General features: G+C 39.2%; 1 protein-coding gene across 5 annotated transcripts; it reads left to right on the forward strand.

The window, feature by feature from the left end:
* Positions 1-866: 866 nt before the first annotated feature.
* Positions 867-68,778, forward strand: esrrb (estrogen-related receptor beta). Of its 5 annotated transcripts, none has more exons than XM_088355213.1 (8): positions 867-1,279; positions 3,905-3,973; positions 13,058-13,467; positions 21,194-21,319; positions 32,031-32,213; positions 32,483-32,644; positions 49,341-49,610; positions 61,730-68,778. In XM_088355213.1, the coding sequence occupies exons 1-8, from the start codon at positions 1,230-1,232 to the stop codon at positions 61,972-61,974; spliced, it is 1,515 nt and encodes a 504-aa protein (XP_088211339.1). In that variant the 5' UTR covers positions 867-1,229; the 3' UTR covers positions 61,975-68,778. The 5 variants fall into 5 exon arrangements, with proteins under 5 accessions (XP_088211339.1, XP_088211341.1, XP_088211342.1 ...); XM_088355216.1 differs by having other exon boundaries at positions 868-1,279; positions 32,031-32,141; XM_088355214.1 differs by having other exon boundaries at positions 868-1,279; positions 21,194-21,310.
* Positions 68,779-144,179: the final 75,401 nt, after the last annotated feature.

Consider the following 144,179-nt stretch of genomic DNA (forward strand, 5'->3'; position numbering starts at 1 on the left):
TCTAGTTAACTTTAGTCACACAGGAAACAGATATACACCGGAAATGAAACTTCAAAATAAAACTGATAAACGTACAAGACACGCAATTAGACTGATTATTGAACCGTTACTTCATGTGTGTGTGTGAGAAAGATTGTTTTTATATTTAGGAATACAAAAACAACTTATATTCACACAGTGAATTCTGAGAAATGTTACAACCAAAACGACCACCCTATCATGAGTTGGAGTATTGAAAAGGGTAGTCAGTTTTGCTGTGAGTAAAAACGTCTCGGTTGTGTTTGTAGGCTTTATTATCCATTTGCAATCATTGATAAGGGGAGCAATTGCCGGAGGTTGCCAGGTATGAGATCGAAAAAGTGTTGATGATACGTAAGCACATATTGTACACGTCCAAATAAAGTTACTGTAAATGTAATTGAACGTTTACACATAAGAGTTATACATCACTTTTTTTTGTGCCTTTAGTAGTTTGCATGCGCAAACTGGACAAGCTGATGCTGTCGGTAAGCAGTCATAAGCAATGAGCGGTCTCTAGTGGTAGCCTCTGAATGAAATTTGCTTCATATAGCAAGATAGATTTTTATTTTTAGAAAGAACTTGTACACCAAAATTCTCATGTTTAGAGGTTTTCGCATAAAGAGGTATCACTGTATCACTTTTTGCATGTTCCTGTGCGTGGTGTTCACGCATAACGTGGAGAGCGTGTGAGCGTTTGGGATCCCTCCTCCACGGCGTTGCACCGGCCCCCTCTGTCACTTTAAGTCCTCCCCCTCTGAGCCAGCCAACAGCAGCTGTTCCATATTCATCAAGCCCTTGAGTCTTAAAGAGCCCTATCCCGCCTGTGGAAAGAGTCATTCCTCTCGCTGGCGCTCTCCTGCGCTCTCCATCTCGGTCCTCATCCCGCCACTGCCTGCACATCTCTCTTGTTCGCTCTACCCCATCTCTCTCTCTATGCCCTACACACACATGCACTCTCCGACAATCAGAGACGCAGTCTTTTCACCACGCGCTTAGGCATAAACACACACACATGTCCCCTCACACATGTGCGCAGCTACCCAGTCCATCCGAGTCCAACATACCTGTGCAGGCTGTCGGAAGCGCTGCTGGAGGGGTTTTAGAACCGCTTCCCTGAGGGTGCTGCGCTGTCATTTGGGGGAAGAAGCGGCTCACAATTGTTTCCTCTTTCCTCTTGCTCTCATTCCTGGAATGCTAAACCTGGACTGATGGACATTTCAGAACTTTGTCTCCCAGACCCTCTCAGCTATCATAACCAGTAGGTGCTTTCTTTTTCCTTCTTTCCTTTCATTCTCTTTCATTTTAACACCTGCCGGTGGTTTAAGTCACGCTTCAGTTCAAGTTGGGTCTTGTTTCACTTTCCCTGCACTTTTCTGTCAGTCCCAATGAACTTTTACTGCTTTGATATATTTTTGTAGTAGTCCAGTAGAACTGATTTTGGGTAACTTTGTACTAAGCAACAGAGCATTAGAAATTATATATGTGTGGGCACATCTTGACATGTTCTGACGATTTAGAAAAATGAAATAAATTCTCTTTAAAAAGCATAGGGCCTTTTAATTGTTTGAATATATTTCATTGTAAAAATACTAAATTACTAAAATACTTGAGGTCTTGGTGTAAGTCAATGCTAGAGAAAATAAAATGTATGACAAAATAAATAAAAAGACAGGAATAGGGTGGCTTGTTTCTCTGTCCCACCAGCGACACGCAAAACAAACAACTCAAAACTGACATCGCTGCACCCTATTCACAATTTGTAGAAGTAGATTAAGTATGTGCTGGGCTTCATTTTTATTTTGATATATCTTCAGCACTTTATCTCCAAATTAATGACACAATTTATAATTCTATAAATTAATAACTAATTAAAGAAATTAATGGCATTTCTTTAGAGGAAATTTTGGATTATGAATTACACAAAATTCACAATTCAGAAATATCTAGTTAGGCATTTCTAAACATTGAAACTAATACTCATAATTAATGTTTCTTTTAACATAACTGCTGCATATTCACCTGCTAAAAGATTTAATCAAGTATTGCTATCTAAGTTTTCAATGATTTTGTAAATTAATTGTTGTTACAAAAACACTAAATACCTGTTAAAATGTAAAAGTAAAGTTGAAGAGCTGTGGACTTCAATAAAGCTTCCTTTTCCGTGTATGGTTTACTTTGCTATAGTGATTGCAACTTCTTTAACTTCTATGACTATTAATATAATTGCCGTCAATTATCCTTACTCCTCTGATACTTTTAATTCTTCTCGTATTTATAAAACCTGTCTATTTTTTGTTTTTCTTTCAGTAGGTGTGTTTGAAACAACCTTATGTAAAATATTTTTTGTAAAAAAAAAAAAACATTCTGTAAAGCATGTTATATATATATATATATATATATATATATATATATATATATATATATATATATAATGTGATCTGTCATTAACATTTATGTATCTCAATTTAGCTTATCTAATTGTGTGTTATTCTGGATATGTCCAAATCAATTTCTAAGAAATCCTTCACATAATGTGCATTCACAAATTGAACATTTATCATCTATACTTTTGATACACTTTTAAACATTTATTTCGCCTCTGATGAAATAAACATTTTTAATTATTTCAAAGCGGACATTTTCGCTATTTTTAAGAATAGATCCATACATTTCTCTCTTACATACGCCGACATTTTCATTTTGTAGTCAGCAGGCAAGTAACTACAGGAAATTATCATTTTAGTGTGTGTGTGTGTGTGTGTGTGTGTGTGTGTTTTCTGCATAAAAGTTATATTTTTTTAGGTAGGTGGCAGCCTTCTTCTGGTAACTGTTTACTTGAGTTCTGATTACACACACACTTTAGAATGAAAGGCACAGTTGGATTAAAGGATTAGTCGGACGTATAGAATGGATTTTGTGTCGTGAAAATGCTATCATTATAAAATCTGTATCGCCTGTATTTATAGATTGACTTGTAACCCTTGACAGTGCCTTAGCTGTTATCAAGCAACAGACTTTTCTTACGAAACTCTGAAACGTATTCAGAACTCTAATTGCCATTGTGAACCTATTTTTTTTTAAGTAGTAGACTATTGTTCCCTGAAGCTGTTACTGTATTTACCCAATGGTAATCTTTGATGTTGCTGCTTTCAGCCAGTCAGCATGTGACTTCTCTGTGGTCTTAAATGTTCCATCAACACCCTGGCTTTCTTTTAGCCCAGCATCCCCACCGCTTCAAACAGCTAACTGCACTATCCAACTCAGCCCCAAGTGAAATTACGCCTTTTTCATGTATTTTTACCCCCAAAGAAACAGAATGTAGTTAGCACACGTTGATGGATTAGATTTGAATTTATTTGACATTATTCCCAGTTTGTGCTTTGTCAGAGCTTGCAAACACCCATGCAGGAGTCCATCCGATAGATTGTTATTAGGTTTTAGAAAACAAGGCGAGGGAATTGCATTAGTGTATCTTAAGTTAAAAGCTCTTTGCTCTTTGACCAAGTGTTTCATTGTTTTCGGGCTAATCAGATTTCTGCTGTCTTCATGGAGATGCTATCACAGGGTGGAGGTAATGGTGGGTAACCAAAGCAGCGGCGCACGGACACTATCCAGATGGGATCGGCTTACAATCGTTTGGTTTCAGAATACATTACAAGGAGCGAGCCTGGGCCGAGAATGGCCAACCTAGAACCCCCGCAACCCCCCCCAAAAAAACTAGGAGACTAAGATCCTCCGCTATATATCCCCCCTTCCCCCAAAAAAACTACCGCCCCAGTTGACCGGGCCCACCTTCTCCAACGCTGTGTGTGTTTCGGCGTCTGTGATGTATATAAATTCCGTTTGTCACCCCATTCTAAATACTTCTTCCTTGTACCAACAGGGCTTTGTTGTCCAATTCATTAGAGAGATTCCTGAGTCCGCTGGCCACGCTGGAGCCTTCTCATTTCTGGTATCTAGTATCATTACTTTCACTGTAAATGTGTCACACAGATTGAGTTGAAAGTGGGGGTGGTGGAGGAGTGAGACCCCAAGCCAAATGGGGATGCGGACTATATTGACTTTCTGCGGACGCTCATTTTTCTTTTTTGAAACAAAAATGCAATTATTTAAACAGGAATCTTACATTAATAAGTAACTTTTCCAAATTATTATGTGGACCTTTCGTCATACCACAATGACTTTGCATTATCACTCGTGGCCCCTACCAATTTCTCCGCAGTGGGAGAATCTGTTTAAAAATAACCAGGTGCATTAGTCAAGAAGGATAATGCTAGCCTACGTGGGCCTTTATGCCCTTGTGGCAGCCAAGTGCTATCACTGACACGGTTGTCAGCACTTCTTCCTGTTGCTCCAACAGTGAAAGGCTCCTCTTCATTTACAGATATGTTTTATTTTAATTTTTTGAAAGCACGCTTGCCCATGCAGGTTCCCTGGAATAACCCAAAGAAGACGCAGAATTGTTTTTTGAAAAAGTGACGTAAAGGGGATAAGTATATGGGTGTTTATCAGTGAAGGCTATTGGTATCGAGCGACCGGTTGTTTGAAGGTTATGTTTCTGAGCAGTAATTGAAATGCAAAATAACATTAGGATCGATGCTTAGCTTTGTTTATTTATGAAATCAATATTGAAACCGTCCGTCACGGCAGCAACTTCCATTCCTTGTGACGGATACGCTGAGTCTCCTTAGCATGAGACGGACCTGCCTCCACCCGCTAACATTTTTACACAAAGCGCTGTTTTATGATGTTCTCTTGAGTACTGTAAACAACTAGCACGGTAAAACACAATTCATTTACAGGAAACCTACTTAAATGGAAATGTAGGTGTTGAATATTAGATATGATGTGTAAATGTATGAAGATAATGGAACACTTTAAGAAAAACACTCTAAACGTATCAAAGGCAATATGCGGAAATTAGTGTGATCCCTTATCATTATATTCTCACGATCCACGGATTTTAGCCCTTTCCAATCCAAAAATAAATGCATGCATTTCAATACCTGAAATTAAAGCATTAAGTGAAATCAAATGGTAACATTGAGTGGTTGGTTGTTGAACCTGCCCCTCAGGGGCAGAGCTCCCAACTCCCTCCCTCAGACAGCAGACATGGTGCACATTGAAATGTATGTTTAGATTGTTTCCTGAATGGGACACATGAATTCATGAAATATCCCCAAAGTTTAATTATTTCTGAATGGTGCGACGGCAGACCCGATCATATAAATCAGTAATGCCTTTTTATTACTGGCACTATTTATGGGGAAATATGTGGCAGCTGGTGGAGATGAGCTTGTAACAAAAGCAAGAGGCTATTGCCATGACGATGATGTTCGGCATTGACGCAGATATCGTCGGAGCATCAATTTATTTACAGTTAGTTTAATTTGGAGGCCTGACGCTTTTGTCATTTCTAGTGAATATGTTGATACACTGGTGACCCTGCACTGTAATATTTATATATAACTGCATTAGGATTTTTTTCTATCTAATTATGATTGTGGTTTATGTTAGTGACAGAATAGGCTTTTTGTTTCAGGCAGGTACAGTTGACTCCTAAACAAGAACAGCCCCAGGAAGATTAATGAAGCAATTTCATGCATGGCGCTATGCCCCTGTCCCCCTGTATGCACAATTGCTAGGTCCTAAACCTGCAAGCTACACTGGACCTAAATAGCCCAAACCTCTTCATAATAATATTTCTGTTTGCGTCCACGTCAACATATTCCCTTCGGGGAAAACAATAGCAAACTATTTTTTAGAAGTGTCTCACGAGTAGAGTGGAAACAAAACATTATTTAACGTGTTACAACTGCCTCTCGGTTTGATATGGTCAGGCCTGAATAAAATATGGTAAAAAGAAATAGTTTTATTTATATATAATATAAATGTACTGACTGCAAATACAAATTGAGTGCAGTTATCAAGGCCTTACCCATCGAAGTTTTATGCATCCACTATTATATCGGATTATTCAAAATATCTTAAATATCTCTTACCCTGTGTTCAATACACATTACACAAACTATCTCACCGTAAAACGTTTTCCTGCAGCCACAGTATTCAGAACAATGATTATTACTTTTTTTATATTATTCGTGATCCATTGTAATTTCATGATAAATTTTACCACATATGAAAATGTCACAGAACAGATGTAATGGGAACTAATCGTTTCAAATTAAAAGACACAATTAGAAATGTAATCCCAAATGTACTGCATTTAGGCCTAGACATCCTGAGCTTCTTTTTTTTCATACAGCATGATGAGCTGTTCAATTCTGCTGGGAAGTACTTCACTGGGTTCTGAAGATGATTGTACTTTTTGCTCCAAAAATCAAAGGTTTTGTGAACCGCCACGTCCACCACTCATCCCCCTTCCCACTGACTATATCTCTATCACAATTAATTCACTTCCATCGACATTCTGAACTCAGCCGCTCATAAGAACCAGATCCGCCCAGTGCGGCCCAGACAGTTTACATCAGACGAAAAACCATAGCCTATATGCCAGTCACTTCTCCACAACAGGAAGGAGCAGGGGGGTGGGATCGATAGATGTGATCTTCAGTACTTCTGGGTCTAGGCTATCATATGGTGCTGCCCGAGCGCTGGGCTCATGTTGTCATCGTGGAGTGAGCTCATAGCTTTATAAAGACGATAGCGGCATTGCTGTGGAGCTGCTAAATATAATCCTGTGCTGGAGAGACTGAGAGACTTAATTGCAGAGGCCGCAGAGTGCAAGGTCCCCCTGCAACGGGAACCTAGCACGAGTCCTCAGCTAAGGGTCTATTGATTGGGGCCCCTCGATCTCCTTTGGCACCACAAACAGTCCGGCTGCGTATCGCTTACTTTCCGCTTTCCTTTCCTGTGCATTTTAATCCTCAAAATGTTTTGGGGTTATATTCCCTCGATGGCCATTAATGACCATCGTTTTTGCATACTATAATTGAGATTTTGAATCCCAAAGTCTGCTTCAAATCCTTCTTTTTAAGCACAAATCTAATTTGACATTTTTTCTGGCTGGAAGGTTCTCCTTCTCCAATCTTTTTCCACTGAGTCCCTGGCTGTGTGTTGAGGCAGTGAAAGGGGTAGCGATGCTTCAATGAGAAGTCAGGAGGGCATCCTAGTTTTGACTCTTGGAGAGGCTGAGCAAAGCTAAGAGGAGGTATATCATACGCTAATTAAGTTTGTAATACCTCTGCCTGACTCCTGGGCTGGTGGCTTATCAGACCACATCGCCTGGGGCTTTCTAACAGATCTGCTTCTGCTGGGGCATCTGATATCACCATCACCCTGCCTGCAGATGTCAACCTCTAACCCCTCTGCCCATCCCCACTCAGGTTGAGGTAGCAAGCATATGACACCTTGTGATGAGGTTAGTAAATGGTCTAAAACGTTTTCTAGGGCATCAGGTGCCCTGGTTGCTTCGGAAAAAAAACAAGAGAGTGTAAAACATCAATAATTTCACTCTCCAGATCAGTTGAGTCAGCAGCGTAACTTTGTGTGTTTTTAAACTATAAACAGGGGGTCAGCAATAACAATTGGGGTAGAGAGGGAACCACTTGTTCTATTAATTTGACCGCGACAAAGAAACGCACACAATGGGTTATTTTGTTTGGAACAACCCCACAACTACAGCTTGCTAGTGTATTAGTCTATTTCCGGAGTGGGAAAAAACGTGACCCAAGGGTTTTTTCGAGTGTGTATGAGTCTATCTCCCCTAAGTTAGCAAGGACGGTATTCACGGCAGTTGTTAGAGATGGTCTCATTTGGATCACAGTTTCTCACAGACAGTTCTGTCCAACCTCTGCTTCTGGGAAAAGTGTTAAGACGAGCACTCTAGTTTGTGTCTCAGATATCTTTAAACTGATAAGTGATTTTGTTATTTAGCTGTTTTAGGTCAGCTAATCTTGGTCACAACAGCACCTGAGAAATTATGTTAGAAATTCAGAATTCTGATTGAAGGACAAAGTGGAATAAGATTAAAATCAAATTAAGCATTGATCGAAGCACATCTATATCCTGCTAACCAACATGAATTTGGATTTGTACAAAAAAGGAGAAGGAAGGGAGAAAGGGAACAATATCATTTGGTCAGACAGGCAATTAGAGATATTCTGCACCACGTTTTATTTTATTGTGGAGCATGCAATGTAATTAGTACCTATCAAACAGTAATAAGTATTAATGATTATTAATCCAGGCTGTTGTGACTGTCAGAATATTTAGCGGTTATAATTCAGCTGCAGTGGTCATCATTCATAGATTTGAATAAATGCAGTTGAGAAAAGAATATTCATAGAATTCCCCCAACATTGTTTGATTAATACCACAGGTTAAAGTGGTTAGTATGTTTTCAGTATCATTAATCAATATATGCATACTTGTTAAAAACATACGCATGGAAGTGGTATAATGTGTCATTGTAGAATGAGTTAAGGGAATTCCAGTCAGCGCATTTATAATAAATGGCCACATTGAGCTGGAGGCGAAACTGTTAAGACACTTATGCAATTATGCTAAGTGTCGCCCTGAAGATGGCCTTTGAACCTGGGTTAGGCTCACTCTGAATTTGTGAAATAAAAGCTAAATGAAGCCATCTTGGTGCCTGTGTTTTAATATATATTGCCTTTAATAAGCCAAGTGCAGGTGCCTTATCGCGCAGGTGCTCATAATCCATCTGAAACAGAGAACATAAAGCACATGAACAGTGCTGTGCATTAATTTGCGCGGATGCAATCTACATTCGTTATCAAGAGCAGCGAGTTCTATTTTAGAAAGGCATGAAATTGATTCACCTCTCAATTTCTATCCACAAGGACATTTAAGCATATGAATGAAGACTTTTTAAGCAGCAGATCTGCATAGGACAATTATACAGATCAATGTACTTGAAATCAAAGCTAAATGACAAATTTTTTAGCTAGTTTTGCAACATTGACAGGCTTATTCCTCAAGGTCATTTTTTTTTAGATATATCTCCAGTTAACCTTTTTTTGAATTTCCAGAAGTGGTAGGCACCTAGAGCTTCAATGAATATACATGACAGCAGGGAGAGAAACTCGCCAATGAGATTTAATTTGACACACTGACCCCTATCTCTACGGGCCCGGGAAGCCGGGGTGAGAAAATAAGGTTGACCCGGTGACCCACCTGCGCCCGGCCCTCTCAGTCACCCACCCTCGCAATTAAATCATCCTTAGAGAGCAAAAGAAGGTTTGGCCAACTGAATGGAGACATATCTGAGGCCTCCGGTTTCCTGTCCACAGCTAGAAGCGCTCACAAAGGGACAGCTTAGTTCTGAGCAGGCACTTTGAGTCGAGCAGTGTCAATGCCATTCTGGCATGCCAAATATGTAAACATTAGTGCTCTTTGGCAATATTATGATATGGAAATGTGTTTGCATTTCTGATCTGGTGGGTTGACTATTTGTCAAATTTTCTTCCACTGTACAACATCCAATTTTTGTAATGTAAGTAACTGCAGATGACATTTGACCCTAAGAAAAGGAGTGTGTCCGTTTTTTTAAACTCATGACCTTACCATTACCTTAACCAGTGGTCCTGAAATAAGGCTCACCGGCCAGATCACCCCGCCTCAACATTTGGCCCCCTAAACAATACCAGAGAGCTTTTGATGCACATTTTTTAAACAAAAAAAACTCATTTTATCTTATCTTAGTCATGGTGCCAGAGAGGAATGTTAATTTCATTGTGCATTTTACATGTCAGAATGGCAATAAATCTGTCACTTACAATGCAAAGAATATAGAAATACAGTAGAATACAGTTTATTGTCAGGTAACATAACATTCATCATCAGTGCTTTGACAATTAAGATGAACCCTGGCCTGTTAAGACAGCTTGACAGAACATTTATTTTTCATGGACCTTTTATTTATTTCATAAATAGTGTTATTATTTTTTCTGATTTATGTTCTGTGAAGAATACAGAGAGGATTATTTGGTTATTATTTTTTTCATTAATAGTGTGATTACTTACTTTCTGACTTTTGTTCTTTGACGAATCTAGAACTGTTAATTGATTGTGGCTATCTGGAAAAACAATATTTGTTTACGTTATGGCACTCCTGCATTCGTCACACTTTTTCTGTTACAAACTGACCACAACCCCTCACCAGAGAAGGGAAAAGTTATGTGACTCTAACAGGAAAATGTTTGGGGACCCCCTGACCTCAACAATTCACTAAATCATTGCTTTTCAGACATTCCAGTGAGTTGTTTTATATTTTACAGCACTAATCAAGTTGCAGCTCTTGTTCTCTGTTCACTGCTAAAGGTCAAACCAAGAGGCCAATTGTTGCTGTAAGCAAGGAATATTTTATAGCGCTTTCTACAACTGTCCGAAAATAACATGCCTGAACACACTACAACAGGGAGTTTGTGTTTTCCAAAATAACGGTTAGGTGGACCGGAGCAGTCGATATGTTGCCATCGTCTTTCCTTTTGCTTCAGTGCTAACTCAAGGAGACAATCCAAGTCCAAGAGTGACGATTCTCAAAGTAGGCTGTTGTGACCCAATTGTACGCAAAATAATCAGTGACATTTTTTTTATACATTTGTTTAAGAGTCAAGGAAGAAAAAGCAGATTTAATGGCAACAACAGATTGAGTGGTTTTGTATAACAGTAATGCTCTTTAAGTTTAGTAATTTGACTGCAAGAATTGTTTGGAGATAATTAGTTATGTCATAGCTTATTGCTTGTTCTTTGTCTGAGCAGGGGTGGCGCTAAGAGGGCAAGAATAAGCCAAGTGCTGACAGTAGCGACTGTGTGGGAGCCCTGTGATCTCTAAGATAGAATTAAAAGATGTCCAAGCCGTTTCGTAGGGCTTGTGACCAGGGAAATTATTACATGAACTATCATAGCTTTCTCCTTTTTCAAGTGTGGATGTCAACGTGTATTTCCTGGATTCTTTTATTAAGTGTTATTTTACATATTCATATAGTTTTTTTTTTTTTATCAAACTTAAATAAAAGCCATTCATATTAGAAGAATATACCTTTATTGTCATTGTTACAAATGGGCTAACATATTGTGACAACGAAATTGGGCATGACACTCCAGTTTTACACATAGTGAGGGTATGAGCAAGAAGATAAAGGAACAGAGAAGATAATGTTATAAAACAAGGGGAATAAGGCTATAGTTATAATTTACATGGTATTTACACAGCAATGTCAGCATGTGGGATGTTACATACAGGGTTGTCGTGATAACGTTGTATCGTAACGGTTGTGCAATATTGCATTTGGTGCAAAGTCATCATGGTGCAAAAATAGTCCGCATATATATTGGTGCAAGCATAGACATCATAGTGCAAAAAAAGGAAATGGTCAGACATTGTGCAATTTGAGCATTAAACGTAGTGCAGTCGACATGTGCAAGAACAAGACTTGAGTAACATTCATTCAACATATTCATAGATGCTTGATGAAAATTAGCATTGATTAAAAACAACAAAGAAAAAAAAACAATTATTGTTATTTTAGGAAACATGTATCCAGATCTTTGCATAACACAAAAAAAAAAACAATTTACAAAACATAGTTCGGGTCTGTGTATTCTATGTATATAATACAGGCTACGAATGAAAACGGAGCCATAGTTTTGGCACCACTAACTTAAGCATAGCAGAGGCACCAACAAAGCTCACTTTAAAAATCAAATGTATTATCAATAATACCTTATAGACCAGGGGTCAGAAACTTTTTTGAATCAAAGAGCCATGAAAGCAATATATTTTGATATTGAATCACATCATATACCGTGGGACCTTGCTACTTCGCGGTTCCACGTTCGCGGGTTCAGAGCTTTGCGGGTCCAAAAAAATAATAATTAAAAATAAATATATATATATATTTATTTATTTATTTTTTAAAACCATTTTTGAAGGGGCGTCGCTACTTTGTCGTTCCACGTTCGCGGGTTCAGAGCTTCGCAGGTCTAAAAAATACTAATAATAAAATGAAATAATTAAAAAAAAAAAAAGTTTTCTTTTTAAGCATTTTTGAAGGGGCGTCGCTACTTCGCGGATTTTCACTTTTCGCGGGTGGTTTTGGTTCCCATTAACCGCGATAACCGAGGGATTACTGTATTTTTAGATAAAATTCAACAAAACTGCCAAACCCGCTCTCCAGACAAAAGCTAATTCTTGAGCACATTTGATATTCCACTGTGCGAAATTCAATAATTTGATCAAATCTATGAAACAATAATAATAATGTCCCATATCGACAAACGTAGCACTCAAAATGTATCTCATCCCTGCAGTTACTTAAGTTGGTAAAGGCTCATTTTGACTGTCATTTTTGACGTAAATAATGGTTTCAAACAAGGTGCAAGCAGAGTTCTTCAGTAAAAATGTCACAAAATACAATTTAGGGGATCTGCTCACCCCTATCACTCACCAGATCGAATTGCTCTGGGTGCCTTAATGCCGTTTTTGTTTTTTTTGTTCTGTAGGTTTTCATCATAAATTTTCTAAACAGTGTACATACATAGTTTAATGAGCTTCCACATACAGGATTCTTTAGAGATGTACAACCAAACAAGGTCTGTTGGTTTAACAGCATGACTGTGAGACTTCTTAACTGAATCAAGGGTCACCTGAGTTGCTTTGGCTTTGCATACTGTAAACTAATAATGGAAATATATAGAGAACACTACCATGGCCCTTATTTTATCCCCGAGCCAGATGTACTCATGACAAGAGCTATAGCTGGCTCGCCAGACATAATTTCCCAACAACCTTTATGGACTTATTCAATATACTACAAAAAAAAAGTGTTGCCTCATGATGATAATTGGAAAACTATTTGTCTAATCACACCCAATGTCCCGCTGCAGATTTTACAATTGCTTGGGGAGCCCGGTTTTCTACGATATTTTATTCTTATTATTGTGCTGTTTTGTGGGTCAGTGTGTTTAATTGTTTTCTTCAAAAGATCATAAAAACACACTCTAATTGTCAGCCTCTCCTCTTCCTTCCCCCCCTCTTCTTCACCTCCAGGCTTCTGAACAGAATGGCCGCCGATGATCGGCACTTGCCCTCCAGTTGCGGGTCATACATCAAAACGGAGCCGTCCAGTCCATCTTCAGTCATCGACACGGTCAGCCACCACAGTCCCAGCGGCAACTCTGATGCCAGCGGCGGCTATGTCAGCACCATGAACAGCCACTCCAACGGCTTGGACTCGCCACCCATGTTCACCCCCGGCGGGCTGGGAGCTAGCGCTTGTCGCAAGCGCTACGACGACTGCTCTAGCACCATCATGGAGGACTCGTCCATAAAGTGCGAATACATGTTGAACTCGCTCCCCAAGAGGCTGTGCCTGGTCTGTGGAGATATAGCGTCGGGGTACCACTACGGCGTGGCCTCTTGTGAGGCCTGCAAAGCCTTTTTTAAAAGGACAATACAAGGTATTTTCCCCCTTGATTTTTCTCCTACAATGACACGTTTATTTTCAATTGATATTTTTTCTCCACACAACACATTTCAAAGCACCTATTATACCGTATTTTCCAGACTCTATAGCACACCCAAAAAAGAACAAATTTTCCGGAAATGTAAAAGTTTGCCTTATAACACCTCATGTACTGCGTAAAACAGTGGATAAGATTTGAAATGCATACAGTATTTATAGGTATGCATTATTTATCGAAGTTTTACAGTAGTATACTGTAGTTGAGCAATGATTGATCAATCAATAATCATTACTGACTTAAATCGCAATACATTGTATGTAATGATGTAATGATTTGATCCTGGTCCGTGAGTGCGCCAATACTTTAGCATTAACCCACCAGTGGTATAGGTGACATAATACCTTATCTCCTTATCACACTATTTTTACTCATGGTGCCCGCAAAACTGATTTGCATAGTGCGTTTTGTTCTGTATTTTCATAGGTTAGGCAGCCCATCTACTTCTTCGCCTGTGCGTCAATAACGTGGCCAAAGACATATACAATGTCTTTCAACTGAAAATTATACAAGCTTTTTTTACGTATGTATACATATTAATCTGAGAGGTTTTGACACACAGGTGAAGAAGTGGAGAGACTGTTTAACCTATCAAAATGCAGAACAAAATGGACAATACAAATCTGTGTTTCTGGCACCGTAAAGATAGTATCATGCTGAGATAAGCTCTAATGCATTTTCGTATGTCATTCGTTCCACTGGTGGTAAACTGTTGGTTCCCTCGCGGCCGCGGTCCGGTTTCTATTTCTGTTGCACAAATTGTTTTACTTAAATCGATTTTTATAAGCAGCAATTATCGACTGATCAGTCATTACATTCTTTAAGTATATAAAGAGCCTAATGGTTGTACAAGTATGAACACAGTAGCTCTGAAGTCTCAATTTCGTGAGTTCATAGTCTATGAGAAATATGACAAAATACTACTTTTTAGGGGTACGCCTTATAATCCGGTGCACCTTATAGTGTGGAAAATACTGTAAATTATTTTTGGGCAGCAGTAACCTGACTCTCATCTATATTTCAAACAAGATTATGAGATTTACATATTTTAAAGGGATCACATGGTTCCTAGTCCAGAATAGTAGGTTACCGTAGGGTTAATTGTCATAACTATAAATGGTTATAAGTATTTGTTTTATTTATTCCTACTGTGTGTGTGTGTGTGTGTGTGTGTGTGTGTGTGTGTGTGTGTGTGTGTGTGTGTGTGTGTGTGCTCACAAGATGTTAACAGTATGTCAATAGGAAACTGAAGAATATTTTTATTTGAGGTAAATGTGACACATTCTGGCTATGCTCAGTCAAATAGAACATAAAACATTATGAGTATGAGGTCTGTCTTGATGGGAGGTGTTGATTTCAGACCTTCAACCCCTATCAGCTTTGGACAGTCTATGTACCTTTTTCAGGCAAACAAAAGCATTAGGCCAAATCCGCATGTTTGCCATTGCCGTCATTGGCAATCCTGTCTATTGACAAAAGATGAACATTTCGTCCCAAGTAACATGACTGAGCTTTTGTCTCCTCTCTTAAAGTCACACAAAGGAACAGAAAAGAGGCGTCAGTCAAAAAGGAGATGTTCTAAGTGAAGCACGAGCTTAAACAATTAAGAGGAAGGTACATGGAGAAAGAAATTGAAAGCTGGGATCCTCCCTCCACCCGCGCCCGTTCCCACTTTGCATTGTCGATTTGAAATCCCTCTCTTTCCCCTTCTTGGAGGGCTGCCTGTAATGGAGCTAATCTGCCGTCGTTTGTCCGAGCCACAGGAGTTTTGTCAATAACAATCAGCGTTTGGAAAGTGTAATTAAGGCCGAGGCTTTTCATTAGGAAGAAGTGGGAGGAGGGGGGCCGTCTCCAGGGACGGGCATGCCAATTAGAAACTCAGGCACGCGTCGCCGGGTAATTTCAGGGAAAGGAGGGGAAGAAAACCCTGGACTTCTTTAGATTGAAGAGGGACTCTGCTGCTCTTTCACATGAGAGGAGGAGGAGGCTTAATGGCATAATAATCAGACAGGGGGTCCCGGGCGGGGATACAGGGATTTTTTTGGAGGAAAGTAAAAGCGTACCAAACACATGCAGGTAGGTGGAGGGACATGAAAACAGTGAAACAGGGAGTGACGATGACAAGAACTGATTAATTAAAGGAATAGCGAGGCAGTCAAGGTTGAAGGGTGAGTCGGTTCTCGCTAATGAGAACAAAACAAAGACTACGTCCTATCTGGCTCTTTGTCACATTGTTCTACCGCACTTGGGGCGAATAGCAGGTTCAATTGATGGTAACCGTAGTGCAGAATACTTTTTTTTTCATCAACCTGTACTCGCTTTTTGTCTTCCTGCAGATTTCTGTTCATACAATTCTTAAAATGTGTTTGGTTGGCAAACTGCAAACAGTAAATTCGTATTTTATTGCAATGGTTGGTAACCACTTGGCCGCAGATTGGTACCTGGCCCTAAGTTGTTCGGAACCGGGCCGCACAGAAAGAAGAAAAATGCCTTTGTTTTCGCTTACACTGTATTTATGCTTCTGTACACGCATTTTTTTGCAGCCAAAATTAAAATCAAAGTCTGCGTGCATGTTACACAGAGGTTTTAAGGTAGTATATCATTGTAATTGAGCAATAATTGATCTGTCGTCAGATATCGCTGACCAATTTCACTCAGCATCGGGTTAAAAGGGAATCGAACCCGGCTCGTGTCCAATCCTTGTTGCAAGCTCACTGATGTTGTAAGAGTCAAAGCAAAAGGAATCATCACTCTATTTTTACTCACAGTACCACGTTGTACAACGTAATACGTTGTGATGGAACATTATAAAAGAGAGTTTAGCCAAAGCAATGTTTTACCACATGGTACTGTGAAATACTGTGATGATGAGATAAAATCTAATGCCTTGCCTATGTTACCTAGATTCCCAGTGGTCTAGTGTTTGAACAGTGGATTTTTCCTTATTATTAGTGTCGTTATTATCATTATTATTATTATTATTGTTGTTATTACCAATGATTGTATTAGGCCGGGTTGCATGAATATAGTCAAACATTAAACTGATCCGTGTTACAGAAACTACTATTTCACTGTGCATAAAAAGACCAGGGTTGGGTAGGGTTACTTTAACTGGATTACTTTCAATTACTTTTGGATTACTCCAATACCAAATATGCTAATAAAAGACAAAATAAACTAAATATGAATAAAATTATGACTCACAACACATGGTAAGCTTTCTCTCCTGGCTTTGATCTATTTGATCTCCGTCAAAACTAACATAAAATGCGACAGAAACAAAATGAAAATAAATCCAAACAGCTTGCCAACATCATTTTTGCCGTTCCATGTATTCCGTTACTCCCCAAGCCTGCACAAAATGTGGTAATTTTATTCATATTTAGTTTCTTTTGTCTTTTATTAGCTTATTTGGTATTGGAGTAATCCAAAAGTAATTGAAAGTAATCCAGTTAAAGTAACCCTACCCAACCCTGAAAAAGACAGACTTGCTAGTCAAAGCTTTAAATAAACTTGGAAAAAAATAAATATCTGGGATGTTTGATACAACTTCTTCTTCAGACAAACTATACAATTACTAACAGATACCAAGTTGTGCTAAAAAATTGGCATTTTTATACGTAATTTATGTTGTAATATAGATATGTACGGGGTATACATGAATATGAAAAGAAATCCTTAAAATTATCTCAAATTCATGTTTCTTCGTCTATTTTACCTCATGTGTTTGCCAAATGAGATTTATATCCAACACAAAATCTCAATTCTGCTCTCACTTTTTGTTCTGTTGCAGACTTTAGATATTTGGGATGTTTGATATGACTTTTTCTTTTCTTTTTTCAGACCAATACCTATACAATTACTGACAGATACAATCCAAAGCGCTGTTAAGTTTGTCATTTCTACATGTAATATTTGTTCTAAAACAAAAACATACATTGTGCACATGAATATTAGAAAAAATCCTTACATTTATTTAAAATTAATGGTTTATTTTGCTTGTGTATTTTGCCTCATTTGTTTACAGAAGGCATTTTGTATCTAACACAAAATCTTAGTTCAAGCACTTTTCTTCAACAGATGCCTTCAATTTCTGGTGGTGTATTATAACTTTCTGTTACCGCTATCTGTTTTTTTTTTGTGTTTTTTTTAACAATTTCTTCATCCATCTTCTGTCAGCCTGTCATCCACCTAAACGAGCCCCTTGAACTCATACATTGGGTATGTTACATTTGTCAAAGCTAAGTCTGCATTAACGTCAACCTGGATTTCCTGATGTTTCTTTCATTTTTCTGCTCGCTCCTATCCCTGCACATAATGTGCCCTACCATTCAAAAACATATATCCCTTTCTGAACTGTGTTTATTTCCCATTTTTATATCAAGTGTGAAACTGCTTGAAAACTAACTGGACGCAATGTCCCTCTTTCATATGAACTAATAGACCTTGACAGTAAGCCTGTAAAAGTCAGGTTAGATTTTGATGAGAAATACTTGCCATTTTTCTGTAATTTACTTACACGACCTGACTTTCTCCTGTTTTTCCTGGCATAGGGCCTGTAAAGCCATAAAATAGATTGAAAGATACTTATCAAGAAAAGGAAAAAGAACATACCGGTACTTTTCTTCTCTCTTTTCTTTGCAATGTTATTTGGAAACAAATTGTAACCATTTTCAAAAGCAGATAAACATGTGTCAGACACAACAAAATGAGAAAATTATAGGGGGAATTAAAATGTCCTACCTTGTAACACATGTAAAACCTATATAATTAACTAATAGGGATTTTACTCTGAATTTTATGATAACTCTATTTGCTTCCGGCTTCATGTTTTCTGGCACGGTTGAATTACAAAAAGCTTGTAGAGCTCCCAGATCATATTTGTGTAAACGCCATGACACATATGGCCACAATTAAAATTACATGACATCACCAAAGTTGTAATGTCATGTTATTGAAAGCTCAGCCAACTCACCTGATAAAACATTTTGGGACAATACTGAGTGATGTTTTTTAAGAGAGAGTCAGTACTCAAAAAGGGTTTCCGGGTCTACTCATATGCTTTCCATCAAAATATATTAAAATAGAATGACAATTATGTAAGAATGACAGGCTTGCGTTGATAGACAAAAGGAATATTGTTTGCCTAATGTAAACAGTAGCTATAGGGTCTTTTAAAAAAAAAAATCAAATCAAATGTATTCGTAAAGCTGTTTTCAGACAATCATTTACGTCTCAAAGTGTTGTATAAAATGTTCAGTGTAAAAAACCACAAAGTCATGTATGACACACACTCGAAGTTTGTGTTTTTCGGGGTAAAAAAAAATGTGTCTATGGATGAACGAATACCATATAAACAAAAAGTATTAATAGACTTAGCTGCTGTGTTGTACAATAATTTCTAATAGAGGTCAAAACATGTTAAACCAGAAAAAAATGTAATTGAAAAGATGTGGGTGTTTCCAATCAGATCGAAAGAAATCATTCCTATTTGAAATGTATTTAGATACAAATTAAGTCATCTTATATTTAGGATAAATGTTTTTTAATATTTACAGTATTGGCAAATTCATTAAAATAATGTAAAATAACAACAATTTACCGCATTGCACCTTCACTAAGTTCTATGAAATCGAATTTTGCACCAACTGAGTCAAACCAATTGAATCGTTCTTCTTTCAAATCCGTCCTTGAATCTTTTATTACCCCATCTACTTAAAATAGTATCGATTTTTGTTATGTGTAGTCTTTTTATAAGTTTCATGCTATATTTATCTTTTAGATGAATTGAGTTTTGTTGAAATTATTAGTTATTCTTTTTGTCATTTGTTCCCTTTTTCATCTTCATTTTTGTGGTTTATTTACAATAAAACTGTTCCATAGAGGGCTTCAGGAGCCTCAAAACCCAATAAATAGTCATACTGTACATTTCCCACAATTTTAGGCCAGTAATCAATTATTATGTCTGCCCCTAAGTGGTGTGAATAGCTTCTACATTTTTGTTTTGCTGTCCTACCTTTATGAAAACACCCTTTGTGAGAATATCAGGTGACCTCGGGGTTTTGCAAAACACGTGTATATTGTAGCACAAGTGTGAGTTACGTATGATTATTTTTGTTCTAGATAGTGATATTAAAGTCTGGTGTCTCTTAGTAAGCCACTAGGTGCAATGTGTGCATGTGTTGGTTCTCTCAGTCCCTGACTAAGAAAGAGGCACTCAGAGATTGGGTCGAATGGCTGCTTTGTTATGATGTTAATGGTGATGACATTGAATGAATATGAAAATAAACGCATTCACCAGCCAAGTAAATCCAAACAAAACAATTCTAGCTTTTAAGTGTACGATTATCTGATCAATTATGATTGAAACCCACAAAATAAAGGAATTGCTCCCTGCACTAGGCAGCCCTGATTGCCTCCTCCCAGCATGTGTGGAAATGAAAAAGATGATTATGGTCTCGTTCTGCAATGACAACAGAGAAAACAGAGCGAGAATAGACAATCAGAGCTCATCAGCCGGTTGCCTCACACCTTTATTTACCCCCAATCCCGAGGAGATGAGTGGAATTAGCATAATGATCTCTAAACCAGATATAAGGAGGAATTTCTAATTATTTAGAACATCTTGGGACTCCCTGACTTGATCTGTCCAATAATGTTAACATAATTGCATAAGTTGTCAAAGGGTGTTGGAGGGCCAGTGGAAGAACACCAGTGGAATAGTATTGAGCCTGCAGCTGCTTAGGATTGCTGTTGCTGTTGTGTGTGAATAGTTACTAATTGTGTAAACATTTTACTTTGCCAAATGCAAAATCAAATACATTTTATTATATATAAAATACTTATCGTTTAAAAACAACATTTAGTCAAGGTGGGGTGCATTGTTTGAGGAGTCCTTAAATGGTTGAAAGTTAAATAATGGGGTAGTGCTGAAGAGGGACTACATGCTTGTCCCCGCTATTTTTTGTTTTTGTTTATTTGGGACTGTAGCATGAAAATTGTGAAAGAAATAAGGCTTTCTTGAAGTTCAGTCCAAACACCAACCCAAAACCTCAAAAAGGATGAAAAGAGAAAAGCTTTTTTTAACAGGTCTAGGAATTGCACGTACTTGCATGCGCATCATGAATGATTGAAAAAGGCTGCAATTGTGACTTTTAAGCCAGCAGATTGCAGCAGAGAGTAACAAAGTTTTAAATTCGGTACACCATTTTTAACGTTTTAAAAATGTTTTGAGGGATATTCATCCAATTAATGATTTTTAAAAATCTTTAGGTTTTGTAAAATGTAGAGAACAAAATAAAGGCAAGAGATGTCCTGGAAGCATGTTGCAATTGAAAAATGTTGAAACAGCAATGGCAATTGTGGTAAGAATAGGTTTGGCTCGACTCGAGTTTTATGTAAATCAGTCAGTTTGGTGCTTCTAGCTTGCTATTGAAGCAGTGGCAGGCCACTTTATGAACAGAGGGGGGGACGATGTGCACCTGGGGCCTGTTGGGGCCATACCTAGAAGTAACTCGGGCAATTTAGGGTTACATCCTCCCTGGAGAATCACTGTGTTTATATTCCTATTTTCCCATTAATATGTGTTGCAAAATAAAAAGTATGCCCAAAATTGGTCAAAAGTATCACTTGATAAATCTATCCTGTTTATTTATTTTCTTAGGCAACATTGAATACAGCTGTCCCGCCACAAACGAGTGCGAGATCACAAAACGGAGACGCAAATCATGTCAGGCTTGTCGCTTCATGAAATGCCTCAAAGTGGGGATGCTGAAAGAAGGTAAGAAGAGTAAGAGAATTTTTGTATTTCCTCTTTGACTCATACATTTAAAATGTTTTGCTTTTTACATGCAACCACTGTTGAATTGAGTGATTTCTTCTTTAACACCTTATCCTCGGTGTAAGAATAAATTTTGCATCAGTTCTCCGGAATAAATTCCTCCCTATAAAAAAACGTTGGGGGGCCAGGACAGTGGTTCCCTTGCTCCGCCTACACAGCCGTAAATAATGGTCAGTCTAGCTGTGGACCAAAAATATGCTGAATTGGGTCATTTCTTTAACCAAGTAAAATAAATGTAACAGTATTCCGTTTGTAAAATGTGCTCACTTGGCAGTCAGCCCTGCTTTGTTTACCGATCCCTTAAATGTTTTCTGAACATTTAAGGTATTTTCCTGTGGATGCCACCTGAGAATTCCCTGATAATTTAACATGTTTTGGACAGAATGCTCCAACTGTGTTTTCTCCTTTGCTTTACCTCTTGGAGTCAAATTGAGGGATTGTACTGGAAAGGCACCTATCTCTGCTCCCTAAAAGCGGTGTTCAATGCCTTATCTATTGTGTGAAAAAGTGTTGAAGTAGCATGGTATGGACACAACAAAATATCCTTAAACTGTTGTGCAGTGAAGTTGTTATTATTTCAAAATGTTACATTTTCTTTGTAAGTTGTTCTCTAATTTTGATCATCAGTGTATATTATATGAGACATTACAAATAGGCATGAGAGGACATCCTGTGTTGCATGGTTTTACAATATCAAAATGCACTGAGATATTTTGTTACTGTATAACATTTGATCCACTAGAATATGTCTGGTAGAAGCTTATTCAGGTATATTTTCATACATCAACAATTTCTCAGACGTATAGTAATAAACCTCATTTTAACAATTCTATATGTAGGCCATTTGCGTTATGGCAATTTTGGTTTTAAATTGTACCTTGACCGGTCGCTCGTGGCAGCGTATTTAATTTATATATTTATTGTGACCACCAATAATGCAAATAGGGCTAGCTGGCAGACGCAGCCTCGAGCCTCAGCACTCTTGTCGCTAATGCTACCATCTCGTTTTACTAACACTCCTATTTGCTGTGCATAAGTATTAGATATTATTGGCACACTCTATAAAACTTTCTCCTAATGTGGCTGGTGCTAGTATTGCCGCTAGTGGCTGATCCTGTTAAACTCAACTCAACCTTTTTACACAGAAATTTAAGTCAACCATTGTTGCATACTGATCCATTAAAGAATATCAGGTCAAACAGAATAACAAACTAAAATTGAATAACGATAAATCAAAGAGGGTCAATTAATAGTAAATACCTAATTATTTAGTTAAATAAGTGAAAAAATAGTTCTTGAACAAGTGTTTGGCCTTCTGAATTCCGAGTTCATATTATAACTTTATATGATATCTAAATCCCTAACTTTTGTGTAAACAATACTGGCACGTATATGTATGAGTTTTTTTTTTTTTTTTTTTTTAACTAAAATGCGGTCTCTTATTCATCCCGTTAACAGCATCTTGTAATAAACTAGTTTTGTGTGATTTGTATATGCATCCTATGCATGAAAACTAACGTTTTTTTGACAAAAGTAGCAATCCACTAGTGAGACAGTCCCTCATGATTATTCATTACCCTAAATAGTCTGCCGGATAGAGGCTCTAACTGATACAATTCTGCATAAAATTGCCTTTTTTACGTTCTCTGGCAAACTGGCTCTGTATATATTCTGACATTATTCCTCCCATTATTCACCAAAGAGAGGGATTTATAGATGCATATATATCCAGCCGCCACCTGAAGCCAGAGTCGTAACCTATATGGATCTCTGCGCAGAAACCGAATCCCTCAGACTGCACGCAGCCAGATAAAGCCTTAGTGCCAGAAAGACAGAGTAATCGCATTACTATCTGATGAAAAATTGATGCCAATATATCATCTTGGAGAGTACAACAGGACAAAAATATGTAGTCATGGCTACCGATGAATGACCTGTGTCAACTTGTAAAACTCAAAAATGCAGACTATGGATGAGCGCGCGAGTTTCAACTGCAAACCAAGGAATGTAAATGACAAATTTATGACTGTCATCATACTGCACCGGTTATTGACTGAGATCTTGCTGCACAATGTACGTCATCAGATCAGGTCCATCATGAGCAAAGAAACATCACATCAAAATTTTGCATATGCCTGCTTAAGATTGTGACAGAAATGAAGTGGAAATGGAGCCTCGTGGTCAGAAGCCACCGTAAGCTCAATGAAGCCTTCAGCTCAACGCAGTGCTCAGGCCAAGTGTGGAACCGGCTACTGCTCATGTGATTCTGGTTGCCACTTACTTTCATTACGGCAGAAAGGTCACATTGTGTGCCATTGGAAAATCACCTAATTATAACTTTACCGCTCTAACTAAGGTGCATTACGGCCCTTTGACCGTCCATTGAAGAAACCTGTCATATCAGATATAAGATGTATGCACTCAACTGTTGAAAGGTTCTATTCATTTCACAAATGAGGTGATACAGAACACACCACAAGCCTATTGTACTGTTTCATGAGTGTATACAGAACTCTTTAGTGCACCGTGAAATAATTTCCCATAAATTATTTAAATATAAAACACTTTTATTATTTTATTTCAAGTGCTACTGTTAGTTTATATTTATACATTTTATAATTTTGTGAAATAGACATACAAAATTTAGCAGGGAAAACACATAAACGAACACATTCGTGGATTATTAATGTGTAACTTTCTAAATTGCTCTTTGAGGCGAAAGAAAAAAAATTCCAATATAAGTCACATCATTGAAATCCTGAGGATGTATATGATGTGAAATGAGTTGCTTACACGCAATATTTTGTACAGTAGATGTTTATCTATGTATTCCTGTTCCAGTATATGGTCAAATGAGTGAAAACAAATGTAAACATTTGTTTTTAGCATTCCAAAAAGTATAACTTTATATATCTTTGATTAAAACCCTTGTACTCTTTCTATACTAAAACCATTATCCTTATCCCCCAAAAAATAGCATTGTTTTCCTCTACGCTAAAAAATATTGTCTTTTTTAATGCTTAAAACTAGTGTTGTCTTCTCCTGCGCTGAAATCTAGTTTTAAAGTTTGCATTTCCTTATTTTATGCTGGCAATTAGAGTTGTCTTTGGATGTTCGCGTTAAAAGTTAGCATAGTTGTTCAAATATGTAGAGGCATTGTTAATATGTCAAGTTGTTTTCAACTTGTGAAAATAGTAGCACAGGCATGTCCAAAGTCCGATCTGGGGGCCAGTGACGACCGGTGATCAAATTATTACTGGCCCGCAGCCTGTTTCATAAAACTAATGGTATGTGGTCCACCAGTAATGTTGACCACAGTATGAAATACATTTGTACAAAAGAACAAAAATCACAATTTAAACAGATGTTGGCATTAGCCCTTTGGCCACCTTGCCCATGGCTTTCTGTAAGAATCTTATCCCACCCTATTACCGACATGGCAAATGTCAAGAAAAAGGAAAAGTTGACTTTGACAAGTGAAAATTAGATTATTTTTTCAATTAAATCTGAAACAACTGCGTCTGCCTAATTCACCCAAGAGACTGTGGCTCTTTTCAAACATTATAATCTAAAGAAGTACTGCCAGATGAAAAATGCTGACTATAAGAGAACTGGAGACGACACTGTGAAAAGGTGAATCAACTGGAAGCTGTTTTAACGGCACAGCTGCACTTTTTCACGAGACTTGGCGGGTCAAATGAAAATCCACAAAGGCGAGCTACAAGTTCGCGATGCTGACTGTCAAACACTGCAAAGCTTTCACAAAGGGTGAATTTATTGAAGACTGTTTAATGAATACCAGGCTGAATAGTTGTCCCTCACAAATTTTCAACTTACTAAATCTGGCCCGCTTTTTGAAAAGTTTGGACATCTTGTAGTAGCATTTCTGATCAAAAAAATAGAGTACTTACCAGCTACTCTGTAATTGTTAACTTTCATCATCAAATACAGTATTTTACAGTACTATTTAATCAGATGAATCGTCTTTAATTTTTACACCAGCACTCTTATTTTATTTCTGTTTTGCCTTCCGTACCAGATTGTGTCTGCACTTGGTGGTGAGGAAAATTATTTTCAGAAACCCGCTTTCAGGAGACCTGCTCAGGGCCTGTCGAGTCGCTGTGCATTTGCTCTCACTGTATCAAGGAGGAAGTGATCGATAGAAGAATCAAATGTCAGATGCAACAGGTTTTTCCTCTGATCAATGAAAACGGGCCAAAGCTTAGAGCAAGGGGGACGACAAGATACTATTGAGAGATTACATTGACATCGCTCAGCGACAGTTGCTCCTTTGCACTAACTTCCTCTCGCTTACTCAAGCACACAAATGCCAATACGTACTAGGTCCATGGTGGGGAAATTGTGCCTTTGATAGAAAGCCGATGTACAATCTGTTGGAGGAATAACACAGATAAACATTTAAATCAAGTAGAATTCAGTAGAATGACCAGTCTTCGCTACACAAAATTATTTTATTCAAATTTGAATAAAATCAACAAAAATCAACACTACTAATTTGGCCACAAAAAAACTTATAGGCTCAATCGTATCGACAGTTATTATGCTAACTGGGTTATCGTTTGTAATGTCATAATGTACCAATGGATCATGATTAGCTCTGCAGTTTTGTTCCCTCCACGACTGTTTTGTTCTGCCATCCTTTAATCGTAGGTTTCTTAGTATATACAATTAGATATGTATGTTACTTTAAAAACAATTTGTCTTCCTTTTGTCTCTTTATTGAATGTTTAGCAGATTTATCTTCACATTGTATTTCAATGGGTTTTTATCATTGTTCCATGTTTTTTGGGGGGCAATCACAGAATACTGAAGTTGAAATAATTTCATATTTTTCGGCACCACTGAACCTAGAGGGCTAATCTGACAATGAACACTTTTTTCAATTGAAAATTGTCTTCTACTGCGCAATATAACAGAGATAATCAGCAGTTACAGTACTTTTCATGACAATTAGCCACAGCAGAACCTGAAATCGTGTGCGTAGTTTAGTGTGATGAAAGTCAACAGAACCCCATTTAGCACATTAATCAACCTAAAGAGTAATGGGTGGCAAATCACAAATTTTAGTACTTAAACCTTACTAATAAATAAGCATGGTTTGCCAGGCATAAAAATGTTTGAAGTGCATAAATTAACGCTGTCCATAATTGATATAATGTTGACCTGCATTTATGCAGTATAATGTTTAATGCACTTGACATTACTGAGTGTTGTTGAGTACCTTTTCAGCAGCATAAATCAAAATTATGAGTAGCAGTAACAGTAATTTTGCAATTGTTCGTTATTAATGCACATCCTTATTAACACACATTAACTCATTTTTACTGCTGTTGCATTCATGTAATGTGTCATTTCAGTCAGCGTAGGGCCAGCGATGTCAGGTCACCCGGGAACATTTGGCTAACCCGTAAACCGACTACGTGACAAGGGTGTCAGAGTGGCAGCCCCCCGGGTCCGAATTCGCGGAAGGGTCAGTGCCCTCGTTCCTCTCGTGATTAAAAATGCTGTGACGCTCTGTGACCGCAGTTTAGCGTAGCGGTTTCCTTGAAAGGCCACACAATGCGATGTGGCCTTCTGATTTTTCCCAGCAAAAATAGCATGCACCACAAACCCCCGACCACCCCCATTGGCATTGCCAATCATCCCAGACATCCTCACACTTTCCCCAGGGAGAGAGACAGAACAGGTGAGAGACTCAAAATAAGGGTACCCTATCATGAGCAAAGTGAGTGAAGACAGGGTCTTTTGTAGGAGTGCGCTTGGAAAGGGGATTATTATTGTTTTTGGAGAGAAAGATGAGCCGCAGGTCAGCTGGCCTCAGCCCCCTACCCTGAGGCCCGCGCTAATCCGTGCACAAATGCCAACCGCCTTGGCCAAAAGCCCTTCCACCACCGCCTTGCCCCCCCCCAGCACCCTGCTTTGAAGAGCTGATACCCGCGCTCAACTCCTGCTCGCCTAACCGCGCTTCGTGGCGGCCCATAAAAGAGTGAGATGACTTCAGATGAAGTGGCAGTTAAATCTCTTCCTTCTTTTATAACACACCTAATGTTTACTACGGAGAGAACTCGGCAGAGTCGGACCACTCAGGCCGAGGGCCACAGTGGAGACGTCAGACGACAGCCTGTCCATGGTGCATCACAGTCTGAATGATAGAGTCTGATCTTGCTGCTTTTAAAGACTGGAACATTAAAATGAGGCAGAAATGTGGCTAGTGTCAATTCCAGTCAGCAGTGTTGGGCGCGTTACTGAAAAAATGTTTTACTATTACAATTTACTTGATTTAAAAAGTGATTCCATTCAACCCCATTCAACTATCAAGTTACGAGTTACTGTATACACCTGCATTAAAACCGACCACCTATAACTGCTTAAAAATAGCCACATAATAAAGGAAATATAAAACAATGTGTACAACAACCTGTGGAAGCAGTGAAGCCTTCATATTTCCTGTGTAATCTTAAGATCTTGCATACAATCACGTATCCGAGACACTCCATACCCAATTTGTCTAAGATTCAAACCCCTCAAAGATTTCCTTCTCCGTTGAGTACTGTCCAAGACGTGTTCTTTTTTTCCAGGCATGGTGTATTGCGAAATTGTTTTAAAAATTCAAAAGACCAAAATTCTAAACACATTTACCCTAAATTCTGTGCTTTTGTTTGCACCATTGATTTTCCATTTTTGTTGTTCTTGTATAAGTCATGCCCCCTTCCAATGTGTTGCCTACCATTTGCTACTGGTGGCATGTAACTAAACTTGGGCATTCAAGCTGACCACCTGATTACAGTTTTTAATTGTCTTGTTGTAAATAATGCTTGATGTAAGTATATATGGTAGGGAGAATATCAGTAAGGAGAAATTCTTCCACTTTGACAACGTGATTAGCGATGAAATGTCGGTGGACTAGGGGTAATTAATCGAGGATGGAACCAGTACCGATTAGATGGTATTGAAATTATTTGACTATCTTCAATAAACACCACGTAATAATGGCGTTTAAGTTACAATTTCTCTGTTACTGAGAAAAGAAGATGCATTCCTGTAACGCGTTACATTACTTCCAACAATGTTAAAGACCTGAGCAGGAACCACTCGCACAGTAAAACAAGTCAGAAATTTGCAGTTTCAATTCCAGCCGGCATCTGTTAATTATGATCAGGGCTGGACTAGTTACAAGGGGCACCCGCCAAACTCAAAATGCCGCCAACACATCGGCTGATGCGACCACATGACTGGACCGATCGGAGAGGATCAGAGAGGACGGGAGAGCTTTGGGTGCGACGCAAGAAACTGTAGAAAGTGGTGACATCACATTGGACCCAGAGAGGAATTTTCCATGGCTGTGGCGTGGGCTGTCGGAAACAACAGCAAGTGGAGTAGAGCTGCAACCAACAATTTTTTTTATTATGAGCAATTAATCTGTTGATTACCTTGCCGGCTTCTTCACAAACATTAACATTTTTTTGCAGTAGTTAACACCTTTGGCTCTCTGTAAAACTAGTTGGACATACAATAACTTTCAATTAATCAAGCTTAGCCTTACAAAATTAAGTGTTAATAAAACACACATTTTACTATCGCCTACAAGGAAACAAACAGCTTGTTAAATCCTTTCTATCTCCTTTTTTAACCCCGCAACAGGCTCCTTGGCGGCTGCAAACTCATTGCTGCCCACCAATAAACTTTTAGTGCATAGTTTCTTAACATTGAGCTTTTGATGGAATAATGAACACCATATTGTAAATAATGTAGTCTAAATAACTGCTAAAAAAATAACAAAATAAAAGTAAAATAGTATGTTTTCTCCATCTAAACTACAATTTAAAAAGTGTGTTCCCAATGAACTGATTAATATTTTCCAAAGTCAAAGAACACTGCTTTTGTTGACTGTAACCCTGTAACAGTACTTCCTGGCTCCCACCCCAAGAAAAAGAAAATCACTGCAAAATTGTTAATTTGTTTGTACATTTCAAATTGGTCGATAGGAATTAAGATAAAATAATCAAAACCAGCACATCTGGAATGAAAATATCATGTATATTTGAGAAATAGTGCAAATTACATATTGAGTCAAAGACAATAATAATGATAATCGCAGAAATACATCCCCATTTTTTGGTTGAAGATACAACTCTGGATTTAAACCTTTAAATCTAACACTATTAATGTTAAAAACCTGCTACAATTCTGAGTTAAATATTCAAAGCAACTTTAACTCAAGTTAAAGCTTTAACTTTTGACAGCACTCATATTTACTAAATTAAGACTTGTTTTGGGTTGTTGATTGTTGCTCTTCATGATTTGTACAATTGCAAATAGAGTTGAAGACTAAAAGTTTCTAAAAAATCTCAACATGAGTGATGTTAAATTAAAGCTGTCAGTGAGCATGCATGTAAAGTGCAGGTACACTCGCCATCAGATTACTCCGTCTGTCTTGCTGGGAAGGATGAGTCTCTGTTGGGAATTGGGGGTAATTAGGTTAGTGGGTTGTCAGTGTCAGGAAATTGAAAGACAATCCTAATCAGATTTGTGTTCCTTGGGAATCAAATAATTTGTATAAGTGAAGGAAATCTCTGTTTTACAGTTAGATGATAATACACTTTACAACCTCCCTCGCATGGACTGGCAAGCCGTCGGCTGTGGCCATATAACACAAGTGTGGAAAATGAAGAGTATGTTTTGCATAAATCCACCCTTGAATCCCTTTTTTGGTTAATGGTGATTCCGTTTGACATCATCCGATGTTACACTTCCTACATGCACGGCGCAACTGCAGATGGTGGGACGGATCCAAACTCATCTTCTCTGAGGGCATTTGCTGATGGGCAAATTGTATTAGGCTCATTTGCAGTGGCTACACAATGCCCAAGTTTGACACTGTCCTCCCTGTTATAAAGTGATGAAATCATTAAGGAAGTGCTCTGGCCGGCACTGGTGTTTCGCTCAGAGGACATAGCGGGCTGACAAATTAACCCTCCCCCAACTCTCCCACCCCTACAACTGACACACATTGAGCCTCTTCTCATCCACCCTTTAGTATAAATTTGTGTGGAGGTTGCTTTATGCATACAAGGTAAATTGAAGGGATTTCCCCTTTCGACAGGATTAAGATATCAGGGATGTTTAGCCTGGATGGAAGTGGCGACAGACTCGCTACAAATATGAGGATGAATGATAAAGGTTTGCATACATTTGCATCGTATAAGTGAATACCTGCCTGGTGGTATCAAATAAATAGAACGGTGTAGATTAAGCATTTTAACTATGAAGGAAATGAATAGAACAGAAAAGACATCCAAATAGAAACATTCTTATCAAATAATGAGATAATAAATAACTTATGTTATGATGAGGCCGGCTTGACATTTACAGTATCAGCGCCGAACCCGGACCCCTAGGTGTGGTTCTGGGTGATAAGACTCTGTTGCTGCTCCTTTGAAAGAAGGGTGAAATAAGGGTCTTTTATGAGGAAGCAATACCTAGTTATCTGTGCCGAGTATGACAGAGAATGTTTTGTTAGCCGGTGCTTCGACTCGTCGGCCGGTAACACTTCCCTTTGCCAGATCTCAAGGACCACACGCGCTGGAGCTCTCGCCCATGCGCAAACAAGTAAAGAGCCAATTAGTATGCAGTCCGCCTCAGCCAAAAGCTAAATAATTAGAGGACCAGTCTGTGAGATCATTGACCCCGCGTTAAATATTCATATGTTTAGACCTGCTTTGAGCTCAGCTGTGTCACAGTAGACCAGCCAGGCATGGACCGCATATGGGAAGACAGCCTTTTACTCTGACACATCCGCACACATGCTGACATGCATGCTTACACACCGGCTCAATTTTACGGCACCGTGCTGTCGTTTTATGTTTAGTTAGTAGCTCTGGGCCAATCATTCCATCACAGTAATGCCTTACATACTTTTAGTATTTTCCATGGTACTCTGTAACTACAATTCATAACAAGTCAGCAACAAACTATGATTTTCATCGGAGATGCAATGCTATTGTTTTTTGTCATACTGATACTAATAATGCCCTACTTCTTCAGACTGATACCAATGACCAGAATGCACAGTATTTGTATATATTTTTTACTTCACATTGTATTAACTTGCATAAACACCAATTCAATTAGTAATTATTATTATTATTATTATTCATATCTACATCAAAATTGTACATATCCGATAAACACATCTCCCAAATGTAGAACTGACCATTACTATAACTGGCTATTATTGGGTAACTCCATGTAAGCATCCAATGTAAAAAAAAGAAAAAGAAAATAAAATACCCACCCAACAACACAGAATGCAAAATACAGAGACATGTAGATAAATAATAACAAAATAAGTATCTTAATTCTGACATCATGTACCATTAAGAGAGAATGATTTTTTCATTTGAAGTTCAAAAGCGTAACAATGTCGATTTGGTCATCTTCTGCAAGATCCTGTTTTGTCACGAGCGAACTTTTAAAATATTTATTATATAGAATTTGATTGTCTGAGGACAAAATGGTATTACAAATGTTGATCAAGAAATAATCATAACAGTTGGCAATTTGGTTGATCTTTCCTGCAAATGTGCTTCTTACCACTGATTATCCATATTTTGTCGTTTTCTCCATTTGTCCTCCATAGGGGTTCGCCTTGACAGAGTCCGAGGGGGCAGACAGAAGTACAAGAGGAGGTTGGACACGGAAAACAACCCGTACCTGGGTTTGACGCTCCCCCCTCCTACCAAAAAGCCTCGTGAGTACTGCCCCGTCACTAGCCCATTGTCTCCCATCTCCGTCGCCACTCCACTACCAGGCAAGCAATCAGGTAATGATTGTAAGCTAAATTCGAAGCGAAATAACATCACACGCTCTTTTTTGTATTCAAGCACGTTTTTAGTTTTTTTAGTCAGTAAAGTGAGCCTGGGTACTCCAGTGCTCAAGGACAGCACAACTGTGACCCATATTTATTCACACACAGATATTTATAATGTTGCAAAAGCCTTCATATAAAATCTTAAAGGAGATATTTTTTCCTGATAAAACACTGAGCATCTGTTTTGCCTCGTCTGCCCTCCTTTTCTCCTCTACCCTCAGTTACAAAGATAGTATCTCACCTTTTGGTGGCAGAGCCAGAGAAAATCTACGCAATGCCTGACCCCACCATGCCAGAGAGCGACATAAAGGCTCTCACCACCCTGTGTGACTTGGCTGACCGCGAGCTGGTCGTCATCATCGGATGGGCCAAGCACATCCCAGGTAGGATCTTATTTTCTGCAAGGGAAGGTCGATACGTTTTTTTGTTTCGCATTGTTTTGTTTATTTTGGCTGATAAGTGTGTTCAATAGTTACCATTTCTAGAAAGTAATTTACTTAGAAACAATTGATACATTGGAAAAAAAATCTTGTTGCAATTGGTCATCATCAACTTTTTTATTTAACTAAATAAAGAGTAGTACAAAAAACAAAAATAATACTAAAAACGAGCATGATTATACAATAAGGATATGTCACTTTGTTTTGTTTATTCTACCTTTTTTTCCAGGTCAACTACTTTTTTAAAAAAAGTTAATAGTTGTAATGTTAAATCCTTGTGCTTTCAAAATAACAACAAATAAGAACTAAAATGAGCAATTTTATCTTTTACCTTCAAACAACAATTATAGTTGTGTTGACAACAATTAACACCAGCTCGGTAGCCTAGATGGTAGGGCGCCCACTCTGAGACTGCGAGGTCGCTGCTTCAAGCCTCGGCTGAGTCATACCGAAGACTTACAACATTGGTACTCATTGCCTCCCTGCTTGGCGCTCGGCATTAAGGTTTGGAATTGGTGGGGTTTGGTCACCTAATGACTAAAATGGCTGCGCCCTGTTTGGCTACGGCTGCATCGGCTCGCTACAGTTTAACTGTACGGGTCAGGTGTATCGACATTTTGTTCTGTGTGCATGGTTACAAAGAATGACAATAAAAGGAAATTCTATTCTATTGTAATTCTTCTATTCTATTGGTCTTCTGCAGTATCATTATTCTAAATATTATTTTTCACATTTTACGAGAAAAGCAATTTGACATGAAGAAAGAATAAATAATAACTAATATCTATTTATATATATATATATATATATATATATATATATATATATATATATATTAATGAAAATTAGCAAAATCACCTGACAGGAGAACAAGAATATTTCATTTAGGAAATATTATTACCTTATTCATGTGTGTATACAGGCACTCGGGTATAACGTGCACCCCTAATTTATTATCAAAAATAGGTATACAATTTCTCAGCTCAAGCGAAGCATTTTAAGCGACAATCGTTGATGATTACGCATGGCCATGATTAAAATCATCTATTAACAAAGTCAACTGTGAACATGATATCCTATAAAGTGCATTATCTTACCTTCGTCTCCTGTAACGTGTCTAAAACTAATGTTATAATGAAATAAAATCAAAACCCCCGTTTTGGGGGGATCTGCTCTATAACACTGGTGCTCTAGTGGTTAGGACTTGGTGCTCTCACTGTCGTGAACAAGGTTTGATTTCCGTTGCATCCAATGTTTTGCGATTGTGTTCAGCGATATTTTTCGACTGATCAATCATAGCACAAATAAGGTAAATGATACCGTAAAACCTCATGTACAACGTGCACCCAATTGAGTTTTTTTATAAATATGCACGTGCATCGGCTCGCTACAACGGGTCAGGTGCAATCGACATTTCGTTCTGTGTACATTGTTACACAGAATGACAATACAAGGAAATTATTATTATTATTATTATTATGTTATATACGTTGTATCACATTTTCTAATCTGACTTTTTTGTGTGCTTATGTTTTAAGTCTTATGTCGAAGCTGTTTTCCCTAAAATTGTATTGAAATTCTATATTTGTCTTAATTGAAATGTTGACATACTAATACAGCCACAAAAGTATGACCGATACTGGTATTGGCCTCAATCGCGAGTATTTGTCTCATGTGTCAGTACTTTAACAATCGGCCATTTTACTAATCCTCGCTACCTTATTTTTTATTTACTCCGCCCTTCCTTTTTTTATGTTTTATGGATCAAACATACTTACACACTCGTGCAGATAATTAATGACAGAAGCACACAATGCCACAGGGCACGTGTGGCAGGGAGGGCGTGTGAAATCGGCAAAGCCGCGCAGGAAACAAATCAATAGAGTGCATCTAAAATCCCGACACTGAACGGAGAGCGTGGGGGTGGGGACACACTGACCTGGTGCCAGCGTGTGCTGTAATCACAAGGGAGATGTCGAGTAAAGTTGGGGTCTTGCCCGCTCAAACAGCACATCATATCACGAGCAGGCCCACACATATACGCACATGAAGGCACACTCAGCACAAGCACACACACGCCAGCTGAATTATTGATGGGTATAATCGTGTTTCCTCCTTGGCCCATAGACGTTCTGATAGACGAGGTGTTAGGTTATGAGAGGCTGTTGAATTAAGGACACAGCGCGCCTCACGTCAGCAGAGATTTTGCTTCCTGAGAGTGTTTTTGCTCTGATTTGGACAAAGAACACATTGTTTAGCTCTTCTTTTTTGCCACCAAGGCAGATTCTCCTTGATCTCGAGCTTGACCCCCATAACTCTATAACATCACACAGTAGGTAACAGGCCAATTGGTTGTATGCCTTCTTTTATAACCACATCATAGAAGCACAGCTTGAACAATCGTAGCAATGGCGCCTACAGTGTGTTTCTTCGCCCAAATCCCACACTCTTACGCACTTTACGTAACTAATTCAAAGCCAAGTTGCCTACGGCAGGCACCTTTTTTGTTGTAAAGGTCTTAGAGATCTTCTCAGAAGGCTAGGTATTATTCAAGTACAGATCTGATAGTAAGGAGATTAGCAATGGATATGCACCCCGCCTAAGACCTGGCCCGTTATGCATCTAAACTGTTTGGATAACTCGCCTTGCGCCGTGCACGCTCAGCAAACGAAGAGTTTACCCAAGAAGCTTAGCGGTACTCAGGACTAGACCTCAGGTGACCTGGTAACACACGTGCTCTCTGTCCAATCCCCCTAATTACCCAAAGAGTTGCAGTTAAGCGCAAATATGATATGAATGATATGAATATGAATATATAACAATCCTAAAATTAGTGGCTTTTGGTGGTACTTGTATTTTCCGAAAGCTCAAAACACTGACCCGACTACCGTTTATAATTTTTTTGAGGGGTTGGATTCATGGTGTGTATTACTAAGATTTATTCTACCACATCCTATAGAACTTATTAAGAACATTTAGGGCAAATGTTTACTATTATATTGCACAATTGCCTCATAAGGTTGTTTCTTTGTGTGATCATATATCCATGCATGTTCTTCCGCTTATCCGAGGTCGGGTCGCAGCGGCAGCAGACTTAGCAGGGAAGCCCAGACATCCCTATCCCCAGCCACTTCATCCAGCTCCTCCAACAGGGATCCCGAGGCATTCCTAGGCCAGCCTAGAGAAGTAGTCTCTCCAGCGTGTCCCGGGCCTCCTGCATGATCATATATGCACAGCAAATAGATAAACAAGGAAAATTCTACATAGAAAACAAGCATTATCTTCTAGGTTAAAAGCAAGTGTTCTTCAAAAACCTTTGCGTCTTCTTTATATGCTAAAACAACCGTCTTATAGTTCTACTCTGAAAACCAGCACTATCTTCCTCTACTCTAAATCTTTTTTGTAGTTGTGTGACAAAAGGTTGTGTTTTCTTTTTGAATAACAACTGAAGTTGTTACATATGGCACAAAAATTGGACATTTTAGGCAATTCAGACTAAAAGGGCTAAATTGCGTGGAAATTTGGGTTACTAAGTTACCAACTGCGTGGAGAATTTGGCAGCAGAATGCCAATGCCGACATGCCCCTGTACACCTGACGTGGTCTTCAGCGGCCTAGTTTTCCTCTTTCTCCTGGATGTTTACGTATCATGTTACCATTCAACGTATAATTATTTAGCAATTACGTATGCAGTATTTAGTAATGTGCCGAAAAAAGGTCAATGAGGGGTCGATTGCAAAAAAATAGTTAGTCCTACATTTGTCAGTGCTGTTGTCAAGAGACTCGTGCATTCTTGAACGAAGCGGCTCTATGAACCGGCTTTTGTAAGTGGATGACGGGAGACAACTACCCACTAATCGAGAGCCGGTCCCCTTCGAGCCGCTGTTTTTCTCTTGTGATCGGTCACACCTGACCCCAGAAGAGAAACGGCGTTCGCCAGGCGTCACGGGCGTTTGGCGCTAGGTGTGCCGGGGGCTTTAATAATGGAACTAAGCCTATTTTATGAGTTTTCAAATAAAAACATCAAGAGTAGTTGTTTAAGGTCTATAAACAATTGAATAATTTCAGTTTGATTTGTTTCATGTAGCAAATGTAAAATTTGTAGAGATAGTTTAGCAAGGATCAATAAAGTTAATGCACATCCTATCCTTGGCCGGCCACACAAAAAAATGGGACGGCTCTGGCCCCGGAGTTTTGCGTTTGACACGAAGGTCATTATTAGAGTGACTATTTTCTGATCTTGATTTTTGTTGTGCACACGTGTATTAACTATACAGTACATAAAAACTCTAGCCCAGTCAAATCTGTTTTCTGAGCTAAAGTCTATTCTGTAGTCTCAAGTGTATTATGTCAAAAAAGAAAATTCATGTTTTCCTCCTTACCCAGGGAAGCATAATTTCTGTATTTCATGTTCATGTAAAATTTCACTGAATATTCTTTGTGCCCGTGTAAAAGAGTGTTGTGCTAATCAGATTATACAAACATATTGCCCGTTGCATTCTGCGCATGCAGTTAATGGGATTTGTGTTATTCCAAATACGGCGGTAATGATCATTTAACCCAAAACCTTAGTCAGTAAGCCAGAGCATCTAAACAATATGCAATAGCTGCAGAATTAAAGACTCTTAAGTCGATTAGGTTTGACTGATTTCATACTACTCGCTGGCCTTTCTGTTGTATTTGCTGTTTTGAAAGTGAATCTGCCATTCTTTACACACAAGTGGGCAAAATAAACATGACTGGTTGCTGAGTGCTTTGTCTGCCACATTGGTGGCGTCCATATTAGCACAGCGGGTGTCCTCTGGCCATGAAATAGCAGGATAATTGAGTTGTACATGGCTGAACCTGATCAGGGACGGTTCAGTGGTTTTGCCACTCTGTGCTCCAACTCTCCACGCACCAAAGCAACCCCGGGGTACCATACATGCGTTAGCGAAGAAGGAGGGGAGACCGGGTGATTGCATTCTGATAGATTTCTGAGGCCCAGGGCTATGGAATTAAAAAGATTAACAGTTCATTATGAACTCCACCACATTGATTAGACCACTGACAGATGAGGTAATAACTGTAGTCCAAGTATAACATTTTCAAACTCATGAAGACTGGTACTTGGCCTATCATATTTATCCAGGGTTGAGAGGGTTTCTTTAAAAATGTAATCCGATACATTTACTAGTTACCTGTTGAAAAACTTAACCAGTAAAGTAATCCAAATACTATAATATAGCATTAATGTAACTTCATTACTTTTGGATCACTCAAATACCAAACAGGGCAACAGGAGGGTTTCGATAAATGAACAATGTAACCTTTAAAAAGAATTGGAGGAAACCAAGGTCAGATAGTTGCTTGTAGTCCTACATGACAGTGCTCAAATTTTAACCATCTAGAATAGTTTATTAAGCAAAAATAGGACATTAAATTTCACATGACAGGCAAGATATTCTGTTTTACTTTACTTTATAAGGTTTCAAAAAACTCTTGTGTACAAGTTCAAGTTTTACTTGTTTGAAGTGAGGATGCCAAACCTCTTGACAATATTCAGATTTATTAGGCTGTTCATTCATCTCAGACTGATTGATGTCCTTTTTAGTCTATTGCAAGTGTCCTGGATGCCTTCTCTGCAACAACAGAAATAAAGAACTAAACAATTGTAATTTATCTTAACTATTTGTACAGTATATATGTGCGCCCACACACACACGCACACACTGTAATACCTATGATCACAAAGCTTCGTATTGTCTGTAACAATGGTAGTAGCTGTAAGGATTCCCATGGAAAAAAGGTACTAGTCACTTTTACCAAAGTGATCTACTGGCCATTCCCCTATTTATATAATATATATAGTATATTAATTAAGTCAGGATAAGACAATTATATTACTCATGTGCTAAATAATATTTCCATGTAATGTGTAATTATTTCAAGTAGCATTTTCTCATCTTTTGGACGCATAACAATTTTAAGGCATTATAAGTCTTTGAACTGAGGCACATATAATGACAATGTAGGTTTGTCACATTTATTTGTAATAAAAAAAAACATAAAAAGTTGTGCTTGCATGTTGTAAGTAAGCCTCATCTTTCTCTTTCTCTCCTCCGTGATTGACATTCGCGAAAGAGCTAGCGCATATTAAATGCTGGAAAGTATGACAGAACGGCTGTCCAATAAGCCGGATGGTGGTCTTATATGCTGCGGCATACGCGCACAATGATGTATCTGTAGCCACGACATACTGCATGCGCTTGCTCTTGTTGAATTATGATAGAATTCATCTTTCGGCACATTATGTGTATGCAAATATATTGTTTCAAATAAAATGGTAATCCGCCAAAGTAATCCTTATTTTTCATAAATATACCTCTAATTTTGGATTTGGTAATTTAAATCCAACTGCAATTTTTTTGTATGCTAATTACATAACGCTGTCATGTATTTCGTTATTCCCCAAGCTTATATTTATCAACAAAAAGCCAATTTTAAAGTAAGGTGGCGCATCACCAATGGTTGTGTATTTGATGAATTGATAATCACTGGATATCCTCATCACTGGTGTCACTGCTCCAAATAGCCGCATGCAAGGCGAGTCTAACGCGACTGTTGCCTAAGGGTGACAGAGTCTTTAGTACCAGTGTTTGGGGAGGATGCTGACACATGACCACTTGGTCCTATAGGTGCTAACAACCTTCAACATACATAGTAGTCTGCCGTCTACACATCTTGTCCCCCTGCGTCCCATAAAGCTGCCTTTCACTTTGTCCCGGAGGTTTATTGTTACTGGGTACTTGGTAGAGTGACAGCTACAGCGCGGTAGAAGTTGTTTACTACATTGACATTCTGCCTTCTTAAGGAGTGACGGTAGGCGAGTGTGACCCTTGACCTGCGAAAGCGCCACGTTCTGTCCTGAATTCCTTCCAACCCACAGTGGGAATGCTATGCGCTCATATGTAAAAGCTGCTATGCATGTGACACATACATGAGGGGCCTGTTGTTTGGTGTTTGCCGACTCCTGTCCCAGCTTCCTTGGCTGAAGTGGTCTCAGCTGGGACTTCTCTTAAGGCTCAAGGGCCAAGCAAACACTGAGACTCTTCTGCACTTGCTGCCTTGTCCCTACATAATAAAATATATTTTGCTATATAACCCAGACAAAATCTACTGTAATAACACATGAGACTAGATTTTATTTTGCTGCCTATTTTATTATACTTTTATCTTGTTTTAGTAGTAATAAAGTATAAAATACTTTAAATGAGCTGCATATAATTTGGAACTTTTTTAAAAAAGGCCGCCATCTCCTGGTTTCTGCCATCGTTGCAGCATATGTCAGCTCATTCATGACACGCATGCAAATAAGTACATGCATCTCTTAGACGCACTGAAATAAACTAGTCTTATTTCATCTTGCAAAGGGTTTGGGTTGGAGTTTGCTCCGTATTTGAAGAAAGCCTCTTATTACTTTTACACGAACAAATATAAACAAGAACAAACCGCAGTGACAAGCATAATGTCACGCTCCAGCACTACCCTCACCCCCCATTCCTCCTACCTAATCTGTTCCACCCACTATACTACTATACTTATGGAAAATATTTACATTTCAAATGTAAGTGCACTTCAAATGATGCACTCCACCTTTAATTGTTACTAATTATAAATAATATATTAATTGATTTTTTTTCAATACTATTAAATACTACTAAAGTAGTAAATAATACTTCATATAACAGGGATCAGAATTTTCCGCGGATCCGCGGATTTCCGCTGTTTTTGAACCCCAAAGGTCATTCCTGTAAATCGTCTAAATTCGATGAGAAAATATTTTGGGGGGGTGAGGTATGATACGTGACTGTTTCATCACCCCAAGTTAGCAGTTAGAGATCGCGAGAAAAATCGTCAAAAAGAAGCGCAGCGCATTAGATCTATAACACACAACGTGGTTTAGCTAACAAATAGATCGACTCCTACCATTGGTCGATTGGTTATCAGCAAACCTATCAGCGGAGCTTTTGTTCAGAGCATTGGCTTTCTCAAACATGGCGCTCCTTCCGGTCTTTTCAAACGGTGAAATGAGTGTTTGAAAAAGTAAATATGAAAATACTAAGAAAAGAAGACAAGGCTTTTGTCTCCGAGATTGATAAAGGAATCAAGAATAAATTTAAGTGGTCATGGCTGGAGAAGACTGTCACAGTAAACGTTAAAATCGGCGCAAAGATCGAGGAAGTTACAGAAACTCTGAGCCAGTTCATCGGAAAGTGTGATGTTCCAGGGAAAGCAAAGTGTCTATACTGTGTCGATCTAATCAATTATGGTACGCGAGGTTGTGTGGCACTGATCGATCATGCTAAAATGAACAAGCACAAAGCAAAAATAGCTTGCCGGCGATCAAATTATGCACAAGACAACACCACCGGTTCAACATTATTGGCCGTTCCAAATCCTTCCACTTCAAATACTAGCAGCAGTCAACCACTGGTTCCCCTGTGTGACAGAAAATCCCAATCTGAGGTATTTATAAATCTATTTATTTATGAAATGATTTTATCTTTTGTGTTTATACAATATTTAGAACAGGATAAACAAAATTTAAAATTTGTTATAAACATGATTAAAATAAATTATTTTGTATCATCATGATCATGTTAAATATTACAAATGCTTTTAATGTCAATATATTATTTATTTTTTTAATTTATATATATATATATATATATATATATATATATATATATATATATATAATACATGGTTTCTGTTTTGTTGGATTTAATTCATTCTAGTGCAATTTTCACATAGCAAATAAGATAAATGGTGTTGGCTTCAGGGGGGCTTGCCCCCCGGAGCCCCCCACCCTGATATAAGCAAACGTATCTAATACTTCAGATACATAATTTAGATATTTTTGTTATGTTTATAATTATAAAGAAAAAATATTCTTTGGATGAGTAAAATCATGGTATTTATGATCATGCCAAAAAACAATTCTTTAAATAGTCTTGCAAAAATAAGAATAATTATACTGCTATTTGGAGTTTTTGCAGTGTATTAATACACACATGCACGCACACACACAATAGGATATTTGTTATATGTCTGCGTCTTTATGATTACCTTTACAAAAACATATTACAGCTCTGGTAAACTTGTCTCTGAAAAGTAGTATTGGCTGAATGTATAATAGAGTACCTGCACCTAACCATTTATCATTGCCCTTTTTTGTCTGTTATTGGTCCTGTTACTGTGACGTTATTTTTTTTGCTACTTTGCGCCGTGGTAAACCGCCGACATAATAAACACCAATCTCGCTTCTTTTCCCCCGCAGGTCTTTTGTTTTCGCTTTGCCATTAAATTGCAAAATCTACTTACCGAATTGCCGGCCTGATCCCACTCGAGCTTCGTAATCTCCTTGTAATAGAGTGTGAATACTGGCCAGCAATAAATCAGCACCTCATCAGTACACTTTATTAAATATAGACATCAACAGACAGCCCTGAGTATATTCAATTTACCCTCTGACGTAGGCTTCAACACGCAAGAGATAAAGATAGATTGAGCAATCAGGTGCATGCTGAGGCCTAAACTTGAACAGGAAAAAGGGCTGCTGGAAGGAGGAAAGGCTACAAAGAGATTTAATCGAGATGCAGGATATCATGAACGGGCGGACAGTCAGGAAGTTTTAACGCCAGGTGAGATGTGGGGCGATTTATTATTTATTATTAGACATACATACATACACATTTACATCTATTTCATTTATATGTTTTTATATCATTTTTATTTTATATAATTATATTTTTTATGTATGTATTTACATATAACATTTTTGTTTTGCTGAACCAAGCACAAAATAAATGTAATTATTTTTTACACTATGACACAATTTCAACACACCTACTCTGTTTGACAAAACGTTTTGTCTTGGTCACACGTGTTTAATATATTTGCATATCGACTGCAGGTCAAATGATTTCTTTCAGCATCGTATATTATTATCAGGTGGCTATTGATCCAGATGCTGGCATTTTAAGTCACTCTTACCATGATTGGTTATACTGTACTCTTTGCGCTGCAGATGATTTAACTTGTCTCTCATTTATATGGTTGTAATTCCTTGGTCTCCAGACTCTCCAAAAAGTTGCAGAATTCAGTGGCATATTTTTTTACATTTTTCTTAATTTTACTTGATTCTCTACAGCCCTTTGATTAGCGGTATGTTCTCTGAAAAGCGCTATACAAACTTATTTTAATTCGATCGTATGTGACGCTGGTGGCACGGCGGCTGAGGCCATGGGATCAAATCCAGCAACCAGGTTTTCTGTGCGGAGTTTGCATGTTCTCCCCGTGCGGGTTGTGTGTCATCTTGGCACTCTGGTTTCCTCCCACTTTCCGAAAACATGCATGTCATGTTAATTGGCTAATTCAAATTCTTCCTATGTGTGAATGAGTGAGTGAGTTGTCTGTCGGCCCTGTGACTGGCTGGCAACCAGGTCAGGGTGTCCACTGCCCGAAGATGGGTGGGATGGGCAACGGCACCCCCACAAATCCTACTGAGAATAAGCGGTGCAGATAATGGATGGATGGATCTGACGCTGTATTTTATTTAAAGCTTTATTTGAAATGTTTTAATATCATAAATGGTGCGAGCCCTCTGCTCGATTTGAGGATATAGCAGGGGGGGTTGGGAAGAGATGTGCAGAACCTCTTGGGTCTGCTTAGAGGCAGTTTGACTCCAACTGGAGCCCAGAGAGCACTTGCCTTGGCTGAGGTGAGATTGCTGCCGGGCACAAGTCTTCAGGGCCCGCTTGTCCTTCTGATAGCTGGCTGTGATAGATCAGCCTCCGTCCAGCCAGCCCCTCCAGCCCCTCCCATGCACCCTGGTCCCCTTTCACTTTACGCTCTCGCTCTGTTCCCCCTGGTCCTTATCTGCCTCCTTTCCACCCTGAATTTTCCCTTCTCTTTCATCCTCACATTCTCTTTTCTCCACTGCCATTTTTGTTAGCTTCCCTCTGTCGCCTCTGTTGTCTGATTGAGGGTGAGTTACGAGGGGGCTACAGCTGGAGGGGGGCCCACCGTGCCTCATAATTACATGTCTTTTTATTACCAGCGCTAATGGCCCTTGGGGAGAGGGGAAACAATAATAAATTAATAGAATATGAACTCCAGCTCAACAGAAATCTCCTGCATTTCATTTCTTGGACAATACAGTCAGCTGGTTAAGTTGTGCCCCCTTTCCTCTCATTGAGGCCCACCAGTGAGATAAAGGCAGCGATGATGGTTTTGGCATCTGTCGTCACTGTTCTTATCCTCTTGCCTTTGGAGCAAATATGCAGTTTAATTCCGTCAGCTAGAATGCTTTTGAAACTTGATGAAGGCAAATGTGACAGCGGTGACCGTGGACGTGTTTTACATCCGGTGATTTTAAAAATGAAATCCCTTTTGAACTAAATATCCATGTACATTTTCATCTCCATACCGATACACATAAAACGATTCAATACTTGTTAAAGTATTTTTGACATCGGGGATTAAAAAAACTTAGAACTGTTATTGACATAAAAATAACAGCGTATAAAAAAATATAAACAGGTGTATAAAAATATTTGATCAATTTTTTAAAAAAATATATAAACAAAATATAGATAAAACGTCAAAATCCAGATAGAATCTTCTTTGGCAAAAAAAATCAAATTATACAGTAGGCTAAAAGAGCAATTGAAAACTACTGGCTGTTCTTGCATGGTGTGTCCTGTTAGGGGCAGTATAGTATAGTAAAGTATTAACACAATGAGATATTATTTAAGTAATTCGTATTTAACAGATTGAGGGGGAAAAAGTTTAATTTTTAGGCTCACACAGCAGTTGTGTATAAATAACCAGAACTGTATGACAACATTTCTGTGCATTTCAATCAACATTTAACTTTTGGCAATAATCTTTAACTAGCATATATAAACAAATCTGATTTTGGATTTACGTATACAGTGCATTATTTTCATATTGTCATACGTTTTACTCAAATAGGGATGGCAATAAACAGCTCAGAGAACGATAGTTACGTAATGCTAACTTGTTACTACACCTTCTGGCCTTGTCCCCTACAACCCAACAAATGTTATAATTGCATGACTACCGAATGTCCGTAAAGTACAATTACTGCAACCACTACTGTCAATACAATACTGCTAATACCAACTGTTACAATTACAAGTGCTTAAATAGTACTGCTCTCACTAATAATTAATAATAGTCAAGTCATATACAAATCATGTACAGTACTTTTTAGTACTAGGTCCTGAAATGAAAAGCGTGGTGGGATTTTTTTTTTCCCCTGATAGACCATGAAAAAGTAGCTTATTCTAACATAGTATGTACATATTTCTATTTAAAAACCTTGGATTGACAACCCTACAAGACCAAAACCATGCTATGTTGTTATTTTTGACTGTGTGACACTTTAAAATGTACTCTGCAGCAACGTGGTAAACAGGTCTTCAAGTGCTCACACAGGCCTCCACGATTTGGTCAATATTGTGTCATGTTTGGTCAAAGCATGCCGTTGGCAGCGGGCTGCAAACCAAGATGTAAATATTGATATTTCATTAGGGGGAATCACCCACTCCGGCGGCACTTAACCGGGCCACCTTCAGAGCACAGCGGCCGAAGCGCTTCGTGACCTGCCGAGTCGGGAAGTCACTTCATTACTCGATTAAATTGAGTGGAAAACGGCGAGGCAACGACACGAGATCCCATTTGGAGCGATAATTTAAGCCCCTGAAGAGAAAGGACGGAATTGCGGGGAAAACACCGTATCTCCATCTCACAACAGCAGATTAAATTTAAGGACTTTTAGCGTCAACGTAATTGTAGGCTGTTGGGCCGAGGCTGGGGGCAGCTCGAAAGCCTCTTCGGCGAGACCCGGACTGAGCCTTCGTGCAAGCTGTCACATTGGGAGCGCCGCTTTAGTTCCGCTCCAGTCATCTTTGCCATTAAAAGGCTCCGGCTGTGATTGCGATGCCAAACTGATGCAGCAATCAGGGGGCCGCCGGCACCCTGGATGACAGTCTCGCTCTGGCCGGTCCACGTTCTGTCCAACCTAATGGACACGTATGCAGACAAGGAAATAACACCTCCCGCCATTTTAACATCCAAGTATCTTTAATGGCAAAGGCTTTTACAAACTATACTTTATTGCTTCCACTGATAATAGTGAAGGTTCGCTCTATGCTGTCCCAGTCTGATGCAGAGATTGTAATTCATGCGTTTGTTGCCTTCCGTCTCAATCACTAATGGACTCTTCTCCGGTCCCTCGTTGTCTAGCAGAAAAAAAAAATTACAGCCGGGACAAAATTCTGCAGCGAGGCTTTTAAGACAAGAAGTTTTAATCCCAATACCCCTGTTTTAGCTGACCTGCACTATATCCCCAACAGTTTAAGATGTGATTTTATGGTTCTGTTGGTAACATACACCATTTTTCATGGACTTTCCCCCTCATATCTTCCCGATTTAATTGCCCCTTAAGTTCCTGCTCCAAGCCTTCATTCGGAAGATGCTGGTCGACTAGTGATTCCAAGACCCTGGAAGAAATCAGTAGGTTCCTGAGAGTTTTCTTTCCGCGCCCCGGTGCTGTGGATTGCTCTGTCCTCTGAGATACGATCTGCAGGCTCAGTGGAAGTGTTTCAATCAATAATTAAGACATGCTTAGATTCCATACCTTATTAGTGATGTTTACCTCATACTCTTGTGTTCCTTTCTTTGAGGGGAAGGATGAGCCTGGTTGTTGCACAACTGCATTTTGAGCCATTATACAGCCACTTGAACCTGATGTACGCCATAATCTAGAGCCTGCTGCATCGGTCAAGATTGGACCTTACCTACATTCAATGTTGATGATGTCAGTGTATTGTCTATTGATAGCCTTGCAACATCCATTGCGGCCTGTTCATCCTGGAAGAGGTATAACCTCATGTGTGGCCCCTTCTCAAGGTTTCTCCATTCTCCTCATCCTGAAGTCTTTGAGTTTTACCTTGGCCTGATGTAGGTTTCAGATCTAAGGATGTTGTTATGCTGATTCATGCAGCCCTTTTGAGACCTTTTGTGAATATGAATTGACTTGACGTGCTTGGAGTGATTTGAACAGTTGTTTGTGTGGTCTAAATCTGAAGTATTCAGTCCAGTCATGCTGGACTCTTAGCACTCCATTCTACCCACTATTGATTCCCCTTCAAAATGTGAAGGCCCGCACATTCCGATCACAATCTCTTAATTAATGTATCCCGCAGCTCTCCCCCTGCAGTGGTCATCACCACGATAAGGGGAATTGAACACAGGTACCACTCTGCCGGGTTCTGGTTCTTCTTCCGCTGTTTCCCCATCATTGCTTTTATTTTGTGTGTGTGTCTTTGCTTTCGTGTGTGGTAATTGTTGTCCTGGGCAGTAGCAGATAAACACAGGGGGCTGATGGCGACAAATAACCCCCTCATCCCCCTCTCTCCAAATGCGCTCATTTGTTTGTTTTTTTTTTCAGGGAAACGCGGGGCATAAGATGTGTTGTGCAGGCCCGGTCAATACTGTAATCTATCGGCGCTTAATCATGCGACGGCAGGTGGTACGGCAACAGCATCCTTGTAATAGCAATCCTGTTAATCATGGGTGGAGCCAAAGAGGCTAATATGCTGTCAGAATGGGCCGCCTGCAGGCATAAGAGACTGAGGGGATATGGTGGTTTCCCTCGGATGGGGGAGTTGTCAGTTTATTGCTGCATAGCGTCAAGGGAACTAGACAGTAACATGTTTCGTTTTTAGGCCAGTTTTAGTGTTTTTTTAAGTTTTCACATAGCACGTTTAGGTTCTGTGACTTTTGCTCGTTAACCCTGTCATTAAACACCGATCGTCAAGAGTAACTGTTTACATGCAATCATTTTTGTGGTTAATGAAAACATTTTGGTCTGCATTTTCTATTCAGTTTGTTTATTTATTTTAAATAGTACTCAACTCTTGAGCAGTTACTGATAACATAAAGCACTTAAACTACTACAGTTTGTTCAGGTGTGTTGTGCCCATCAGACACATGGACATAAATGCGAGATAGCTGTGTGGAAATGTGTTCCATGTGACCCTGTACACACATTTCGTCAGGCCAGCATTACCCTGCTCCTGTATTCCTGTTTGTGTAACTTTGTGGCTTTTTGCGTGCCCCCCAATCACCTTCCCCCCTTGTGTCACGTCCTCAACCTCCGCAATGGGAACTCGTCCCAACGCTAATCCCGGCACAAGTATGACAGGATACAAGGGAGTTACCACCTGGCTTTGTGCATCCTGAACCTTTGCACCGATTTACCGTCCTTGCACTAAAGCCAACTCAAGCACCCTGACACCTGCTTCAAAAGGAGTTTTCTGTCTGCATTTAAATTTAGGCAGAGGTTTCTGATAAGAGTTTACATATGTATGTTTTATCATACTTTTTTTTCCCAACAACTTAACAAAAGTGCTTGTGTTAACTTCTACCAATAGATTTGTTTTTAAACAATGCAAGTATGAATACCAGAACCCCATACTTCCTACTTTTTATGAAGGGAGGAAATGCATGCCCTTTCAGTGGTTTTGGTAATTGAAGCCTGGATTTGCACCATCATTTTTCTAAGTGTGTTCAAAACAAAAAATGAATGGGAATAGGTTAGGACTTAGTGTTAGTAGGACATTTTATAAGTGATCACACAATATTGGTGGGGACAAAACAATTGCTCAATATTGTTGGGGACTCTGTCCATTTCAAAACTACACCCTAGACACAAACAATAAATACTATACATAAAATGTGATCCTATTATTATAGTGTACTTTTCTTTCAAGTAGAAAAAAGTCCTTATGTTGAATTATTATTTTTCTTTGAGTGATAAAATGAACGTTCAAATAAACATCCCTCTGTTTTTGCCGTTAATGGGGACCAGAACCACTCACAATACAAATCTACAGAGTGGTGTCGCACCGTGTTTTCTTTGGCAGCCTTCATGAGAGTGGATTTGACGACAGAGAGAAAAAATACAAAACAGATTGATTTTAAAAAAGGTATACAGTATTTTAAATCATTCCAAGTTCTTTGGGGGGTGCGCTTTCTTAAAGGGACGTGCTGATTTACCGACAGAGAGGAAGAGAATAAAATAGCTGAAAGCCAGCACATACTTTAGTCGATTTTTTTTTAAACGGGGGGCACCTTGATTACTCTATTAGTGTTCAATGGTTCTCTCAAATAAATGAGAAGCGCCAATTTTCACCTTTTTGAGTCATTTTTTGAAGGCCTTAAAACAATTTTGCTTTGTATATAGGCACACATAAAAGGAAAGATTAAACCCTTATCTTTCATTAGAAGATCGCCAAAACATTGTGCCAGTTAGAAATCAAACACAATGACCCATCTCTTCTAAGTCAGAACCTGTCCACCGGGTACTCGGGTGTTCTGAGAGGGCTGTCTAATAACCCTGGGCCCTATGTTGGAGACCCCTTGTTTAGACAGGAAAGAAAAGAGTGCTTCAAACGGGCAGAATCATTTGAAACCAAAACAAAAGTCTTGCTTATCGTGTATTTGTATTATTTAAACGTAATTTCCTTGGTAGCTCACATATTTTTCCCCTTTTGCCCTTGCAGGTTTTTCCACTTTGTCTCTGGGAGACCAGATGAGTCTGCTGCAGAGCGCCTGGATGGAGATCCTCATCTTGAGCATCGTGTTCCGCTCGCTGCCGTACGAGGACGAGCTCGTGTACGCCGAGGACTACATCATGGACGAGGAACACTCGCGGCTCACGGGGCTGCTCGACCTCTACGTGTCCATCCTGCAGCTGGTGCGAAAGTGCAAGAAGCTCAAAGTGGAGAAGGAGGAGTTTGTCACCCTCAAGGCCATCGCCCTCGCCAACTCGGGTAGGACATCAAGAATACCGTAATAATTAACAGCTAGCTGTAAAGAGTTGAGAACACAAAAAAATGCCACTTTTGTAAGTGGTTGTCCAAAGAGCTCTAGTCAACACTGGATTTCACCCCCCAAAAATCTAAATTGAGCATTAATCTCTGCAGTGTGAACCTAGCCTATATGTTAAGCTCCAAAAGGTAGCTTATTTAATTTATCTGTAAATAACAATGATAACAAATCATGGTAATGTTATGTTGATTGATTCAACGTTAGGATTGTAGCACCAAACTAACAGAGAGGCACTCCTGGTTGCCTACAGATGGTAAAATGGCTTGTCCTGGGAAAACTCAAAGCTTCGACTTAGACGAACGCAAGCTTTTCATCGATCTTCTCAACAGTGAAATCATTAATATAAGCCTCCAATTGGTGACTTTAAGAAAATATGTGATCTTTCTGGGCCCAAAAAGCATCAATTGCCTCCTATTGCAACACTTGCAGAACGTTGAATGTTTGTCCAAGTGAGTAAAGCGTTAGGGGCTTAGCCATAAGTCAATTATGCTATAAAAACTGTAGGTTTCCCACAATGTGTATGTCTCGAACTTCTCTTCTGGCTGCAATAGATTAAAAACGACAGATTTAGTGAAATTTTAACGACCAAGTATTTATCAACTTTTTTTTTTTTTTTAATTCTATCTCCTTCACATTGATTAATGTTGCTTTTTTCATACAATACTGATGGAGGTAAACATTTTAATCATTATCAAAAACCAAAAACCTCAAAAATTAATAAACTCTTAAGACCTGCATGAGCTGCAGCGCCACATAGTGTCTAAGTAAACAAGTACTGATGACTAATCAGGTAGCATGTAACTCAGATTTTTGAATCAATATTTTATTTTGCTAAGAGTAAATTGCCATACATACCGATTACATTAGCAAAATGGTTGGCCCTTTTTTCCAACAAAATTCAGCAAGGTGGGACGTTTTATTTATTTTTATTCTTTTAAGTATCTGAGAATGTACTTATCTTGGGTAGAATTTCCTAGCCGGACAGCATATGTTATGAATTCATCGGAAAATGGGCAAATAACTGTTCCATGAAGTTAGCCATTTTAAATGAATCCATTATTAGCCATTCAATGTTTTATTGAAGAGTAAATGTGTCCTAATGCTGATTTTTAGCATTAATAATCAGCCATGCATTGCTCCTTAGGTGTTAATCTTTTTCAACAAAACTGTTTCTATTTGTTTATTTCATCATCTCGTGGTTGTGGGGGATTTTTGTTCTTACACACACACTTGCTGTATAAATTATATTTAAAATCATAATCTAAATGTATTGTACTGTGTTCTAACACCCTTACTATACCCAATTAATTATAGCAAAAGTTTATAAATGCATTATAAGTTGGCCTAAAAAAGAAGTAATAATAAAATGGGGAAAATAGCTCAACTTTGTTTTAAAGCAGATAGTATGTCAATTTGACCATACAGCAGAAGGATATATTGGCCATCAGTTTCCCCAGATGACATTTCTCACTTTTGTCGGAGTTTTCGCTCGTAACCTTTAGTAGGGAGAGTGAGCCGCACAGATGGGGAGAAGATAAGGGCAATCTGCAAGGAAGAGGCGCGCAATGGAAGGAGCCATTTAATTGAACACCTTCCGAACGGCGGCATTTCTCCATAACAGTGGCCGTGGGGCACAGCAGCCGCTGGAGATAAATTTAGCATTTCATTAGGAGCGCGGTGGCTGTCAATAAAACGTGTTAAGTCGAATGGAATGACTATCAGGCGGAGGTGGTGCTCGTTTGTCCCAATGTTAAGATGATGCTTCGCTATTGACAGTCTCCTTCGGAGGAGGCAGGACCAGCCCACCTATCCACCACCCTTTTTCTGATCAATGCACGGCGGGTCACCGGGCCGCTCCCCCCTTGTTTTGTCCAGGCTGAAAAATGAAAATGCTGATGCAAGCTATTTGCTTTGAGACAGCCATGTCGGTCATGAGGTGACGGTGTGAGGGTGTGGGGGGGCGCAACGTTAGAACAAGGTCTCTGGGAAATCGTTCTCCAGGGAGCCCCCCCTCTTTGACAGCTGTGAAAATTCATAGCCATCGATTTCGTAATTAGCAGTTTATCAATCACGCCGATGTGGGCTTACTGATGGATTGCAGGGAAATTGTTTCTTCAAAGTTGTTTTTTTAGTGAGTTGGTTTCACCTCCCTCCTCCTAACGTGACACCTTTGCTTTTTCGTCACTCGTGTTTATCCATGCCAAGGAGTTTGACCAAGTTTGTCAGTCTCTTGGAGATTGTTTTAATTAATATTGTATCTATTTTCGGGATGCTAAATAATAGTTATTTTAATAGTCGCGTAATCAATTTGCTTATTAGTTGACTTGGGTAGAAAAAAAAATCCCTGTCATCTAAAGAGGAACGTTATTTCTAGGTCACATTTTAAAGAATTATATTTCTTTTAAAGTATTTATTTTTCTAAATAAAATAGTAGACAAATCCCCGTCATCCTAAGTGGCATGTCATTTTAAATAATTGTAAAAAACATAAAATCACTATAGTGTTGTTGGCTGTTTGGACAGTATTTTACATATGAAAATTGGCAAATCATTTTTTTAAAGTAGAAGGAAATTGCTGGTGTTGGACCTTCTTACTTTTTTAAATTAATTAATTATTTTACAGCTAGGAAGCGCTAAATATTATATAATATCGCTTTTAAGTATTTTTTTCAAAACATTAAGATTTTTTTTTTTTTTATTAGTACAGTGTACAAATTAAGGCAGCAAAAAATGATTCTTTTGATTCACTAATCAATGAATTGGATGGAACTCAATTATTTCCATCTTACGCAACATGTTGTTTCACATTAACATTGTAAAAATATAAAGTGACTATAATGTCCTTTGACCTGTCATTTTTTCCAGAAAATCGGAAAAAAATATTGATCATCAAGTGAAGGAAATTGCCTGCGTCGGACCTTCTTGCGCCCCCAAAAGTTGATTTCAAATATGGCTGTGATATTAATTTATTTTCAAGATGGTCTTGTAAAATTAAAGACCTCACTTGTGCGTTGAACAATCTTAAAGATTAAAAAAAAGAATGAACTAGTTAACTGGTGACGGCTTAGGCCAAGATAGAAAGTTTTCCATGTATGACGATAATAAATGTCTCCCTCAAAACCCATCTATACAATTAATCGGCCATAATCATCCTCACAAATAAATTATCTAATATTGGGTTTGCTTTGGGCTTGGTCCCTCAAATCAGGTTATTCGGTATAGCTTGGGTTGGGTTGGTTCGGGTTGATTTCTTTAGGCCTGATTTTACCTCTAAATTAGTAGCAATCGCAGCTCTATTTCATAATCAACTAGATAACTGAAGTTTTAAATAAGTGAAATGTTAGGTCTAAAATAGGGTTGGTTTTTTTCCATTTGAGTGTGGATCATAATATAATGACGTTCTCTCATATCCCTCCCCCCGTTTTTTCCAAACGACCTACTTCATTCCACTACTACAGGCTGGAAAACCGTCAGGGTGAAAACTATCTCAAGGTTTTGGGAATACGCTGGTTCCGCTCCATGAATGCTGGGGCCCGCTTCAATATCTCTTTTGCTTTTTATTGTCCCGTGTGGCCGAGGTGGCTGTCAGTTAGTAGAGGCTCCCCGGGAGAGCATGGAGGGCAGTTAGGAACAAAGCAAAGGGCGACAATGAGAGAGAGGCGGGTAACACTATGCTGCTGACACTCAGTACTTGGAAGGGGGGCTTTGCAGGTGCTTCGCTCCAATTCAACCCGAATTGAGTTCATTCACAATTGAGTTTGTGTGACTACGGCAAAGCTCTGTTTATTGCAGCATAAAAAGTCCTACTATTTTTTTTAACTGTCCTACATTGTGTAACGTTTATTATTATGTGTGTTTTTCTCTCTCCTCGCCTGTTATTTTGGAGTTTGAAACACTGGTGATTGTTAAATCTTTTGGACATTTTGTTCCATTTGAAAATCTCAAGACTTATTGACTTATGTGCTATTTTTTAAATATTTGTATTTTTTTCTCTCACTGCCGGGCCATTTAACTGAATTCATTTTTAAAAAAAACAAAACAATATATTAAGGTATGACCGATATGGGTTTTTCAGGTCCGATATGATACCGCCTGTTATTACTAAGAGAAGGCCGATAACCAATAATGAGTCGTTCACTTAAAGCCCCAATGTGTAATATTTGACCACAAGATGGCACTGTTGTCTAATGCCCTGCTTTATTCCTGGACCCTGGCTATTTCAGCTGAAAATGAAAATCTCCATTCTGATCCCTGAATATAAAGGCTGCAACAATGAATCGATAACATTGATTATTAAAAGCATTGGCAACTACCAATTACCTTAACGATTCGTTGCGTTGCTTGATTTATGAGCAACTAAGCACATAAAACCAAAAGAAGAGGGCCTTTAAAAAAGGTGATCATCAGGAGCTAAAACGAGTACAGAAGGAGCTCAAAGTCCAGCTCCAGAAAGGGAAGGAGCAGTACAGGAGGAAGTTGGAGAAAAAGCTGCTGAACAACAACATGAAGGAGGTGTGGGAAGGGATGAAAACAATTACTGGCTGCAGCACCAAGCAGAGTGTGGCTGTGGATATAGATGTGGGGCGAGTCAACCAGTTGAACAACTTTTTCAACAGGTTTGACCACTCCGCCTCATCCTCACCCCTGAGTTGTGCAGCTGTCCTTCCCCCTCCCCCTCTGGACACTAGCATGGAAGACATCCCCCCACTAAAAATAACTTCAGCCCAGGTGTGTGGGGAGCTGAGAAGGCTACGAACCAGCAAGGCAGCTGGTCCGGATGGAATATCCCCCCGACTGCTGAAAGCCTGTGCGTCTGAGCTGGGAGACCCTCTACAGCGCATCTTCAACCTGAGCCTTGAACAGGGGAGGGTCCCTCAGCTGTGGAAAACATCCTGCATCATCCCAGTCCCAAAGAAATCAAGACCAGAGGAACTCAACGACTTCAGGCCAGTCGCCCTGACATCACATGTGATGAAGACCATGGAGCGGCTGCTGCTGCACCACCTGAGGCTACAGGTCCGTCACGCCATCGACCCACTGCAATTTGCTTACCAGGAGAAGGTGGGAGTGGAGGATGCTATATTATACATGTTACACCGATCCCTCTCTCACCTGGATAGGGCGAAGGGGGCTGTGAGGATTACATTTTTGGACTTCTCTAGTGCCTTCAATACCATACAGCCTCTGCTACTGAGTAGGAAATTGACAGAGATGGGAGTTAGCTCACACCTTGTAGAATGGATTACTGACTACCTGACAGGCAGACCGCAGTATGTGAAACAGGGGGGGCTGTACATCGGACACCGTGGCTAGCAGCACAGGATCTCCGCAGGGGACCGTTCTCTCTCCGTTCCTATTCATTCTATATACATCGGACTTTAAGTACAACTCTGAGTCCTGCCATGTGCAAAAGTTTGCAGATGACACTGCGATCGTGGGATGTATCAGAAACGGGCAGGAGGAGGAGTACAGGAAATTGATTCAGGACTTTGTCCGATGGAGCGACGCAAACCACCTGCACCTAAACACCACCAAGACCAGAGAGATGGTGGTGGACTTCAGGAGAACCAGAACTCATCCGGTTCCTGTAACCATCAAGGGAGAATGTGTAGAATTTGTCCAGACCTACAAATACCTGGGTGTGCAGCTGGACAACAAACTGGACTGGACTGCCAACACAGAAGCTCTATGCAGGAAAGGGCAAAGCCGACTTTACTTCCTCAGAAGGCTGGCCTCCTTCAACATCTGCAAAAAGCTCCTGAAAATATTCTATGAGACAGTAGTGGCAAGCGCCCTCTTCTATGCGGCAGCGTGTTGGGGAGGCAGCGTCAAGAAGAAGGATGCCTCTCGTCTCAATAAACTGGCTAGGAAAGCGAGCTCTGTTGTGGGCAAAGAGCTGGACAGCCTAACAACAGTAGCTGAGAGACAGGCACTGAAAAAGCTGAGGTCAATCATGGACAATCCATCGCATCCGCTTCACAGCATTATCTCCGGACAGAAGAGCAGTTTCAGTGACAGACTGCTGTCACTGTCTTGTACTACGGACAGACTGAAGAGATCTTTTCTTCCTCATGCCATGAGGCTTTTTAACTCCACCCGGCAGAGTAAAGGCCCACATTAAACCACACCACCTACATTGGATATTACTGAATCTTACTGCATTATGTGTTCTGTGTAGCACTATTTGGTTACTCTATATAACATGCTAAAGTGGGCATTTGCACGTCACACTGGGTATTTGTGTATTGTATTCTTTTGGCTTTATTGTTGTACTGTTCTCAGCTCAGGGATGCTGCTGGAAATGTGAATTTCCCTTAGGGGATGAATAAAGTATCTATCTATCTATCTATCTATTATATCAATTTTTATAAGTGCATTTGATCTCGTTGTGTATTTGTACTACCAATTTAATCCAACAGGGGATGCCTTGAGACCCTATTTATAAAAGTACCTTGCTTTCTTTTTGAAATCGTTATTTTAAAAATCCGATTCATCAATTATTATTTTAGAGCCAGATTGACAAACTGATGTTATGGTAACAACTAATCAATCAGCTTTCCACTTTAACGTAATGTTTATGCTCTCTCAATCACAAGGTGGGTGCATCAAAAACTGAAGGCGTGAGAGATGGAGAGGAAAGGAGTCGCTGCTTGATCTGGGTCCAAATTAAATATATTTAATCGACCTATGAAATAAGAATGCACATACCGTATTTTCCGCACTAAAGGGCGCACCGGGTTATAGGGCGCACCCCCAAAAAAGTTTTTGGTCCTATATCTTCCATAGATAAGGCGCACCGGATTATAAGGCGCTACAATGGGAACGTCGACAAAACAGTCAGATGATTCAGTCAAACTGATTACCCCCTTAACATTCCTAAAGCTTGCAAAGAAGCAAATACGTGTCGTAGACACGTGCGGATGCGGTGTCCGTACGATGTCACTTAAATGCGTCATTTCAAATATCATTCGGAAGGTTGAAGTCTTGGGATTCAAGAAATGCCAAACATTTCTATGTTTCTATTTTCTTTTTCGCTCGCAACTTTACTGTGCATATTACAATAAACACTTGGAATTGAGTTTAATTCACTCAACTCATCACAGCAACATCAAGATCGTTCTAAAACAAGATACCGGGAAAATATAAAGTCGCATAGCTCACCTAAGTTCTCACGTTCAATAATGATACGCAATCATGGTCTTCTTACAACCGTGAGTATAGTAAATCCAGGAGAGTAAAATGTTTACAAATACAGACTAATGAAACATGTTAGTTTAGCAAGCTTGCTATTCAGTCATCTTTTTCGGCCAATTGCAGGGTTTATTTTGGCCCTCTAGCCAATCCGAGGCTCCGAATAACTTCAGCCAATAGCGATCGATTTAACGGATGATTGACACATCTTTTTCGGCCAATTGCAGGGTTTGTTTTGGCCCTCTAGCCAATCCGAGGCTCCGAACAACTTCAGCCAATAGCGATCGATTTAACGGATGATTGACACATCTTTTTCGGCCAATTGAAGGGTTTGTTTCAGCCCTCTAGCCTATCCGAGGCTCCGAATAACTTTAGCCAATAGCGATCGATTCAAATGATGATTGACACATTGGTTAGCCAATGAAACGCCGGTAAGGCGCACTGTATTATAAGGCGCATGGTCAGCTTTTGAAAAAAAATTAAGACTTTTAGGTGCGCCTTATAGTGCGGAAAATACAGTACCCATCAAAATACCAAATATATGTGCCTATATAAGGTCGACCACTATAATCTATGAACTGTCATGCAATGTCCTTTTTTTTTAAATACTCATATGTTAAAAGATTTGTATTTATTCAACATAAATCTCATCTCCCATCTCATCTCATTAACCGTACCACTTATCCTCATTAGGGTCGCAGGGGGGCTGGAGCCCATCCCAGCCATCTCCAGGCAGTGGGCAGGGGACACCCTGAACTGGTTGCCAGCCAATCGCAGGGCACACAGGGACAGACAACTCACTCGCTCATTCACACCTAGGGACAATTTGGACCGGTCAATTCACCTGAAATGCATGTTTTTGGAACGTGGGAGGAAACCGGAGTGCCCGGAGGAAACCCACGCAAGCACGGGGAGAACATATAAACTCCGCACAGGAAGTCTGGAGCTGGATTTGAACCCACGACAGGTTCCCATGACATGAACTGTGCCGCACAAGCGCTAACCACTGTGCTGCCGTCAACATAAATAAATATCATAAAACAAGCCTAACCTACGGAACTGATATGAACGTTCACCATATTGCTGCTTTGGGTACCCCTATCACAAAAACCTTGTGAAAGGCTGAGCGAACAAATAAGAATAATGGTGCTTTTCACATAGTTGGTAATCTTCCTTGTGCTTTGTAGCACTCGTTTTCAGTTGCTAGACAATATAGCAAAATCTAGTGGTCAAATATTACACAATGTCACTTAACTGTAATACTCCTTTGTACATTTCTTTCTCAGTTTGATTCAAATTTGATCGTGTGGAATTCTTTTCATAGTTTTTGTTCTGTATTAGTTTACAATGTCATTACACTTCCACTGTCGTAGGTGGCAGTTAAATTATCATTGTTAAAGTTTGCCGAAGGAGTTTCATCTATTTTTCAGTGTTTTATTCACTAGAAATGGACAAGTACTGATCAGCTATCAGTGTTGATACCTGCATTTTTTTAAAAGGAATCAGTACTTATGATGGCAGCCGATACTACTAGCTGTATTTTAGTGGACCTTTAACATACAGAAACGTTAAATTGTAAACTGCCAATAAATAAACTAAATACTAAGGGAAAATATTTTGAAGTTGTTCAAAAAATGAAAGAGGAATCGTACTAATGGCAATGATATCAATGCTCAAGATTTAGGCATTGAGTCAATCTATAATATTTACAATACAGCGGTACCTCTACTTACACATTGAATTCGTTCAGGAAGTAGTATTGTAACCTGAAACATTTGTAAGTAGAGACGTCTTTTGAATATAAATGCGCTTATTCGCTTCAAGTTTTTTTTTTATTATTAAAGAGCATCAGAACCTGAAAAAAATGAAATAAAAATATTCATTTACCTTTTAAGTATAACTTGAGACATGACGAGCATGTCAGGAGTCACACATACGCACCGCTTTGCCAGGTAGAACTCTGGGAGCGGCGAATGGCAGCGCTTACTGTGCTGTATTTTTGACTTTGTATCCTGAAAACGCCTTTGTAACTAGAGGCAATATTTTCCCAATCAGGAATTTTTAACCTGAAACTTTTGTTTGTAGAGGCATTAGTAAGTAGTGGTACAACTGTACAGTGGTTTAGTACATAAATTGTGCTACTGACAATTTTAAGGGTGAGTGGCCTGGGTGTTGGGAATGGGGTTTCATTCTATTTGTTTTGTTACAGACATACACATACTAGTATGGGTCTTGAAAAAGACCCTGTGGAGAAATCCCTGGAAAAAACAAGAAATAAGTTTTTCCCTTGAAACAAAACGGAGGTCGGCAGGAAAAATAATTGTGTCACATTCATCATCACAGACTTGCTTATGGGGCCCAATTCTCCAATGTCGCCCCTTTTTTTATCTCCCAATAATTGTCTGTCTTCCCCAAACGGGGTTTTTAATGCGTACTATTAGCGCACGATTCATGTCATTGTTACCGGGGAGGATAACATTGATTTTCAGTGCGGGTGGTCAAAGGCCGTTTTAATAAGCTGCACTACACTGCAAAGAGTTAGGAAGGAAATAAATAAAACAAAGCACTTGTTTTATTTTTTTATGATCCATCCTTTGTCCTGTCAGTGTTTGAAATATACTGATAACGCCTTTTCTACCTCACTTCACTGAGCACATAGCGCTTCATATCAATCATGAGCTTTAATTTCCAAAAAAGACCTTTACCTCTGGGCAGTTTTTATTTAACTATGGTGCCCATTTCTTTTGTATATAAATAGGACACTCTGGATAATTAAAGATCCAAATCGATTTTGAACTTACAAAATTCACACCTATTCTAAAAGATCCTTTCCGAAGCCCTCTTTTTTTATAGTTCAAAAAATTAGTCCTGCCGAAAGAGGGGGGAAACTAAAGAACAGCAACATGAATTAACCAACAGTGACTACGATGTAATCAGTGCATGATAGTCAAAACAACAATGTGAAGTAAAAGTCACACCAACCAACAGTGAGATAAAGATAAATAAATAGATAGATAAAATAAACAACCCTAGCATTCTGAGCAAACCTATTTGCAGGTTTCCAATAATAAAAACAGAACAAACAATTTACTGTAAATTCCAGACTACAAGCTGCTTTTTGACATTGCGGCTTACAACGCAATGCAGGGCTTCTACATTTTAATCAGCCATAAACAGGGAGGTTTCAGGGAGCGAAAGAGCACCACAGAACAAATTTTCAGTCAGTATTGGGGGACACAACATCAGTAACCTTCGTTTTGCTGATCATATTGCCTGATTGGAGTGAGACGAACAGGAACCCAGATCAGGTCAATTGCCTAGGACAAAGCATCAAGCTAGTACGGGATAGAAATCAGCAAAGGAAAAAACAAAAATAGAGTGCTAGAACCTGTCACCCAATTTAAATATATTGGAGCCATCTATCGGAAAAAGGGAAATCATGGCCAGGATAACTCCACAGCCGCACTTGCCAGATTTAATCCAATCTATAGGGACTAGAACATAGTAGTGAAATTAAAGATCAGACTAACGCAAGCGCTGGTTACCTCTATGTTCCTTTGACCTTGCGAGACATGGGCTCTCACAGCAAAACTGGAAAAAATAATCCAGGCCATGGAGATGCCACGCTTCTAGGCATCAGCTACATAGCCCGTGTTACAAACGTAACGCTGCACAACAACATCAGAGGGCACGTTGAACCCTACAAAGAACGGTTGTCATCCGACGGAAACTTCAGTGGTTTGGTCACGGCACAATATCATCAGGACTGACCAAGATAATTCTCCAGGGCACAGTCCCAGGGGGCAGGAGGAGAGAAAGACCGAAAACGAATTGGGCTGACAACATTAAGGAATGGACTGATGCCAACCTTGCCATGAATCAAGAAACAGGCTAGGGTCCGTCAACAGTGGCGAAAGCTGGCCATAGTTGTGTCCACATGATGCCCCGACGTTTCGTGAACTGTACATTGACGTTTTTTGTTGCACTCTTGCGTACAGTGGATGAGTAGATGAGCACCTCTTAACATGAGTAAATAAATATAAGTTTTATTTTCAACCAAAAGAGGCTACCACTAGAGACGGTTCTCACCGCCAGCACCAGCTGGTTCGAATTTGCGCATGCAAACTACTAAAGGCAAAAAATGAATAAAAATGATCCTGTAAAAAAATCATTTGTATGTACTTTCATCTAAAGTTACAATCTCTTTAATTTTAAGTGAGTTCTTGCGCATCATCAACAGTGTCTTGATTTCATACTGGTCAGTCTCAACCAATAGTTCCCCATATTAATTGTTGCAATTCCCCTTATTAAGCGAAAAACCTTGCAAACACATCGCAGCACCCGTTATACTTACAGCAGGACAGACTATGTAGAATATTGTGACTATATTTTTATCTACGATGACGTAGTCGTCTGCTACCAGTGCCGATCCGGATTAGAGATTAAATGGGCAAGATCTGTCTTTTTTTATTCATTTTTTTCACGTGTAATATTGGTTAGACGGCATAGACAATTTGGAATGAGAGGAATGCGATCTCAGTCCCTTCTGTATACTGTATATGGTATTGCCAATTTAACTAACATTGACTGCTGCACTAGTTGATTACGATTGACAGTTGGGTTACTTTTCTGTACTGGCCATTTCCCAGCGGATTTTTTCCTTAAGAAATGGATGTTCAGATTTTCAACTAAGTCTGTGGTGCTGCTTGTATTACAACACATTTTGTTCCTTCAATTCACAGATGCGGTTTTTAATCAGGTGCGCTCTGTAGTTCTGAATTTACTGTACTTATCATAGAAACAAAGAAATTATAAACAGTTGTTATTGTTCAAAAAACATAACCAATGATTTACTTCCACCTTTCTTCTAGACTCCATGCATATAGAGGACATGGAAGCAGTCCAGAAGCTGCAGGACGCTCTGCACGAAGCCCTGCAGGACTACGAGAGCAGCCAGCACCCTGAGGACCCGCGTCGGGCGGGGAAACTGCTCATGACCCTGCCCTTGCTGAGGCAGACGGCCACCAAGGCCGTGCAGCACTTTTATAGCATCAAGGTGCAAGGCAAGGTGCCCATGCACAAACTCTTCTTGGAGATGCTGGAGGCCAAGGTCTGATGCTTGCCGTGAGACTTTTCTGGATGCAAAATTTTAGAAAGGAAGAGGACTGCAACACTTGGACACAATTCAAAAAAAGGAACCAGAAGCAAACTTGGTTATTAATATATATAAGAATGATGACGATTCATGTAAAATATATATAGGAATGTACAGTAATAATTGCTTTTGTTAATCGTCAGTGGTCCCAGGCGTCCCCACAATAAGTGAGATTGGGGAGCTCTTTTATTGAATTTAATCTTGAAGACTAGTGAGGTGTCAATGGCAGCGCTTTGTGGACATGTTTATTATTAAAAGCTTGAGTGTACAGTTTAAAGTCGGTCAATATCGGTGGCAGTTAACCGGGAGGGAATAAACTGCTTAAATGTGAATTGTTAACAGCTTAAAAGGTTCTCAGACATGGACTACAGTTTCTCTCGGGAGTGTCAGGATCCTGATCCTTCTCACAGTGGAAGGCATGTTAACCAAACTAGCATTAGAAATTTCACTAGTCGTTAGTCTTCTTCTGTAGTCCAGCAATAAACGACAATGCGGGAATGCCAGGCTCCATTTTTATCATCTAATTCCGAAAAGTGAGGAGAAAATGTCATATATTTCCTTGTGTCTGGGGCAGATAATTTTGCTATGTTTTAAAATATTTGATGAATATTTTAGTTAAACATGAAAAACAATTCAAATGAGAAACATGATCTGTAATGAGCCAGGTCAGATTATTATAACGTATTAATTTTCTGTTTTTACTTATAAGTACGATACAATGGAAAAGTACTGTACTTATATTGATAATGGTCAAATATGTATTAGTTAAAATATGTGTTTTGTAGCTATTTAGGTTTAACTTCGAAGCTTTTGGGAGGCTAGGAATGCATTCATTGGTCTTTGATTAATTCGTATGGGGAAAATGTGCTCACTGTATGAGCAAGTCTAAATGCGAGCACAATCCGGAAACATTCATCTCGTATGTAGAGGTAGCAATGTATTTAAAAAAAAAAAAGGCAGATTTTGTTACAAACATAAGTTTTAAAAACATACAAATATTATTTAAAATGAGCAAAATTATCTGCCAGTGGAATAATCACTTATTTTTGCACAGTGCTTATTTCCATCTGGGAATGATTAGGGATGTATCGATATCTAAACTATTAAAAAAAAAAAAAAAAAAAAGCTCACAGTTTAAGAAAAAAAATGTTTTTTTCTTGGGAATATGTGGAAAATAATTATTCGTACGACTGATTTATAATAGTCATAACTGCCTCAGTGTCCAAACATTCCTATCTAAAATTAAACCGCTCTAAAACAAGACAACAGAGGGTGCTCAAATTCTAACTGATGGTCTGCTTATAAAAGATAGTCAGATATTGCCGTCATTGTTACATCCCTAACCATGAGATGACACCACCGGAATATAGAGTATACCATTGAAACTCAGTCCACTGTCAACATTTGCTTCGATTATTCATCTTCGAAAGAATCCTCCTCCCAAAGACATATCCCCGTTCCTCCTGTCAGTCAAAATCGGGCCCCGGAACAGGTTTTTTTTTTAAGTCGACGGGGGTTTATAGGTGAAAGCTGATCATGAGTATCAAAGGCTTTCTCCAGAGTGGCACTAGTCCAGGAGATTCCATGTTCAAACAATCAGAGGCCCATATGTCAAAGCGCTCTATTTTGGAAGCCTTTAAGCTGGCGGCGGAGTCATCCCACACACTGGGAGCAAGGTGGCCAGCATCTGCTCCCACCATCTTAGACATCCTTCCCGCTTTAAATAGCCGTGTCGGCCTTTTTAGAACCTGGACCGGACAGAGGTAAACGGCAGGTGCAGAGGCGCTTCGCCACAGCTTTATATATAAAGCGGCAGGGGGTTGTTGTGCAGGCACGTGAAACGCGTTTCCACCATCGTGTTGACACGCCGGCCAGCGGCGGAGACTGAAATGTTTTTTCCCCTACATGTTGAGCGCATAGAGGTGGCAGTAAACTGATATGTGCACACGCTACTTGCATCTTCCACAACTCACAAGTTGCCAGGTCAATCTTGCCCCTCTTCATGGCCATTTATCATACCACGCACACTTTCAGGACCAAGTGTGCCTGTCCACCCTGATGGCAAAAATAAATACAACAGAACACATGATGAGCAAAATTCAATTTGCTTCAGGGGTGTCCAAACTTTCTCACTGCTCGGCACCATAAAAAAAAATACCGCTTTTAAATCTTAACACCACTAAAATAGGAAGCAATTATTTATTGTATATATTTTGTTCTGATAAAAGCTAAAAATTACGTTTGAACTTTACCCAAATAGTGCACTTTTAAATCAATCCCTGCAGAAAAACAGCAACCAAATGTCTAAAACGAAAACCAATAAGCTCACCATATTTAAAAAGTTAGAGTATTATTTAGCGCCTCCTAGTGGTAAATAAAATTTAAAAAGCTTGCTACTCCCAAAAACCTTGTGAAAACTGTGCAAAAAGTAAGTAAACTGGAGCGGGTTGGTCATTGAGTCTCCGTCGTTTTTATTCTTGTGCTTTTTAGCACTTATTTTAGTTGCGTAAGAAAACAGCAACGTCAAACTGTCAAACAACACACACCTTTAAAACAGTTTAATTAGGAACATCAGTGATCTGACATACATTTTGAAAAATGAAGTTTTTGATTCAAAAGTGTCGCTGTTTATTAGTAGGGATGTTATAATATCCCAAAATAACCACAACACCATGGATAGGTCGTTGGTACACAACTGTATTTTGGATTACAATTATTTTTAAATATTTTAACATGACAGCCGTGACAAAAAACAAAAGCTGGATTATGCAATCTCACATCATGGTCATGTATCATTGCTATTTGGTGAAAGAGATGCAAAAGACTGAAAAATAATTTGAGTACTACTTGAAAGCACCATTTTTAAGTCGAAAGCTGTTCTTAGTCAAAAGACCACACACATCCAACTTGATGTTACTGCAAGTGTCCAGCAAATAGCACTAATGCACCATAAATAACCAGGGAGCAATCAACATTGTCAATACAAAATCAAGCATCGCTTGATTTTTTTGTATTTTATAATTTGTTATAAACTGAAGAAGTAAACTACAAAAAATTCGTAGTACATGATGATAAACTGCTTGATTAAACTAACCACCAGAGGACGAGAGAAGTCCTCAAAATGACTTCCTTTCGCCTTCTTAACTAATGTGATGCATTAAATATGACAACAAGTTTGAATATCACAACATTTACATTATCAATACATCCGTGTTAATGAGATGCCGCAGACCTTCTGAAAAATAAACTGTGGCTTGCAAAGGGCCCCTGAGCAATAGTTTGGACACCAATGAATGTCTTTTTCTTCGGACAGTTTTTTTCTTGTAGCTAGTAGGCGTTTAATAATGCTCGATTGTTGCAAATTCTAATGCCATGTTGCAAATTTAATCCAGCAACAACAACAAAAAACATACTCAAAAAAAAAAAATCCCAAAGAACAACTTCCCGATTTCTCACATGTACAAGAAAAAATTGTTCACAGGAAACCTGGCACAACCTCTGAGCTGTCAAAGGTGTGTGCAATGGTTTCCATCACTTATTCACTACTCCCATACGTTTACATGGATTGTAAATCCAAGCTGGACGTAGAGCGCCCCCGCTGGCCGGCTGCTACCTCGTGACACCACATCCCAGCAACTGGTTCTGGTGTGCGGCACAACATAGCTATGCAAGAAACAAAGTGTCAGCATGAGCCATAGGGGAACGGCAAGCCAACAATGTGTCACGACAAGGTGTGATCCCAGCTGGGGGAAAAGATCTTAGGCCCTCTTTAGCTCAGAGTCCATTACAGCATGTGCGAGCTCCCGTCCGGCCCGACTCACTTGTGCGCGTTTATACGTGGCAGCGCTGCTAGAAAATTACGATACTTTGATCAGTTTCAACAGTTGAGACTTTTACGGGAGGAATGGTAGCCACCGCTTATCCTGGATTTGCACCATGCAAACTATCGTAGTGCGACAATGAGGGCGCTACATTTATATATCATATGGTATATTTGTAGCGGGAAAAGCTTTAAATTAGTGGCTCTAAAAATGACACTCTGGACTGCCGCAGGTAGTGTAAAGAGAATCTGGTTCATTTGTTTGGAGCGCAAACAGACTATGGGATGGCAAGAAGGATAAATGAGGTACATAGGTATATTTCGGACACTGTAATTATCATCTGGTCTTTCTGAAAATAACGACAATACCGATCGTCTTATGACGAAAACAAATGGGCCCGCTTCCGTTTACAGAGAACAAATAACTCATTTTAGTTAATCTAGTCTCATGTTCATGCCTAAATAGGACCAATCCTGCCATATGTAGAAATAAACGAATAAAAAAAAAAAATAATATATGAGATAACAATAAACACGTAAATTACGTAATACCCAAACATCGAATCTATCTAAAGATTTGTGTGTGTATGCAACTTATAGGCTCCGAAACAGCTGAAACGTTTTTTGTGAAAATATATATACATTTATACTCTGCAAGCATCTTTAGCTAGTTTTCGTGTCTAGGCACCAACAAAATCGTTAAACATCTGCCTCTCGTGTCCAAGCAGTTTTGGAGCTGCATGCTGCTCTTTGGCCCTCCCTGGTGGCTCAATGGCGCGTTTTCAACAAACCACGGCCCAACAACCGCACCCAGGTGGAAATGACCTGAAACCCAAAGTCATTATGCTTGCACGACAAATGTAAGATAGTCATGCATTTTGTCATTTGGTTTGTCACAGAAAAATGTTATTCAAATGAGTGGGCAGGTCAAACCTGGCGTAGATCTTTACCTATTAGTTGATCGACACGAGCACCGATCGACTGCAATGCCTTTCTTCCCTCAGGATGTGAGACGCAAGACATAAGTAGCCGATTCCCTCATCCCTTTATCAACCAATAGGTTAAATCCTCATCCAGGTTTAACTGGACCGCCTCCTCATTTGAATAACATTTTGTTATCACAACTTAAACAAAATACACAAAACAATACTTGATTAATTAAAAAAGTAAAATAAATGAGAAAATGCAAAAATGAATACATTGTAAAAATGTCATGTAAGTAGGTATTAAATGATTACATGTGATGAGTTCAGTAGACCAGTGTGCCAGGGCACACTAGCGTGCCGTGAGACCTTGTCTAGTGTGCCGCAAGGAACTGACCAGTTTTATCTTTGTGAAAAAAGCATGCCGCTGTTTAGTAACTTTGATTTCGTCAGGTCATCAGCCGAGTAACTAACTAGCATCCATATCAATAGGTGGCAGTATATTGCCGTTTTTTTTTTTAATTCCTTTTATATACTAATAATATGCTCATGTGGTAGTAAATGGAAATATATTTGATAACTTCTATAATTTTAAATAAAAATAGTTTAAACTTTAGTAGACACTCAAAATAGGGAGAAGGCAGCACTGGATTTTGAACAACGAAAACAGGGAAAGAACCCTTCAAATAAGGAAGATGTCTTGCTCTAAAAGGCTGCATGGTCCTTTCTTTTTATTATAGTTTTGCATAGATAAGATCAATAATACATCAAATAATGTAAAACATTTGCAAACGTGATATTGCCAATTCATTTTTTATTATTATTTCATTTTTTTATTTTATAAAAGAAAAGAAATATGGTAGTAAAAGAAATCTAGTATTTTTGTTATGTTTAAAAAAAATAAAAATTCCAAAACGACAGCAATATATACACCGAAATGAAAAATAACCTGTATTAACTCCTGAGCCACGGTAAGCGCAGAAAATTAGGAAAAAACCTACTGTCATTTTTATGCAATATGATTATTTGAACTAAAAAAAATAAAAAAACAACAATAACATGAAACTAGTTCCGGGATTCATTTTTTAAACAAGGACTGTGTGCCTTGAGATTTCTAATGAAAAAATGTGTGCCTTAGCACAAAAAAGGTTGGAAAACACTGCAGTAGCCACTCAGATTAAGGAGAGAAGACATCAATGTATTTAACAGAATAAGAAAGTCAAACATCTAAAGACCCTCCCTTGAGGCTTTTATGTTGATAACATCTAAGTTACAAAAGCAGATCTGCCGTAAAGGGTGTGTCATTCCAAAGAACAGCAACATGATTGGCTGATAGTGACAACAATGTAAACAGTTCATAGTAATCAAATCAACCAACAACATTTTTTGATACTACTCAAAATAACAAACAGGCATCCTATAAAATCTCCGTTGCAGGTTTCCAGTATTAAAAACAGAACCTATTTGTAGGTATTTACTCATTCATTTACAGTATACATATGGTGGGATTGGTCCTCTTTACAGAACTATTGCGATCAACATCCTTTTTAACTCTTTCACAGCATGAATAAATATTTGACGTCTCTAGTTGTCAATGGCCACTTTGTCAAATTGCCGGCTACGAAAATAGAGCCCTGCGAGTCTCCCCATACAACACTTTTGGACGATACTGCGCTCCGAGCATGCTTCTACTTGGGGGAATTTTCTACTGCTAATTAAGTAAAATCAGGAAACACTTCCTATCAATCACCTGTATATCACTTTAACAACTTTATTTCAATTCCTCCACCGGAAAGAAACTTTTGTGCTTATTTTAATAAAATGATTCAAGGAAATCTTTTTTAAGAAAGAAAATGTTTGTAGTGGATGATTAGGCAGCAACAATAAAGGTTCATTTATTTCTGTTCACCTTGTAACGCAACACTGTTTCATGTCTTATAGTAGTAAGTGTGTAAATATCTCAAGCTCCATTGCAGCCGGTTGCCATTGAAAATAAAGTATGCAGCGCCCTGCTGGCTACTACCTCATTATCATACTGTTACTATTTCTCATTCAACACACGTTGAACATCTTAACATGTCTGTGACCAATCCTGAGCCATCGGTGTTATTTGTTTTTCTCTTCTTCACCATCAGCGCTCCCGCCAAATATATTTGGAAATGTAATTACCGAGCGTCCCGTTCATTGTTCGCTGGTCTGTTTGTAAAGGTAACGCATGCTTCACGTCCATTTTGATCGTCGATGGGTGAGACCTTCCAACACTGACCCCGCCCCCTATGGCCACGCCCACCCACGATGCGAGTATGCGTGAGTGTTTATGGTGTGAAATATATCATTTGCGATGGTGTACGTTTGTTATTTCTGGTCATTCGGTCGCCGGTGTCTGTGTCCAATTTTTGATTTTCAACTTGGTAAGGGATCAATGGATTAAATATTCCCTGAAATCCGACATTTGTTTGTATTCTAATTTGATATATTACGAGTAAACGAGTTACATATAATGTCTGTCTGAGGAGGTGCAAGTGTTTGTAATTTTGAAAAAAAAAAGTACCGCAAAATCCGGACTATAGAGCGCAACTTTATATTTATTATAAGCCGCACCCACCACATTTTAAGAGGATAACCGATTTTGTACTTACACAAGCCGCACCTGTATATAAGCCGCATGCGCCCACATTAAAACGTGTAACACAATCACAAATTTAGCCCAAACCCGGCTTTGAATCCCGCGATTGTAACTGAATATATAGTACACAGTCCAAAACTCACAGCCGGCAAAATAATCAGAATTTGATACCGGTACTTAAAATTTGATGCAAACCTGCAGAGTCCGGGTTCCGTTGCAAATAATCCAAGGGAAAAAAATGTATAGTTCCAAAGGTAAGGGTGGGGAAAATATATATCCACTATTGTCCGCTGCGTCCACAAACACGTTTCACCTTCACTCCACTTCTTATCAGCCCCCGTTTTTGATTAGCCCGTGGAAAATATATCAGAATAAGTCTCTAAAATAAATACATTACAAAAATATACAGTTGCAAATACATATTATACATGGTTACACATATTTACAAAGAAAGATGGTACACCGAGAGAGTTTAACTTTCATCCCAAACCGTGCCTGTGAAGGGAAGCAAAACGCTACTAGCAACACGCTCGCAACACAGGTAACAGGTCTGTTAATAAAAATATACGGTACTTTTGGAAATCAAGACAAACCGACCTGATCTTCCTCCTTATAACTGACGTCATCGAAGTCGTTCTCCCCAGTATGGGAGAGAGACTTTGTCATATAGACGTTATTCCATGCTCCCTTATTTAAAAACACGTTAGTAGTACACTCGCAAAGCAAGGTTACCGTGCAGTAACACTGTTCCCTTTTTTATCGGACTGCTCGATTGCATTTAGCTTGAAAGCTGCGTCATGTGCCTTGCTTATTGCAATTTACATGGTGAGGATATGTCCACGCTAATTTAAACGCATATATTCCTCCGGTCTAAATCTTACCTTTTCTACTCGAGCGCCACATCACTGAATAAGCCGCAGGGTTGAATGTTTGGGAAACAAGTAGAGGCTTATAGTCCGGAATTTACGGTAATTAAGTTGGGTTATTATGTTGGTCACAAATAGTTAATCAGAATTTGTTGCGCTCTAACACATCAGATAAAAAAGATGTTTGATTTTATTTTAATTTATATTTTCCCTAAAAAACATATATAATTGCATATGAGCCAAATTTACAACTATGAGATACGATTTACACAAAGAACGTACTCTCAGACTCCATCCTCTCACTCCCCATTCATCCGATATTTTCTTCTTGTTCAATACGCGCCTTCCTATTTGTGTGCGAAAGAGACCACAACTCATTTTATTGTGATTTAGTGTGTTTTCTTCACCTTTTTTGACAGGGTCTCAAAGTTAGTAATAAGGGAACATGGTAAACCGTGTCAACAACATTTGAGTCAAGGAAGGAAATGAAATATTAAGCGTCTTTGAGCATAGTTTTGCTTTAATGGTACAGTAACTGGTTTAAAAGTTTTATTTTCATCTTTATCCTTGGTATATTTATCTTTATTATCTATACTTTAAACAACTAATGTTGTCCAAGTACATAATTCACTATTAATATTTTGGGTATGTGGCAATTTTAGGGGGTCGGTTTATACTTAATGTAGGCTTGAATGTAAGTGCGTACGGTAGTTGTTTACTAGTTTGTGAAAATCTTAAAAAGGTTTTACTATTTTAAGTGAAAGAAAATTGTGACCAAAATAGTTACTTTTAATGAGAGCCCTAAAGTATGTTTTACATCTTTAAGACAAAGAAAAATTCAAGTGTGACCTAAACAGTATTAAATTTAAACTTTACAAAAATATGAACTTGTAAGATTTACTTTTTTCCTGCATCAGATAAATGTTGTTTTTATGATACACAACGGTTATCTACAATAATTGAGATTTTCTTAAAAAATAAAAAATAAATAGTGTTGAGAAAGTGACATTTTTAGGATTTAAACAATTTCTATATCAACGGGTATTTAAAAAAAATCATTTGGTAAAACCAAAGTACCACGCAATTCTAAATTGAATTAGAATGAGAATACAGTAATTGAATAAAACAATAGAAAATGTTCGCAAAAAGGATTTAGACAGGGCACTTTAAAATAAACACGTACTGGAAAAAAAAAGACCTAAGAAAAAAAGAATGTCTAAAAACTATTTACCAGTTAATTACCTTAAAACAAAATGTCAAATGCCTTTAGTGCCTTAATTATATATATATATATATATATATATATATACTGCGATTGGCTGGCAACCAGTTCAGGGTGTCCCCTGCCCACTGCCCGATGACTGCTGGGATGGGCTCCAGCACCCCCGCGACCCTACTGAGGATAAGCGGTGCAGCTGATGAGATGAGATATATATATATATACACACACACACACACACACACACACACCGGAGCGATATCCCCCAAGTGCAGGGGTGTCAAACTCAATTATACAGAGGGCCAGAACTCAAACCACACCTTTGGTCCGGGCCGAACAGGATAACTATTTATTGAATACACTTTCCTTCAAAAAAAAAAAAAAAACTTATATATGAATTTAAAAGAGTCGGGAATATTATTCCAGAATAAACAAATTTAAACATTAAATGGATTAAAAATCGTTGCTCTCCATAAAAATATCTCCTGTCAAAACTATAAAAATGAAAAACGGAAAATATAAATAAAATTTGTGCTTTTCACTTTGGGAATTTGCTTTAGTGAAAAACATCTTCATATTCTTCTTTAACTCTTCAACTTTCTGTATCTTTTCTCTGGATTCAAGCTTTTTCAACTTACTCTGAAGTTTTGTCTTGTAGTGCCGTTTTACATAAAATTCCTTAATGACGGCCACAAAATCTGCACAAATAAGACACACGGGTTTACCGGCAATGTCAGTTAACATCATTTTCTTGGCCATTGTGGTTTTTAGTATCCGAGTATAATTTGAAAGTTATCAGGGTTTTCACGGAACCGGGCCATTATAGTAGATGTATATGAAAGGATTTCGCGGGCCGGATGTGGCTCGTGGGCTGTGAGTTTGACACCTATGCCCTATTGGTAGGAGGCTAGAGTCAAGAACACATTCACATTTTTGACTCTTTCTGGGAGATTGATACAGAGGAGGGGATTCCCAGCCCCCTCGCTCAACCCGACTGATGTGTTTTGGGAGTCATTAGCTGACCAAACCCCCCAATTCCAAAACCTAATGCCGAGCGCCAAGCAGGGAGGCATCGGGTACCAACGTTGTAAGTCTTAGGTATGACCCGGCCGAGGCTCGAACCATCAACCTCCCAGTCTCGGGGCGAGCGCTCTACTTCCAGTGCCATAATTACAAAAATATGACTTTTTTTCTTCATATAAATTGGAAAATGGATGTAAACAAAAGAAGTTCATGTTCAATCCAGCAATCCCTTAAATCAGGTTTCTTTGCTAACTAATGAATTAAATGAATTAAAGTCCATTACTCGCTGAAGGTGCAAGGACCCCCAAAATATTGACCCCTCAACACGTAATGCACTTCAATTCTTTTCACCGTCATCGTGTGCAGCCATTCTTCTCCGCTGTGTTAATCAAGCAGCAGATGAGAACAAAAAAAAAGCATCCCGAAGCGCATCCCCTAAGACCGAAGACAGGTAAGTGGCAACAGTGGCTTTTATTGCCACGGCACCGAAGGCCATCAGCCGGCGTGCCAAATGCATCCGTCACAGGAAACGGGCACACACACACGTTAGCTGTGATGACGGTGGCGGGCGGGGGGGCTTACGTTATTCCTGCACGTTGATATTCCAGGGACTTCAAGTATTCCCCTTTCTATATCATGATATGAGCCAATTTCCTTTTTTGAAACATGTCTCGCTTGGCAATTAGTGGTAATAATCCTCAACATGGAAATGTCAGGGGTAGTTTACAGAGGAGGCCAGAGACAATACAGTTTCCTGTTTGTGAAATGTTTCCAGTATCAGCCTGTCAAAAACTGGGTTAATGAAACGGGTTCATGAACATTATTACCATAAATTACGGACTATAGAGCGCACCTGATTATAAGCCGCACCCACCACATTTCGGGAGGAAAACCGATTTTGTACATACACACGCCGCACCTGTGTATTAGCCGCATGCGCCCACATTGAAAATACGCAATACAAACACGAAATTAACTCATACCCAATACAGTCCAACAAACACAGCCGGCAAATTGAACGGAACATGTTACCGATACTTAAAATTTAATGCAGACCTGCAGAGTCCAAGTGCCCGTTGAAAGTAATCCAAGGAAAAAAGTGTATATTTCCAAAGGTACGGGTGGGAAAAATATATATCCACTATTGTTGGACGCGTCCACAAACACGGCTCACCTTTACTCCACTTCCCGTCATCCCGCGTTTGCCCCGCCCCTTCTTTCTCAGTTGCTCGTTCAAAACATATCAGAATAAGTTTCTAAAATAAATGCATTACAAAAATATACATAAGCAAATACATACATTATACATGGTTACACAAATTTACAAAGAAAGACGGTACACCGAGAGAGTTTTCAAAGCTTTAATAATAATATTATGACTTTCATCCCAAACCGTGCATGTGAAGGGTAGCAAAACGCTACCAGAAACACGCTCGCAACACAGTAAACAGCTCTGTTAAAAAAACATACCGTGCTTGTTGTAAGCACGGTAAACCGTCCTCATCTTCCTCCTTATAACTGACGTTATCAAAGTCGTCTTCCTTCAGTATGGGAAAGAGACTTTGTCATATAAACGTCGTCCCACGCTCTCCCTTTCATCAAAAAACACGTTAATGTCACGTTCGCAAATTAAAGTTGACGTGCGGTAGCTCTGTTTCCTTCTATATCAGACTGCTCGATTGCGTTTAGCTTGGGAGTTGTGTCATGTGCCTGCACAAGCTAAGAGGTTGCAGTCTAAATCTTACCTTTTGTACTCGAGCGCCGCTGGCGGCCGTTAGAAAAATTACTTAAATTGGCCGCATCACTGAATAAGCCGCAGGGTTGAAAGTTTGGGAAAAAAGTAACGGCTTATAGTCCGGAATTCACGGCATTTGCTGGGTGATCACCCATCTTATCTCAAGACCTCAATTTTGAGGGAGATAAAATTAGAAAGAGAATAAATGGTTATAATACATTTTAAAGATTTTTTTAAACTTTACAATTTCTGGTTTTTCCCTTTCAAAATCACTGTGTATTACTCATATAATTAGCATGTAGCGTAATACTTTGCTCAACGTGTGCGGATGCAGAGTGAGACACGCAATTCTCTTGCCTCATGGCAGAGGGCAATAGCGAATCTAATGATTCTGATTTAGTGTATACCTCAAGCCCAAACAATATAGCAAGCTAACAGCAAGTGAGGCCACCCACTAATTTCTCATTTCATGGACGTTTTTTTTCATAATGAAGGATTACCATCTACTGATGCTTTTCTTTTTTCCTCAAAAAGAGCAGTGCATGGACTTCATTTAGAAGGTAAGAAAATAAAATGTTTTCTTTCTATGTTACAGTTTACTGACGATTCCCTACTACTACCATTTTTTTTCCATCTTTACCAAAACGGTAAAGATGGAAAAAAAAAATTGCGATGTAAAAAGAAAATTTGATTTTGTATTGTGAGCACCTTTTTCCGAATACAGGACATTACTGTAGTGCTTCTTTCCGGCGTGAGGCGCTGTGAGTGGTCACCCTGCATCCACCCCCAACAAGAAATCCGGCTTCAACTTTCTAGTTCGTGTGTATATAGTACACACTGCACTGTATCTCTAGCACGCTAAAACTTTGACATTTTTACGGTTTAATATCTCGTGCATCCATTCAATGTGGTTGGTTTGAAGTGTAAAGAAGAGGCGAGACGTTTCTTTTGAAATTGAAGTGAAATAAGAAAGCTTGATGCGGTTGAGAAAATGGTTGGATCACTTTTTACCACGGAGGAGGAAGTCGCCTAACTCTTGAAGCTCATCTTCCAAAAGTAAGTTAAACTTCACTTTATTTATCTGTATAGGGCATATTATTTTATGAACTGTTTAACTTTTAGTACAAAACAATACAGGTCACTTATTCAAGCCTTAAACATATAAACCTTGAACATAAAAAGATATAGCACTGAAGCAACTTGCAAACAAATTCACCTTATCTTGTTCGTAAGTAGGGCAGCATCTGTATATTGCTTTGCCATACAAAATGATGAATAAGAAAAGTAAGCAAGGCTAAGTGCTGCCCTTGGAGGTATTGTGGCACAATTTGCTACTACAACAAAGTCCCTCTCAATATTCTGGTGTTAGTGTAAAAACGCAAACTTGCCATGCATTCAACTCACCAATCAGACACAGCACAGCATTACAATTGTTGACTTTTTGTCGACTGACCTAAGAGGACCATTCAACAAGAACTGCGGAAGATCTCCTGGAGTGACGGCCGTTTCACCTGAAGTGTGTTTCTTGAAGCAACGCCAAGGAAAAAGGATAAATATGAATGTTTGGCTTTGAACCGAGCTGCTGCACACACTTTGTGTCAAGACCGTGCTCAAATTACACTTCGCTCGAAAACGGAGCACCGGGGCCCACGAGAGCCAAGAGTGATACTTGCTCACTCCTTCTCTCACACTGACACAATTTTCCTTTGTGGGAGCCTCAAATGAGAAAATAATTTAAAGCTTATTATCAGTGTTGGGCATGTTATTTTAAAAAAGTAACTTGTGATTACTCACTACCAAAGTATGTAAGAGTAACGAGTTACTCTATAGTAAAAGTAACTGGTTAGCATGGAAAGTACTGTAACCATTTTATCCATCCGTTTTCTGCGCCACCCATCCTCTATCCGTTACTTTTAAAATTAGTTGTACTTCAAAGAATTTGCAATTTTCTGAGCAAATACATAACACAACTGTGACGTCTTTGATCGGAGTATGCTTGTAGAGTTGGGAATTTCAACTATTTTAAGAGAACCGTCTGACTAAAAAGAGACAACTCTTTCAGATCCCAAACGGCTCCTCAGGTTGTTTAGGTTGCTTTAATCCCTTCCAAGTTTTATAATAATAATAATAATAATAATAATTTCCTTGTATTGTCATTCTGTGTAACAATGTACACAGAACGAAATGTCGATTGCACCTGACCCGTTGTAGCGAGCCGATGCAGCCGCAGCCAACAGAGGGCGCCGCCGACCACTTTTTAAGTCTTAGGAATGACTCGGCCGGGGCGCGAACCACCGACCTCCCAGTCTCAAAGCGGGCGCCTTACCATCTAGGCTTTATGGAACATTATGCATGTAACTAATTAAAAAGAGGGGGGAAGAAGAAAAAAAAAGAAAAAATTGGGGGGAGCGAAAGGGAGTACAATAAAATGAAAGGATTTAAAAAAAATCTTAACTTTTTTTTTTAATACATCGCCATTGAAAAACACAGCAGACACTCCTTGCACTCTGATAGCTGGTTCACCCCTTCGCGGATTTTTAATTGAATTGACTTTAATGACATTGATATCAATGTATCATGCATGCGTTTCTAATAGACAGACGACATTGCAAGTCCCCACGCTTTCCAACCCTTAACTCGAACTTGAAGAAGGTCTGGCAAAACCCACACTTCCACCCCTCAGCTAAACAGGTCACTCGGAACAATGCAAGGACTGAATTTGACGTTAAACAATAAATACTTCGTTCAAATACATTGATAAGGTGCAATAATTACAACAAAATGAAGGAAATAGTTAAAATAATAATGTGATTAGAACAATCAGACCAAGTACCCAGACAATGATTATATGCAGTGGCATATTTTAATATTCCAACAAACTCTTGCCAACAAAATTGCCTGAATTGCAAAGTCATTTATTTTTGACTTTAGTTAAAATTAATACCATGTGACTTATTTGGTTTTGTTTTAATGTTTTTGCACAATTGATATTGTGCAATATTCTTTTCCATTGCATTATTATCCCAACTTAGACCACTTTTCTAAGCACTACGTCGTAATTTTTTTTAACCGATGTATCCTGATAGACTTTAATCTTTTTTTCTCTATAAAGTCTTTATTATATGTTGTACCCTGGAATGTCTTGTGGCACATACAGTTTTACAACATTGATATCAATGACAAAGAAGACAATTAAATTCCATTATTTGGCGCTCACGCAAAGTTTGCTTCATGGCCACTATTTTCAATTTTGTGATGTGTTGTTTGTTGCAACATGATTGCAGAATTAAAACAGAAAACGTTGTTATTCTTTGATTTTCACACCGTTTTTGTCTTGTCATAATTGCCCATTGCCCTCACCTGTGCCCGCTCGTTTGGCGCCAGCTGCTGCTCATTGCCTGATTGGTTCCCCTCCTATTTAAACTCAACGCTTCCATTCACTCCTTGTCAGTCCGTCAACGTACCTTCGGGCTTGCAAGGCAAGCATTTTAACTCTGGCTCCCGTTCTGTTCCCAACCTGTATCGATCCCATCTGACCTGTATCCTGTACCGATCCCGTCTGTCCCGTATCGGCCCCTGACCCAAGCACCGTTATCCGGTATCCTGTATCCAGCATCGACCCCTGATCCTATCCCCGTTATCCCATATCCTGTATCGATCCCTGATTCAAGCCCCGTTATCCTGTATCTGGTATCTATCCCGTCTGTCCCGTCCTGTTACGCGTTTGGGGTCTAACAGTTTCCTGATCTACTTTTTGTAACACACGATTTAAAAAAAAAAAAGAGGGAAAGCATTATTTCAGAACCAGCTGAATATTTGAGACTTTTTTTCAGTACTCTCTTATTCTCCACACAAGCTAAAATTTCATTAAAGTCTTCTCTCCTACTTTTGAGAGTCTGGTAAGCTTTAAGCTCATCATTTCCCATTGGAAATGAATGGTCTTTATTATCATTGATATCAACAAAGAAACGATGTTGGACATGATTCTCCAGAGTAACCTGGACTTAAAGACTTTAAAGAGAAGACGAAAGTTACCAAGGTCAAGCAGAAAGAAACAGGCTAAACACGATAGGTACAAAAAGCAGAAACTTCAGAAAGACCAAGGCATAAGAAAGCTAAGCGGCTACATATGGCCCCGCAACCACTAGGGGGCCCCCAAGAGTGGTTAACTTTTTTGGTGCCAACATTGTCCCCATTGTCACTTTATGTGTCCACTCAAAATACTTCTACAGAACTACAACAAATATACTGCACAATAACTACAAAACTAAATATCAAATATAGTTCTTAAAAACAGGGACCTCATATATTATTTTGCTTGCATTCTGAAGATAAAAATATTGTATTGAATTACTCCAGAAGTACTACTACAGTAATACTTTGTTACAAAATACTACTACAGAATTATTTACTCCAAAAATAGTACCAAAAAAAAATTAATATGACAAAAACACTATAACATACTGCTTTGGAAATGAATCATTTATACTTCTACTGAAATACTAAAAAAAATACCAATACATAATACTATAGTATTAAAAACTACTAGAGAAGTATTACTACCAAAATACTACTACAAACGGATTAAAACAAATACTGCAAATTAAAGCTGTAGCAATACTACAAAACTCCTCTATGAAAATATCACAAAGATACTACAAAAATAAAAACTACAGTAACACTGTACTACATAAACACTGCAGATACACAACAAACATTCTTATATGGAAATACTACAAAAGACAACAAAGATGGTAAAAAAATAAGAGTACAATAATACTACATTCGTAAAACCACTGTAATAATACAAAAATACTAGTTATACAACAACAAAAAATCTACTTTTAAAATACAACAGAAATACTTAAAACAAAAAACTACAATGGAAATACTACAAAAATAAAACTACAGTACTTCAGATATACTAGAAGAAAAAAAAAACCCTACGGTAGTACTTCAAAACAAAATAACAAATGAAGTGCTTAAAACAGGGACCTAATATACTACGTTTCTCTAATTTGATGAAACTCATCTATTTAAAAAGAAGTATAACATGTCACATTTGGCCCCCGACTCCAAATAGTTGCCCACCCCTGGAGTACAACATGAAGGCTTGGGCGGGTCCTGCTGGCAAATAACAATATTTCTGAGGCATTTGTGCGCATATTTTTCTCTAAAGTATACAAGCAAGCTTTGATAGACACACCGCCATATGACAACGTAAAGAAGAGAGAATTAAAAATAACGGGGCTTACCATTATTGAGCTTTACCTTCTGCCATCTAGTGGAAGAAAACATTTGATCATTCTGTCAGACAATAGAGTGAGGTTTTGCGAGTGGCTGATTGTTGATTTGAAGCACCTGTGCCCGCAGGTGAGCAGATTGTATAATGAGGTGGGCGTGGCCAACCGGCAGCGCAAACGCATTTTTAAAAATTCTTTATTAAACATTTGTATATACATTACCATAGAAGTATGCTACCACAGTGTTGCGTAAACAGTAAAACTGTACAATAAACAACAATACCAATAAAGATTTAACTAAAATTAAATAAATAACTGTAAAATAAAACATGCCAGGGGGGGGACAAAAGGTTACAGAAAAATGCCAAAATGTTTGCAAATATTATTAGTTGGGGCTAGTTTCGCAAGGCGCAACTTATTACCACTCGTGCTGTAAGTGGGCTTAATCAAAATGTTATTAAACAGCGTGATAACAGTGTTATTACTATGTTATTACTATAGATGGGATTTTTTTTTTTAATACTGTCCCTGAAGGCATCTCCTTATTGCAAACGATTACATGTTACATGCTAACAACAATGTAACCGCGGTGTACTTGTCCCACAAAAGATCCACATTCACGCTGGACTGGATGATGAGGTTTCTATTACAGTTTCTGCAGATGAAATGAGCCACAACATTAGCTTTTCTGCTGGCTTTGATCTCTTTGATCTCGTTAGCAGCTCTCTCTGTAGACTGCCCAACAAAGCATATCAAAGAGCTTTCTTTTCAATTTACATAAAATACATTTTAGAATATCACAAAACATTTTTACATCCATTTTAACAAGATACTTTTAACAAGAGATCGTATAGTGGATTTTTAACGTTTACAATGAATTCAACATATTTTTCTTTAGTCTGAATTTTAACCAACATCATCCTTTTTAATATATATGAGAAAATGGAAATAAGAACAATAATGAGTATAAAAACGGATACAATTTACCTGCAGATGAAATGAGTCACAACATTAGCTTTTCTGTCTGCTCTTTGATCTCTACAAGGGGAATTAACATTTTAGTAAAACAGAAACAAAACGAAAATAAATCCAAACAGCTTGACAACATCAATCACATTACTGTGCATGTTGAGAGATTTGTCAGCTGTGGTTATAATGTTTAAAATTAACTTCTTTTGTGGAGCACCAAAAGATGTGTCTTACCGTTAGCAGCTCTCTCTGTAGACTGCCAACAAACCCCGCCTTACGGTCACATGTCCAAAGCCAAAACCAAACCTTACCACATACCAGCAGGTGGCACTGTTGGACTCATCATTGCAGGTCACTTACCAAAAACTATACACATATTTCCGCAGGAATTTCAATGAAACAAAAGTTATTATTACACACGTTACATACACCCCCCTGAAATTCTGCTAAATATGGGAGTGCTACACTAAACAGAAAAAAATCACATGCAAAAGTGCAAATACTGATGAAAAAAAAGTATCTATCTATCTATCTATCTATCTATCTATCTATCTATCTATCTATCTATCTATCTATCTATCTATCTATCTATCTATCTATCTATCTATCTATCTATCTATCTATCTATCTATCTATCTATCTATCTATCTATCTATCTATCTATCTATCTATCTATCTATCTATCTATCTATCTATCTATCTATCTATCTATCTATCTATCTATCTATCTATCTATCTAACGATTGCATTTTTACATCTTCCAGGTCCAGCCGTAACACTCAAAATTACAGAGGGAATTGTCTAGTTTGTTTTAAAAGCTTTCTTTGTGGATATCATGTAATGTTTCACTTCGGAATGGAAGGCGATTAAATAAATATATATTTTTACTTGTGAATTTGCATTTGTGAATGTAGAATTTCGCTATGATGATGATAAGATTGGCAATAAAGGTTTCCCATGGCTTTAACTTAAATGTCTCTGAGTCATACATGCCAAGTACAATGTCTTTCCAAAATAATTGGAACATATGTTCAATCTTATGAGCAATAAAGTAAAATATTTTAGAACAGAATTTTTTTCACAACAGCGGTGAGCCGAAATAAATGTGTTACAGGCAAACCTAATGGATCGCTTTCATGAATGCAAACCATAGTGATGTCCTGAGATTGCCTGTAATACAGTTTAAATTCAATTCTGTTCCTAATAAAATGGCTGTCCATGTTTTGCTTCAGACGACACATCTCATTTAAAATGGAGGTTCTGAAGATACGGTATGACGTGAGGTCACTTTTTGTTGGCTACCATTAAAAAGATCAGAGTTGTTACATTCAAAAAGAAATGTGTGAAATATTTAATTTTGAGAACATAGGTTTTTAATAGTAAGTGGGCATTTGATTCCCAAATTTGAAAATCTTTTATTTTCCTTCAAAAAATAAGTGTCATCTTGCAATATCATTGCCTGTTTCCTCTGTATAGCAGGCTAATGGGGTGTTTTAAAAGAAGGTGGGTTGTTTAGAAATGTTTGTTTTCCAGAAAAGAAAATAAATAATTTATGGCAAATGCAGTGTACAGGCACTGCCCTGCTTACGATCGTTCGTAGGTTGAATTTAAGTTGCTTCAGTGCTATATTTTGTATGGAATGTGTGTTTAAGGTTTATATAAGTATGTTTAGGGCTTGTGTAAGTAACATTTATTGTTTTGTACCAAAAAAATAAACATTTTATAAAACACTATGCGCCATAAAGATAAATAAAGTTAAGTTTAACTTACTTTTGGAAGATGAGCTTTAAGAGTTAGTCGACTTCCTCCTCCATGGTAAAAAGTGGCAGAAAAAAAGCAATCCAACCATTTTCTCAACCGCATCAAGCTTTCTTATTCCACTTTCATTTAAAAAAATATGCCTCGCCTCTTCTTTACACTTTACACCAACCATATTGAATGGATGCACGAGATATTAAACAATAAAAATGTTAAAGTTCTTAGCACTCTAGAGATACAGTACGGAGTATGTTTACACATGAACTAGGAAGTAGAAGCTGGATTTATTCTTCGGGGTAGATTCTGGTTGACCTCTCACAGCGCCACGCGCCAGTAGCAGCAGAAAGAAGCATTACAGTAATGTCTTATACTCAGAAAAAGGTGCACACAATACAAAATCTAACTTACAGCAATGTCCGGATATTTTCTACATCCCAAAAAAAGGTTTGTATCAACCGATTTTCGTAATTCGAATGGTCGTAAGACGGGGAGCGTCCGTATTCTATTTTACAGTGCACTATGAACAAATTATAAACTCCAAAACAAACTATAAAGGAGTAAACCCGAAATAAATTAACAGCAAAGTAGAGGAGCAACCATTCAAAACTTTGACATACATTCCAGCAGTGTTTCCCGCCCTTTTTAAGGCAAGTCGTGTTGTTTTTTTATTGAAAAATCTCGAAGTACACTGTCTTTTGAATATGTTTAACCAATTCCCAGCAGCAGTTCCATAATTGTATTTATACTTAAATAATAACGTTGCATTAATTTAAAGTATAAAGATGTTTTTGTACCGTTTGGTCACTGTGGCTTAACAGGTAATGCAGGTTGTTCAAATCGGTATAATATTTTTGCTGTAATTTGGGATTTTGCTATATTTTCGTCTTATTTTCCAGAAATATAAACAACATAATACTTGATGAACAAACATTACCTGCCAGTGGGAAAATAATAAATAACTATGTTTATCTTATTTTTAATAGACTATAAAAAATAATTCGAACTGTGTGCACGAGTTGTATTCCATTTCTTTTTTTTACATAGCAATTTCAAACAGTGTCACAAAATGAGTAGTTAATTATATTTTCATGTACTTCCTCAGGCCCAAATAATTAGTATATTAAACAGGGTTGGGTAGGGTTACTTTAACTTGATTACTTTTAATTACTTTTGGATTACTCCAATACCAAATATGCTAATAAAAGACAAAAGAAACTAAATATGAATAAAATTACTAAATTTTGTGCAGGCTTGGGGAGTAACGGAATACATGGAACGGCAAAAACGATGTTGTCAAGCGGTTTGGATTTATTTTCATTTTGTTTCTGTCGCATTTTATGTTATGGTAGTTTTGCCGGAGATCAAAGAGATCAAAGCCAGGAGAGAAAGCTTACCATGTGTTGTGAGTCATAATTTTATTCATATTTAATTTATTTTGTCTTTTATTAACATATTTGGCATTGGAGTAAACTAAAAGTAATTGAAAGTAATCAAGTTAAAGTAACCCTACCCAACCCTGATATTAAATAAAATGAAAATATTTCCTGCCACCTTCTGATATAGATGTTACTCCGATGATCACTGAAAGAAAGCAATAATAATTAACAATGGCATGCTTTTTTGTTTTGCAACGATAAAATTGGGCAATTTCTTGTGGCATATGGGGCTACCATTATTGATGTTCATCCATCCATTATCTGAAGTGGGCAGGGGACACCCTGAACTAGTTGGATGTTCATACATTATAGAACAAATATAGTAAACGCTTGACAATTTTATCCCAAGATTTTGTGGAATGATGTATTCTATCATGTTTTTGCTATCCAGCTCCTACCTGTTCCACAGCCAGCCACATCCCGCGTCTCCTGCCCCGGCCGATCGATAGGCTGTCAAAGCTGCCACTGCAGGACGTCTGAGATTTCACCCTCTCATTGTCTATCTTCCCTGTTTAGAGTGCGTTTATCAGGTTACGTTGTAGCTCCACTTTGCACTAATGTACAGCTGAGCAGCTGCCCTGCAAAACCTTTGCTCAGGAACTTTCACTCTTATGTAACCACATTCAATGGTGAGACAATGAGATTCACTTCTATTTGCATGTTTGGATCACATCAAGGGACAATCAGGATTAGATTAAAGTGGAACCTCAGTTTTCGAACGCCTCTCATTTCGAACAAATCGGAGTCCGACCAAAAATTCCGAGAAATTCTTGCTTCGCTGTTCGGTCTAAAAATCGGAGTTCGAACGCCGGTACTGCGTGAGTGCGTACGCTAGTGTGCGATGCTGAGCGGCGTAGGAGTGTTTTAGCCCCTTATTATGCCTCCACAGAAAGTCAGTGCAAGCAGCAAAGTTGCTACAGGTGAAAAAAGAAAAGTATTGCGTACAACTATTGCATTTAAGAAAGAAATAATAACAAAATATGAAGGAGGTGTGCGAGTATCTGATCATGCTAGGGAATACAGCATGGCTAAATCTACGATCAGTACGATACTAAAGAATAAGGAGGCTGGGAAATCTAGTGATGTGGCTAAGGAAGTGAGTGCTATAAGCAAGCAACGGCCGCAAGTTTTGGAAGAGGTTGAAAAACTTTTGATGATTTTCCTCTCCCCCACCGTCCACCTGCACCTTCTGCTGACCACCACAAAGGTAAGAAATCCTATTCATAATTATTTTCTTTATCCTTTTTTTAATTTTTACACGTCCATGTTAGCGTAATCTTTCGTACGGAAGATTACGATAACGCGAACGTACGATTAGCCTGGGTTAGCTTTACGTTAAACAATCAAGGTAAACATTCAAGGTGTTGGAACGGATTAAAACGATTTACATTATTATTAATGGGAAAAATGATTTCGGTGATCGAACAAATCGGTCTTCGAACAGGGTTCTGGAACGGATTATGGTCGAGAACCGAGGTTATACTGTATTTCAATAAAATAGAAAACGTGTGTTTAAAAACAACAATTAAGGCCCCACAAATACAAATGCACCGATGGGTTGCGAAGACTCCTCAACCTCGTTGAGAAATGGCCGCTTTTAAGCCAGAAGTGTGTTTACACTCACAATGTATAAGAGCAGCTAGGTTATAAACAATAACACACTCACAGTAACACCAGTAAACTGCACGTGAAGGTTTTTTGTTCTTTCCTTTTGAGATTTATACACCGCTCGGTATCTTTATCTTTAGGATGAAGCTGCGCAGGAGCAGAAATATTTCCGACTATCTCCGGAATGTATCTACCTCCAGCCGTAGAGAACAGCGCGGTGGGAGGTGCGTATAGTTGTGTGTACGTGCGTTTTGAGGAGAGGGTCTTCTCTCACTGTTTTATTGCCTCTGCCATGTATTTACACGTTCTTATGGGCTTTTCCAATTTAAACACTGCTTTGGAAATAATGAAGGGAGATAAGGAACAGTGATAAGCGTGGATACGTCCATCAAACGGAGAGAAAAAGCCAAACAGGCTCATTGCGGCGTTATTACCAAGGGCCGAGACGGCACTTTGAACTCCATTATTAGGCTATTGCTTCATCGGAGTGCGCCGCTATCTGATATTCCGGTTGATGTTTGGAGTTTTTATTGCTGTTGTAGTCACAAGTGCTTCATCTGATCAGAGGAAGATGTAGCGACTACTGTTGTCTTTCAAATTTGTTTTTCAACATGCAGTATAGGTTTTGAAGACATTTGTGGAGCGTACTGGGTAAATAAATGCTCCTGTTCAAAAATCTTATAATGGCGTTTTTTTTAGCCGAATTGCTTGATTGTAATTCTGACTAAGTGACTCTAAATTTTGAATGGTACTATCCACCAGTGACATGAGGATTGTGTTTGGTAAGTCATAGTAAGTTTTTCAAATAAATTAACCTTCATCTTGAAGGATTTTATTATTTTGTGCAGACATGTAGTGCTATGCTAACTGTTTTTTAATAATTCAAAGCTGTATTGCAAATGAGTTGAGTTGTGCTCTTTTAAAGTTGTTTTTGAGGCTTAGCCACCAGACAGACAAAACAAGAACTGACTGGGTGGGGGCCAAGGATGAGCGGAAAATCCCCGCTCCTTGGAATCCAGATGGTGTGGTGTTTCCTGGAATATTGTGTGTGTGTATATATATATGTATATATTCCTTTTTTTTTATATATATGAACAATATTGAAAAAGGATCGTGGGATTTTTAGACATGTTCTAAGGGATGGGCAGTGCACCTGTATGATGCGACAGGGGTAAACCAGTGATAGCTGTCGGACCCTGCTTTTGAACAGAAAAGTGTCGTTCTCTGATGGCCACAGGGGCGCACAGATTTGTATTGAGAGGGACCCGAGCCCCTGATACTGTATTCGTTTTTTGCTGTTAGGAATAAAATCTCGGGTAATTTGGCTGATACGTGTCCTGGTCTTCTTTTTTACGCATAGTTGTTAGGAAAGATGAAGTTAAGGTAAATGTTTGTTTGAATGGTAAATTTATGTTCAATAATTTGGAGTCAGATTATCAAGGTGAGTAGCGTGAAAGAGACCTCTAACCAAACATTTTTATCTCTCATTTTATTATCTAAGCAATAAAGCAACATAGAAACTGTAGCATTGAGAAAAAGTTGATTCCCTTACTTTATCTTATGAATTAAGTATATGCTGTGCTCCTTTTAAATAAAAGCATCAGTAGATTATGAAAGAATGTCCATGCAACAAGATGTCAAACCAGCCCGCGAGGTTTTCTTTGGCCCCTGAGATGATCTTGGTTAATTATTGTATCACAGCAGGGATTGTAGTATATTGGTTTTTACTGTACCTAACTTCTCCTAGCACGTTTTGTTTTTGTAGTTTAGTGAATTATGGAAGATTATCTTTATTATTTTAATACTGGTTTATTTCATTTAATGAGGATTTTATATCAAGGAAATTTGTCTTTTGTGCCTATTAAAGATTACTGACAGAACCATAAGGAAATATTGCTTTGTTTATCTCATCAGATTGGTTTACTTTTAGTAAGTTCAATTAGGTTCACTAGACTTCTTTTTGAAATTTGCACACGATCCACAAGTCTGTTCCTTAGCTTTATCATAATTTTTAATTGGCCATCTCTTGAATTTGACACCCCTGCTGTAGAGAATCAGAGTTCCAAGAGCCCCAATAATTTACTTACTACCCTCTTTGTTTGACTATTTTTCTTCATTTTTTTAATTGTCCAGTACAAACATTTATCGGTTTGTGTCCTTGATTGATTAGCATTAAATGTACTTTATTATCCCCAAAAAATATTCCCTGTGAAGACAATAGCATACAATAACTGTGAAATTTTGTTCAGAGAAGTATTTTCCTTTCCCTTAAAAAAAAGAAAAAAAAATACTACTACAGTACTACAGGGTTTCAAATACTGTATTTGTATGAGTGTTGCACACATTCCAACCTTTGAACATTAAAAGCAATGGATTGTATCACGCATTCTATTTTAATGTGTGAAATACAATCCTTCTCCAAAATATAATTTTTAAAAAAGAGAAAAACATGTGTTATTTAGAACCGGAAGTGGTACAAGTTTACCAAAATGGAAATCTAATGCGGTCTTTGGAGCAGTTTATGAACACTTAGATCAAATAGTTGTAGACTAAAATGCTAGTCTTAAGTTAATTAGTTATTTTTTGTTTAAACATGACAAAGCTCTAGGTGTTTGTAAGGTGCAAAAATCGATTGTCCAACACGTAAAACAATCGTGCTGCCAGGTATACGATTGTCCGATTTCTATTCTCCTGCCCGGGATATCTTCACGGCAGGATTTTATGGCGGCCCAAGGGTGCTGAGAGGAAACGGTCCGGCTCAACTCCGGAGGGAAGCCGTAGATGGTCTTGACCTTTTGCGGCGTGTCAAGCAAAGGTTAGAAATCTCTACTGGCCTTAAAACAAATGCACTTGTTGGCCACATAATGGCGAGGGGCCCCTGCCTCGTGCCGCAAAAGACCGAACGCGACGGCCCCGAGAGGATTCCCTCTCTACAAATTCTCTCTGCGGTGTGAGCACACACATTGTGTACACAAAGACAGTTTGGTTTGAGGAAAGACTTGGTGATTTTTTGTTTTTGTATATTGTTTGTTTTTTGCTCCATAAAACACGTTTTTTTCACATAAAAACTTTTTTTTTTCCAAATGTATACAAATATTATTTTTTGGGCTCCTTCAACTCCCCCAAAACGTAAGATTTATTGACAGTAAATCTGAATTTTATTAACTACTTTATAATATATAATATGTAAAAAAAATACGTAAATATTTAAACTAGGTTTGATCGGATTTTACCATATAATTGATCATAGTAATATTTCCTTTTGAGTTAATGAGAAAATATTACATATGGTAAGTTATACTGTATTCATATAGCACTGTCAGATTGTAATTCGTTCAAATACAAGGACTGTGTGTATTTGACCACAAGATGTCACTGTATTGTGTAGTGTAACCTTTTGGTGCTAAAAAGCAAAATGAAGAATACAAACTATGGTGGCTCAAAGTGACTAAACAATACAATTTTCCTTATTCAATTGTTCCACCCATCAAAAGGTTTATGTTTTTTGGGGTTACCCGTCGCAGGATAATACACACTCTCTTTAAAGGGACACTGTGTAATATTTAGAACTTCCTAGTTGTAATAAAAACCTTCATTCATTAAAAAGAACAGTATTGATTGAAATGGTAAGCAATAATAATGAATAATAATAATGAACTATCATATAAACGTGCCTTTTTTCAAGATACTCGTAGAAATTAACATGTATTTTACATAATATGAGGCTCACCTTGAGGGAGCTGACATAATTGTCCGCCATCTTGCTGATACAGGTACCCAAAGACCTCAAAAAGGCTCGGGGGAAAAAATCAGTAAACTGGTGCATTTTGGTCACTTTGATGTCACGAACCGGAACCTTATCAGGACCCAAATGCGTGACGTTTATCACACAAGCCTTTATTTTGAGGGGAATGGGGAGTCATGCACTCTAGGCAGCAGTCTGGCGTGGAATAATAGGAAACCAGAGGCCGACGAGATCGATACCAAATGCCCGAGCAGACATCGGACTGATGGGGTCGATACCGGACAGGACGGGACGGACAGGATTGATATCAAAACAGGATATCGTAATTAAACAGGACAAACTAGACGGGAACAATACCGGACAGGAAATACCAACAGGAAACAGTCTTGTGGGGCAGAGGTTCGTGGATGGATTGACAAAGGAAAAGTGAGAGCACTGAGCTTAAATAGACGGAAAGCCAATCCGTCCACGAGTTGCAGCTGGCGCCACACGGGCGTGGCCAATTGGGCGCCATGGCAACCGTGACATTTTAGTCTCTGTAGTTTGCATTATTCCTTTTGCTTTTTATCACTCACTGTCTGATGCAACCAACAACAGCATGTAGTAGTCAAATAATACACACAGTCCCTTTAGGGAAAATATGTTGGGAATCAAAGGTACAGTATCCATAATATAAACCAACTTTCTGCAGAGGGAAGGGAATGTAGTATAGTTATGATGTCAGTATTTACTATTACTCAACAAAAGAATTCAATGAATCGAAAAAATGACTTCACATCAGGTTTGACGTTCATTGCTTTTGAAATCTTTTGTTATCATCAAGCCTCATGACAAAATTTCGGTCGTTCGACTGTATTGATATACGCCACCATAACATCAGTATCTAATCAGGCAGCCAAGACTGCATGGGGCCCATCACACATCTCTTATCCTTTTTGCACAAATACGCCGCAACTCTCATAAATATTTGCCAGACACTCCGTCTGTCGGCGGCCTACAGACATATTGTGCATCGTATAACACACACAAGCCTCGGCGCTCATAATTTACACATTTATATTCACACGCACCTGATTTTGTATTTAAAATACGACTCGTAAAGCCTGATTTATGGAAATGGACGGATCGCATGTGATTCCTGAATGAAATTTCATATAGATCAAATACTTTAGTGTCCCTTCACTCTTCTCGGGCCTTGACCATGCAGGTAATTTACAGTGTTATGAGATGAGTGCAAAACATGCTGTAAATAAATAAGTCTACCCATTCCATTTTTGGACAAGGGGAGGTTACACCCCTCCCTCACATATACCCTCAGCCAGTGTTGGTAGTAAGGTGTTATAAAGGAACACGTACCTGGAACTCAATGAATTTTCTCGCTAACGAGTACTGTAACGCGTTTTTGATAACATTATGTTACTCGATCCTCATTACAATACCGTGCAATACTCTGTTATTTTTGTATAAGACCGTGGATCACAATGTCAACCGATTTCTCCTTTGCTCACAAAGTACCACACAATTCTACAAATACAACTGAATACAGTTATGGAGTTCAAGGGCGCTGGATTTCTCCCTACTGATTTTTGGATATTGTTCCTACCGTTTATACTGTTATCTAAACCGTATTTACGACTATAAAATTAAAATATTAAAATCAGGGGGTCAGTTTATACGTACATATTTGGTTGTGTGCCACCTGTAGTTGACAGTGTGTAGGGGAGTGGGCGTGGCTTGTACAGGAACAAGTAGGTTTTTTTTCCTGGTGTATTTAGCACTGAATTTAAAGAAAAGTTGAATTATGCCCAGTGTCCCTTTTAAATTAGTTGAACAAATGGCACTGTACCAGCATTGTGGGAATTTTGTACCTGTGACCAGATGCAATAAATTATTACTATTACTGTTTAGTGAAATCATACCAAATATGACTTAATTGTGTGTAATTTTACATAATGACTTTTGTAAAGTAGTTGTCAGGTCAAGTCAAGTTTATTTGTATAGCCCTAAAATGTCTCAGAGGACAGCACAGGTTACAGTTACACCATCCCCTGATCTTAAACCAGCACCAGGGCAAGGAAAAACTCAAAAACATCAGCATGAGGAAAATAAAAAATTTTGATGAAATATACATTCTCCCCCACAATATTTAAATTGTATTTAAAGCACTTTGTATTTAAAGCTGTTAATTAAAATACTGAAATCAGGGTGTATGCACATATTTTGGTTGTGTGTCAGTACCGAATGGTAGGCAGCATGTGGAGATGGGCGTGGCTTACACATTAACATGGAAATCATTGGCAAATAAGTGAGTATAGAATTTACGGTAAGAGTGCTGAATTTTGGTCTTTTTAGTTACAAAATTATTTTGCAATATGGCGTACCCGGAGAAAAAAGAAAACGTCTCCGACATAACCCAGAAATCAATTACGAAATATTCAGGTGGTCCGAAGACACTAAATGGATATGGAGTGTCTCAACTGTTTGTTTCAAGCTCACAAGATTGCAAACTTTAAAAATTATGAAGGCTTCATGGCTTCCACAATTTGGTGAACAGGTTTTCTTCTATTTCTTTTAAGTGGCTATTTCTAAGTAGTTTTCGGGGATCGGCTTCAATGTGAGTAAATACTGTAATTTGTAAGTGGTTACTTTCGGAGTAATGCGCTACTTTTGGGCTTCATTAATCTTGGCGGTAACGCAATTACTTTTTATTTTTTAAAACTTTTTATTTCTCACACAAATTTTGACAGAGGTTTGAGTCCACCATCATACATCAACACAAACACAAAACATATACACTTGACACACCCATAAATAACAGAAGAAACAACAGGAAAAAAAATTATAATAAATAAATAAATAATTAAAAAAAGGGCAGCACGGCGCCGCAGTGGTTAGCGCGTGTGCGGCACAGTTCTAAGGTCTTGGGAACCTCCTGTGTGGGTTCAAATCCACCTACCGGACTTACTGTGCGGAGTTTGTATGTTCTCCCCGTGCTTGCGTGGGTTTCCTCCGGGCACTCCGGTTTCCTCCCACATTCCAAAGACATGCATTTCAGGTGGATTGGCCGGTCCAAATTGTCCTTAGGTGTGAATGAGCGAACGAGTTGTCTGTCCCTGTGTGCCCTGCGATTGGCTGGCAACCAGTTCAGGGTGTCCCCTGCCCACTGCCCAATGATTGCTGGGATGGGCTCCAGCACCCCCGCAACCCTACTGAGGATAAGCGGTGCAGCTAATGAGATGAGATGAGATAATTAAAAAAATGTTGATACAATACAATCAATAAAATAAAAAAGGGGGGGAGGTGTTTAGACATCTAGTACAATTTGTGTGATAGGCTTCCATTTTTTCTCAAATTGATCGAGTTTCAGTTGAAGTATTGCCGTGATTTTTTCCATAATGTACATTTGCTTTAATTTTTCTCTCTATTGTTTTATGTCAGGAGGTTGTGGTTTCAGCCAGGACACTGATCATTTTCTTTGCTACCAGAAGCATAACCTTTAGTATGTATTTCTGTTGACCAGACAGTAATTCTTCTGGCAAAATTCCTATTACGTAGGCCATTGGATCCAACCACAACTCCCAGCCGATAATTAATTTTATTTCTGTCTGGATACTTCTCCAAAAATTTGATATTACAGGGCAATTCCAGAAAATATGCGTAAAGTCTCCGACCCCCCCCACAGTTACGCCAACATAGATTTGAGGTATTTTTATATTTTGAAGTGATAGAGGGTGTATAGAAGAATCGCATTTTTACTTTCCATTCAAACTCCCTCCATGTCGGGCTGTTGGTTATTTTGTGTCCCTCTTTCAAAGTTTTTTCCCATTTGTTGTCTTTTATCACTACATTAGTTTCTTGTTCCCATTTTTCCTTAACCACCATGTCATCATTACTGAGATCCATTCTCAGAGCTTTATATAGTTTTGATATAACCCCCTTCATTGATTGTCCTTTTGAATATGATATTAATAATTCCTCAACTTTAGTTGGCTCCTTACATATTTTCCCCCATTCATCATGTTTCTGGAGGTAATGCCTTAGTTGCAAATATTTGTAAAAATCATTTCTAGGTAGGTCAAATTCTTGTTGGAGTTGTTCGAATGATTTCATTGCCTGTCCTTCGAAGACTTGGGTAATCAACATCAATCCTTTTTGGGCCCATTTTTCGGGCAATTACTTTTTAAATGAGGTAACAAGTAACTAGTTACTTTTTCCAGTAAAGCTCCCCTCACACATATCCCCCCACCCACCTCTCTTGCACATGGCTGCCCTTTAAAAAGTGTGGCATCCCTTGGCCGAGGCGCATGTGTATATCATCCAGAGGAGGCCAGCGCAAATGGAGCAGCTAGCGACACTACGCAGTCCATTTGCTAATTTCAATATGGTGTCCGTCTGCGCGGCTTTGGCCTTGGGCTTGGTAGCCGGCCCGCGCCAATCCTCCCCCCTATCGCCCGTCCTACCGCCCCCCCTGTCGCTCCACGTTCCCCCATTGGCAAGCCCGCGCAGCGTCCTTTTGACCTTGCGCTCCATCACAAACGCGAATGCACTCTTATTGACTGGAGAGGGCGGGGGGAAATGTACACAGTTGTTTCCCTCTATTGTGATAGTCACATTTACTGTATTTTCTGCACAATATAGGGCACCAGACTAAAAGACGTACCCCCTAAAAATAGTCTTTTGTGATCTATTTTTCTTAAAGCGCACTGGACCATTAGACGCGTGGAATTAAAACCACAGTTAGAGCCACGGTTGCACAAAAATAAATGAACACATTTAAATTAAAGTAGTTTATTTCAGCAACCATTAATTAACATTTACAATATCTGGTTTCGCCACTAAAATTATTACCGTATTTTTGTTGAGTCTAAAAAGATATAAACCCACAGCTGACCAAAGAATTCAGGCAGAGGCAGGAATTGAAGTTTAAAAAGGCTACTGCAGTAGGTAGAGAGATCCGATAGCTAGCTTGACCGAATCCCTCTCAACTACTGCCGGTTTCAGTAGCTGCATTTATTGAAAAGTCACGCATGCGCATTACATTACATACAATGACTGAAAAACGTGGATCTTTGAATGTGACTATGTGTGTGTGTGAATGATTACTTGTGTATTGAAAATAGAAATACAGGTTAAAAAAGTTAATTTCGGGCAGCACGGCGGCGCAGTGGTTAGCGCTTGTGCGGCACAGTTCATGTCATGGGAACCTGTCGTGGGTTCAAATCCAGCTCCAGACTTTCTGTGCGGAGTTTGTATGTTCTCCCCGTGCTTGCGTGGGTTTCCTCCGGGCACTCCGGTTTCCTCCCACATTCCAAAAACATGCATTTCAGGTTAATTGGCCGGTCCAAATTGTCCCTAGGTGTGAATGAGCGAATGAGTTGTCTGTCCCTGTGTGCCCTGCGATTGGCTGGCAACCAGTTCAGGGTGTCCCCTGCCCACTGCCCGAAGATGGCTGGGATGGGCTCCAGCCCCCCCGCGACCCTAATGAGGATAAGCGGTACGGCTAATGAGATGAGATGAAAGTTAATTTCATAGCAAGTTCATTTGTAACATAGGAGGAATACACAATAACTAAAAGTAGCTTACTTTACAATTTTCCAGACAAAAGGGCCACCTAAAAACCCTAAATTGGCCAGAAATTCAAAAGTGCATCCTATTATCTGGTGTGCCTTATAATCATGTTTTATCAATACTGTTTTTATTTTTAATGTACTTAATGTATTTATTTATTTTTGAGTAAAAGTATAAATTTGCATAAGGTTGTTGAAGCTGTTTAAGATTGCATTGCATAACATGATAAAATAAATCAAACAAAGTAAACATTTTCCATGTAATCTTGAAATGTTTTGTCTGGCAGTGCCTCTTGATCTATTTATTGTATACAGCCTGAGTCTCTTGGCAAATACTCCAGTTTTCACTCATCCTAGAAGCAGCAGCCCTCACAGTCAACTTTCCTTTTTTATCTACAGTCGCCCATGTCGGAAATGGGCTGGGGTGAAATCCTCACAGATATCCAAGCCAAGTCATATTTATTTATATCACACTTAATCACAAAGGACTGTTAAGGCCACAATTACACAATTTCCTGATCTGAAACCAACATGCGGGCAAGGAAAAACTCAAAACCTCAATATGAGGTAAATTGTGAAACCTTGAGAAGGGGCCTCACAAGTGGTAATCCCCTGACTAGGATGACCAGGTTTACTGCTATCATCTGGTGAAAAGGTAATTTTTTTCATTATTTTTTTTAGAAATTTAACTTACTTGCTTTTAAAAAGAGACATGATTTAATACTTTGCTTTAAAACTGAGTGTACCAAAAATGTCAACATAACGATGTCAACAATAATATCTTCCATTATACCAGCTCGGTGGCCTTGTGGTTAGGGCGCCCGCTCTGAGACTGGGAGGTCGCTGGTTCAAACCTAAGACAACATTGTTACCCATTACCTCCCTGCTTGGCGCTTGGCATTAAGGGTTGGAATTGAGTGGTTTGATCACCTAATGACTCCCAACACAGCAGTTGGGTCTAAAATGGCGGCGCCCTGTTCAGCTGCGGCTACATCGCTCGCTACAGTTTAACTGTGCGGGTCAGATGTATCGACATTTCGTTCTGTGTGCATGGGCAATAAAAAGTAAATTCTTCTTATTCTTCTTCTTCATTGCACAATATTTTGAACAAAAACAAACAAAAAAAACTGTGAAAATAGTGTAAACAATATTTAACAGTATTAAAAAAATACTTGTATTACAACACATTTTACTGAGAAAAAGTCAAGAGAGTCAAATGAATACATTGGCAATGTTGCCAGAGTGACAACTGATTTACAGGTTTTTGTTCAGGAACAGCAATGTGTTTATATTTTTGGTTTTATGTCGTTGCTCTCTGCAGGGTAAACTTTTTTCTTGTGTTTATGTAAACTTATGGTATTGCCACACTACCACACAAATGACACTGTGAGGCGCATCTCAAGGTTTCTTATTTTCCTCGCGCTAAGGTTTTGGGTTTTTCCTTGCCCGCATGTTGGTTTAAGATCAGGGGATGGTGTAATTGGAACCTGTTCAGTCCTTTGAGACATTTTGTGATTAAGGGCTATACAAAAAAATATGACTTGACTTGACTGTCAGTCACTCAAACAGGCATTAACTGAGCAGCGCTTTAAAGCAATTTGTCAGTGGGGTGAAGTATCGATCCCAGGACCATAGTCTCGATCCGATGCAAGTACCTGCTTAGTATCGATGATATCGATATTTTGATCGATACCCTCACCCCGTTAGTCGAAATGGCATCCCGCTCGAACATGTCGGAAAGAATGGCACGTCACGCGGGCTGACAAAAAGAGATTCAGCACTTTTGATGATATGCGGTTACATTACCGCTTTCAAGGCCGGCGCCCAGTTGAAATGCGCCAGTAACATTTCCTTTTATTTATATCCGCAGACCTTGGCTGAAATAAATGAGTTGAGACAAGCGCGAGGCCCGACGTTACGAACAATTTCTTCCCCGACGTCGTCGGAACGACATTCGAAAAAAAAAAAAGATTCAATGTCGGCGTCCACATGAAAGTCATTGTGTCATTATCTTAAATCTTAGCCACCAAACCGGGACGGGAACCGAAAGCCGAGCGTACCTGTCAGGTGATGTTTTATTCTCTGTGTACAGTGAGCCCCGAGATTAGCGCCGTCGCTGCCGATGCCGCAATTTACTGCCGCTTTTAATATTCCGTCATAGTTAAATTTTTTATCGCTCGCTTTTACGGCCATATCCTTATGTCCCGTGCTTATGAACTTTTCTATGCAAATCAGTCACTCGGATCAAAAATAGACGGGAACGATCGAGGAAGTGAGACTACTTGAAAATGGTTACCCGCCACTACCGCTTTGTCTTCCTTTGCCTTCTAGGGGTGAGTAATACTGGGATTTTTGACATCGATCCCGTCCAAGTAAATACAGGATAGCGTGGATCAATACTGATCTGATATTGATACTTTTGCTTGGAAATGTCTTGATCATTGAATAATAAAGCCCCCTCCCTCCTTGAGTGTATTTATTATTATGATGAACACAGTACTAAGATTTTCGGCATGAGGAATTTGTATTTTTCATGAAATTACTAAAATGCAAACTTTAACAGTACAAAAATATACATTTTATTTTTTATCACTAATGTTTCCTGATGAAATGTCAAGAGTAAGATAAAAAACAACAATGTAACCATTTCAAGTCAACTCAAGTCAAGGCATGTTTATTTGTATAGCCCTTTAATCACAAGGAGTCTCAAAGGGCTGCACAGACCACAGATTATTGCAAACCACAGACCACACCATCCCCAAAATACAAATATGCATTAAAATGTTTAAAACAATGTCAATAAGATTACTAAGATTACTCAACTACTGTACTGTCAAACGCACAATATTTGGAAAATGAAGTCAAAGTGCAAATAGTGTAAACAGTTTAAACAACACAATGTAAAAACCTTTAACAGCATAAAAAGGTAAAAATAAATACTTCTATTACAACTGTTTCAAAACAAAGAGTTAAGACTGTCAAGACCAGAACAGAGACAGGACCCACTTGCGTTGCGTTTCTCACAAGTTTTATTGGAAGAAGGAGTAAGGGTTGCGCCCACGATCCGGTGATTGCTGGATGCGGGAAGCAGGTCGCTCTGACCAGGGATGTGAATCTTCCATGGTGAGCAATGGCGGTGTCGGGAACGGAAAACGGGTCAGTAGCCGGGACAGGAGAGCAAAAACGCGTTTGGGACTGGGAGCAAGTTGTAAGCCAGGAAAGGAGAGTATACGTGGTCGGGGACAAAAAGAGGTCAAAAGCTGGGACGGGAGAGTAGACGTGGTCAGGATCAAAAACGGGTCGAAGCCAAGGGACAGACAGGAGCAAAAAACAGGTAGGAGTCAGGTCGAAAAGGGCTTGCCAGGTGTTAACTGAGGTTCGCAGACGGACTGACGAAAGGGGACACATAGGAGTTGGTATAAATAAGGACAGGGGGCCAATCAGAGTCCGAGGCAGTTGGCGCCAAAGAAGCGGGCACTGGTGATTCACATCGGTAATCTTGACAAAGAGAGTCAAACCAAAAATCTGCAATGTCGTGAAAATACAAATATAAAAAAAGTCAACATGACAGCTATAATATTTTCCATTACATGATATTTTGAAAGAGAAGTGCAAATAGTGTAAAAACCACAATTTAAAAAATCTTAGATACTTCTACTACAGTACAACAACCATTTCAGAACAAAATCAAGAGAGTCAAACAAAAAAGTAGCAATCTAACAAAAATACAAATATTGCATAACAATGTTAACAGGACGAATAAAATAACTTCCATTGTACAATATCTTAAACAAATTTAGTCATGCAAATGAAGTGAAATCACAATTAGATTGAATTTGAAAGTTATTAGGCGAGTATAATCATAAGACACAAAACGTATCAACCCCAAGACAATATCATCCATCCGACCCAAGTACCAAATATCGATATTTGGCTAGTTCAGGCCACCCTTAATTCTTTCGTTCTGTGTGGTCGGCTATGCTGATAGATGACAACAGCTGTCCTGACAAAAGAAACTCACTCAGAGATTCCAAATTCAATATGACGTCAACCCGAGGAGAAAAAGCGAGCCAGACATGCATATTTTCTCATCGGTCGAATGTTGTCAGCGTGAGAACAAACAGATCCTTAGGATTGGCGAGAGGCCCCTTGGCTTTGTCGTTGGAAGCATCTGGTCACCAGTGTTAGTCAAAAACAGTAGTTTTAGTTCCTAGTTACTTCATTTAAAAAGGAATTGTGTTATCCACCAGAGTACTGACACCCCAAATAGTGCGTAACTCCGAAAGTAACTATCAGTCAGGAAAATCTCCCACCTTCAGGAGGAATTAATTGTTTTGAAGGAAGAAAGGGTGACCTATGTGAATTGTATGGATCCAAGGAGAAAGTATTTCGAGGTGGGGAGGGGGCTACTGTAAAATATTCCAGAATAAATCGGGCGTTTGAGGTGATGCATTTGAATTAAATCAGTGTGTTTGGCTTAGGCGGGAGTACTGAATTTATTCGTGTGTAACGCACATTAGATTTTATCTCATTATCTCACTGTTTTTATTCACGGTACCAGTGACGAATGTTAGAAAATGGAAAAACAGAAGGTCATCTTAAAAATATAGATAAACGCAAAAAAGCACGATAAGGGAAACAACTCTTTGGTGTATCTAATTGTGAATCAGACTTTGAAGGACATTAAGAAAATTCCTTGTAGATTTTATTTTAGAATGAAACATATATTGGCCTGGAGAGGGATGAGCGCCACAAGGCTGTACTTGCCCAAGACACACTACAGGAAGTGGTGCCCCCACGACCAAGGCGGTTAACCATCTAACCAACCAAACCAACCAACCAACCAACCAACCAACAAACCGACCACCTAAAAAAATTGACTAACTGACTAACTTCCTAACTGGCTGGCTGGCTGGCTGACTGACCGACTCACTGACTGACTTACTGACTGACTCACTGACAGACTCACTGACTGACTGACTAACCAATCCAAAAAATACCATGTAGATTTGATGTTACTATGAAACATATGTTGGCCTGGAGAGGGATGGGCACCACCAGGCTGTACTTGCCCAAGGCACACTACAGGAAATGGTGCCCCCACGACCAACCAGCCAACCAACCAACCAACCAACCAACCAACCAACCAACCAACTAACTAACTAACCAACCATTGTGTTCATAGATATCAATAAATGATTTGAATAATGGCCGCATGTATTCAACAACGTGGTCACTTTCAATGCAAGTTTGAGCTGAAAAAAGTAAAACACAATTTAATTTTTAAACTGATTTTTATTCTACGTAGTTACAAATTACCATCAATACTAGCGTTGAAACTGCTTGAAATAGCCACGTAATAAGAGAAATAGTAGAAAACATGTATAGAAAACTGTAAGCGAGGAAACCTTTCATATTTATTGGTTCATGCAATCTTGAGAGCTTGCAAACACTTAGCCAAGACACTCCATATCCATTTTGTCTCTGGACTTTAAACCACTCAAAAATGTCCCTATTAATTTTGGGGTACTTTCCAAGATGTTTTCTTTTTTCTCCAGCCATGGTGTATTGCAAACAACATTTTAAAAATAAAAAGACCCAAATTCAGCACACCTTTACCATAACTTCTGTACTCACGTTTGCTCCATTATCGTTGTTCCTGTGTAGGCCACTCCCCCACGCATTTCCTACCATTTGCCACTGGCGACACAAAACCAAATATATAAACATATAAACTGACCCCCTGATTTCAGTAGTTGTAAACATGACTTAGATGCGAGTAGAATATAAACGGTAGAGTATCAGAATATCAGTAGGGTAGCATTCTCGAGCTTGAGACGGCGCCATGGTAGCTGTATTCAGTTGTATTTTGAATAATTGAAACTTTTTTTTCACAAATGACAAATTGAAAACAAAACAAAAACTATGAACCCCCCCAAAAACCCTACAATATTATCATACATGTTCAAAAGGGAGTAGAAAGAATCACTAATTCACTAATTCCATCACAGTTTTAATATCCATCAATCCATTATCTGCAACGCTTATCCTCAGTAGGGTCCCGGGGGTGCTGGAGCCCATCGTGCAGTGAGCAGGGGACACCCTGAACTGGTTGCCAGCCAGCTGCAGGGCACAGAGACAGACAACACATTCCTTCATTCAAACCTAGGGACAATTTGGACCGGCCAATTAACCTGAAATGCGTGTTTTTGGAATGTGGGAGAAAACCGGAGTGCCCAGAGGAAACCCACGTAGGCACGGGGAGAACACGCTAACTCCACATGGAGAGGCTGCGGTAGCTGGACTTGAACCCTGAACCTCCGCAACGTGTGGCTGCGCGCTAACCACCGGATTAATTTATTTTTACCCATCTATTAACTTTATAATGCTGGTAATCATTTAATATCATTCAGTCACCAATAATGACAATTATTATAATAAATGACAATTGTAATAATTATAGTTATTATTACTATAATCAGTGTCTGAAACTCATGACTAATAGTTATAGGACACCAGGGCAGACAACTCTGAAAAATTGCCTGCCCAGCCATAGAGTTGCCTGCCAACTTGAAAAACAATAAAACGACTAATCGCAAAAAAATAAATATATATATTGTTGGTAAGTATTAAGGATTGATAATCAGAATATATAACAGAACAACACTTTGAATTAAGTTTATTATAAATCTACTTATAACATTCATTGCATATATATGACCTCGCTGTTTTCCATCTGCCATCAATATGTACCTGTATTTACTCATCTTCATTCAGGCTACAAGCCACGTAAACTCCTCTTTCCACGATGTTTTTAATGTACGTTTACGTTTTGTAGCGTCATAAATTTTTTTAGCTTCTTTTGAATGTTTCTTCTGGGGCTGGAATTTTGCCTTGATTCCTAACCACTTCTCCATTTTTCTTGTGTTCTCTGTGCGTCTACTTTGGAAAACGATATGCAAATGCACGACCTTATAATGCTCGGGAAAGTCTGGAAGTTATTCGATGCAGGCTTCTGATCGGCTGCCGAGTATGTAAATTGCTAAACGTACCGAAAATCCGAAATTTCCAAACCATACGAAAATGTCGAAAACGGAATAAAGCAAAGACTTGATTTGAAAAAATAGATAAATAAATATTCTTTCTCGAAAAAGTTGTCGGCCACCCGGGCGGAGAGGTTTTGTAAGTTGTACGCCAGACGTAAAAGATGCACGCCCCGGGCGTCCGGGCAGACGTTATTTCAGACACTCCTATAATATTACTTTGATAGAAATAGTTATGATAATAACAATGTTGATTTGCTTCCATCTATCCATCCATCCATTATCTGCACCGCTTATCCTCAGTAGGGTGGCGGAGGTGCTGGAGCCCATCCCAGCCATCTCCGGGCAGTGGGTAGGGGACACCCTGAACTGGTTGTCAGCCAGTCGCAGGGCTCACAGGGACATTCACACCTAGGGACAATTTCGACCGGCCAATTCACCTGAAATGCATGTCTTTGGAATGTGGGAGGAAAACGGAGTGCCCGGAAGAAATCCACGCAAGCACGGGGAGAACATACAAACTCCGCACAGGAAGGTTGTTTGCTGGATTTGAACCCATGACCTCAGAACTGTGCCACACACGCGCTTACCACTATGCCGCCGTGCTGCCTGCTTCCATTTACTTTTTGCTATATCATTCAGACGTGGTTAGCGTTGCTTGCAGATTGAGGATTGTTACATTATGAGAAAGGAGAAACAGCGGTCACAGGATGTTTTGATTCATGATCTTCCTTTAGAGAAGTAAGGTACCATGATTAAATAACGCGCTAGAATACTCATTACCGAGAAAACTTTCTTTGTAACGCAATCACCACAAACCGGTGTGGTCACAGGGGACTGTTTTCCATGCACGCTTCACCTCTTTGTTTTTTTCACACACTCCTTGTTTATACTTCCCATGAAGCCTGACGGGCCAGCGGCGGGAATGGAGAGGCGAAGAGGATGAGCCGGAGATTTACGGCGCTGCTTTGAGGTCCATGTTTATGAATGCGTTTAGATGTCGTCCTCCAACTTTGTCCGCGGCGTCACAAAAGGGAGCCGTGCTTTTTAATCTGCCGCATGGATCACATAGCCAGCCAAGAGGATGCATGGGGAGGGGGAGCAGCCGCTGTGGGACTGACCATAGGCCTGCAGGTCTGGACTATTGTCCTGGTGCCATGGTGACTGGGGCAATCAATATATCATGACTATGATCGCGCTATATGGATACAACCATTGCTGGAATCCCCCCACTCCTTTTGCTCCAATGAGCTTTTAATGCGAAGTATTTGATTGGGAAAGGTGCAACGAGGACAGTGATGGCGCCGGGGCCTTCTTAAGTGATCATGAATGGTTGTAATGAGGGTGCCAAATGGAGATATAAAGAGGCAATGGTACACTTTTCACTTGAGTTTGACACGCAATCTACTGAAGCAGGCAGATATGGAGGTGGGCCCATCACATTTGGGGTCCTACTCCTCCTTGGACCCATTTTGGAAGGTGTTGACCTTGGGAGGAAGGAGATACAAAAGTAAGGGAGGAGTTTTGGGTTTAAACTGGATTTACATCAAGGAGTTGGCCAATGACTGTAAAGGACCAAAGTGCAGAACATACATACAACTTACCATGAAAATGTATGCAAAATGCACAAAATACAGTACCTATTTGCTTGTATACATTTGACTATAAATGATTTTGTACGATCGATTACAAATTACATTTAATGCAAAAGATATTCACTGGCGGGGCTGTGGTGCGAGGTCAGTGCAACCTAGTGGAGAATATTGTTTACAGGAATGGCGGGAACGGGACGTGAGGCTGATAAGATAATCAGCGCATCCAGACGCGGAGGGGCCCTGATGACGGAGGACCGCAGGCATTGTTTGAGAAATGCGCTCCTCTGTATTGAGTTTTTCCAGACATCGTGGCGCTCTTCTCCGAGATGGTGGAGCCCAGGGGGCCAAGTTGGCGCGCCCATGGGAGGAGCCGGGACACCATCTTGCGGAAAGACGTGGGCGGAGAGGAGAAAGGTAGAGGACTTGAAGAGAAGGCTTGCCAGAGACTCGAGCTACACTAATTCGACTAATTCGGCCATATTCGATTGAGTTCACTCAGTTAAATAGTTAAAGAAATTAAAAATGTGAAAATGTTGGCTTTTCTTGTCCATCTTTTCCATCAAGAAACGAGCGTGCATTGTTGGGTGAATGTAGGTTGTTTTTGGTCAATGGAGTCAAATAACTAATTCGAACAATTTGGTAATTGATACATTTTAATATTTAATTCCCAACAGTAGTTTTGTTGTATTTTCTTGCATATTTTTGTATACAGTAATCTGTCGGTTTTCACCAGGGTTATGCCTCTAAATATTCGGGAAACATTTTTTTTACGAAATTTTCAGTAGGTCTGGAGTTGGTTTTGTTCACATTTACATCAAACATTACTAGGGGTAAGATCTTGCGCCTGGGCCCAAACCTGACCCGGTTTAGGCTTAAAATTTTAATCATTAAGTCAGGCCGGTCGGGCTTCTCGCTCTTGGTTTTTTTCTTTCCTATGTAGAGGATTTACGCAGCATTCAATTACTTTTACTCAAGTAGTTTTTTAGATGAATAAAATGCTTACCAAACAATCCGTTTTACTCAAAATCACTAAATCCAAAGAAATTTTCCTCCTCTGTGCTGGGGTTAAAGACACAGGGATTCCTCCTTCCACCTCCCTCACATTTGACGTCATTTCTGCTTCTTGCCAACCGCTTACAAGCTTTACAAAATTTCCTTCTGCTTTTTAGTTAAACCTTTCACCATTTGCAGCTTGTAATCTGCAAAATTGGATTTTCTTGTTGGTGCCATTTTGTTCAGTTTCACTTTTGTTTGCTGCATGTTGGCAAGATGCGCACAATGGGGCACACTTGATTTGAGTAAGTCCCAAGCTGCGTAGTTCAGCCGAAACGCACAATTCTGAAGTACGCACGGCCGGAGAAAAACTTCATGTTTACCTTGACGGCACATTAAAGTTTCGGGTTTATTTCGGGCACGTTTATCAAATCAAGTTAATGTGTCGGGTTTGGGTTTTTAATACCCGCGACTCGGATTGAGTCGGGCTGAATATTTTAGGCCTGATCGTACCTTTAAACATTACACATTGCATCACTTGTGTCTTTCATATTTTGTTGAAACAGAAACTCGAAAGCAATGACATTATTTCCTTTGCTTTTGTGACATTTAAATGACTTTTTGGTCATAACTGACTCTCTTATATTTTTGTATCTATATTCAAATTATTTATACATTTGGTTGGCTTGTACCAGTTCATTTTTTAATTTAGCTTTTTATACGCTATAGTTTTTTCTACTGGCTAAATTCTTTTTTCTTTTTTTTTAACTGTATTTTTATGTTCGATTACTGTTAAAATGGGGTTTTAAGTGAATATGTGTTTGGTAGGAATTTAGGTTTAACCTATATAATTTTGTGAGGCTGGGAACAGATTAGTTTCTAATAATATTCATTAGAGATAAGAGAAATTCTAGATATGAGCTCGATCCAAGGACAAATTAATCTATTTAGAGGGGCCACTGTATTTAGCCCCATACCACATTTACCTTCATCAATTGGACATAGTGATCATTTCTTCTATGATATTGTATGGTTTTTGTAGCATTAAAACCCCCACAATCATATCTGGTGCTATTAATCATTCCAATGCCAGGCTTTTATTTTCCTCACGTTCATTTGGAGCACACACAGCACTATTGGATCTTATAGAGACACACAAGCAACCCCCCAGTCTCACCCTGACCCTGATCTGCGTGGGACAAGTTCACCATCTTGCTGTTCCTCAGGTCCCAGTCAATGGGTGTCAATACATCAGATCGGGCGTTGGACAGCGTCTTCAAAGGGAGTCGATGCGAGACTGATAAACAGCGAGAGGCTGTTTTGTTTTCATAATGACGGCTTAAATGAGAGCAAGGCAGCCCTCATGTTGACCCGGCGTCACCTTAAACAACGAGGGTGCATCGATAAAGGGATGGGGCCAAACTCTGGGCAGCGATCTGACAGTTTGTGAAGCCATGGATGAAAAAGGACACTTCAAAGAATCATTCATATGATTTTTAATGGATATAAAATATTTCCTTGGTGAGCAAAAGATTGCAAGTGTATTTCTTCAGATTGCAAGTGTATTTCTTAAACTTCAATTAAGTCCAGCCATCTATTTGAAGTGAAATTACCTTAAAATTCTAGAAATCATGCCAAAAATTCTGCATTTGAACACAAATTATTTTAGTCGGACTACAGCAGAATGCTAATGCGCACCAACTTCAGTAGTTGGCAGTAAAGCTATTATTCCGTTTCTTTGTGAATGAATGAATGGATGGACTGGAACAATGGAGGGCTTCCCCTTTCGGTGCAAATAAAACATTTTGCAATAGGATTAAAAATGTTATAAAGAAATTATGAATGATATATATAATAAATACGTGCAAATTCACTGTGGCAGTTTCACAGAACAGTAATACTTTTGACTTCTATAGATGGGAGTTCAGGGTCGTAATAGGTCTTGGGAAGAAGATATTCCTCATTCTGTTTGTTGTTGCTCTGATGAACCTGTAGCTCCTCCTAGAGGCAGGCAAGGAAAACCTGTCTTTGGTGGTGTTTTGGGCTCTGCTGAGGCACCAACTGGAGTAGATGTTCATAAGGGAGGGGAGAGGGCAGGCAATGATACGCTGTACTGCTTTCACTTTCTTCAGCAGCTCCCTTCTGTCCACCTCAGTGCAGTTCCCTCTTACCATGTAGAAAAGCAATAGCTTCGAAGCTTCTCGATGCATAAGCGGTAAAAGGCAAGCAGCGGCTTGCTGTCTAGTTTGTTCCTCCTGAGGACTCGCAGGAAGTGAAGATGCTGCAGGGCTATTTTTAAGATGGCTGAGGGTTTGCCCGGCTAAGAAAGATCATTGGAGATTAGGACCCCTGGGAACCTGAATATGTGAACCCTTACCACACAATCGCCGTTGATGTATTGGGGGCCGTTCACTCCTGTTCCTCCTGAAGTCCATGATGATGTCCTTCGTTTTTTGTCCATCCAAGGCAAGGTGGTTTTCAGAGCACAAGGTGGTCAGCCTCTGGACCTTTTCTCTGAAGGCTGCAACATCTCCTTATGAAAGCAGACCGACCACTGTGGTGTCATCCGCTTGACTAATATGTTGTCCTCATGGGCTGGGCTGCAGTCGTAGATGGAGAGGCACAACAGGAAAGGGCCTGGCACAAAGCCCTGTGGTGATCCAAAATTATTATTGTTATTATTATACTTAAATTATTTCATACACACTCTTTCGTTTAAGGTGTACTACATTAAAAATATAGTTTTTTTAAATAAGTAATCTGATTAATCTGATTATGTTTTTGACTTTGATCACAATGTAAATGCACCCCAATTTCAGTAGGTGGCAGTAATACTATAATTGCTTTTTATCTTAGTACAGTATACATAAATTTTTTCCCGCACATGCTTGTGTACAAAGTCTACTACTCCAAATAATATTTTTGTTATTATTTTATGAATAATCGGATTTTATTTGATCTATTTGGGCAGGAAAGCTAATCTTTGTGTGGGAACCCTCAACATGTAACAATGACAGTCTCACCTTTGGTTAAGAAAGTGGGACTCGCGATTGTAGTTGTCACCAATATTGGCTGCCTTTTCATGGTCATTTAACAATGAGGAACATCAAAGGAATAGTAAATTGCTCTCTTATAAATGACACATTAGGGAAAATATTCTATTGGGAGTTATTGGAGATTTTCCTTTCAAATCACAATTATTTATTGCAGAGGAGAAGTTATTTTATGTAATAATGGTTTTGGTTCTCTGTACTGACGGTTATTTTTAAAAGTTTGAAAAAAAATATAATAATCAACCATAGTATTTTTGATCAAGGGTGGCTCAATACCATGCAGCTGTCAGAACCCGAACAGACGGTGGACCCAAACGTGTAACATTTTTACACAAGGTTTTATTTTACGGAAGCGGGGCAGTCATGCGTGTGAACATAAACGCGATCGGCGATCGCTGGGCAGAAGAAGTGGGGCCGAGAAGATACTGGACAGGACAGGACAGACGGGATCGATACCAGATACAGGATACACGAGCAGGATACAGGACTGGACCGGACAGACATGATCGATACCGGATATTGGATACACGAGCAGGATACCGGAGAGAGTCAAAATGCTTGTCTTGCAATTGCAGAGGTTTGCTGACGGACTGACCAGAAGTGAATGAGAGCACTGAGTTTAAATAGGAGGGCAGCCAATCAGACATCGAGCAGCAGCTGGCGCCAAACGACCGGGCACAGGTGAGGGCAATGGGCAATCGTGATGACAGCCGATTTATATACATTACAAAGTACAGTACTTTTATTTGTCAAGCAAATGCTTGAGCCTGTAGAGTTTGTTCTTTGGTTTCATTGTGTTGTAGAAAATTTCATAAATGAATAGATGTAATATCATTGTCTTTGTCATCTTTGAGATAAAACTACCGTCCATTCAATCCTGCCAATCAAATCCGAATGAGAATGAACAAGAATTTTTAAGAGAATATCTCATAGTTGGTATAATGAATTCTATTTTTTTTCTTTTTCGAATCAATACCAATTCTGTCCGTAATTTTGGTGTTTATCATACTTGTCTCGTCTTCAGTATTTTAATGTACTTAGGGGTTTTTTTTCTACTTGAATTTTATGATATGGCTGCTCTGGGGTCATAAATTCAGTTTGTTGTAGTCCCGCCCCCAACTGAATGTAAATGCATCACCTCCTCAAAGTCAAATAACAGCTTCTCCATTATCATTGTTACCTAATTGTCTCCTGCTCACAATGTTAATTTTATTATATGTTGATGTATACATGTAAATGACCAGCGTATAAAACGTGATATATTAACATGCTGAGTACAAGAGTGGACTTTTCAATGGATCGTTTGTCCCGTTTACATAAAGACGGTCGCTTCACGTCTTTGACCACTTTATAGTACAGAAGCAAACAATAGCCTTTTTACTAGAGAACCCTCCTCCTCCTCAATGACAGGCTTTTACGGCGTGACAGTTGCACTATACCTCCGCAATTACTTTTCAATTAGAACGCCGAACATTTCCAACGCTGCTGCGCAATTATTTTATAGCTCGGTGTCTTAGCCCGTTAATGGTGCTAGCAACAGTACGGGAAGTGATAAACCATCTGGCGAGGCTCCCAAAGAGATAGAGCACACTTAATGGAGTGAAAAAGTAAAAGCAATTAATGTCACATTAATATAATGATAATAATGCCTGCACGTACAGCTTCGGCAGGCAGAGCGAGGGCATCGGCACACGCTGTTAAACTGGGAAGAGGCTACGTGGACGCCGGGCTTGTTCCTCCTCTGACACACTTCAACCAAGTGTTTGCAATTAGCTTATGAGGCTACAATCACTTTCATAGAAGGAAGTGGGGCGTTTTGGGCAGTGATGAAGGGGACCCTTTCTCCTCAGCGTGTTCTAATCAACATCCGGGTTGCGAGACTACAAGTAAAACCAAGCGCTGAAGCGTAAAGGGTTTGTTAAAGTTTTTATTGCTATAAAAAAAAAAAACTAATTATTCTGGGAGCTGCATTTTTTTTCACAAAAGCATTTCTGAACTAGAGACAGTGTTTTTATGAGAAATTGACGTGGTTTAAGTCCCCGCAAACTTATGCTAACCCTTGCCTGTAATTTAAAAGTGATCTGGTAAGAATTGTACCACTAAATGTGTGTCAGGTTGAAGCATGGTAACACAGATTTATTATCAGTTTTTATTCTTAATAGCATAATTCAGATTCATTAACCAGCCAAAAGAGTGCCAATATCTCAAAATAATGCCTGGCAATGGACCAATATTGATCCTGAGCGCCATTAACTGTAAACAGGGCTGAGTTAATTTTACCCCAAAATATCAAATTGTGCTCAATCCTGTTATTTTTTGCTAATACTGATAATAAGCCTTTTATTCCTTGTCAAATTAAACAAATTGCCAAATCCACAAATGACAAACCAATACGTTTATAGTTTAGTTGACACTGAAATTAAAAAGAGAATACCTCAGTGCATTTTAAACTTGTCAGGAGTATTGGAGAGGAGTGTACAGAAACAACCCTCGCAATGCCAAAATGTTTTTAAAGCCGTCTTCTGAGCCTGTACTTTTTATCAAATCTCCTAGTTTGATAAAAGCAGATCTGCCTTAAAGGGCGCCAAAATTAAGGGGCAATATCATTTTTTGTTTTATAGTAACAATGATGGAAAGGGTGCATGATAGTCAAGAGAATGAACAACAGTGAGGTATAACAATCAAAATAATGAACTTGCATCCTATCAATCTCCTTTACAGGCATCCAATTGTAAAAACAGAAACCAGCAGAATAAACTCATCACGGACATTGCCATCCCCACGGAGATTTTACGATTGTATTTGGTTTCACCAGTCCTACATTGTAATATATTTTATTTTACAGAACCAAATATTGTCTCCTGTTTCCTCCTAAAGATTATGCATTATTTTACATTTGGTCAGCAAGTCTTTTGTCTGCCTTGTCAGAAGACACACACTGGCGGGGCGTCTGAAGAATGATTTTTTTACTTTGAAAAGACATCACCTATTTCAACAAATTGAAGACTCCTGCTGTGAACTATTTTAATTTGTAGGAGGAATAAGCGAGCATGTGCCGTCTTCTGTCTAAGGAGTAGCGTCGCCCCCTCCAACTCCCCCACGCTGTCCTATATCTCCTGACCCCTCTGTGTTCTGGCCGCCCTGCTCTGTTTGTGTTAATTCCTCTACATCTCCAGGGTGGCTTACATTAGAATATCTTAACCACAGGGCGGCATTAGCATAGTGTGATGGATGCCGCTGAATCTCCATGCCAGATAATGTCCACATTTTGCATTTTAAACTAAGCTACGCATCGGACGTGCTATACATTTTCACGAGAGGAAATGAGATCCTGGTGGGGAGAGCGCTTGGCACTAATGTCATCCCATGCCAAGCTCTCTGCCCGTTTTTTTGTTTTGTTTGTTTTTTGACACCTGTAGGGCACCATACAGAGACAGGTTGAGGGTCGTAGGCTAGTGCTGGTCAGCTGTGATGTCGCAGGAACTTCAGAGCAATCTTTGCTGTCAGTTCAGCCCGTTTGTCCGAAAGATGTGGACGGAGCGTCCAACGTAACCCCCTCCTGCAATATTCATGTATTTTTCCTACGTCCACCTGCCGCCCTCCCTTTCGAGGTGTTACGTTCAAGCCAAGCGTGATAAATCATGCATAATTTTCCTTGGAGTGGGTACGGTTGGGCAGGTGACTCGCGCCGCAATTGTTGATTTCCGTGGCAAGGCTGACACGGACCTCAGCGGTTGATCAATAGGGATAAATCAAGGAGGGTGGGTTTATGTGACACCACATACTTGTACATTTATAAGCCCCTTTAAGAGATGACATCTCAACACGTCAGCTCGTGTCATGCACACAAACACACTCAGCAGGTTCAAGTAGAATGGCTGCATCCATATCCTGTCCTTATTGACAATATCACTGTATTTTCCAGACTATAAGGCGCAACAATGAACCCCATATTGGCCAGGATTTTGAAAGTGTGCTTTATAATTCAATGCGCCTTCTATACAGCAGAATACGGTGGATAAGATTGGAAACTGGTAGAGTATTTTATAAGTATGCATCCCCGCTGAAAACATAATTTTCGAAAATAATCTATCAACTGATCAATCATTGCACTCCTACAAAAAAGTGTATAAAGAGTAACTCTTCATATAGTTTCAATGGCATGCACCTTCCGGTCCAGTGCAACAAAATACTATTTTTTGATGGGTGCCCTTGATAATCCGATCCGCCTTATAGTGCGGAAAATACGGTTACAAGAATAATTCTGTCAGTATGTACTTTTAAATGTTAAAATATTATACAGTTTCGGGATAAGTTCCACTTGCCCCAATCGCATTTCTTCCGGTATCTTTAAATTAGGTATTGTGTCCGATCTAAAATTCAGAATTTTGAAAACCTTTCAGAACCAGAACAGACAGTAGACCCAAACGCGTAACGTTTTACACAAAGCTTTATTGAGGAATCAGGAAGTCAGGTGCGGGGAAACAAATGACAGCATTGCGGTGCTCGCTGGGAAGGCGAGGCGGGAAGCCCTCGAGCAGCCAGGACGGGAGGTCGGAGCGTGGTCGGAGGACGGAAACAAGTCACGCAGCCGGGACGGGAGATCATAGCCTGGTCGTAGGACAGAAACAAGTCCTTAAACTACAAGTGTCCTTTATTCTGTGACAAGTAAATGCTTGAGCCTGTAAAAAATTTGTTCTTTGGTTTCATTGTGTAGTAGAGAATTTTATGAATTAATAGATGTTTTCTTTTTTGAAAGCAACCACTGCAAAAAACAATGGATTTCTGTATATACTTTTGACTATTAAAACCATTGCATATTCATTTGGTTGTAGTTAATAAACTTTATGATTATCCATGTGTCTGAGTGAAGCATTTATTTCTGGGTATCTATTTGAGTAAAGCATTTACTAATGGTTTCTGTCTAAATCCTTGCCAGAAGATGCTCAAATCAGCTTATCCTGGCCACAATTGACAATATGTTCAATTCGGTAAACTTCCACTATGCACAGGGACCCATCTTTCAAACCATGCCCTTGTCTCATAAAATCCCGCCTGCGAGTTTCCTGATGTGTTTCCATATTCTTCTCAACAAGCCCAGAATATACTGTTTTTCCTTTGTTTTATTGTACTTCTAATTTCCTTTATATTTTTCTGTTGACCTCAACGGAACCACTCTGCTCTATCGTCAGCGATTGAATCAACACGGAAGTAAATGAGGGAAGCGCACTGACATGGTTGCCATGGCGCCCAATTGGTCCCCGCCGTGTGGCGCCAGGTTCTGTCACGGTTGCCACGGCGCCCAATTGGCCCCGCCCACTGACACCAGCTGAAACACGTTGACAGATTGCTGCCGGACTACTTAAACGCGGTCTTGCGAGGTGCCCGGTGTCAGAGCGTCTGTGAAAATTCTGCTAGACTCTGTGTGATATGCCAAGTCCTGTGAATCTCCATTTTTGCCTGTGTTTTGATCCTGTTTTATTTTTGTCCCGATATGTTTGATTTCAATCTACTTCCACGACCATCGATCCCCGGATCGAGTGTGTGCGCATTCTTCTTCTCCCCAATAAATTGTCAGTAATGTTACGCGATTGGGTTCTCATTCCTGTTTCCTGTCCTGGTTCGTGACACGCGGAGGATAAAGACACATCTCATCCAGAGAAGTAGATAATAACTTTTTTCCTATAAATCCATGGTCAGCGTCCATGAAGTTGGTATAGAGTTGAATCCAAGATAGATTGGGATAGATTTTTTTTTATGAAAAAAATGCTGATCCATCAACCCAAACTATGACTTACATATTATATATTACATATTATATATTATATATTATATATTATATATTATATATTATATATTATATATTATATATTATATATTATATATCATATATCATATATTATATATCATATATCATATATCATATATCATATATTATAGATTATAGATTATAGATTATAGATTATAGATTATATATTATATATATTGGACTGGTTTTGGCTGAATACTCAATAGGTTTAAATATCTCTCCTATTCAACAAAAGACATGCTCTTCAAGTGTTAACTCTTTCTAGTATTGATCTCAAATTAGTCATATTAATAACCAGCATTAATTTAACACGGTTGCCGAGGACTATGTTTGCTGTGCTAGTGTTAATTTAACACTTATGGGGAAAATGTTAACACTTACTCTGTGTAAACACGATAGAAATAAAATAAAACATTCAAAAAGAGGCAAATCATTTGATGTGCGTTTTATAATATATTTGTGATTTAGTAGAAACAATTATTTTCAATTTCAATTTAATTCAAATTAGGTAAATTAACTGCTCTCTGTCATGCAGAGTCTGAACACCTTTTTTTCACTCAATACAATTATTAAAAAAAAAAGAAAATAAACAAGAAAGTTAATATTTAAACCGGGGAAAAAAACACATTTTATTTAACTTAAATAATTATTGAAAATTGAGTAAAATGGTAATAATAATTGAAGTTAAATAATTTATTTTATTTTACCAAAAAAGTGTCATTGCTGTCTACTTTGTAAAATAACCTGTGTTATTTTTACACTTAAAGAGTACATTTTATCTCTACCTCAGTGATAAGTTTATTCAGTCTATAATATTGGACACCTCCAAATGAGATTGCATAGAATGCCAGTCCATTTTGACTATTATTGAGCAATGTTTTCTGTTGTTTTGACTATTATGCACTGTTTACATCATCGTCACTTTAGGCCAATCATATTGTTGTTCTTTGAATACCACACCCTTTAGGTCAGATCTGCTTCTTTGACATTTAATAAAGGCTGGAATTTCTTATCTGGGGTGTCTGGGGTTCTTCCCCTGTTTCATTTGCAGGTTTAAAATTCATTGAGTCTTTTATCCTTCCTTTAAGTGTACAGTACACTGAACTTTAAACTTATATTTCGGTGAGCTTATGTTATTCACCTAAAAAGTGTAAAATAAACTTCAGTTATTTTATTGAGTAGTGTATTCATAAAAAAAAACTGGTATTAAACTGAATAAAATATTTTGTACATGACACATTTATGTGGTATTTGTATCTTCATCTTCGCTACCGATTCGATATCAATAAGATATGAATAATTCTGATCTCACTGTATAATCTGTCCCACTATCATCTGTTATTTACTGAATACAAATACAGTAACACTGTGCATCGTTTGCATGAGTACATAGTCATCTACCATGTCAGCCGAATGATAGTCGCTAAGATAAGTCGTCTCCTTGTTTTCTCCTCACACAAGCATGAAAGGCACGGCTGCAGAGCCTCCTCGTTCCGTAATGATCTGCTAATTACGTTTGACTAATCACGCTTCTTTTATGCGACAATATAAGCTGGGAGATTCCCCCCTCTTATTACCATATAGGATCCCGCTACGCTTCATTGATCATGATTGCATACATAGGCCTGCCTTTTCTGTTTATTTTCAAATTACATATTTGCTCTAAGCACTTTTTGGTATGTTGGGAGGGTGAGAGTAATTACACTGTTACACCTCACCACCAATTGACCGCTCCAGAATGTGATCAAATGAGACTTTAATTAGATGCTTGAACATTTGTGTGCGTGCATGTGTGTAAGTGCGCTTCAGGTTGGGAAAAGCAAAGCAGGATGCTTTCAACAGCGGGCGCATTGACTGAGCTCCGATTACATCCGCCTTTAAGTAGAAAATTGATTGGGGAAGGGGGAGGTTACCTTTATGAGCTAAGTGTTTTTGAATAGAGCTGCAGCACATCCCCGCTCGCGTCCTCTTGGGTGCCCGTGGAATGGAGTGTTGAGTCTGTGAAAGTAGGAGGTATAATGTAACAAAACGGGCACATGCACGGATTTTGCTAAATACAGGATGTCTCAACAGTATGAGAAAGTGGGGAAGGGGAGTCTGTAGGTCTACGGTAAGGCTCTCCTTTTATTTGTCCACAAATGATGGATAGCAAGAGCGGGGAGAACAAAACCGAGCATTGCTCATGCTGTCACCGCTATGAAACTGCGACGTAACAGGATGTGGTCACAATACGGAGTGAAAGACTTCAGAGAGAAGACAAGGCCAACACAAAGCTTCCACTTCTCGTCAAAGACACCATCCATCACCTAGCCCGAAGTTCTGTCTTTCCCCTGGACTATTTGGTCCAACTCATTTGGGACCAGTCTTTATTTATGGACAATGACAAGCATTATTGTGAGATACACTCACCGGCCACTTTATTAGGTACACCACGCTAGTGACGGGTTGGACCCCCTTTTTCCTTCAGGACTGCATGAATTCTTTGTGGCATAGATTCAACAAGGTGCTGGAAGCATTCCTCAGCGTTAGGCCCATATTGATATGATGGCATTATCCTGCTGAAAGTAGCCGTCAGAAGTTGGGTACATTGTGGTCATATAGACATGGACATGGTGGGCAACAATACTCTGGTAGGCTGTGGCTTTGCAACGGTGCTCAGTTGGTACCAAGGAGCCCAAAAAAGTGCCAAGAAAATATTCCCCACACCATTTCACCACCTCTACCAGCCTGAACTGTTGACACCAAATCCTGACCCTACCCTCTGAATGTTGCAGCAAAAATTGAGACTCACCGACCAGGCAATGGTTTTCCAATCTTCTCTTGTCCAATTTTGAGGAGCTTGTGCAAACTGTAGCCTCAGTTTCTTGTTCTTAGCTGAAAGGAGTGGCACCTGGCGTGGTCTTCTGCTGCTGTACCCCATCTGCCTCAAAGTTCGACGTACTACGTGTTCTTCAGCCTACCTTTGTTGTAACGGATGGTTATTTGAGTCGCTGTTGCCTTTCTATCTGCTCGAACCAGTCCGGCCATTCTCCTCTGACCTCTAGCATCAACAAGGCGGAACTGCCGCTCACTGGATATTTTTCTTCTTAGACCATTCTCTGTAAACTCCAGGTATGGTTGAGCGGGAAAATCCCAGTAGATCAGCAGTTACTGAGTTACTCAGACCAGCCCTTTTGGCACCAACAACCATGTCACTTTCAAAGTCACTCAAATCACCTTTCTTCCCCTTTACTGCTTGGTTTGAACTGCAGGAGACTGTCGGGACCATGTCTACATGCCTAAATGCACTTAGTTGCCGCCATGTGATTGGCTGTTTTGGACAGGTGTACCTAATAAATTGGCCGGTGAATGTATATTGAAAGTGTTGGGTACATTTTTAGTGTAAGCATTGTTCTTACATTATCATTCATTCGTTCATTTTCCAAACAGCTTATCTTCACTAGGGCCATGGGGGTGCTGGAGCCTATACCAGCTGGCAGTGGGCAGGGCAAAGGCGTAGGATTTGGCATTTTTTTATATTGGTTTGGACAAAACAATGACTTTGTTAGTTGCCAACCAATTGCAAGGCAGACAGAGACAGATAATGGAATGTGGGAGGAAACCACAGTAGCAGGAGGAAAACGACGCAGGAAGGATGCCCGCTCCGAGACTGGGAGGTCGCTGATTTAAGCCTCGGCCGAGTCATACCTAAGACTTACAACATTGGTACTCCTTGCCTCCCTGCTTGGCGCTCGGTATTAAGGGTTGGAATTGGGGGTTTGATCACCTAATGACTCCCAACACAGCAGTTGGGTCTAAAATGCCACCGCCCTATTTGGGTGCGGCTGCATCGGCTCGCTACAGTTTAACTGTACGGGTCAGGTGTATCGACATTTTGTTCTGTGTGCACGGTTACAAAGAATGACAATAAAAGTAAATTATACTCTTCTATTCTAAGAACATGCAAACTCCTGCACAAGTACTTCAGTAGCTGTAACCGAAACCAAGACCTCCAAAGCATGAGGCGGACGAGCTAACCAGTCACACACCATGCCGCACGTCCTGCTTTGTTATTGATTACTAAATATTATTAATTAGCTAATAATTATTGAATTTAATATTTTTGTTGTTTTTGTATCTATTGTTTTGTATTATTTAAATTATATTACTATTATTATTCTTAATACCCTGTGGTAAATGATGATAATTGATCTACATTTTAGAGGAGGTCTTGTGGGTTTGCAAATTACAGAAAGTTTTACACCAGGGATGCACCACTCGTTGCAGTCTGTGACCGATTTAGAAAATGTGCTTTTGTCAATGACTTTTTTAAAGGCAGAATTTATCACATTCACCCTTTTACATACTCATCAAAGACCCATTTATTGAAACCCTTTTATTTTGAAATGCTTTCAAACTTAACTGTGTACTCAACTTTAACCATGCTGTACAAAAAGATACTGTACGGTAATGTCTTCTAAATTAATGTATATGTATATAAGATAAGACTGTCGTATCATATCAATGCTTGATTATTTGGCGCCTCCTAATGGTAAAATATATCTTAATTCATTAAAAAAAAAACAATATTGATCTAATAAATAGATAGATGGTTGGATCCCTTAACATTTAGGGGCGTAAGGGCACCGTTTCCTGTGGTGTGTCTTGGGCAAGTACAGCCTGGTGGCGCCCATCTCTCCATGCCTAAATTATAAAAACCTTAATTTTATGAACCATCATAAAATTATGGCGTGCAGTTTATTTGTAGGTTCGAGAAATTTAATTTACATAGAATGATCCTCACCTGGAAGGGGCTGACATAATTTTCAGCCATCTTTCTGCTATGGATACCCGAAAAACTGTCAAAAGGCTCATTCAATTGTATATGTTATTTAGTTATTCATACAGTATATTTAATAACAACTAAAGCTGTTTTATTTTCTTGTTATTCAAAGTGCAAACTTAGAGTAAAAATAATAATTTTGCTGATTTTAATTACCATTTTCTGGTACTATAGAAAAAAGTTAGATCGTATAAAATTATATTGTCAATTTAGGCAGCGTGATTTTAAAATAAAAGACATGAAACTGATGCCAGGATTTCCTATTCATTTTCAAAGGATGGTGTACCTTGAGATTTTTTAAATGTCAAAAAATGTGCCTTTTCTTAAAAATGGTTCCGAAACACTGCTGTAATCCTCAAGGTAGGGTGCACCACTTGCAAGAGTTGAGTCAAGAGGTAAAAGGTCAGCTCGATTTAAAAGAGAACAGGATCAGGAATAGGTAGCCTTCTCATAATAAAAGCATGAAGTAGGACAATATTTTTTGTCCAGGCCTCCGTATGAGGTCATGTTTGTGTCACAAGAATATTGGCACACCGGAACCTGGGTGCAAAAATAGTCAGTTGGTGAAGTGTGAGTTTTCAGAGGCGGCAGTGCATTCTTAAAATTAAAATTTGTAGCCTATTAGTCTGCGTTTGGTAGCTGAGCAGGCGCCCATGCCTAGCAAGGCCGCTAATAGGAAAAGATGTGTGTGAGTGTATGATTTATGGTTGCGCGCAGGCAGGGGTGGAATAATTTGGTGCAGAACGGGTACTTACTGAACGGCAACATCTCGGCTACTTATCCGTACTTTCTGGTGATAAATTAGCTCGTGCTTAAAGTAGCCCGGGACCCATTTTTCATTTTGATTACTACACTTGATATCTCTTTCTCTTTTTTCATACTCTCTCTTTGTCAGAAGCGGTTCTTGGCATTTCTGTGTATGGTTTGGCGCAGGGTGCTTGTGGGAGTTCAGCCTAGCCAAAACTGGACAGTGGACATTGAGCCCCAGGCCCCAAACAATTAATTGCAATGGGGACCCAACGTGGCTCGGCAGCACTGCCCTGCTCTCTTTGTGTGTGTATGTGTGCGGTACACAATTCAGTCGCAGATAAACTCCCTTTATAATAAAGCGCGAAATAAAGATTGGCGTCCGAGCTATACTTTAATCCAAAACAGAGTAAAACTGAAACAAACCGTGAAAACACAGCGAGTCTGACCACACACCAAAAACAAATCAAGGACGAAATACACAAAACAATTAGCAGTTTCAAAAAATACAAACAAGATATCTATCAACAAAAGGTATCTATGGAAACTTGTAGACTAAGGATGTACTAACTAATTTCAGCTCAGGAGCCACGTGCTAGAAAAACCATTGTCACAGGGATCAGACTAGTAAATGAATGGCATAAAAAGTATGTCCTGGCTGTAGAGCGGGGTGTCTTTTAGAGGCTCACAATAAAAGGATCATTTAGGGATTCAAGATTTGATGTTAAAACGATCATTGAGTGTTTTTTTTTCCTCAGTATATATTTTCTTTCAATTAGATTTAATGCTTTGTAGTGTTTATCAACTGTGTAAAACAACCATTGAAATAATTGCCACTACAGTTTATTTATTTCGCAGAAACTCATGCAGAATGGAAAGTGACAAAAATAGACTCTAATTTAAACTGTAGATGTAATGATTTTAAAGTATTTTTGCTTTTTAATTGTATTTTATATGAAAATATTTAGCCAAATATGGGAACTTTGCTGTTAGATGTCATATCTATTATAGAAAGGAGCTAAATCTTTTTTTTTTTCAACTCCTGCAAAGCCACCCAAGTGTTTTTTTTTAAATTGCACCTGTGAATTATTTGAAGTAAAATAACTTTGGAATGTTTTTTTTTCAATGTAGTCAGCAAATACAACTACTGGGGGTGCTTTGCAAGCGGCACCTGGTTTGTGGACATATTTAAAAATGCATGTCATTGTGGCTCGTTTTTCTTTTGTGCTTCTCTCAGGATTACCTTGCGGGCCACATAAAATGATTTTATTCTCTGACTCTCTAGTTCTCTCTTTAACCCTCTCTGTCTCTTTTTCTCTTTTTTTCTTTGCTTTCACCTTCTCTCTTTCTCCCCTTCTATTTTATCTTTTATCTTTTATCTTCTCTCTTTCTATCTCTCTTTGCATTTCTTTCTTTCTCTCTCTTTCTTGCCCCTCACTATTTATCTTTTGATCTCCTTTGTTTCTCACGTTCTCTCTCTCTCTCTCTCTCTTCCTGTCTTTCTCTCTCTTTCTCTTACTGTGTTTCTCTCTCTCTCTTTCTCTCCCTTTGTCCCACCCTCTCTCTTTTGTATCTCCCTATTTTTTCTCTTATTTCTTTCTCTCTCTTTTTCTTTCTCTCTAATCTACTAGTCCGGCCCCCGAGAGAATGTTTGTTCTATCGTGTGGCCCCCCAGTTAAAATTACTTTGACACCCCTGATATAGATGATGGGGTCGAAGGCACAACAACAAAGGCAGATGGCTGTTAACGGTGCTGCTGCCATGTGTCAATGAAAATGTTTCAATAGATTTAACCAATATGTTTCCCAATTTGACATCACTTCCTGTCTGAGAGTCTCCTTCAAAATAAATAAAACTACATAAACTTCGGATTAACTTTTCCCGTTGACCATAAGTCAATCAAAGGGCATCCCTTGCCGAGACCTCCCCCCATTCATACAAGATTCCCATCTATCCCCCACAACCCCTCTGATAGGAAGCGGCCTCGGCGGAGAAAACAATCAGGTTAAAAATTATGTTAAAAGTCTACTTCTAATCAATGATAACAGCCAGGAGCAATGAGGGACAGGAACAGGAGCAGTACCGACTAGCCTGGGTGGGGGGATGAGATTGGGGTCAGCGGATAACCCCGATGACCTGCAGGCGCAGTTGAATCCAAGCCTTCTACAGTGAGGCCTTCACACAGGAACCTCTGCCAAGCGCTGTAATGCTGGCTGGCATCCACTGCTATTATCCTTGGCTTGGCAGTGCCACCAGTGCCCACGGCCAGACCCAACTGGACACTCTACAGACGGAATAAATAAAACATATGAGAGCTGTAATGAGAAAAGGAGCTGCAGGACCAGCGGCACTAGTCCACTTGCAGTTGGACTTGGGGATGACCATGGGGGACCCAGGAAAGACATAAAAACAGCTCTGCTTCGGCAAACAAAGTGTTTTTAAAGAACTTGAAAAAAAAATAAAAGAAAAACTGATGTATATTTTATTTATACTAAGAAGCTTAATAAAATCACATTTGAACCCCAAAATCTAGTCCTGTATACATCAAAATTGAATAGGAACAGAAGTCATCTATCAAAAGCACCACATTTCTCTCTTTGTATGTCAGGTTGCTGAAGTTTCCTTTAATCCACGAGGAACAATGAGAAGCAAATGCAAAGCCCTCAAATCGTTTTTTTTTTAAATTTGCACAGTAGTATATACTGTATATGTGCTCAGGTTTCAATTCACCATCTTGAATGCTCACATGGTCCAAAAACACATGACTTAGGCAAATTAGGAGGCGATAAGAACACTGCAGAGCTGAAAAGAATTACTCTTCACCTCTCAAAATGGGTGACAATCATTTACTGTACAGTGCCTTGCAAAGTTTTGAACCCCCCAAGAACTTTTTGACATGTTGCCATATTGGCATCAAATTTATAGATCAAAAAACTCAAAACATTTTCAAGGAATCATCAACATGTGAGCCAAAATTGTGATTAGAAACCAAATTTATTCAACATTTAATATTGTGCTAACAAATACAAAATTGAAAAGTAGACGTGACAGAAAATCCGGCCCCCCTTTGAGTGAATATTTTGTATAACCTCCTTTTGCTGTGATCACTGCTACGAGTATTTTTGGGGTAGGTCTCCACAAGTTTTGTAAATCTTGAAACATAAAAATGTACCCATTCTTCTTTACAAAACAGAAGAAGTTCCTCAAGGTTTGATGTTGATTGTTTGTGCAGAGCATTTTTTTTAGATCTTTCCGGGAACCTATTGCTCACAAACCATATATGGCCCTTTTCATGGGTTTATATGGTTCGGAGATAAAGTTATACAAATAAAAATCTCATCTGAAGCATTCCAAATCGGATAAGCTCAGAGTAGAGTCTATTGAGCCCTTAGCTGACGTAGCTCTATTAAGAGGAGCAGTTGTTCCAGTATATAAAACGCATACTCCCCACTATGGTTTACAGTTGAGGTGTCTCACCAACAGACCACGTTTTATCTGTACGTCACCGAAGAAGCCTTTATATGGACGCTCATTGGATAATCTATGTTCCCGGTTGAGACACTTTATGATAGAAAACTACAAAAATGTAAACAGCAAGAATCGCCAGGCAAGCACACAGAGCAATTTGATTGGGTGAGCGGAAGAGTTGGGCAAAGCTATGCACGCAGCGCGTTTCTCCCTCATCAGCGCCATCTGCACGGAGGATAAATACGTCAGTATCCTTGTTTGCAGTATTTCACGACATTTTTACAAAGTAACTCTGCTTGCACCTTTTTTTGAAACCATTATTAATTAAAAAAGAAGGTCAAAATGAGCCTCATCAATCTTAAGTAATTGTGGGAGGAAGTCAAGTTCAAAGTGGGTTATTGTTGATATGGCACACTGGCTCTGGCATTATCCATACTTCATAAATTTTATGAAATCAGCCAACGTCACACAGTGAAATAAAATTTACTGAAAAGTTAGACTTTTTCTGGAGAGGAGGTTTGGCGGTTTTGCTGAAATTTGTCCTAAAATGCATGGTATGTCTCGCTCTCAAAAAAATTAATCTAAATATTTTGCTGTTCTGGTTCTTTGGGTTAAAGGGGTCCCTGACCCCTGCTCTATAAGAATTGAGGTCTGGACTTTGGCTTGGCCATTCTAACACCATTTTATTTCTAGTTTTAAACCATTCTATTGTAGATTTAGTTTTATGTTTAGAATCGTTGTCCTGTTGGAATTTGAAATTGTATCCCTTCTCAGTTCTTTTGCGGACTCCAACAGAATGGCGCTGTATTTGGCCCTATCCATTCTTCCATCAACTCAGTCCCTGCTGAAAAAAAGTAACCCCACATCATAATGCTGCCTCCACTATGTTTGACTGTGGTAATGGTGTTCCGGGTGAGGTGCACTTTTTTTCTTATGCCAAACGTTGCGCTTTGTATTCAGGCCTTAAGGTTTAAGTTTGGTCTCATCCGACCAGAGTACCTTGTCCCACATAGGATTTGTGTCTCCATTGTGGCCAAACAGGTCTTTTTATGGTATTGTTTCAGAATGGGCTTTCTTCTTGCCACTTTTTTATAATGGGCAGATTTATACAGAGTACGACTTATACTCGCTGATTCACGGATTGTCCCACCTCAACTGTGTATGCCCGCAGGTCTTCCAATGTGATCATAGGTCTCCTGGTTGCTTCTCTGATTAGTTTTTTCCTTGTTTGGGCCAAAGGTCTAGAGGGACGGCCAGGTCTTGGTGTGTTAGCAATAGTTTTTTTTGCTCTCTCCATTTTTGATATTCTTGCTCACACAGTGCTCCGGGAGATGTGTAAATGTATCGAACTTAGTCATTTAGGTCGAGATGAGATCATTCAGAAGTGTTAAGGGAACCTCTGGAGTCAGTTGGCTGAGCTAAGAGAAGAATCAGCCAATATTTTTGTAACACTGATTTTTTTTTGGGGGGGGTGGGAATAATCTAAAATGCTGAAAAAATTAGGTTCCACCTCCTGCTTGTGTCTCACATGTTGTTGGTTCTTTGAAATTATTTTTAGTTTTTAGGTTAAAGGTTTGAAGCCTGAAATGTGACAATATGACAGCAAGTTCTTCCAGGGGACAATACTTTTGCTAGGCACTATATATACAATGACACATTTCAATATTTAACATTACCCAAATTGTTTCTGCAGTTCTGCATGAAACAAACAGCAAATAGCTCCCCCTAAGTTGTCGACGAGAGCAGCCACATCGATCAGATGCCTACAAGTGTTTCAAGTCCATTGTCCCACACTGTAGGCTTGGGGTCATCCATTTGGCAAGTGTCGGTGATTATCTCTGCCTGTCCTCTGTGGACAGGTGGCGGCGAGCCCCCGTCGGCGCCACCTAGCTGCGAAAAACACTCCCACACGGACCACAATGCACGTCATCATTAATATGTTGTTTTTCAGCCTTTTTATCAATTTGCACATGTTTACCGTTTTAATTTGTTCTACTTACACTGAAAAGAGAAGCTTTCCAATTTCGTTATACTTGCATGATGACAATAAAGGCCATTCATTCATTCAAGCCTTCACCTGGCGCTCTTGTTCCTGACTGACAGCTATCTTCCAGCCATGGGACGCGCACCCCAGCAACCCACGGCTGATAAAATGTTAATGTAATTAACAGATAATGGCTGTTGTTTTTAGCTGTCAATACTTTGGACTGAGAAGGGATAAAGGATTGGAGCTGCACAAAGTCACATTCAGATATCTGCCAGTCTCTGTAAAATTCAATTATTTCAGCAACGCTACCCCCTCCTTGGCTTCGATTGCTAACTTTCTACTAGCAAGCCTGAGAGTCCCCCTCCTCCTCAACTGATGCTGTTCTGTGATTGGTGCAGGCTGTACCAGAGGTAAGATCCTTAGCCTGACTCTTTACAAATCAAATATGAAATTCCGTCGGCTTAAAGGAGACACTAGGGAACAGACAGCATTATGAAGACCAAACAACAGACAAGGCAGGTCCGGGCTAAAGTTGTGGAAAAGTTCAAAGCAGGAATAAAACACCAGACGATTTAGCAACATTTACACATTTCCCGTAGAATTGTGCGAGCCATAATACCAAAATTGAGAGAGCATGAAGCCAATGCAAAACTACCAAAAACTGGCCATTCCTAGACCTTGAGCCCAAACAAGAAGAAAACTAATCAGAGAAGCAACCAAGAGACCTATGGTTACATTGGATGATCTGCAAGCACACACAGCTGAGTATGGGACAATCTGGGCATAAGACAACTCTTAGTCATACTGAGCATAAGTCAGTCTTTTATGGAAAAGTGGCAAGAAGATGGTCCTTTTTGAAAAAAATACCATAAAATACTCATTTGGTGTGCAAGAAGCCACATGGGACACAAAAAAAATGTTGAACAAGGTGCTTTGGTCAGATGAGACAGGAATTGAACTGTTTGGGCTGAATGCAAAGCGTTATATTTGGCGTAAGTAACACTGCAAATCACCCTGAAAACACAAACCCTACTGTTAAACATGGTGGTGGCAGCATCATGCTCTGGGGTTACTTTTCTTCTGCAGGGACTGGGAAGATCGGTAGGGTTGATGGGAAGATGGATGGAGCCAAGTCCAGGGTGATTCAATATTTTTCCAAGGCACTACACCTTATCTTAATATATTTAATTTCAAAGTTTTGAGAATTTGATATCATTAAGGGCCTCATTTAAATTTCTTCATTACATGCCATGAAATTGAGTTCATTAACATGAACAAATGAAATAATATTAATTCATTCTTTCATTTTCTCAGATTCAAAGAGCTATCAATTCATGATCCGATCAGAACGGCTTTAAAGCCACAATGTGCTGAACTCTGCTTTCAGATGATTAATCACGTGAGTGAGGCAAGCGGCCACCGCGCCTCCCCTCAACTCGGACAGAGCGTCAGACGAAGCTGGCCAGCCGCTCGTCCATAAGACAAATGTATTTATATTTCTAACCAAAAACGCGTCTCCTATCAGGACACTCCCGCGCTGCTTCGGACACCGACTGCCCGACTACTCTGGTATTTTAATAAGTATCAAGCTCAAACAAGATTAGGCACTTCCAGTTTCTGAAACGTCAGTGAAGGCAGCACTATCACTCATAATAAATGGGTTTATGCAAACAGTGAGGTTTTTTTGCCCATGCATGAGAGCTTGTTTGGTGCACGCCACGGTGATGTTGTACGCTGATATGCAATTATTCTAAAGAGAAGCAAAAGTTCAAGTGTGAGTGTCCCGTCTTGCTGTCGTGCCTGGAGAGGATGGGGGCGCTATAGATTGCAGCAGGAATATTTCATAAATAAAACTTGGGATGATAAGAAGCAGGCTGCGAGTATGATAAAATGTGTCGCTTTAGGACTGTTTTTTTGTATCTACATATATTTATATATTTTATTGCAGGGGGTTTTGAAAGCACATTCATATGATAATTCTTTAAAGCTTGAATTTGTATTGGATTTCTTCCCGACAATATCAGAGCAGAAAGACTCTGTTGCTTGATTAACCCAGTTAGTGTGTGTTAATCACAGCTAATCATCATTTTATGTAGCCCAATTGCTCTTATTGCCATAATAAGCAAAAATATACTTAATTGTTGCAACCCTTGTAAGCAAGTTTCTGCTGCTAATGGCTAAGAAATTAAAGTGGTGGTGAGATAATTGGAGGGAACATCGTCAAACGATTTGAGGCCATTAATGTTCCTGAGCAGTCACATAGTTGAAATAGTTTAACAACGGCAAAAATATATTTTTTTGTATGTAGATTTTCTGTTTATTTTATATTTGTCTTTACATAAAAAATGAGCAAAAAAAAATCCATTTCCTTTAAAGGTATCTTGCTTTAATATATGATACATGATATGATATATATGATATATCATATCATATATATCATATACATATACAATATATGATACAATATGCTCATTTTAATGATTATAATTGTAGCTTGTATCTTATATGTATGTTTATCCTAATTTAATATTTTATTTTCACAAATATTGAGAAAAATAACTTAAAAAAAACATCTCCCTTTCCCATATATGTATTTTTTATTATACTAGAAAAACAAGTTACTGTAAAAAAAGAAGTACAATAATGATTTAAATATGCAAAATGATCTTCCAGTAGAACAAGACTTTAGTTCTGCATATTTAGAGACAATACATAGATTATCCTGACATTCAATGTGTAATCTCATTGCAACAATATTTTTTGTTTTGTTATGAATGACAGGAGTATTCTATATAAGTAGAATGTAAAGCATTTGGAATTAAAATATTTTCAAAAGTATTATTATGCCTTTTTACGTGGTCAGGGTAGGTATTAGTGAAGTATTTTACTAGTAGCAGTAACTGTTATTGGGAACAAACACCCTGAAAAAAGTGGTCTGGTAACGGTGACATTATTCTAAAGAACAGTGAGTGACTGAGTGAGGGAGTGAATACACTTAAACTGTAGAAAAAAACAAATCCCCTGGGTAAAGATTTTTGTCCCTTCCTCTGGGCTAAAGTGATCCATTCCTTAATGTACATCTTCACGTCTTTCCCTCCCCCCTCCATCTCAGTCCCATTTCATACCCTTGTCGTTACATCTTTCTTCTATCCTGCTACTAAACGGGACCCAACGGCCCTGATGAATCTGCTCTATTCTACTTAATGAGAGGTCATTCACATATCTGATCACAATGGCTGTTGAAATCAATGATAGATGGTCTCTTGGGAGATATACTCAGTTGCTGGGAAGAAAAGGACAGAAGCTTTTGGAATGGTCTATCTCAAGTGTGTTGTTCGGCAGCATGTGAAATATCTTTTGGAAAAATACACAATACTCACGTCTTTTTACCCAAGTCATGTATCTGTGCGGCTATTAAGATTCCCTGTGCACTTCTCTGAGAGGTATAAGGTGAGCGTCGTGTCTGAACAGTGAATTTGTGTGTTAAGGCTTCTTGGGATATAGGTCATTCAATAACAAAGCGCACATCAAAAGAAAGAGACGTACTGTAGAACTGATAGGCTCACTAGGCACACACAAAAGATTTCTGTTGTAAGAGATTATGAATTGATTTCTTCTACGTCTTCCTCTCCTGAATGCAGTAATGCGTCTACCTGACCTTTTATGGCGGCCTCCGGTTTGCTGGATGGACTTCAATGTTTGACCCTGGCCTTTTCAGCAGCCCGAGTGTCTTCTTTTCGCCAGCGGAGCAGGCCGGTGGATGTCTTTAAAGAGTTTCCAGGTAAAGATTTTACGTAGGGGTGGGTGGATTGATCCAAACATCAATATTATTGATACTAAGCCAGTACTTGGATCGGATCGCTAACATTGTCCTGGGATAGATACCTCACCCCTCCACCAAATTCCTCGAAGCTTCTATAAGTAGATATTGCAGTCCTTCACTCTCTCACAGCGCCCTCAGTTTGTTCCTGTTTGTGTGACTACAGGCAAACTTTTAGCAACCCTCCCTACCTGGCATGCTGCTGCCATCTTGCCTCCTAGACAGAGAGGCCCAGAAATGCATGTACCCTTATCAGAACGGGAAGCGCAATGCAGCGTGGAAATTGTTTTCAACAACAGAAAAGGACAATGCCAGGTGTCATTTGTGTGGTAATGTGATCCACTATTGTGGCAAATTTAGATAAATACGTAAAAAATGTTCACTCTACAGAGAACTGCGATCTGCAATCATAAATCTAAACATGTTACTGTTCCTGAACAAAAATCTGTAAATCCGTTCTCACTATGGCAACAGAGCCAAAAGGGCTCACGTGGTTGATTTTTTTGGTTCGACTCTCTTGACTTTTGCTCTGTAACAGTTCTTGTAGTAGAATTATTATAGTTTTTAAACAGTTAAAGGTTTTAGATTGTATTGTTAAAGGAGTTCTGTACGCTGGGTGGAGTTAGGCAGACGTGCTAGATGTTACCTGATAGTAACTGGAGCTACTTACTGTTGATTTAATGTGCTGTACAATAACGACGCTTAGAACAGTCTGCAAGTTAACTAAAACAAGCCTCTTCATTCTACTTAATACCCGTTAAGTGCCAACTACAAAAAACACACGAGTTCAAGGGACAACAACAAACCAGCTTCCACGTAGCACAGCTTACCGGTCAAAACCTTTTGCCCTTCAGATACCTGTGCACCAACAAAAGCATTCCTACTTTTAAACACGTTTAATTTAACGTGCGCCAAACAATGGACAAAACAAAAATAACACTGACCAACATACATTTTTGATGCTAGATGTATTGTTTACACTATTTGCAGGTTTCAATGTTTTTTTCAAAATATTGTGCAATGGAAGGTATAGTTGACATATTGACATTGTTATATGTGTATTTTCATTACATTGCTGTTTTTAATTGACTATTGGCTCAACGTCTCATATAAATATTTCTGTTTATTTTCTATACTGTTAAATTTTGAATTGTAGTTATTTAATTAAAAAGGAAACATTTCTAATGACAGAAATAGATTGGGGTTACTGTTAAACCAATCAGAATGCAGAACACAATGCACGATAAAAATCTGCGAAGGAGCAAAAGCGCAAAGGGGATTACTGTAACTACTTTGAGATGAGCAAGCGTGGAATTCCACTGCGTCATTGTATTTTTCATTTACAAGCACAAGCTCAAGTTAAAGCAACTTTGGACGGCAATTAAAAGCAGCAAAAGCTCTGTTTACCCATGTCCGGCACGTTGTTAACGAACTGACCGATGCTGCTTTGAGTAAAGCCGTTCCAAATGAAAGATGGCGGCAGCCGGCCGACAGGAACGAGCTCGTGAATTGTCATCCCAGCATCTGGGATGCTCGAGCTACGCGCTGCGCTGCAAAGGCTGATGGGCCGGCGGCTGACAGCTTTGTGACAGGTCAGTGTCTGCACGCTAGCGCTATCTGTAGCCTTGCTCCGGTGGGAGAGCCGGGGAACATGTGTAGCTGTCTCTCCGGCTGTCATTAGGGCCGCTTAGCGAGAGGGCCCCAGAGCGCCACTCCAGTTCACAATTAACTTTGCAGGGAGCCACAAAGTGACAGACCGGAGAGCGCGAGGATGCCGGCGCGAGGACAGGACGGCCGCTGTGCCGTTGTCCCGCTCGCAACAGACGCGGGTTCAAGTGCTTCGCGCCCTTGCGGACCTGAGATGGAATTTTGGACAGAGACCAGCAAATATACTTGTCATCCCACAATCTGGTGGAACTCATCCGATTCAGGTCATTCAAAGATTTACATGGTACTAAAACTTTTTGGATGTATGGTTGCTCACAAACCATATGTTTCAGTAGCAGGCCGTGCGTGTCGCACCTAGGCCTTCCGTGATTGCCTTTAGTGATGTGGCTTTCAGGACAAACTATTTCTATGTTCTGAAATTCCTAGCTATCCTCACATTCCTTTCTACTCTCTCAAAACTTTAGGCTGACATGACAGCATCATTTTCTTCTTTATAATTAAGTAAAACTAGTATCAATAAAACTTACTAACTTACTGCATACAGAACTTTTGCGGATATAAAACGAGGGTTAGAATTCGTAAATACATACGTGATTACTGTAGCCAACAAACAGCATGCTAGATGGCTACAACAGAAAAAAATGCCAGGCTTAAAACCCAAAAAACAGTATTTTGAAGCAGTGAAAGAGTCAAATGAGACTAAATAAGAATGAAATGGTAAGTACTCACCACTTTCAAAGGCACAAATCACTATCAGCATTGTGCGTTCGCATCTACACTGGACATTGGTAGGAAGGAATGGGAGGGTAAGGAGGAATTTCAGAACAGTGGCTCTTGGAAGTGAACGACAGAAGCCGGCAGAGTTTAATTGAATTGAATGTCTTCATTGTCATTATACAAGTATAACAAAATTTGAGCTCCACAAGTGCACGCATAAATAGGAATAAGCGAATATGTACAATTAAAAAATAGAATAAAACAAGGTAAGAACATTTTTGCAATAAAAACAGTATTGTGCTACTTTCAGTGATATATAAAGTGTCAGAAGAGGTGCAAATATGCTGCCATATTGTCTTGCAAAATGATGATTAATTCCGGGTTCAGTTTTTTTAGTTAGAACTGAAATTGAGAACAGTGACAGCTGTCTCTGAGTCTGTTTATTTTGGCAGGTATGGCCCTTTAGCGCCTACTAGAGGGCAGCAGGTTGAACAAATGGAAGCCAGGATGAGTGTAGTCTCTGATGATGTTTTTGCCCTTCCCAGGCACTGGGAGTTATAGATGGTGGGCAGGAGTGGTAAGGGGCGGCCGATGATCCTCTGTGCTGTGTTGGTCACCCTCTGCATTCACTTTCTTTCCGCTTCTGTACAGCTTGAGTGCCACACAGACACAGCGTAGGTCAGCAGGCTCACAATAGCTGAGTGAAAAAAAGTCACCAGCAGGTTGCTCCTTCCTGAGCAATCTCAGGAAGTGCAGGCTCTGCTGTGCCTTGGTTCCTTACGCGGTGCTTTATTCTCTTGTGATTACTCAATATTGTTTACTCAGGGAGTCTGTTTTGTTGACTTTTAATTTGTTGAGTAAAATTTTTTATTTTTTCGTATTTTGTACGAATTGATATACTGTGATTGATGTTTCCTGTGTTTTTCAGTGATAACTTGTTTTACATCACAAATGTAAAAGTTTGTTTTTGCACTGAAAAGTCAATAATTTCATTTAAGTCAAGTCACATTGATCTGTATGTCCCTTAATCTAAAAAAAAATCTCAAAAGACTGCACGGGCCACAGTTACAACATCCCCTGATCTGCACCCTGCATGCGGGCAACGAAAACTTAAAATCCTCAGCAAGATTAAATACTTTCTTGTGTGTTTTTCAGATATTCTGAGTTGCTTGATGAAAGGTTCAAAGCAGGTATCAAAAGGTTAAAAGTTCACTTTGGTGAAAAAAATAATTGCAATATCTATGATTTAGTCGAATAAAGGATTTTAGACTTTAGTGCATTAGTGCCCCCTAGCAGATGATTCCTTTCCCCTGCGCGAAGGCCCTAATGTTGCCAACTTGTAATCAGATTTTCTAGGCCAACAGTTTTCTGGACGACTGATTTTAAGGTACATGGATTTCAGATTTTTTTGTGAATGCTTCCGGGCAGATTTATGAGCCTAGCGAAAACCATTGGCTCAAATATGGTTGGTTAGAAATACGATAGCACACATCTGAAAGCAGTGCAACCTGGAAAAGCAATGAAAGGAAGCTGACAGACAATTTGAAATGACTTGATAAGTATTCATGGATAAAATATATTTACATCACATGATTAAGATATTTTTTAGGCCATCCAAGAAGGCCTTGCAGGGTGTGACGGCCCAACACTGGTATGTTTACATGCAGAAAATAGTCAGATTAAGATCAGAATATTGGAGATGTTCTTGTTTTGTAAACTCATTTAACTGATATCCAAATATTCTCTTATTTGGATTGCTAACAGTCATATTAGGAAAACCCTTTCAACAATGAAACGCTCAATCACATAAATTAATTTGGTTTATCTGATGCCTTATGCTAAATGTGTCAAAATCAAGGCCCGCAGTACAGAACCTTTCAGCTGCTCGGCTCCCCAGCTATAAAATTCACTAGAACCTGAACCCTGGAACTCTGCCATCCTTCCAATCAAGACTCCAAAACCCACTTTTTCAGACTTGCCAATCCATCATAGACTGCCTTCACATGCCTTTATTGCTTTTTTTTTTTTTTTTTTTTTTAATTGTCTCTTTATTTTTGTTTTTATCAATATCACTGTTTCATGTTCTGTGTACAGCGACCTTGGGGGTCATAAAAGGCCCAAAATAAAATATATTATTAATATTAATATTACTATTTTTATTATTATTACTTTGACACCCTGCATTTCATAAAAGCAAGCGGGAATTTCACAACCCTACCAGAACTTTAGCTCAAATACGTCACAGTCATAGAGTGCATCACAACTGGGAAAATTATGGCCTAAATACTTGTTTTGCATTTGTGATGATTCTGTTTCTTTTTGCTGTAATCAGAAACACGAAAAAAACAACCATTGCACAGCCTTCTATAAGCTCTATGTTGCACTTTCCATGAGACCCGTGTACTCACTAGTGTTCTGTTCACATGACTCCTGGGGTGTGTCTTCTGCTCATGAAGTTATTCTCCCAGTGGTTTAATGGAGCTCAATACACACGTATGAAACATATGTGCTAATGTCTCCACATAGGACCCCAAATGAGCCATTACAGCAGCTAATCTGACAGACACACGGCACTCAGCCCCCGCATCTGCAAGTTGCTTCTGAGTGGCGAGCAGGGACAACCCGGCCAGATGGACGCCCGCTTTCGAATGGAGTCATTGAGTGCAGAGACTTTTTACCTGAGCGCTCAAAAGAGTTTTTCCGAGATCTAGGAGGGAACAAAGGGGCCAATCTAGGCTGTCGACTCCCTCTCGGGAAAGAAGACATATAACATTAATGGTATCCGTTAACATCTCCTTAACCCCGATCCCTCCCGTTTGGTGGCCAACCACCTCCCTTCCCAAAGCGAGTGCCTCTCCCTCAGCCGCCCCCCTGGCTCTTCTCCCCGGGGGCCTGTTTGTTTCCCTGCCAGGGGCACAGGCGGCGGAACACTGATGAGGTGCTCAGGCCACCGTGAAATGCGCCATAACCTGCCAGCGCAGCGGCCTGGCGAGATTGCTGTATTTACTTTTTAATCTGGCCGCCTTAATACATGCGATAAAAACTTTGTCACATTAGATGGTGACAGATGGGCCCGGAGATGTTATTACTGGTTAGGGGAGGCACGAGGGGGCGGAGGACTGGCCTCGGGGACCCGCGGGGCAGCGAGGGGGAGAGGAACGATGCCCCCAATCACGATAATTTTTCATCACCCCAATTACATTGTTGAGCGCGCTGCGAAGGCAGCATGTGCACAAGCAGTCCTGCTGCTGGTAAAAGAGCGAGGCAGGGAGACATAAATAAAGATAAAATGAGGTGCCCTCGGTCCCTCTATCCCGCTGACTATTCCTCTGCCATCTCTCCCAACTGATGGAGGCCCCCTTTAAATGAAGGCTAAATCTTATTTAGATAAGAGAGCTGAAGTGCTGCCTGGGATGAGAGCATCATTGTTTGTTACTGATGGCGAGAGGGGGGGCAGCCCTTTTTTGTGTTTTGTGTGAGAGGGGCTAGTGCCTGCTTGTTTTCGTTACAAAATAGGTACCCGATGCGGTTTATATGCTGTAGTGGGCAAAATGTAATCAAACCAGGCAAAAAAAGGGGAGAGATGTTTCGTCTTCTTCATATCCAGGAAAATATGTGACATCATTCATTCTCTGCTGGTGTTTTGCTTATTCAAGAATCTGAATTGGTTTTGAGAACACACAAAATTATAAGCCAGTTTAACCATTGGATGCATGACGTTCCATCGCATACTTTCTTCCATGAGTGGGGTCAAAAAATACGAATGGCCTCATGTGCTAAACAGGGTCTATGAGTCCCTTTCAACTGTGTTTTATCTTATTTTTTATCTTACTGCCTTAACTCATCTGGAGTTAATCTTGTATTTTTATATTTTTGATATTCGTAATATTATTTCATGTATGCATATACAGCGTTTCAAAGTAAGAATTTCATTGTGCAGAGAAATGTGGTTCTTCACTGTGCATATGACAATAAATACATTGAATTGAATTATGAGGAATACCTGTAATATGACAAGACAACTATTTAATTTTTAAAGAATTCGAAGAATAATGTCCCATAGGGTCATTATGAGGGGTCATTTTTGACCCTGTTTATTATCCCACATTGTATATTATTTGGCGCCTACCAATGGTGAAAAACTTAATTTATTCCAAAAAAACAACAACGTTGATTTGAACAATAATCAAACACACATGAACTATCATAAAAGGTGTATTTTTTAAATACTTGTAGCTGAAGAAAATTGTATTTATTTAGCATTTTATAAGGAATAAATACAAAATCCAGCAAAAATACTACCACAGTAGTATGATACAAAATTACTACTACAGAAATATGACAACAGTAATGATAAAAAAATGTAACTACAGTAATATTACAAAATTACTAAAGAAATTCAATTATGGAAATGTTACCACATTGGAAAGACATTAAAAATACTCCCATAAACTACAAAAATACAACAACAAAAATCACGGTTCACAGATGCTTCAACAGCCTGGGTCGTCCGGGCATCACAAAGGATACAATTTTGGACACAGCAATGCTATAAAGAGGAATACTACTTCAGAAATATTACGACTGAAATATGACAAAAAAAACAACAAATCTGATTTGAATAATAATGGAACACCCATGACCTGTCATACATAAAACATGCGTTTTTTAAAATACCTGTAGGACAAAAAAAATGTTTTTGTTTTGCATTTTACAAAGAAAAAATATCAAAGAAATACTACAAAATTACTACTCCAGAATTATTACAAAAGAAATACGAAAAAATTATAACAACAGTAATATTACAAAATTACTAAAGAAATACAATTATGGAAGTACTACAAAAAGACCACATTGGAAGTACTTCAAAAATACTACCAAAAAACTACAAAAATACATCGACAGTAATCATGGTTCACAGATCGCATTACCACTTGGGCTGTCGGGTAATCACTGAAGATGTAACTCTGGACACTGTAATACTAAATAGAAAAATACTAGTAGTCTCAAAGATCACATACTATTGCAAACTACAGACTGACACCATCCCCTGATCTAAAATCTACATGAGGGCAAGGAATAACTCAAAAACCTCAGCATGAAAAAAATGAAGGAACCTTGAGAACGGACCGTCCGCACAATCTCCCTTTCAGGATGACTACTACATAGGGTCCCTTTGATAACACAGGTATGCTCAGTAATCCTAGAAAATTACAAAAGTCAACGCCGGCAAATGGGCCAACACATCTACTTTTTTTTTTCCACTTTGAGACTCTAAATACTACATAGTATCCCTTTAAGGCACGAAACTTGCTTCTGCATTTGTTTCTTTTTTGTACAGGTTATAATAACTTGTTTTTGTCAAAGCAACTGTGCATGAACGTAGCCTCAAGGAGCATGAATTTACCAACTGTTTTCCTTTTTTCTTTTTAATTGTTGTGTAAATTGGATGAAAAACATTTGGGACTGAAATATCACAGGTAATAAGAGAGCGCCAGCAGCTGGGAGGCTGCGGGCCTGCACCGCGCATCATTAGGGGCTCGAGGCTGCCAGGCGACACGCTAGCTCGAGCCGCTAATGAAAAGAATGTAGTCACAGATCTCATTTTTCAGGCAATTCTTGTGTAAACTGGAGATTTTCCAGTGTATGCACAGTGGAACAGATCCCACACTCCCTGAAATATAAATTACACAGGCCAGGAAAGTATCTTTTGAGAATGAAGCGGCTCTACGAGCAGGCTCTTGGAAATGAACGATGGGAACTGGCCAATCAAGAGCCAACTCTCTTTGAGACATATTTTTTCTCCTGTGATTGGTCAATATGCGTTTTCCACATGGATTCCATGTTATTTACTTCAATTTTTTTGAAGATACAAAACAAACTATGGCCCAGTGGCCACATGCGGCCCGTCAGGCTTTTTCATACGGACCTTCAAATGAAAATGTTGATAATATAACGGATATATCGCTATGTAATAATAATTAATATTGGCCTTTCCCCCTGGGACCATGCAGTCGAAGAAGTCCAGGATTCAGAGCAGGCCCCAGGTTTGTGGCCTTGCCACCCCAGAACCAAGAGGCTTGGAGAGCCTGTAGTTCTCTCAGTTCCTGTCGTCTGGATGGGAACAGACTCAAGGTTCACTACCAAAAAGGATAAGAACTGTTTTTTCTCAGCCTCCTCTGATTAAATGTACTGCCTTCCACGCAACCCTCGCAAGAAAACATAATGCAACTACCTGTCTCTGATTTTTTGGGTCATGTTGACATGCTATGAAAAAAAATCATTTAAATTAGTTAATTATCTTCAAGCCAGGTTTATTGATAAATACTGTTGACCTGTTACAGAATTTCTTTGGCGAGTGCTTGTGTTAACAATGTGCTTTATTCTTGAATCTGATTCAATTTTCCTTGTCACGTAAATAAAACATAGTTTGTTCGACTCAAGCTACGTGCAGTATCTATTTGTGTGTCTATAATATTTTCATTTTGCGACTGATCAATCACTATTCATATTAATGAACTGCAAAATCAATAATTAAAAGCTAAAAATACAATATATTTAGAGTATTGCTTCTTTCATGATAAATGCTAGACACATTATGAGACCATGTTGAACCAATTTGTGGGGAAAATTGTGAGCACCACCTGCAGGCGAGATGGTAACAACCAAAAAACTGTGACATAATAATCGGTTATAAAATGATTATAGCAACAAAATAAATCTGAAGAGCTGTTTATTTGCAAAAAAAGCCAGTTCTGTTTAGAGATCTGAGCCGAAAGAGCAGGTTCTCTAAAAAGAGCCGGTATTCCCATCACGATAGAAAAGGGGAGGTTCCACAGCACCATGCAGGAATATGCTGCAAGAACCTGCAAAGGCAAAACAACAAAGAGGAGGGGTATCCACACCTGTCCTCCCCTCCTCCAAATATTCTAGTTCTCTATCCATCTTCACACTACCCGCAGGCATGGAAACCACCAAAATGGGTCATTTTTTAATTAAATACAATATTAATTACTGCGAGCATCATTACCGATATGTGAGATTTGACTAATTAGTGTAATAGTTTTGGAGTCACGGTCATTAAATAGGAAAATTGCAGCAATAGAAAGGATTGCTTCTGTGATCAATCTTGTATGGACAGAGAGGAAGTTGTGCGGAGAATTGTTTTCACTGTACGATTAACTCCATTACAACCTGCCACAGAAGAGGAAAGAGACCCAGAAAATACATGAGTTAAGAATTTCCGAACTGGAACTGCTGTCAGGTGCTTGGCGTAGATTTTCAGATACATTTGCCACACAATACTCTGCGGGCAGCGTTAGCATCGTGACTGTGTCAATCAGGGGAGGGAAGTACTAGTCTTAGATTTCCTAAAAACTGGGGATTTAATTTTATCATACAAATATGTTTTCAGAAGCATTGTCTCTGAGTGCCAAAACATATAAATACACTTTTAATTTTTTTTTTTAAAGAACTATTATATAGGGTTTTGCGATGCTCATCAGTAAGTATCTAGCCTCTGGTAATGATTTCAGTATGAAAAAATCCCCATTAGATTGCAGGAGTGGCTTTGATCAGATCTTTATCCACACATTAGGGACCCCCACTTCTTTGTGATGCCTCCTATCCAGCGAATGAGAGTGTGGAGGCGGCCCATTTGGCAAGTAGGCGCAGTGAAACGGTGTGGTGAGAAAAGATGATATAAAAAATATGACGAAGATGCTCTTGGGGCAGAGATGGCTGACGTATTGTGCATGTACACAGGAACGCGATAGCCATGGTGACCGAAATCATGTGATCATGTCACCGGAAACATTGGTTGTTAAAAAGTTTTTGCAAAGTTCATGCATCGTTCATAAAAAGTTGTGTTTTTGCGATAAAAGGTTATTTTGAAAGCAAATTGACTTTGTTTGGATATTGGCGATATCACTAATATATCCTTTCAGAAACTTTTTGGGAAAAGAGTATTTTCACGAAACTTTACAATGTTAAAGTGTTGTTTACTAAACAATGGTAAAAGCTAAAAACCCATTTTTTAAAAAGGAAAGATGTGAGTTCAAGCTTTGTTTTGACATGTCTAATATGTGTATAGCTGTAAATTTTTGGTAGGGCTTAAAAAAATGGCGAAAAATTGGCTGGCACCAGGTCTTTCCATTTGAGAGTAACGCCTGGCATTGAATTAATATTAATTGTTAGCAGGAATGGGTAGCACGGCGGCGCAGTGGTTAGCGCGTGTGCAGCACACTTCTAAGGTCGTGGGAACCTCCTGTGTGGGTTAAAATCCAGCTACCGGCCTTACTGTGCGGAGTTTGTATGTTCTTCCCGTGCTTGCGTGGGTTTCCTCCGGGCACTCACCCACATTCCAAAGACATGCATTTCAGGTGAATTGGCCGGTCCAAATTGTCCCTAGGTGTAACTGAGCGAGTGAGTTGTCTGTCCACGTGTGCCCTGCCATTGGCTGGCAACCAGTTCAGGGTGTCCCCTGCCCACTGCCCGGAGATGGCTGGGATGGGCTCCAGCCCCCCCGCGACCCTAAAAAGGATAAGCGGTACAGCTAATGAGATGAGATGAGATGAGATGTTAGCAGGAATTATTTGATTAAAAGACTGTTGCAATACCTACTGTGCAAAAAAAGCTCCCCTAATCTAGAAAATCAAGCTCAAATATGACACTGGCTCAATTATGTTGTTGCTAACTTCCAATGTTGATAAAACTTAAGTTGTATAACCTGTGTGAGGTTCGAACTCAAGATCTTTGATACAGAAATATGTCGCTATTATGAGACTGCACGAACGAGGCTCCTCTAATCAGGGAAGTCAAGATCAAATACACTCACCGGCCACTTAACAAGGTACACTTATCCAACTATTCGTTAACACTTAATTTCTAAACAGCCAATCACAAGGCGGCAACTCAGTGCATTTAGTCATGTAGACATGGTCAAGACAATCTCCTGCAGTTCAAACCGAGCAGAATGGGAAAGAAAGGTGTTTTGAGTGACTTTGAACGTGGCATAGTTGTTGGTGCCAGAAGGGCTGGTCTGAGTATCTCAGTAACTGCTTTCACGCACAACCATCGCTAGGGGTTTACAGAAAATGGTCTGAAAAATAAAAAAATTCCAGTGAGCAGCAATTCTATGAGTAGAAAATCCTTGTTGATGTCAGAGGAGAATGACCAGACTGGTTTAAGACGCTGGAAATTCAACAGTGACTCAAATAACAGCCCGTTACAACCACCAAACGCAGAAGAGCATCTCTGAAAGCACAGCACGTCGAACTTTGAGGCAGATGGGCTACAGCAGCAGAAGACCACGCCGGGTGCAACTCCTTTCAGCTAAGATCAGGAAACTGAGGGTACAATTTGCACAAGCTCATTAAAATTGGACAACAGAAGATTGACAAAACGTTTCCTGGTCTGATGAGTCTCGAATATGCTGCGACATCTGGATGGTAGGGTCACAATTTGGTGTCAACAACATAAACGCATTGATCCATCCTGCCTTGTATCAACGGTTCAGACTAGTGGTGGTGGTGTGATGTTGTGGGGAATATTTTTTGGCACTCTTTGGGCCCCTTGCTTCCAATTGAACATCGTTGCAGCGCCACAGACTACCTGAGTATTGTTGCTGACCCTTTATGACCACTACGTACCCAACTTCTGACGACTACTTTCAGTTGGATAGTGTGCCTTGTCATGAAGATGGAATCCCCTATGACTGGTTTCTTGAACATGACAATGAGTTCACTGGACTCAAATGGCCTCCAAAATCCCCGAATCTTAATCCAATAAAACATATTTGGGATGTGGTGAAACGGGAGATTCGCATCATAGATGTGCAGCCGCCAAATCCGCGCAAACAGTGTGATGCCATCATGTTAATATGGTCAAACTCTGAGGAATACTTCCAGCACCTTGTTGAATCTATGCCACGAAAAATCAAGACAGTTCTGAAGGCAAAAAGGGGTGCAACCGGTTATTAGCATGGTGTACCGGATAAAATGGCCGGTGAGTGCACGTCTTTGCTTAATTATCTTGATTCACTTCCACTGTTTATAGAACTTAAACTGTATATCTTGTGCAAGGGTGGAACTCATGACCTTCAGATTATGGGACTGACGTGCTAACTATAGCGCTGACAAGGCTCCTCTAATCTAGGAAATCAAGATCAAATACATTTCTTGCAAAACTATGTTGTTTCACTTACAATGTTTCTAAAATTTACATTGTATGCCCTGTGTGAGGGTACAACTCACATCCTTCAGATTTTTAGACTGACACACTACCAACTGTATTTTAAAGGGTCTTCTAATCTGGGAAATCAGATAAAAAAAAATTCTCTTGCCCAACGATGTTCATTCACTTCCAATGATTATAAAACTTAAATTCCGTGCCCTGTGTCAGGGTAGAACTTGGGTCCTTCAGAATATATGTTTGATATTTACTGCGCTAACAAGGCTCCTCTAATCAGGGAAATCAAGATGAAATACTTCTCTTTCTCAACTATTTATAAAATGTAAATTGCATGCCTTGTATGAGTTAAACTCACCATCCTTAGATTTTGACCAAGTTTCACAAAACTTTTTAAAATCAAATTCAGCCCATGCTCCACAATGTGTTCTAATTTCCAATTTTAAATTTAGAAATCAATCTCATGCGAAGGGTGAAATCTCAATGTTTAGTTTATGAGATTTGATGCGATTCCCCGCACTTACAAGTCTTAATACTTTCTAGAAGTGGAAGCTCAAATTCAGCTCTCCATTACGGCCAAGTACTAATTGGTATTATTACTATTACTAAAAACTGTGAAAGGTTTTGCACAGAATTGTCCGAATGGAAATAAACGGAGTGTTTCAAATGGAAAAAGCGAGTCTATTCTCTTCATGTCGATTATGGATAGCCTCCAAAACCTATGCTTCGCTATTTGTGCGCAAGCACCCTCTCCAACACTCTGGTAAACACATTGCCTAGGACCAAAGCCAGCAGACCAGAGCCCAATGGAGCTGCTCTATGTCCTCAGCATGTGAACAGCTAAACATCAAGCAGCCCCAACTGGCTCCCTTTGTATGTTTAGTATCCCAAAGCTGTGAAAATAACCCTGTTTGTGTTGCCTCTTCTCTTTCCAGGTGATCTGTCATATCTAGGTCTTCAGAGCAAGTGGCACGCGTGCCATTTGGCGTTTGGGCTTCGGGAACAGTTCGACTTGGCACCGCCTGGAGTTTGCTTTCGATGGCACGTGGCACAGACAGCCACGGCAATGCAAACAGGACCCGAACGTGACCATATAGTGATAGAGGAATGCCAACAGGTAGTGTAAAGCAAACAAGCCATTGCCCTTGATTTGTTTGGAGTAGGGTGTCCAAAGTATGGCTCATAGGCATCTATCGCTGCCTGACCGGTAATAGGGAAATTACTAGGATCAAATATTCGAATGCAGTAATCCCTCGCAATAATGCAGTTCACCTTTCGCAGTCTCGCAGATTCCAATATTTTCATCACGCACTGTGTACAATACTCTGTTTAAACAGTTGAGGAAAAGCGGTGCAGATAGTAGGTGTTGGAAATCGCCCCATGCCATGAGGCAAGAGAATTGTGTGCCTCACTCTGCATCTTCAGATGCTCAGCACTGTAATATGTACATACTAATTGTGTTTACAGTATAATATTTACAGAATAAAGTGAAAATTCAGATATTTTTGAAAAAAGAAAATCCCAAAACTGTGAAGTTTATTGAGAAAGAACTTTAACACTGAAAAAATACAACCAATATACATATTTTTAAATTTATATTTTTATGATGACAGGTAGCAGAAGTAAATGGAAGGAGACCAAAAGGAAGGCCGCGATTGACGCGGATGGATGGTGTTATGAGTGCACTGCAGGAAAGAGGTCTAAATATAGGGGAAACTAGAGCTTTTCTTGGTGATAGGAATTAGTGGAGAGGTGTTGTAAAAGGATAGTGGGCTATTTAGATGTGTTCTAAGGGATGGGCAAGGCACCTGTATAATGCAGCAGGGGTAAACCAGTGAATGCTGTCGGGCCCTGTTGTTGTGTTGTGTCACCCTGACCCGAGTGACACGGCCGCTTTTTTGTGTCCCATTTCATCTGGAGAGACGAAAGCATGACCAACTTGGGTGCCGCGGTACTTAACTTGTTTGTGTGTTTGGGCATTTGGGTTGGATAGATAGATAGATAGATAGATAGATAGATAGATAGATAGATAGATAGATAGATAGATAGATAGATAGATAGATAGATAGATAGATAGATAGATAGATAGATAGATAGATAGATAGATAGATAGATAGATAGATAGATAGATAGATAGATAGATAGATAGATAGATAGATAGATAGATAGATAGATAGATAGATAGATAGATAGATAGATAGATAAATAGATAGATAGATAGATAAATGCACAATACAGCGACATCTATTGGTCAAATATAACGCGCTGTCCGTATAAAACTAGAATGCCGAAAAACAAACATTCTTAATTAAAATGAAGGCAATTTGATAGATATTTGCATACAACCCCTTTTTTAAAAACAATTCCATTTCTCACCTCTTTAGGGGTCATGAATACCGATCCCCTATACTGATCCAATACTACTCTTACTTTTAATCAATAAAGTTTCATAATCTGATTAGAGATCATATCTACCTTATCTTTATTAGGAAGGTGTGATGTCATTTCTCAAAAGAGTTTGATGTATTTGTTTAAGTGTGTTGATTAAAGTGGAAAATTTTTGTTTTGTCCCTTACAAGTTCCAATGTTCTGTTTCCAATGTGCTGGAGGAAAAGGTTTAACCGCTTCGATCTGAAAAGTTGCAATTAATCATTGTAAGAGAGCAGCCGCAAACTTGAAATGCTAGGTTTTTTTCCAGACTGAAAATATTACAATGAAAAAAAAACGTTTCTCTGGCGTTGGCCTGTTCCCAAAATGGTTTCTTCCATTAACAATCGAGATAAAAAAATGTGTAATTAAAAAAATACTATGCATAGTGTGAACGGAAGTAGAACGTGAGCCAAACTCTCCTCTGTTATGACCTTGCGAAATCTGCTTGTATGCAACATAAATATGTGAATATATGCAATAATGCTATCTCCAGCCACATGAATACCGGCCCTCAATAATATTGTAATACTAACCTCCAGACTGCATGCCTGATAGCCAATACTTTATCACAGCTCTGCCTTTTTATGGCTCTGGTGTCTCTTTAAAATGATTGCCCCTGTTTTGATCTGATTAATTTTGTGTGAGCACAAACAATTACTTTTCATCTTTATCTGCGCCGGGGATCACCCCCTTTTATGGGTATCATTTATTACAAGTGGACAGCTACGTGTTTATTGGAATTTCAAGCAGTCTATCGCAGCCCACATCTCCCGCGGTCTATATTTACATTTCAACTTCAGCTAAACAGGCATGACAAACACACACAGCAAACAGGGCCCGGAAGCTTCATTTGCATATACCTTCCTCTTTTGCACGCCTGACCGAGCTGGGCATCGTGCTGAAGTTCTTGACCGGTGTTGGGCTCGTTACTGTAAAACAAGTAATCACCTAGAGGTACCTGTTACTTCATTTAAAAAGTAATTCAGTCACCCCCCTGATTACAGTCACCAAAAAGTTGTACATTACTCTGAGTCACAAATTACCGTATTTAACCCCATATGAGCCTACCTCACATATGAAGCAACCTGCTGAAACTGCTTTAAATTAAGCATATTTTAAAAGAAATGGGAGAAATATGTATACTAGGGGTAATTTTATCAATACTAAGTAGGTACTTGTATCGAATTAAAAATATTGTCCCGTGCTAGATAGTTCTCTCCTCTATCAATTTCCTCAAAATGTCACTTCTCTATGTTGATCAGGGATGTCAAACTCAATTGCGCAAGGG

This window comes from Urocampus carinirostris, chromosome 15 (assembly GCF_059441175.1).
Source record: "Urocampus carinirostris isolate Australia breed hairy pipefish chromosome 15, RoL_Ucar_1.0, whole genome shotgun sequence".
NCBI lineage: Eukaryota > Metazoa > Chordata > Actinopteri > Syngnathiformes > Syngnathidae > Urocampus > Urocampus carinirostris.

Bases quoted from the DNA above. Each gene is read 5' to 3' on its own strand.
- esrrb (XM_088355213.1), top strand. From the start codon at position 1,230: ATGGACATTTCAGAACTTTGTCTCCCAGACCCTCTCAGCTATCATAAC. The intron at 1,280-3,904 runs GTAGGTGCTTTC...TTGTACCAACAG, and splicing joins CCTCTCAGCTATCATAACCA to GGCTTTGTTGTCCAATTCAT. The intron at 49,611-61,729 runs GTAGGACATCAA...CCTTTCTTCTAG, and splicing joins CATCGCCCTCGCCAACTCGG to ACTCCATGCATATAGAGGAC.